We start from the raw sequence: 144,179 nt of genomic DNA on the forward strand, positions 1-144,179 counted from the left end.
ACCGCGTGAGACGACGCTTCATCCAGTCCCAAACATGCTCAATGGGGGACAGATCCGGAGATCTTGCTGGCCAGGGTAGTTGACTTACACCTTCTAGAGCACGTTGGGTGGCACGGGATACATGCGGACGTGCATTGTCCTGTTGGAACAGCAAGTTCCCTTGCCGGTCTAGGAATGGTAGAACGATGGGTTCGATGACGGTTTGGATGTACCGTGCACTATTCAGTGTCCCCTCGACGATCACCAGTGGTGTACGGCCAGTGTAGGAGATCGCTCCCCACACCATGATGCCGGGTGTTGGCCCTGTGTGCCTCGGTCGTATGCAGTCCTGATTGTGGCGCTCACCTGCACGGCGCCAAACACGCATACGACCATCATTGGCACCAAGGCAGAAGCGACTCTCATCGCTGAAGACGACACGTCTCCATTCGTCCCTCCATTCACGCCTGTCGCGACACCACTGGAGGCGGGCTGCACGATGTTGGGGCGTGAGCGGAAGACGGCCTAACGGTGTGCGGGACCGTAGCCCAGCTTCATGGAGACGGATGCGAATGGTCCTCGCCGATACCCCAGGAGCAACAGTGTCCCTAATTTGCTGGGAAGTGGCAGTGCGGTCCCCTACGGCACTGCGTAGGATCCTACGGTCTTGGCGTGCATCCGTGCGTCGCTGCGGTCCGGTCCCAGGTCGACGGGCACGTGCACCTTCCGCCGACCACTGGCGACAACATCGATGTACTGTGGAGACCTCACGCCCCACGTGTTGAGCAATTCGGCGGTACGTCCACCCGGCCTCCCGCATGCCCACTATACGCCCTCGCTCAAAGTCCGTCAACTGCACATACGGTTCACGTTCACGCTGTCGCGGCATGCTACCAGTGTTAAAGACTGCGATGGAGCTCCGTATGCCACGGCAAACTGGCTGACAGTGACGGCGGCGGTGCACAAATGCTGCGCAGCTAGCGCCATTCGACGGCCAACACCGCGGTTCCTGGTGTGTCCGCTGTGCCGTGCGTGTGATCATTGCTTGTACAGCCCTCTCGCAGTGTCCGGAGCAAGTATGGTGGGTCTGACACACCGGTGTCAATGTGTTCTTTTTTCCATTTCCAGGAGTGTAGTATTGATATTTTTCTCAAACCAATAGGTCAGTTAACAGAAACCGTGTTAGACAAAATAATAATCTTCACGAAGATTTAATGTCAGTTACTTTGGTCCACAAAGGTGTCCATTATTCAGGGGCACACATTCTCAATAACTTGCCAAGAGCCACAAAAAGTTGAATTATTAATTAAGTTCAGTTCAAGAGGAGCCAAAAGGATTTATTGATGGCCAACTATTCCACTGACAAGTATCACAGTAAACCCAACAGATGTGAGTATATCATTGTTAATATCGAATAATGAGTTACTAAGGTCTAAGATCTGTACACCCTCAGTTCAGTAAAGTGGCTGATTTAAGTATTGATTCTGATCTTCTCTATGATGATTTATATCTAGAACAGACTAAGAATTGTCCTGTGCATGCATTTACATGTTTTGTGACCAGTTTGCTGTGACTGATAAAATCAAATAATCTATTACTAAGATCTGAGTTCTGTACACCATGATGATTCATATCTACAAGAGGCTAAGAACTGAGATGTGTGCATCAGTACATTGCACATTTACATGTTTTGTGACTAGTTTGCTATTACTGATAATATCAAATAATGTATTACTAAGATTTGAGTTCTGTACGCCTCCAGCTCAGTAATGTGATCAGTGTAAGTACGTACTAGATTCTGATCTTCTCCACGACGATTTAGATCCACAATAGGCTAAGAATTGTCATGTGCACGTCACCGTGTGGAAACAGTGCAGTGAATAGCAGTCGATCGAGACACCAGAGACACGTAACAGGACGAAAAATGTAAGTACAGAAACGTAAATAACGTCTACCGACAAGACAGTTCTTAACAAATATGCGGTAATTTTCTACATGGCTAGTTTCCAGATGAAAAAAATCAAATGGCTCTGACCACTATGGGACTTAACATCTGAGGCCATCAGTCCCCTAGAACTTAGAACTACTTAAACCTAACTAACCTAAGGACATCACACAAATTCATGTCCGAGGCAGCATTCGAACCTGCGACCGTAGCGGTCGACGGTTCCAGACTGAAGCGCCTAGAACCGTGCGGCCACACCGGCCGGCGTTTGCAGATGACATGTTATCAAAAATACTGGTGCATAATTATGCAGTTCCTTTAACGATGTAATTTTGAGATGAGCTTCTAAACAAAACAAAACAAATTGCACATACTTTAGTTCTTAGGCCTGCAACAGATAAATTATTATAAATTTGATATTGTGCTGTACAAAAATAAAAATTTTACCCACAGACGATAACACATAGGTGTCAAAACAATATCTGGGTAAATATAAAAATAAAATAAAATAATTTGTTTGCACAAGGGTGATTTTCAAGACACCCTAATTTTTAGTATATTGTACATTTACCTGTTTTGTGACCAGTTTGCTGTTACCTCTTAAATGGAAGTACGTTGAAAGGTCTCTGTTGGATTCCTTTCATGTTAATTTCTTAAATCTGTTGTCATTTACGGCACAAATTCCTCTTCCAAATTTACTGTGGTTTTTCTGACTATCTGGCAGGAGACTGAGCAGTGGAAGGTGTTACTTTTACTCATAAACAAGAACGATCTGTCACACTACTACACTTTAAAACACAGTTTATATGTAATTCATGTCACACAGTCTCATACGGAACCTACATCTGTTTTTTTTATATACTGTATATGATAAGATACTGTCATCCCCCTTCCCTTCTGTGTGAGAGGATGAATGAGCAAATGTATTTCTAGTTGCTTGCTTGATGGTAGCAGACAAGCCTGTCTGCTAAAGAACAGTAGGACCAACTTCGCAACAGGTAACTACGGTTTCTAAAAGCAGAGACGTTTCTATTCTTAGTATGGTCCTGTCCGTCGCTTGTCATGTTGGTATAGGAAGCTGCCTCTCTGGTCACTTCCGTTTGTATCTGTTAAGCATGCTCGGTAGGAGCCCAGGTCAGTCTGTCCGCAGCGAACATCTGAAGTGGTCAGATTCGGCTAAGCGCGTGTCTGCTAAGTCCGTAGAACAATGGATTTCTTAACTTCAGCCTAACTGAAAATTTAATCACCTTTATTTCAGGTTTAGCTCTAAAATATCTAATGTTATCTTAAATTGCAACGTAGTGTAATTCGAGTGTGAAGTTCAGAATATCTTCCGGTAGTTACTTTGTCACTACTTTGTGAGTAAAGTGGAACCACGTGTTGATCACTAACTCTAACTAAGATCATCAATCTTAAATGTGAATGTGCGTGAGATTATAACGTCTCGTCTTGACAATATTTTTCAATATACCAACTTTTCTTTATGTTCAACCCATGTGGGGTGTACTTTGTGAGACCAGTACCACGTGAAGCATGTGGTGTAAGCATCAAAGTAGCCCTCGGCTATTCTTTTCGGGAAGATTTCACAGAGAGTTAGTATGAATTTAGTATACCAGTGTGTGGTAATTTCATGACGGACCGGATTGCGCTAAGAACGTAACTTCTTTGGGTGAAAATTGAATCGGTTGGTTGTGGTTAATTTCCTATTGGATATGTTTCAACGTTCTTCGTGTGTTATTTTATGAATGCAGTGTTGTATGTAGTCCACAATCTTGGCTCCCTATTTGATGTATTCGGTAAGATTACAAACTCACATTTTCACAATCCTAAATAAGGCAACAGTTTAGTTATGAATGAAGTTTGATATGCTGAAATTTTAACGGAACAATGATCAATGTTAAAATAAATGTCCAAATATAAACTGATTTATTTCTTTTTATTTAAATTGTCTTTATATATATATATATATATATATATATATATATATATATATATATATATATATATATCACCGGTTATCGTAAGATGAGTACTAAAAGATTATAATTAATGTTAGTCTGGTTGGGAATTTGGTAAGCTAGACTGGATACCTGGTGAAACAGTTGCGCAGTAATACAAGGTTAACTTCCTCAGATAACTCACAGCTTTTAACCCACTTTTATGGTGTTGAATATCAGCACCGCTTTCAGAACAAATTAATGCAACAACATTACAAAGTTTAGATGTATTTTACTTTCTCCGCATTCATGAGGACCAATTCACTTGGGATTTGTGGAAGGGACATTATCGTATGTCTTCCTTTTGTAAATATGACGTATGTGTTATTGTTTTATGACACGTCGAATAACTGCTACCTATGGGTTTATGGAATAAGAAGTACGTCTAATTTAATCATTGATGTTGCTGATCTCATTCAAAGGCAGGTCTGTTGAAAAGCAGTTTCTTAAAATGCCTCTGATTCCCACTTCTATCAAATCGGTCTTTCCACTCCCGCTTGCGCTCCTAGGTATTTCCATTTACTGGTCGTCTGTTCAGATCTGCCCTGACTCGACAGCTCATCCGAACCGATGAAATGTCCCTCGCACCAATCCCGCGATAGCTGCAGCGGTCCCTTGATCTACCCCTTCCTGGAACGAGGCCATTTGCCGTCCCACGCGGCTGTCGTGACGCTGTAAAACTTTATTCCGGCCTCTTTGCACGTCGTGCGCTAATGTCCCGGGTTATACTGCAAAGCTGCCCGCAGTATATTCCGCGGCGAGGGCATAAAGCGCGAGTTACACGACGAGCGAACGGCTGCACTACGAGAGTGCCGCCGGCGCCCACTGCAGGCTGGCCGCGGCTCGTCAGCGGTGATGGCGGCGTTAAGCCGGCCGCACTCCTTTGTGATTGTCTGGGAGACTGCCGGCTGTCCGAGTTTTCCTTCCCTCTCTCTCTCTCTCTGATCCTCACAGTCGCCCACAGCACGCGCTCTCCATTCTCTTTTCCTGCTGAACCACAGTTGTTCCACAGCTGCGACAGTTTCTACTCGTATACCGGATAAAATTACGTGTTTCCGTCGTTACACACCATCGTCAGATGTTGTGTTGAATGAAGTATTCGTTTCCGGGGACGGCTTTGATACAGCCCTCCATGCAAATTCATCCTGGGCTTGTCATCTCTACATAACCGCTCCACACAGGATGACAATTATTGAACTACTCTACTCGCCATTAAGATTGCTACAGCAAAAAGAAATGCAGATGATAAACGGGTATTCATTGGACAAATACATTACACCAGAACTGACATGTGATTACATTTTCACGCAGGAGCATAGATCCTGAGAAATCAGTACCCAGAACAACCACCTATAGCTGTATAAAGGCCTTGATACGCCTGGGCACTGAGCCAAACAGAGCTTGGATGGCGTGTACAGGTACAGCTGCCCATTCAGCTTCAACACGATACCACAGTTCATCAAGAGTAGTGACTGGCGTATTGTGATGAGCCAGTTGCTCGGCCACCATTCACCAGAAGTTTTCAATTGGTCAGAGATCTGGAGAATGTGCTGGCCAGGGCAGCAGACCAACATTTTTTGTATCCAGAAAGGCCCGTACAGGACTTGCAACATGCGGTCGTGCATCATCCTGCTGAAATGTAGGGTTTCGCAGGGATCGAATGAAGGGTAGAGCCACGGGTCGTAAAACATCTGAAATGTAACGTCCACTGTTCAAAGTGCCGTCAATGCGAACAAGAGATGACCGAGACGTGTAACCAGTGGCACCCCATACCATCACGCCGGGTGATACGCCAGTACGGCGATGACGAATACACGCTTCCAATGTGCGTTCTCCGCGATGTCGCCAAACACGGATGCGACCATCATGATGCTGTAAACAGAACCTGGATTCATCCGAAAAAAATGACGTTTTGCCATTAGTGCACCCAAGTTCGTCGTTGAGTACACCATCTCAGGAGCTCCTGACTGTGATGCAGCGTCAAGGGTAACCGCAGCCATGGTCTCCGTGCTGATAGTCCATGCTGCTGCAAACGTCGTCGAACTGTTCGTGCAGATGTTTGTTGTCTTGTAAACGTCCCCATCTGTTGACTCAGGGATCGAGACGTGGCTGCACGATCCGTTACAGCCATGCGGATAAGATGCCTGTCATTTCGACTGCTAGTGATACGAGGCCGTCGGGATCCAGCACGGCGTTCCGTATTGCCCTCCGGTACCCACAGATTCCATATTCTGCTAACAGTCATTGGATCTCGACCAACGCGAGCGGCAATGTCGCGATACGATAAACCGCAATCGCGATAGGCTACAATCCGATTTTTATCAAAGTCGAAAACGTGATTGTACGCATTTCTCCTCCTTACACGAGGCATCACAACAACGTTTGAGCAGGCAACGCCGGTCAACTGCTGTTTGTGTATGAGAAATCGGTTGGAAACGTCCCTCATGTCAGCACGTTGTAGGTGTCGCCACCGGCGCCAACCTTGTGTGAATGCTGCGAAAAGCTAATAATTTCAATATCACAGCATCTTCTTTCTGAGGGTTAAATTTCGCGTCTGTAGCACGTCATCTTCGTGGTGTAGCAATTTTAATGGCCAGTAGTGTAGTACTTCATTACAGATAACTGCATCAACTGCAAAAAGTCTGAGGTTACTGCGTGGAGGTAAACCATTGTGTCTGGACTTAGGATACTGGATTTCCAGAAAAGCCGGACGTCAGTGGTATTGAACGGTGGTTTCTGAATCGCTTCTGTTACCCTTCTTGTAGGCAGATATGAAACCGTGCTTTCTTCTAACCACAGCGCCCACTTTCTTATTCGGATGATCTATGGTATCTTGTGGTTCAAATGGGACGTAACTCATCTCAAAATGGAGTCTGTACCTTTTTTAATTTTAGCTATTTCCGCTGTTTCTTAATGTTACCAATATCTGTATCGCCCATCTTTGCAGTTGTGCCAAAATGAAGCTGGGCTAGTATTTCTGTATGTTCCTTTTTAAAGAACGATTTGAAAACGGAATTCAGTATTTCTGCTTTTGCTTTATTATTCTCAGTTTCTGTTAGCCTGTAATTCACCAATGTCTGGACACTAACGTGTCACTGAAGCCTTTAGTTATGAATAAAATATCCTCGCGTGGATTGACTGTTCCGTGGTTCTTGGTAGGATAGTTTATACATTTTGACCGAGTATTTTCTTTCGTACAACCTTCTCGGCTCTCAAGCGGCCTCAGTTCGAATAAAATACTCAAGCTTTCGATGAGTAGCCATCGACATGAAAACCAATAAGATTTTATTCAGACATGCCGCCGCGAAAATTTCCGAGGACACAGGCTTTAGATATGATCAGAATTTCTTTAGAACTTTCTACCCTGGCAGGTTTGAAAAGCGAATTACCTACTAAAGAAAATCCGAATATACCTTGATTAAGAAAGAATGCTCTCTCACATATAAGAATTCGACCCATGAATCAAATTAGTAATGCGATCTGTCTGCAAAGATATTGTAGACAGTTACCTAGACAGTGAACACGTACTTCTTTAGCTCAACGATTTACAGTGGGTATAGCAAAAGGAAAATTGAATTTAACTGAACAGGAACAATCGTACCAAATATGTCACCAAGGATAAAAGTGTGTAAGCAACGTCACTTATAGCCATTTCCACTGCAAATGGGCATGATTGAGAAGGGACTGAATCGGTGTGATCGCGTCTCTCCAATGTTATTTGAAAGGGTACAGTACCGCCCGACATTGAAAATAGGTACAACATACTTCATTATTTTTGTCACAACAACATTTTTTTTTTGTAAAATAACTCAATTTCAATTATTACAGCGAAGCCGGATACCAGTGTGGGAAAGAATGACAATTTATTTATTTAATTGATCACATGTGCACTCCCACAAAATAAATCCCTACATCCAGTTTGGTGAGATCTGTGAAATGAATGAATGTATGGTCGTCTGTAAACTGCAGATAGTGAATGTGAATATATGATCATCTTTGAGACGATCCTTTGGCCACCTTTGGTGGGACCAAAGAGATGAAATTTACCTGAGCTTTGAGCGCCTGAAATGTGGCTGACCAATGCGGTAGCAAGGTGCTCCCCCATTTCAGCAGAGGTGCGAGAGGACCTAAAGAACGGCCATGTTTCGGCACTCTGCCACTGGATCTTGTGTTGTTAAGACCTGTCTTAGTTGTGCTCCGTAAAGACAAAAGAGTGGGGACATGGTATGCATGTGGAATATTTAAGAGTAGTTTGAAATAATAATTTCTTTATTTCAGGAACTTTTGTGGGGAGAATTAAATGACAGACAGGTAATATTAATGGGATCGTAGTAATCTTCGGAAGTGACCAATCGTCACAATGAAACCATGTGTAGCAATAAGTTGAAATACTTCCGTATGCTTAAGTTAAGCTGAATTACTAGCGTGTGTACTATAAGTTGAAATATTTAAGAAATAGCGTGTGCAGGACTTGAAATTAGAAACTAGTACTTCCACGTGGTGAGTACTGTGTGAGTCTCAATCTGTGTATGAGACAAAGGATAAAGAGAAGTACTCGTCCATGGTATCAGTTGAGGACTCGCGTGTGTGACGAATATGTTCTTAATATTACTTTGCGTGATATGTTTCCGTGTGACGCTTGATTCAAACTATAATACTCTGAGAGAGAAGCAAGGTGAGTCAGCCGTCTATCCAGCAACGCCACTTGGCTTGCATTGCACAGGAAGACGTGTGTATGTCTCCAGAGTTCATAGTAGGAAAGTAGAATTCCGAAGTGGGGCAGTGTCGTGCGAAACTGGGATGAATATTAATTGAAGTGGGAAAGCTGAAAGTGATGTGATTATAATGTTGTGACTATTCCTTATGTTGTATTCCATGTTGCAGTGTGGTGTATGTCATGTAATTCAAGTATGTGTGGTTTGCATGGGAGAGTAGCAAGGTAGTTTCAGAGGTAGTGGGTTATGTGTGTTCCTTTTGTACCGCTCGGTCTGGAGGAAAGTTTCGTGATGATGGTTCTGAGAGTCGAAGTGTGAGATATAGCAAAAGATCCACCATCCTATCCAGAAAGTGCACTGTAGCGTTAAATAATTACGTGACCATAAGGTAGAGAATCACCAATGCAAAGCCATGCCCTCTGGGCGGAATTTCTCATGTGTTATTGTTGTAGGTTATAGAATTTGTGTGTTTAGGTTATAGAATTTGTCGGAATAAATAAGATAGTGAGAAGAAAAAGATTGGAGGTCTATACAAGGGCGATGTACTTGAGGACAATATTATGGAAATGGAAGAGGATGTAGATGAAGATGAAATGGGAGATATGATACTGCGTGAAGAGTCTGACAGAGCACTGAAAGACCTGAGTCGAAACAAGGCCCCCGGAGTAGACAATATTCCATTGGAACTACTGACGGCCGTGGGAGAGCCAGTCCTGACAAAACTCTACCATCTGGTGAGCAAGATGTATGAAACAGGCGAAATACCCTCAGACTTCAAGAAGAATATAATAATTCCAATCCCAAAGAAAGCAGGTGTTGATTGATGTGAAAATTACCGAACTATCAGCTTAATAAGTCACAGCTGCAAAATACTAACATGAATTCTTTACAGACGAATGGAAAATCTAGTAGAAGCCAACCTCGGGGAAGATCAGTTTGGATTCCGTAGAAACACTGGAACACGTGAGGCAATACTGACCTTACGACTTATCTTAGAAGAAAGATTAAGGAAAGGCAAACCTACGTTTCTAGCATTTGTAGACTTAGAGAAAGCTTTTGACAATGTTGACTGGAATACTCTCTTTCAAATTCTAAAGGTGGCAGGGGTAAAATACAGGGAGCGAAAGGCTATTTACAATTTGTACAGAAACCAGATGGCAGTTATAAGAGTCGAGGGACATGAAAGGGAAGCAGTGGTTGGGAAGGGAGTAAGACAGGGTTGTAGCCTCTCCCCGATGTTGTTCAATCTGTATATTGAGCAAGCAGTAAAGGAAACAAAAGAAAAATTAGGAGTAGGTATTAAAATTCATGGAGAAGAAATAAAAACTTTGAGGTTCGCCGATGACATTGTAATTCTGTCAGAGACAGCAAAGGACTTGGAAGAGCAGTTGAATGGAATGGACAGTGTCTTGAAAGGAGGATATAAGATGAACATCAACAAAAGCAAAACAAGGATAATGGAATGTAGTCTAATTAAGTCGGGTGATGCTGAGGGAATTAGATTAGGAAATGAGGCACTTAAAGTAGTAAAGGAGTGTTGCTATTTGGGGAGCAAAATAACTGATGATGGTCGAAGTAGAGAGGATATAAAATGTAGGCTGGCAATGGCAAGGAAAGCGTTTCTGAAGAAGAGAAATTTGTTAACATCCAGTATTGATTTAAGTGTCAGGAAGTCATTTCTGAAAGTATTCGTATGGAGTGTAGCCATGTATGGAAGTGAAACATGGACGATAAATAGTTTGGACAAGAAGAGAATAGAAGCTTTCGAAATGTGGTGCTACAGAAGAATGCTGAAGATTAGATGGGTAGATCACATAACTAATGAGGAAGTATTGAATAGGATTGGGGAGAAGAGAAGTTTGTGGCACAACTTGACCAGAAGAAGGGATCGGTTGGTAGGACATGTTCTGAGGCATCAAGGGATCACCAATTTAGTATTGGAGGGCAGCGTGGAGGGTAAAAATCGTAGAGGGAGACCAAGAGATGAATACACTAAGCAGATTCAGAAGGATGTAGGTGCAGTAGGTACTGGGAGATGAAAAAGCTTGCACAGGATAGAGTAGCATGGAGAGCTGCATCAAACCAGTCTCAGGACTGAAGACCACAACAACAACAATAAAAAAATTTGAAAAAAAATAATTCTGAAGAAGGAAGAGGGGGAATTGGAGCTTTCAAAAGTGGTACTACACTGGAATGAGTAGATGGGTACTTCGAGTAACTAATGAGGTTGCGTTTGCTGTGGTAATCTTGACTACAAAGACTGGACTGATAAAGCTTTCCACGTTACTCTATACTCCGTAAGCCTCCTCATCTCCGAATAACTATTGCAACCTAGTCAAGTTGTGCCACAAATTTATTGTCTCCCCAGTTCTGTTCACTGCCTCCTCATTTGTTACATGATCTACCCATCTGCATACAGCATTTTTCTGTAACGCCGCATTTCAAAAGCCTGCATTCAGTTCTTGTCTAAACTATTGGTCGTCCATGTTTGATTTTCGTACAAAGCAATACTAAGAGACAACAACCATCAGAAGAGACTTCCTAATACTTAAATTTATATTCTATGTTAACAAACTTCTTTGCGTCAGACGCTTTTCTTGTCGTTGCCAGTCTATATTTTATAATCTCTCTATTTCGAACTTTAATATTTGTGTTACTACCCAACTTGAAAAAAAATTGTGTTAGTTTTAGCGTCTCATTTCTTAATCTAAATCTCTTAGTATCACCTCATTTACTTAGACTACATTCCAATGCCCGGGTTTTGCTTTTGTAAACTCTTGCCTTATCTCCTCCTTTCAAAACACAGCCCATTCCGTTCAACTACCCTTCCAAACCCTTTGCTGTCTCTAACAGAATTACAATGTCAGCGGTAAATCTCAAAGTTTTTATTTCTTCTATCTCAACATTAATTCCTCCTCCAAACTTTTCTTGGTTTCCTTTACCGCTTGCCCGATGCACAGAACGAATGGCATCAGGGATAGGCTAGAACCCTCTCTAAAATGGTTCAAATGGCTCTGAGCGCTATGGGACTCAACTGCTGAGGTCATCAGTCCCCTAGAACTTAGAACTACTTAAACCTAACTAACCTAAGGACAATACACACATCCATGCCCGAGGCAGGATTCGAACCTGCGACCGTAGCGGTCGCGCGGTTCCAGACTGTAGCGCCAGAACCGCTCGGCCACCAGCGGCCGGCAGAACCCTCTCTCTACCCTCTTCAGTCACTGCTTCCCTTTCGTAACCCTCTCATCCTGTTACTGTCGTCTGGTTTCTCTATTTTATGTTCATATAAATTTTTTCTCTCTACATGATTTTTGAGAGTAAATAATTTAGAGTATTCAAGCTGCGATTCATCTAGTAGCATCACGATAGGAATAAATGGGTTTGATTTGCTAGACCGAAGTGAAGTAAAACCACAATATCATACTTTGTTTTATGGAAATACCTATGTGTAGGCTGTCAATGGCAGGGTCGTTTTAATGACCACTTCACCCACCTAGCAAGCAATTCCGCACAGATGGTCTTTCGTTACTCTTTACGGTTTTCTGTTAGGAATTGAGGAACCCAGAGGACACATGCGTTTGAGCAGCAGCCCAGCTGGTGCACAAGCGTGTCAGCGCTCCCCACAAAGACGTCGACTTGTACAGGGTGGTCTTCGATTGTGATCAGTCGAACGCCTCGAGTGAGACTGTCAGCACATTTCAACGTTGCAGGAGTCACAGCTGGATGCGGCCAGCCGCCACGCGGTTTGCGCGACCTTGTCGCAATGACAACAGACACCTCGCCCAACGGCTCATCGTACTTTTGTTCACTGCCAGGCCACCGTAGACATTATGGAAGAGCCTACGTATATCCACAGTGCTCTGGTCCATATGGCTCGGAGCGCTATGGGACTCAACTGCTGAGGTCATAAGTCCCCTAGAACTTAGAACTACTTAAACCGAACTAACCTAACGACATCACACATATCCATGCCCGATGCAGGATTCGAACCTGCGACCGTAGCGGTTCCAGACTGAAGCACCTAGAACCGCTCGGCCACACCGGCCGGCCACAATGCTCTGGTTTTCCACGAAAAAAGACTCTGCGACAGCTCTCTCTCTACTACACATCTCTGCTACATACGCAGTTTTGAAGCCTATGTACAGCGCCACCACCAGTCGGAACTTAATGAAACTATAGGGGCTGAAGTGGGAATATTCCACGATATTCCACAACAAATTCTGCATTGTTTCAACGGAAATTGGCCGAGAAAAAGAATTGTTCCGTTACTTGTTGAACTCCCTTGTGAATAAACTTTCGCTCCCTGTATTTTACATCTGCTACCTTCAGAATTTCATAAAGTGCAAAAGCTTTCTCTAAGTCTACAGAAGCTATAAAAGTAGGCCTGCCTTTCCATAACCTATCTTCTAAGAGAAGTCGTGTGGTCAGCATTGGCTCGCCTGTTCTTACATTTCTTTGGAATGCAATCTGATTTTTCCCACAGTCGGCTTCTGCTAGTTTTTCCATTCTTCTGTAAAGAAATTGTGTTAGTATTTTGCAGTCATGACTTATAAAACTAATAATTGGATAATACTCACTCATGTCATACCTTCTTTCTTTGGGATGGACTCTAACGTTCTTCTTTAAATCTGAGGGCAGTTTCTCTGTCTCACACACGCTGGATGGAAGAGTTTTTCATGGCTGACTCTCTCAAGAATGGCTGTAGCTCTGACAGAGTGTCGTCTACTGCAAGAGGTGATAATGAATCAAATTGGGGAGAAAAGAATTTATTGCACAGTTCCACTAAAAGAAGGAATCGGTTTATAATACATCCTGAGCCATTAAGGAAACGACAGTTTGGCAGTGGAATGAAGTGTGAAGGGGGGGGGGGGGGACATGGTTTGACTGTAGTAAGCAAGTTCATACTGAAATATGCCAAAGCAGTTAAGCATGTACAAGATATACTGTATTTAAGCATGTACAAGATAGACTAGTGTGGGGATATGCATCTAACCAGTCCTTAGACAGACACCACAACAACAAGCTTCGAACACACATTCAACTGGATCTCAGCTCTGTGCCCAGAATGAGATTCTCACTCTACAGCGGAGTGGATGGCTTAGCCACAGCCTGGGGGTCTTTCCAGAATCAGATTTTCACTCTGCAGCGGAGTGTGCGCTGGTATGATACTTTCCTGGCAGTTTAAAACTGTGTGCCGGACCGAGACTCAAACTCGGCACCTTTGCCTTTCGCGGGCAAGTGCAGTAGGTAGGAGACGAGGTACTGGCAGAAGTAAAGCTGTGAGGACGGGGGGTGAGTCGTGCTTGGGTAGCTCAGTTGGTAGAGCACTTGCCCGCGAAAAGCAAAGGTCCCGAGTTCGAATCTCGGTCCGACACACAGTTTTAATCTGCGAGGAAAGTCTCAGCTGTGTGGTTCGAACTAGCAGTTGGGTGCGAAATGTGTCCGCCCAAATCGGTAACTCTGTGCGGCGTGAGTAGCGGCAACGCTCTAGCACTTGTCTGGTGGTGGCCTCATTTCCCGTTCAGCACCTGCAGCTGGTTGGTGTTCGGATCCTCGAGAGCTAAACACCGCCAGCATTATTTACACAGCCATACACCGTACTAACGTCACATTCATACAATTTGATGAATGAGCGGCCTTTGATAGCGATCAGCAGCTGTGCAGCGGGCAAGGAAGCCGGTCGCGTCCTTTTGTGTCTCGCAGCGGCCGCAGACAGAGGGCAAGAGGATCGCTTTCACTGCTGCTCCCTCCCCCGCCCCTGCCATTCCACATCCGGAAGCGACCGCGGCCTTTGTGCGGCGGGGCAGTCCCTCTTCCACTTCCAGCCGCCTTTCCAGGCGAACAGGTGTGCACTGGCACCCCAGGCCGTTCTCCGCAGCTGCCTAACGACGTCTAATAACTGTGTTCCCTTTACACTCCAGTAGCAGCCGTCACTGTCATAAGCCTATTTTTTAAGTCAGCAACTGATGGAGGTGTTTTTACCCCCAGCCTGTCGAAATCAGGAACGTTTCTTTCCATTCCGACGAATCAGATCCCGTTTCCTGTCACAAATAACGCAGCTGAAGCCTCAAAATAAAATTTAATTCAATTAGAATTGTATTGTATGGAACCGGGGGACCTAGAGACGACGGAGAGCCTTCGTCCCCGCCGTAGCCCTCAGTGAATAGCCACAAGCCCACAACAGGCTACAGCAGTCCACTCACTACACCGCCCCCACACCGAACCCAGGGTTACTGTACGGTTCGGCCCCCAGTGGAAACCCCCCACGGGAAAGTCTCACACCAGACGAGCGTAACCCAAAATGTTCGCAAAAAAATGGTTCAAATGGCTCTAAGCACTATGCAACTTAACATCTGAGGTCATCAGTCCCCAGAACTACTTAAACTTAACTAACCTAAGGACATCACACACATCCATGCCCGAAACAGGATTCGAACGTGCGGCCGTAGCAGCAGCGCGCTTCGGGACTGAAGCGCCTAGAACCGCTCGGCCACAGCGGCCGGCCCAAAATGTTTGGCATGATAGAGTAATTATACTGTACGCTTATGTGGAGACAGTGTTTGCGCAGCAATAGCCGACATAGTGTAACTGAGGCCGAATAAGGGGAACCAGCCCGCATTCGCCGAGCCAATTGGTAAACCGCCTTAGAAAGCTTCCACAGACTGGCCGGCACGCCGGACTTCGACAGTATTCCGCTGGGCGGATTCGTGCCGAGGACCGGCGCGCCATCCCGCCCGGAAAGCAGTGCGTTAGGCCGCACGGCTAACCGGGAGGGACAATTAGAATTATCTTCATCAAAAAATGTAACTAGCAATATGAATACAATGTTAAGATTTTTCTGAAGCACCAGCGTGATAGTATCCAGCTTTATTAACACTGGATCTGTTCAAAAGACACCCGAATGCTCTCTGGAAGAATGTAAATTGAGGTACAAATCACTTTACAAAGTCTGGGCATCTCACAGAAGGGGCATACACTGGACAGCATCGACTTTTGATCCCGTTATGATAGAGAACTAATGATAAGAAGCAGCCACAAGCTGCCAAACAGACTCGCAAAGTTTGATTTACGGAGTGCAAAGGCAGCGCGGATGCTAAACGTGACATTTACTCTAAGACAGCTAAAGGAGCGCCACGCTGGAGCATGGCACCAAACAGTGACAGTCATCGTTCAATGACGAGACCCAAACCGCCGCTGTATGCTGGCCACAAAATCGACAACGGACTGTGTACTCTTGTAAGATTTGTCATAGTGACAACCGAATATGTTCCTTTCTCTTCCTATATGCAGGGAAAACTTGCAGAATTTTCTTTTCCAGCACTTGTTGTAAACTCTCAACAAAGAAAAAGTTGGTAATGTATTGGTCCTTGCTTTCTGACGGTAAATGCAGCTTTCTTACCATGTTGTTTACGGAAACACAGGGGTGGCTCTGTTCTCACCTTCCACTTTTACGACAACCTGTGGGCTTTTGTCGAAATCTCTCGTGAGCTCCCGTGGCTCGCACTGCCTTAAAAGACAATTCTGAAGTACTCGGGCTTAAGAGATACCTAAAGCAGTTTTGTCACGTGACCACTGACTGCGAGAGTTCCTGGTGGGAACCCTCCTCAATTTCCGCCATTGTCTGTCCACCGCCTATACCTTGCAGGTGGCTCGTCTCGCCACATTCCAACAACTCGGAGAAACACGAGCAAAAATGCCAGAATTTACATGCCTTGCTCCTCCATCCAGTAAATTGACCAGAATACAACACAAAATGATTATATCTATTTTCGTCTAGCGACATGTGACAAGCGAGTGTCGTCACATCAACACGGTACAAGTAGTGAAAACACAAGATAGTTGGGGCTAAACATGAATGCTTGTGTGCATTACATCTGAAACTCACGTCGGTGTGACCATGTCAGCAGCTCATGTGCCCAGCTGGAGCAGCTACAGCCACACAAGTTAACGAGACTACCGCACGCTACGTCTTCTTCGCCGGCTCCTAAATGGACAGGCATCCCAGTGCCGCATTCAGAGATTAAACATCTTTCGTGCAGTTATAATACAAACTGCACGGTAAATGATGACAGCCAAAACAGTTGCAGGATAAAGATTTATCAGTTGCATACCTTCATGAAGGTATATTTAGATATACCGAAAACGTGATCAAGAATATTAATAAATTTTTATCCTGCAACTGTTTTGCCTGTCATCATTTATCGTGAAGAATTTCAACAGTTGCTGTTTCAGCCATGTTTAAAATCTTGATATAATATAAACACAAATTTTCACTTATATAGTGTTTTAGCTGTGCTCACTTATAAAACAAAAACATTTGCAATTTCCTTTGTTTTCACTGTGTCCACCTCTGGGACAAGCTGCCGTGTACGCTTCACACAATTCAACATCCTGCTACTTTTAAGAAAAAGCTGAAAAAATTCTTCGTGTCATCCTCATAGCGCCTCCCCCAAATTAACGAATATGGCCTACCTCCCTTGTGTCAAAAAGCAAAGCCAACATTCCTATCTTCTTCGAGCTACGCTCCTTCCTCTTTCCCCTTCTCTACGAGTAACACCGCCTTCTCTTTCCTTATAATCTTTAAGTCTGTGTTATCACACTACTTTCTCTCTCCCTAGTCCATCCCTTTCTCCTTGCCCATTGCTGCTAGCAGCAGTAAACAAAAAACTGCCTTACTGTACCCTCTAATTATTGTTGTATAGGATGACATTTGAAAATGTGTTAGTTCACTGAACAATTTAGGTAGGGAGGTAAAACTTGACACACATCCTCGAAATGACGTGAGGTTTTATTGAAACCAAAAACGAGTCAAAAAACCGGCCAGCGGATGGCACTGGACAGCAACAAGTCAGTGACGCCGTATGAGAATCGTCAGCGTGACAGGTGCGAGGTACAGAATCTCATCACCCCTAGCCTGGCCGATAAACAGATGACAGATGCTGGAAGGTATGACTTAAATGCAGGATGGCGCGCAACCCTATATTGCCACAGGTGTGAAAGATCTCTTACGCACATCTCTTGGTGAGGCTAGCGTCCTGAGCCGCCACTTCTATCGTACACTACTGGCCATTAAAATTGCTACACGCGAGAAATTCAACCGACAGGAAGAAGATACTGTGATATGCAAATGATTAGCTTTTCAGAACATTAACACAAGGTTGGCGACGGTGGCGACACCTACAACGTGCTGACATGAGGAAAGCTTCCAACCGATTTGTCATACACAAACAGCAGTTGACCGGCGTTGCCTGGTGAAACGTTGTTGTGATGCCTCGTGTAAGGAGGAGAAATGCGTACCATCACGTTTCCGACTTTGACAAAGGTCGGATTGTAGCCTATCGCGATTGCGGTTTATCGTTTCGCGACATTGCTGCTCGCGTTGTCGAGATCCAATGACTGTTAGCAGAATATGGAATCGGTGGGTTCAGGAGGGTAACACGGAACGCCATGCTGGATCCCAACGGCCTCGTATCACTAGCAGTCGAGATGACAGGAATCTTATACGCATGGCTGTAACGGATCGTGCAGCCACGTCTCGATCCCTTAGTCAAGAGATGGGGACGTTTGCAAGACAAGAACCATCTGCACGAACAGTTCGACGACGTTTGCAGCAGCATGGACTATCAGCTCGGAGACCATGGCTGCGGTTCCCCTTGACGCTGCATCACAGACAGGAGCGCCTGCGATACTATACTTAACGACGAACCTGGGTGCACGAATGGCAAAAAGTCATTTTTTCGGATGAATCCAGGTTCTTTTTACAGGATCATGATGGTCGCGGTGAACGCACATTCGAAGCGTGTATTCGTCATCGCCATACTGGCGTATCACCCGGTTTCATGGTATGGGTTGCCATTGGTTACACGTCTCGGTCACCTCTTGTTCGCACTGACGGCGCTTAGAACAGTGGACGTTGCATTTCAGATGTGTTACGACCCGTGGCTCTACCCTTCATTCGATCCCTGTGAAACCCTACATTTCAGCAGGATGATGCACGACCGAATGTTGCAGGTCCTGTACGGGCCTTTCTGGATACAGAAGATATTCCACTGCTGCCCTGACCAGCACATACTCCAGATCTCTCACCAATTGAAAACGTCTGGCGAACGGCGGCCGAGCAACTGGCTCGTCACAATACGCCAGTCACTACTCTTGATGAACTGTGGTATCGTGTTGAAGCTGCATGGGCAGCTGTACCTGCACACGCCATCCAAGCTGTGTTTGACTCAATGCCCAGGCGTATCAAGGCCGTTATTACGGCCAGAGGTGGTTGTTCTGGGAACTGATTTCTCAGGATCTATGCACCCAAATTGCGTGAAAATGTAATGACATGTCAGTTCTAGTATAATATATTGTCCAATGAACACCCGTTTATCATATGCATTTCTTCTTGGTGTAGCAATTTCAATGGCCGGTAGTGTACGTAGCCTGCCAGGTTCCCACACACCAGTTCGTGTGATTATTGGTTATGGGGTTGTGAAACGTCCCCTTTGAAGAATTATACACGACTGTCCTTAACCTGACACACAATATTTTTAGCGCAACGCAATCTGACTTTCAAAATCCCTACAAAAGAATGGCCCTGACTAACATTAAACTATACCTTTCAGAAATCACTTACCTCACAAAAATCTTCATTACTCGAACTACTGCAATACAGCGAGCGCCACTACTGCCAGCTAAATAAAAGAAGGAAGGCACTAACTACTGATAGGGATAGTTAGCAAATGAAAGATTTTAATAGAGAACAAACAATGTATTTACCTTACTAGTCATAATATATACAGCGGTTCATGACAAATTACAAAACTCCGCCATCTCTCTCCCCACATCCACCACTGCTGGCGTCTCACCTCCAACTGAGCAACGCTACGCGCTGTTCACATCCAGCTGCCGCTGCCCAACACTACAATGGCAGACAACAATGCAAACTAGCCACAGACTGCACACAGGTGGCGTTACCAATAAAAAAACCTAAACAGCCAACTTACATAGCCCCCATGCTCCCCACAAAAAATTTTACAAATTTTTTTGGGCACTGGCCAATACATATTTGTTAAAATTTTTTTCACAATTACAATAACAAAGAAATCAAAGGCACACACTTATTGATACAATGTAGGTCAAAAGCTAAAATTTTCTCACAGTCCATAAAGACAGTCCTCATCATTCGTCACAGTAAAATTGCAGTGTTTTTCTCAAAGTCTGAGCAGTAAAAGACAATGCACACCGAAGTAGTGGATTTCCATGCAGTCTTGAAGAAGTACTGTTGTTCTTCCAACGGAAAGAGGGTGCTGACTCTCGACGTGCAGACAGGTAATGGGCCACAACAGAGGGAACCCACAGTAGAGTCATTCGACGTTTTGAAGAATACTGGTAGGTAGGTCATCACAGAGTAGACCCACTGTAGTCCTGGTAGAGATTACAGTATAGGGGTGCAGACCCACTGCAGTCCTTGTAGAAATAATGGTATTGGTGAGTCATCAAAGGTGTAGACCCACTGTAGTCCTTGTAGAGACGGCCAGCAGCCATCTGTTGCGACTGTGCAGGTGCACAATCACCATCGAAGAGTCTTGCAGAGAATATAGCAAGTCCATAAACCACCACTAGTGCACTCAGAAAGTTTTTTTTCTAATTGTCCTTAGAACCAACAATGCTGTTATCCAGTCCCTTGCTGAATCATTAACACACGTGCAAACACTATCAGTCCCTACTTCTCACATATTGTCCATATACTATGACCAACAGAAATGTGTGCAGTGAAATGTAACTTAATTTGATGAACTGGTGTCTATACAATTATAAATTTACAACATGAAAATACAATTACAAAGGTAAAAATACATCATTAAAGAACATAACAATATAGATAACATTTGCAGTAACACAGGCTTTACAAAAGAATGGAAATAAACATACATCAGTGTTACAGGAATTATGACATAAGTACATACATAAAAGATCAGAATAAGTTTTGAAACATCACCTTCACATGTGAGCAACAAAACAGAATAAATAATGTCTAAACATCTTTGCAAAGTAAATAACATAGTATTAGAAAAATTCTACAACATAGCTCTCATCAGCTAAACACTTAAAGACAAGAAAAACACAAATTCACATAGTGTAATAACACAAGGGGACAGGAGAGGGATTGTTTTACTGCAGTATTTTGCAAAAAAAAAAAACATTCTTTACTTCTTGGAGATCTCCCTTCGTTCTTCATTATTCCCAAAAAGTCCTACCTATACCGAGCGGGGTGGCGCAGTGGTTAGACACTGGACTCGCATTCGGGAGGACGACGGTTCAATCCCGCGTCCGGCCATCCTGATTTGGGTTTTCCGTGCTTTCCCTAAATCACTCCAGGCAAATGCCAGGATGGTTCCTCTGAAAGGGCACGGCTGACTTCCTTCCAAATCCTTCCCTAATCCGATGAGACCGATGACCACGCTGTCTGGTCTCCTTCCCCAAACCAACCAACCAATCCTACCTATACCTCCTTTCTGTATTCTATTTATATTTCTTTCAAAATAATTATTTCTCAGTGCACAATACTCATTTTTGCCAAATCTGTTTCATATAACTTTTCAATGCATTCTTCCAATTCATCATAGTTCGTTTCTTATACAGTCTACCCCCTCTTAAGCTAACTTAAATCTACTGAGCTCAGATATATATACCAAGGGACGAGGCAATGCAGCAGCACATAAAACAATTAATACAAACAGCAATGAAAAAAAATGGAAATTGTCAAAACAAGCTGCAGTAAATCTAAATTACCACACAATGCAACATTACAACTAATATGAGCCAATGTGCAGCAACAAGATAAATAATTCAGTAGTAAAGCTAGATTAACAGAGTAATACAAAGTCAAATTCAGTAACACTATGCCTGGCAAGCACCAGCAGCAAATGCTTTAACTAATACCTAAGCATGGCAAAGATCAAGCAGAAAAAATTACAGTAAAAATGGCCATGTCTAATACCTATGTCACATCTTAACACTAGAGTGATGCATCACCTTAACTTACACTACTAAAAATTTACCAGTCATTGACAAAAATTATGCATGCAATTCCTGTGAAGGGAAATCTCTTTTTGTGCTCCCTCGTTTTTTTTTAAGTAGATCATAAAATTATTTACTGGATCTGTAGGCATAAAATATTTGTATTAGTACATCCATAAAATTTTGTTTTAACCAATGCTGCAGTGCAGCTAGAAACTAGATATCAAATGAAATAAGCAATTTTGTACAAAGTGAAGCATAAAAATATCATTCAATAGTCATGTGGCATTTCATAAGTTAGTAGAAATTCTCTCAACTCTCATAGAAAGACGCTTGTCATAATCAGGTGTGCATATGTAAGTATCTTTCCAAGTAATGAGCGTGTCGTATTTGCGATGCTTTCTAGAAAGGAATGTCAATAGCGAGGATAATGGCCTCTTTTTTTTTTTTTTTTTTGCACCTAATGGCTTTCTTTTGTCAGACGACAACCTCTCAGCTGGGCGCCCAAAACGCATTACGTCAAGGTCACTTACCTTTCTTACTGAAATATTTATGACAACAGTTTCCGCTACAGTGGCAGTCTCATATAAAAAATTTCACAGGTCAAGAATTTGCGTTACAAATGTGTAGATACAAAATCTTATGAATATAACAGTGTCCAAAAACTTTTCGCCGGCATTGTGATACATTCACGCATTTACACACATTTCATAACTCTTAAAGTACAATTCTTGGTTTCCAACAACCTTTTCCACAAATCAGAGTCCCTAATCACTACTCATTATTCCTTACCTTATTCGTCGACACTTCTTCAGTATTTCATCATAAGAAATACGTAGCATAATCAAACTCCTCATATATGGTATCATCATCTTATTGATCATAAACATACCTCAACAGCATAATACACATCGTCGTCATAATAATATCATAACATCTCAGTCAACTCTCAAAATCGTCGTAGCTTCCTCCAATAATTTCAAAACCTAAAAAAATTCTCTGCTCATGTCAAAAGTGTCATCTGCCTCAAACGCACTTTAAAAATCATGATCCCATACCAAATACATCATTCAAAGCTCTCATAGTATCACCATGGTTCTGAAAAAATATGAACAGTTCACAAAGTACAAACAACATACAATTTTGTAAGTGTGAAGTTATCCAACGGTGTAATTACGTAAACGTCTGTCACTGATGTAGTAAAATAAATGTTTGTCTCTCTCAGGTAAATAATCAGATAGCTGTGTAATTCTGTGTTAGAGAAATTTGGTACCGATGTGTAAAGTTGTATAAGCAAATACCATATTAGCTACGGCTCCTTGTGCTTGCCAAACACATGGTACACAAAGTAAGTGTGTACCCCCCTGAGGATCAATGTAATTATACCCTCAGGTGCTACAGATTACAGCAAAGGAATGAAATGTATCACGGAAAATCTTCATATCATTGTACTTCAAATATCTTTAAAAATAAATGTTTTAAGTACAAAATTAATCACTCAAATGCGTGTCCTGTAGCGCTAAATTTGCGTCTTGCTGTAAGATAATTCTGTGGAAGTGTCATAATTATCGTCCTCCGAAAGCTAAGTTCTGCAGAAGTCAATGTACTTACCCCATCATAAACGGAAGTGAAATGCTTTGTGTATAGATATCGTAGATATTACGTACATTACTGTGATCAAAAAAGTACTATACTGTAAAGTATTGTTGTGCTACGAAAAAGGCTCTCACATTGTAGCTTACTACTAAAACATGTTTTGCATTCCAGAAGAATTCAGAAAAACTGTGCGGATATAAAACAGATACACCGCAAAAACAACATTGTAAATTATCATTCATTAGTAGCGTCGTGATATAATCGTGTAGCTGTCAAAGAAACCAAATGCTAAGTCATCATTAATTCCACAGAAAGTACTTTAAATCCAGAATGTATTTTCAAGTAAACCAAAATGTTGCATTAAAATCTCATTAGCTGTACTGGTAAATGTTCTAAGTATGTGAGCCTTATAGTCATTACGTAAACGTGCAACTAACAAGCAAGAATGTACACACACAATAACACTGTGTCGTCTGTTCACAATAACAATGCATTCGTAATTTCTGTTTAAATAAGTTCTCTTGGTTCTTGACTGGGTATTTAACTTCAAACATTGTTGCATATTAACAGATTCTAAGTCTGACAAAGCATACTAGTAATGTAAAGTGAAAAGTTATATGACAAAGACAAAGTTAAAAAGCAGATTATCTTTCAATAAACGGTTTTACATGTGAAATGTGGTGTAAACCTTCACTCTTCCTAGTACGCAGAGTTTCAACTTCAACACAATTATCATGTGGTATACGTCGGATTCTGTAAGGTCCATTGTAAACTAGAAAGAATTTGTGACTCAAGTGTTTCTTCTTATGTGACAATGAATGAGCTTTAATGAGAACTTTCTGACCAATATACAGTTTCTTTGCATTTGCTTTACCGTGTAGTTTTCTCCTTTTGTCTGCTGCAGATTTTATATTTTTAAGAGCCAAATCAATTATGTCTTTGTGTCGAAGTTTACGTGTATTCGGAAAAGGTACAAGCTCTCTGATTCTGTTCGGTGGTTCTTCATTCTTTAGTACAAGAGTAGGTGGTAAAGCAGTGGAATCATGAGGCATTTCATTCAGCACGTTTTGAAATAAGTGTAAATATCTGTCCCAATGCTGATGCTTTCTGTGACAAAGTCTGCAAAGCTTATTGATTTCTTTCATAATCCGTTCGGAGGGGTTACAATGTGGTGAGTACAATGAAATAAAAACAGGTTTGATTTTATGGTTGCGAAGCATGCGTGACCAAACAGCAGATCTTAATTGCGGTCCGTTATTTGAAATGACTTTACTAATGTGTCCAACTTCACGTAAGAAATTTTTAACAAAGGCGTTGGATACAGACCGTCCAGTGGCTTTACGTAACGGTGTGAAAGAAACAAATTTTGAAGTTCAACAGCGACTAGAACGTACGAAAATCCATTAGATGTTCTGACAAGCGGTCCCAAGAGGTCAACAGCAGCAAATTCTTTTAATTTGGAAGGAATAATAGGAAACAACGGAGCACGATGTGAGACAGTAGATGGTTTCGCCTTTTGACAAAGTTTACAAATAGACAAGACTCTTCGAATTCTCTTTTCCATATTGTTAAAATAACAAGTCGTTCGAAGAATATGATAACATTTTCGTGGACCAAAATGTGCGTAGCTGAAATGAATGTACCAAATGAGCTTATTAACAAAATCGTCTGGAATGCAAAGTACCCATAGCTTGTCATCAACAGTGCAGCGTTTGAAGAGTATGTTGTTTCTAACCAGGTAATAATGCCGAATCTGTGTGTGTGTCTTTTCATACCTTTTGCTCTTGATGTCTTTCCAAATCGGATCTTTATCTTGTTCATGAGCAATGTCCTTTAAGGATGTGGTGATGAAGTTTTCAAAGGCGACTTTCTGAATGTAAAGAATACTGAAATTTTTCTCGAAGTTGCCTTCTGCGTTACTTTTCTCAAGCCCAGCCGGTGCGCGTGACAGTGCGTCCGCAACAATGTTCTCCTTGACGGGAATGTAGACTATCGTGAAGCGGAATTCTTGCAGAAACAATGCCCAACGTTTTAACCTGTCATGATTTAATTTTGAAGACATAAGAAATTGTAATGCACGATGATCACTGTATACTTTTACATGCTTACCAGAAAGAAAGAAACGGAATTTCTTAAATGCCCAAGTTATAGCTAAAGCTTCTAATTCAGTAACGGAATAATTTTTTCCAGATTTTGTTAGCACTCGGCTAGCAAAAGCAATGGTTTTCTGAACAATAGTGTCATTTTCTGTGGCTTCTTGAAATAAATGGGCACCAAGACCGACTTTAGAAGAATCCGTGCTAAGGCATAAATCTTGTGACAGATCTGGATGAGCTAGTATTGGCGCGTTAAGTAGCGATTCTTTCAAAGAATTGAATTCCAACTGTGCTTGTTCGTCCCAGTTCCAAATAGTATTTTTTCCAGTGAGAGAACAAAGTTTTGGTGTAACAAGAATTTGCATATTCAGAAAACGACGGTAAAAATTTACGAGACCTAGAAAACTGCGGACTTGTCTTTTTGTGGATGGAACTGGAATGGCTCTGATTGCTTCTAACTTTTCACGATCCGGCTGAATGCCTTCAGAAGAAATAATATGTCCCAAAAACCTCACCTTTGACCTACCGAATTCAGACTTTTCCAAGTTAACTGTAATTCCAGATTCTGCAAAAATACGTAACAAACTGTTGAGGATGCGATTATGTTGTTCCCATGAAGCTTCTGCTATTAGAATGTCGTCCACATATAAGGTGATGTGACGTTTTAAGAACTCAGGTAATATGGAATTTAGCCCGCGAATGAATGCTACTGAAGAAATGTTCAAACCAAAAGGAAGTTTCCGAAACTGATAACAAACGCCGAAACAAAGGAAAGCTGTGTATTTTCTACATTCTGGATGAAGTTCGATCTGATAAAAGCTGGATCTGAGATCAATGGAAGACAACACTTTTACACCATTAAAATTTTGAAGAAGTTCTTCCAACGTTTGCGGCCTGTCTGTTTCAGGAATAATGATAGTATTGATTAGTCTCGAATCTAAGACAAGCCTGATCGATCCATTTTTTTTCTCAACAACATGTAATGGATTGTTGTATGAGCTTACTGCAGGCTCAATAATGCCCTCGTCAAGCATAGATTGTATTTCTGTTCTAACACGGTCCCTATAATGTGCTGGAATTACATATGGTCTAACACAAAATTTAGTATGCTCACGAACACGAAATTTGTATTGAAATCCCTTGATTGTTCCTGTTTTATGAATAAAAACTGTGGAATGTGCTTGTAAAATCTCAAAAAGGTCCTGCCTATCAGTGTCATTACAATTCTCAATTGTTTGAATTTTATTCTGAATTAACTCATTAATTTCAAATATGCTGTCGATATCATCCCTGTCAGTACTTGCAGAGTGATTGTTAGTGTCTAGTTCTGTAGAAAATTCCGAACTGTTGTCCAACAGAAGGTAAAGCCGATTAATTTCTTCGTCATGGTTTGATAGCCAATCTTCAAATTTCAAAGCTATTGACTTACCTTCCTTCTCTAAACTTATTTCAGCATCGTGAAAGTTTAAGATTGCTTTGTATTCATTCAAAAAGTCTACTCCCAATATAATTTCCGTCGACAATAATGGAACAATAAGAAAGCTCATAGAGAAGCTGTGGCTTTGACAAAAGAATTCTAAGTTGGTTTGTTGGCGTACATCTACACTTTTTCCAAAGATTGCACCTTGTAATTTAATCTTACGTAACGGAAGTGTGGGACAATCGTTCGATTTGTTGCATTTGCTTAAGGCTGTTTCACTAATACTGAAATGGGACTGCCAGAGTCAAGTACTGCCGTAAATTTTACGTCATTTACTGTAATGTAAATCACAGGATATGCAATGTTGTTATGTTTTATGTCGTGTTCCTGGAGTAAGATGTCCCTAATGTCTTCCATTTTTACGTAATTACTAGCTACGGCAGCTGCGTCGTCAGTTTCATAAGTACGTTTTGTGGCTGCCAGCGGTATGAGTCATTGCCTATTGTGTCTTTGTTGGCGCGCGTCGCTATTGGGGTTTGGAGACCTAACTTCTACAAATTCACTTTGTCGAGAGGGCTCTGCTCTGTTTGAATCCCGCCAGTTCTGATGCAATTCAGGTCCGTCGTTACGATCATATCGTCTGTCGTCATGTCGGTAGATTCCATAGTTCCTTTCTTGTCGGTCACGTGGTGGAGAATTTCTCCCTGAATCGTAACTGCGCGCTGGACCGTTGCATCTGAAGTTATTCTGTCTCCCTTGATAATAATTATTTTGGTTCCCATATTGCCTGTTTCTCTGATTGTCTCTGTGATAGTCATTGCCATGGAGAGGTGATCTTTCCCTGTAATTATTACTACTCTGCCAACGGTTGTCATACGGGTGGTGTCTGTTTTGGTCACGATTTGCGTTGTAAGAATAGACTTGTTGTGTCCAGTTATTATTTCTTTCATCGCGGAATTGCGACGGATGTGGCCTGTAATTGTTGTGTTCCTGTTTTCGGATTCCGCGGGTGTCAGTGTCAATTTCTAATTCTTGTAAGAGTCCCTGAAAAGCTTCAATGTTGTCTTTGCAACGTCCTGCTAAAATAATATGTCGCAAATGTTCAGGCAGTTTGATTAAGCAAATGCGGATGAGTTCTGAGGGGCTGTATGGGTTTGACAGGTACTGATTCTTGTGCAACATGTCTTCAAAATATTTCACAAGACTGGAAAATTCAGATTGTTCGAAATGTTTCATCATTATGATGCTATGTTTTACTCGGTCTTGTGTAGCTTGAGACCAATATGCTGAGAGGAAGGCATGATAAAAATCTCCTTCACTGTGACAATCGTGAATGACCGATCGCATTCTTTCAGCTGGTTCATTCTCTAAGTAGCCACACATAAATTCTAATCTGTGCTCTAACGACCAGTTGGGAGGAAAACAATGAGAGAATTGGTGGAGCCAAGCTTGTAGATGAATGTCATTGCCAGAATTCTTAAATGTTTTGAATTTACGTGTAGTAATGAACAGCTTTTAGTCAAAATCATCGTGTCGGCGAGTCGCATATCGGTCATTGTTACGTTGTTTCGCTGGTTCCATCTCAAAATTCGGTGTGCCTTGCCAATTTCTTTCATAATTTCCGAAGTACCCCGTGTTATTATTTTGTGGCTATTCCGTATTTCTATGTCCCTCTTCCCGTATTGGAACGCGAGTGTCCTCTGGAATATGTAATTTTTGTATTACTTGTGCCAACTCATCTCTTACTTCCCGGATTTCTCTTTTGTGTTGCGTATCAATTTGATTCTGATTTTGTTTGAATTTCTTAATTTGTTCATACTCTTCTGTGTCAGTGATGGCTACAGGTCTTGTGTCATTCAGATCATCATCTACCTTTGTAGATAAGTTAGTGACCTGATCCGAAAGTTCGGCTACTTTCTCCGATAGTGAACACATTTCCTCAGTGTGTTTTTCTGAACCAAGTTTCAGAGTGTCCATTTGTGTTGAAATCGCATCTACTGTGTCCTTCAAGTTTTCCTGAGTTTTTGCAAGTTGCGTAACCAAATCGGTAGATGCAACTGAGTCAAATTTAGCTTGCAAGGTCTCATGATTTTCATGAACAATAGTTTGCAGTTCTTTTATGGCTGCTTCATGATTCTGTAATGCATTTTCATGCCGCGAAAAAATAGGGTGAAAATGCTCACAAATTTGTGTTTTTACGTCATTACAGACTTTTTGACATTTCGATTCGATTTTATGTAACTCAGTAGTTAAATCTTCACGTGTTTGTTCAAGTGTGGTGTCTAACTTTTGAAGATTTTGTTCCATTGTGTCTAACTTTTGAAGCTTTTGCTGTGTTTGTCTCTGATTTTGTTCCATTGTGTCTAACTTTTGAAGCTTTTGCTGTGTTTGTCTCTGATTTTGTTCCATTGTGTCTAACTTTTGAAGCTTCTGCTGTGTTTGTCTCTGATTTTGTTCCATTGTGTCTAACTTTTGAAGCTTTTGCTGTGTTTGTCTCTGATTTTGTTCCATTGTGTCTAACTGTTGCTGTGTTTGTCTCTGGTGTTGTTCCATTGTGTATAACTTTTCAAGCTTTTGGCCCATTTGTTGCATTAATTGTAATAACAATGTACTGGTGTCTGAAACATGTTCCTCAGTGCTTTTCGGCAGTGAATTTGCACCGGCAACATTCACATTTTGACAAGCGGAAAATGTGTCCTGACTCATTTGAGAAAACGGTGAGGACGCAAAACCTGAATCTACAGTATTTGCAAAATTGTGTCCTGTCATTTCGGATTCCTGAGGCGAGCTGTTGCCGAGCGATCGATCGATAATGCTTCCCTGTTCACTACCTCTTTCACTGTCTACGCCATTGTTTGCAGCCCGCTCCATTTCCCTATGCACAGTTACCAAATTACTACTTTGAACATTAGTTAATTCATTACTCGGTGGCGCTAACACACTGCTTTCGTCTTCACTGTCATTTCTCAGTTTACTTTGGAGCCTAGTATTACGTTTTTCACACGCCATTATTGTCACAATATTTCACACGATAACACAGAAAAACACAATTTGAAGAGCAACAATAAGAAAACACATTAACATAGCACTGAAAATAATATCTCGTTAATTGCAAGCGCAGCAGCGAAATACTTGATGCACTTTAACATGCATGCCACAACAACAATGAAAGACTGCAACTACAAAGGAGATCCTCTCTACAATTACGCGCTAGCAATAAACAAAAGCTACACTAATTACACAAACTACAAGAAAAAATCAGAAGATTCTAGTGAGGTATCCTCGGCTGAGGGTCGACATATGAAACGTCCCCTTTGAAGAATTATACACGACTGTCCGTAACCTGACACACAATATTTTTAGCGCAACGCAATCTGACTTTCAAAGTCCCTACAAAAGAATGGCCCTGACTAACATTAAACTATACCTTTCAGAAATCACTTACCTCACAAAAATCTTCATTACTCGAACTACTGCAATACAGCGAGCACCACTACTGCCAGCTAAATAAAAGATTCAAACTACGGAAGGCACTAACTACTGATAGGGATAGTTAGCAAATGAAAGATATTAACAGAGAACAAACAATGTATTTACCTTACTAGTCATAATATATATAGCGGTTCATGACAAATTACAAAACTCCGCCATCTCTCTCCCCACAGCCACCACTGCTGGCGGCTCACCTCCAACTGCGCAACGCTACGCGCTGTTCACATCCAGCTGCCGCTGCCCAACACTACAATGGCAGACAACAATGCAAACTAGCCACAGACTGCACACAGGTGGCGTTACCAATAAAAAAACCTATACAGCCTACTTACAGGGTTAGCTGTCAAGTCCATCCGAATTCGTTTAGGGATGCTAAAAGCCAACGTCCGACGGCAATTTCTCACCGTACCTGCTAATGTGCTGTGCAGTACAGTTCACAGCATTGTCCCTTGACTACACTTACTGTTGATGAGTAATGGCCGACATGTTGAGCATTTGTTATAAAGTTCATTGTTTTTGGTAAAAATCAATTGTTGGGCTAATTATTGTTTTTGTATCATATGAAGCGCCGTCTGTTGGTTACATTGTGCACTTTCTTTGGTTACAATAAAACCACACCTCATTTCTAACATGTGTGTCATGCCCTCTACCTACAATATTCTATGAAATATTTGATTTTCTAATGTTAAAAGCTTTTGTATTACCCAGTATTTACTATGTACGAATATAAACTGTGGCTATGTTTTTCCTAACCTGTACCCTTGTAACTCTTACACTGAGGCGTCAAAAGTCATGGGACAGCTCCTAATATCGTGTTAGATCTCCTGTTGCCCTGCATACAGCAGCAATTCGACGTGCTAAGGACTCAACAAGTCGTCGCAAGTCCCTTGCAGGAATATTGAGTCACGCTACGGCACGTCACATTCGGGACTCACCTGAGCAGGCCACGGTTTGCCAGTCGCCTGGGGTCCAACCGTTTTGGTCACGAGCGCAAGCGACGCGTACAGGTGGTATCGTGCTCTTAGCAAACGCACACGAGTCTGTCGTCTGCTGCCATAGCCCATTAAAGCTAAATTTCGCCACACTGTTCTAACATGCGTTCGTCGTAGGTCCCGAATTCATTTCTTCCTGTGTTTCACACAGTGCCGCTGTGTTGTCCGTCGTGAGAGGCGATGCCTGGGATTTGGTATTCTTGGCTCACTCCTGACACTGTAGATCTCGGAATATTGAATTCCCTCATGATTTCCGAAATGGAATGTCCCATGCGTCTAGCTCCAACTGTCATTCCGCGTTCAAAGTCCATTAACTCTCGTCGTGCGGCCATAATCACGTCGGAAACATTTTCATACGAATCACGTGCGCACAAATGACAACGTCTCCAATGTACTGCCCTTTTATACATTGTGTAAGCGATATCACGGTCATCTGCATATTTTCCTATTGCTATCCCATGACTTTGCCACCTCAGCGTATTTTTCTAAATTTGGTACAACTCTAACATTCTGCGTGGTGTCTGTTTGTTCTGTGTCTCCCTACCACTTTCGCGCAACGACGCTCTGAGCTTGTTTTTTAGGGAATTGATTAGTTTGAACCTGGGACCTGTTGCTGGTAAGGAGACGCCAGACCACACATGACGTGTAGAGTTCAGAAGAGTTCAGTGAGACTAGCGATGATATAATCAAATACTTAATGATTTCGGCGTCGGCTCCACTGCACTCCCTGTAAAAGAATCTTAATACTAACTAAATTTAGTGGAAGGGGTTCAAGGCTTTCCTATTTTTAGTTAGCTGGTAAAATAACGTCGAAGAAGCAGTTAAGTTTACCATTGGAATTTTTATTCTACTCACAAAACATTGTTTATAAAGTGTACTATTGATAAAAGGAAATATTTTAATACAGGATGATAAAAACCAACTGCGTCCAACAAAAATGTGAAAGAATATTCCCTGAATGGGTTTCCAAGTTCTACAATGGATTGAAGGATGACCTACGCCATATCACATCTATAATCTAGGTTTAAATTAAGTTTCATAAAAGAGAAAACTATCAATAATGGTCTACAGTGACCCTCAATTATCTTTAATTACTTATGTAACTTGTCATAAATTACAGTGGTTGATGTGGCTTCTCAATAATTATATAACAGAAAAATCATTGTGTTTCAGATTTTAACTTCAAGTAGCAAATGTGAGTACCACGAAGAATTGACGATCGACACTAGTATTACGTAAAAAGGGGATGTAACAGATGAGACTTCTGCAGTTCTGAGTGAAGCCTTATGCGCTCTTATGTGGCATCGCATGTGTTCATTACCTTGTCGGTGGTTAGGCAGGTCAGGGGCAGCTGGCGGCGCAGCTCCACACACCCCGCCGTCTCGGTAGCAACTCTCTCGAACTTATCCTTACTTCTGTTTACCGAAGTTGGTTTAAGAAAAAGGTATCTGGCTGTGATTTCAACTGACCAATCAGCGTCTCAATGTTAACCTTAAGCTCCACCTACAAAAATTTTGTCTATCCATTGAGAAACGTTATACTTTTCGTGGTGGGGCAATGTTTTTAATGTTTGCTACGTAACAGAGACGCGTATAGTCTCACGCTAAAACTTGTAGCTGGTGTGGCCCTTTTAGTGTTATCATAAGATCTACACTGTTCTTCTGGAGGGCTCTATCTTTTAACATGGGGCTGGGGGATGGACCTCTTGGCAGTCGGCCGAGAATGCGGGTGTCCCATTGTCCCGCTCTTATCGTAGGGCCTTCTAGCCTACACAGCTCTGTTCTCGGCTTCTGTTCTCGTTTCTTCCCTGCTTCACGGTGGGAAGGTATGACATGCATTTAGACGTTCTTGTGTTAGTCTGTAGTATTCTGTTTGCTCACTCGTTGATCGTGTTACTTTCGTTAATTTAATGTCAGGATTTATTCGGAGCTATGTGACATATTGCAGGATTTGCTATCATGTCAGGGTTTTCATGGAAGGTGTTGGATTTGCCTGACACACAACATTGTTACTGTAATATATGCAAAGTAATAGGTAGAACGGCTGTTTAGGTATAAGAGGAGGCCTGATGGCCCTAATCTTGTGACGTTAAATAAATAAATAAATAAAAGACATTGAGGCCAATGTGAGGCGCGAGTTGAACAACTTCCGAAGAATGAGTTCCCTGACAGTTTAACACGGTTTCATGAACACTCTGTGCACTGTACACAAGTGGGAGGAGACTATGTGGACATCGTGAAGCATTAAAACTATCATCTCAACTTTCCTCTACTTTTTATTGATCCAGTCTCGAAATTTTTGGGAGTGACGGAGTTTGTATTAACTTGTGCGTATTACTTGACAAATGTGTGGTATAAAACACATATGTACATTTTTGTGATTACCTCAGTGTTTTTTTTGTTCATATTATTATGAACTCTGTGTAACGTTTCCTGCAGATTCTCCGTCTCTCTTAATTGAACTAAAGAAAGCAGCCTACGTCAGTTTATGAGACTGGCTAACGGATGAGAGTCATCGGCTCGGAAAGGGAGAGGTTACAAGGTTATTACAGGGCCGCATGCTAATACTAGCGTAAATTTACAAGGTGTACAAGTTTGCTTCCGCCGTTTGCCGATAGGTGGCGACAAAGGTAAGTAGCGGTCGAAAGAAACAGATAGCAGACGTCAGGCAGTTAGCTTGGACCTCGGTCGAGATAACCTCACTCAAACATTAGTCGATTTGTGTCTGCATCATAAAGTTGATTGAAAATGTCAGTTTACAAGCCTAAATCTCGTCATTTGCGGGAGGTGTTACTGTTTTGTTTCAATATGAAGAAAAAAGCGACTGAGTTTCGTCGAATGCTCTCAAGTACGTATAGTAAGGACGCTGTTAGTGAAAGAACGTGCCGTGAGTGGTCTCAACGCGTAGACCGGCATAGTGGTGGAAGAGAGAACGTTTTCGAAGATGCAGAATTGGAGATTGCTGAGTGAAGACTCGCGTCAAACTCAAGAAGAATAGGCACGATTAGTGGGGATGACACAGGAAGCCATTTCAAAACGTCTATGGCTATGAGCATGACTCAGAAAGAAGGAACTTGGGTCCCGTGTGAGCTGAAACCAAGAGACGATGAACGGCGTTTGTGTGTTTGTGAGCAGTTGCTTCAGAGGCACAAACGGAAGGGATTTCTGCATCACATTGTGACCAGGGACAAAAATGGGCTCACTACGATAACCCTAAAAGCAAAAAGTCATGGGGATATCCCGGCCATGCTTCCACGTCGACGGCCAAACCGAATATTCACGGCCCTAAGATCATGCTGTGCATTTGGTGGGACCAGCTCGGTGTCGTGTACTGTGAGGTGTTAAAACCAAGTGAAACAATCACAGGTGTTCGTTATCGAACGCAGTTAATGCGTTTGAGCAGAGCATTAAAAGACAAACGGCCGCAATACAGCGATAGGTACGATAAAGTGATTTTGCAACACGACAACGCTCGAGCCCACGTTGCAAAAGAGGTAAAAACGTACTCGGAAACTTTAAAATGGGAAGTCCTACCGTCATCCGCCACATTCTCCCTCTGACTATCACCTGTTTAGATCAGTGGGCATGGCCTCGCTGACCAACACTTACGATCTCGTGAAGAAGTCACAAATTGGATCGATTCGTGGCTCGCTTCAAAAGATGAACAATTTTTTCGACGCGGGTTTCGTACACTGCCCGAAAGATGAGAGAAAGTAAAGGCCAGAGATGGAAAATACTTTGAATGATACATGTGTAACCACTTTGTTTCATTAAAGCCTCAAATGTTGGGGAAAACACGGCGGAAGCAGAGTTGTACACCTTGTAGTTCCCATGGAAGTCAAAGTCACTGTTGGGTTTGAACAAACACAAATGTGAGTCACATTTTCGTCTCTTAAAAGAAACAATGGTTAGTTTCGAGGCTGGCTAAAAACTGAAATAATAATCGTAAAATGTCGCTATGAAGTTGTACTTAGGGTGTCCCAGAAAGTAGTGAAATTCGGGGACGTGACAGGAATGACCATTCACAGCAAAGAAGCCTAACATCACTGGCTCTAGAACGCATAACTTACGAGCCGAAGCACTCCATCTTCGCTGCTGTGAAATGCACCTCGTCTCCTGTAAGCTCTTTGATTTGTTTGTTTTGAGAAGTGAGAGTAAGGACCAAAACAAGAAAGGAAAGCCCAGTAAACATGGGCTCCGAAGTGCCTAAGTTACCTTAAGATCATTGAGCACTTGTTCATCTTTGCGTATGTGAAACACATCTATTCCACTAAACGAGTGCGCATACCTCTTAAGGTATGCTTATTAGATCCCATGTTTACTAAACATTTTTTTCTTGTTTGGTGCATACTATCTCCTCTCGAAGCATGGGAAGCAAACAGTTGCCTGTAGAAGAGGATCGTTTCACAGTAGTGAAGATGAAAAACAGCTCATAACTTGTAAGTCATGCATTTTAGAGCCTGTGTTTACCGGACATTTTTGCTTCGAATGATCATTCCTGTTGTGTCCTTTAATATTGGTCACTGCTCCTGGGACACCTGGTGTATACACAGGGTGTTACAAACGATACCAAAAAACTTCACGTGGTTGTAGAGGGTGTCTTGAGGATCAAATTGAGGATAAGAACGAGCATCCTGAAACGTCATCCAACGACGCTACAGAGCGTCGACGTTATAGGCGCCAGTGCCTGCAGATAGGCCACCCGCTTGGCAGCAAACATGACTGAACGCTGACGGACTGTAGGCGGAGGGCCTCGCAATGTCAGTAATAGCTACTGCGTAGACAGGCCTTGCCTCCTGTGAATGCAGTGCTCTATTGCCAAAGTGGATGAGGGTTTCAGACGATCGTGGCAATCCACTGAATAACAAACAACATAGCAAGAGGTTCTATCTACAGTCCTAGAGCGTAATAAGTGGCACATTTGTTGCGAAAGAGATGTCCTAGCGGCAGGCACCTGCACCTTCGCTTCGACGCTCTGTATCGACGTTGGATGACGATTCCGGACGCAGGTTCCTATCCTCAATTTGTTCCTGAAGACCCCTTCTAAAGCTCCCAGGCGTTTATCAGTATCGTAACATCCTATGTATCCAGTTCTACAATCCAAGATACAGCACAGTCCGAAATTATTGACACAGTAGACGCGAAAACTGCTGTTACATCAACCCATCTAATATTCACTCAGTTCTCATTTGTATCCACTTCTAATAAAAATATACCTTGCCGCTGATCGCTGTAATTACAGCCATTGTTGAGGATGTGCCATTGGCGAGAGCGACGTGTTGAACGCTGTATATCGAACGGCTCCACCGCGCTGTCCGCCAGGACTGCTCGTAAACAAACATCAGTGTTACAGCGCATCGATTTCGACAGTCGATAACTGCACGTAGTTGTGACCTATGTGAATAAACTAGTAGTTGATACTTCACGACTGATAAAAAATGTTTTCGTAAAAGCTCGACCATCAGAAAAATCATTTATCAGATGCCTCCCTGTCACCCAGTTGTTTCGGATAATCGATTCTCTGCTGTTTTAGTATTGTGTGCGATACTTGTCAACTCTGCGGATCCAGTGGCTATGCATGGATGAGGCCGTTGCAAAACAGAATGCTTGTTTCATGAGCACATCGGAATATTGGGCAGCAGGTACTCTTGCAATTTGACTGCTGATATTTTGAAAAATATCAGGAATCCGATATATCGATTTTTAAAATGTATCGTAACGGCGCTCGATATATTTGTAACGCCGGAAATGCATATCCTTCTATTTCCATCTATTGTACTATAGATTTTTTCTTATTTTGTTACCTGAAGATATGGCATTTCTATGTCTTTATATATTGTAATTGTTTTACTATTTGTATATATATATATATATATATATATATATATATATATGTATATATATATGTGTGCATTTATGTCGATGTATAATTGGTTTCTTTTGTAAATACTATTTGTATTTCTACGCTGGGTCTTGCCTAGGGAAGACTATGCTATCGAACGAATACATCGATAGGTCTTGTGGAGAACCAAAGTGTTTAGGATCTTTGGTAGTGTTAACTCTGCCGCGTGGAGCGCAGGGAGAGCAGACAGAGTCCGGCTGGAGTAGGACAGTGGAGCAGGTGTGTTGTGTGACGCTCCCGCGAGTTGCCGCGCTTTCGGGGTTTGGCAGCATGTAACTGCGCTCGATTTGCCATGATAGTTTCTGACATGGTGTCGCGGACGGGAAGCATTAGCTGGCGCATATCAACAGCCCGCTTCGTGTGGTGACCGTGTCGAGAAGAAGGCGCGCCAACATCCAGCTTCTGCAACAGCGGCGGCCAACAATGAGTGACTGTCGCCGCCTCCTCGATCGACGACTGCAAACTTTCAATCAACCAACAAGGAAGACTAAAAACACGTAAAGTTTTAGAACTGTATGGCAGACCTCAGCTTTTCAAACTGTTTCAAAATTACAGCAACGTAGCATGAACCTTTGTTGCTCATTGTCCCAATTGCATTACCAAGCAGGGTCCCTTCCTTTTCCGGAATGAACCCGAGTGTCGTTGAAATTCAAACGCCAGCATTAAAGTAATATCATTCGATTTCACTGCTTTAATTTCAAAGTTCAGTTAAAGCATTCATGGCTGGCTACAATATTTAGATTACACAAGCAGAAATTAAGAGTGCGAGTTTTGTTACCATATTTTAGCTTACCTGTGACTGCAGCTCAGCTTAGTATGTACTAAATTTTACTATTGTTAATTGTTCAGAATCATTTAATTCAAGTTCAAAGTTAAGTCTCTTATAGCTAAATTGCGTAGATTCAAGTAGCTTTTGAAATGATTGTTGAGGTAGCCCAAGACTAACCTTATTTTATGGAATTTCGTAGTGCTTCAGAAACAAAGTTCACTATTCATTTCAGTCACTAAATTAATCTTCAATTTTCCGGTTTTATTAATTCTTTTGCTAAATTAAGTCAGAGGGTAGCGAAATTTAGTACTTCTGAGAAACATTCGGTTATCGCACAACACGTGTCAACCTTCAGTTGCCACGCTTTTAGTGCTAATTATATGTGCATTAATCTTTCATTTTCAGTTATTATAGTTGTTGTGACTTGGCAAGACAGCCAAGCCACTAGGAGGAAGCCGAAAGGCACGCGTTTAAGCTCACGCAGGCTGGCGTGAGGTCTGGAACAGCTAAAGTAATTGAGACTAACAAATAAAGTACGTAGCTGCGGGAATACTTAACTTTAATCCATAATTGGTGAACATCGGTCTGACGGTACATGCATCACAAGATAAATAGCAAATGATAATGGCGCCTTGCTGGGTCGTAGCAATTGACGTAGCTGAAGGCTATGCTAACTATCGTCTCGGCAAATGAGAGCGTAATTTGTCAGTGAACCATCGCTAGCAAAGTCGGCTGTACAACTGGGGCGAGTGCTAGGACGTCTGTCTAGACCTGCCGTGTGGCGGCGCTCGGTCTGCAATCACTGACGGTGGCGACACGCGGGTCCGACGTATACTAACGGACCGCGGCCGATTTAAAGGCTACCACCTAGCAAGTGTGGTGTCTGGCGGTGACACCACAATAATAGTTGTCCATAGGACCGTAATTTTCCCCAAACCTCAAATATGTAATTAACGCCAATTAATTGTTAACGTAATGACCGCACATTTACTTTCTTTATTAATTTTACCCTTTTCTCAAAATTCATTTGCATTTTTCCTTTCATTTAGATGTAACCCTTTCCTCCCTCTTTACCGACAAATTAACTTGAGTGACGATTGCTTTTCCCAAATTTCCATTAGGTGCACGCGGTTTAAGTTTTCACTGTCATTAAGGTCGATAAGTGAGGGGGAGGTTACATATTGAGAAAACGTATCGACGTATCGATGGAAAAAATATTGACGTACCGGACTACAAAAATATCGGCTAGACATTTAAATATACTGCCGGTTCTAGAGCTATATATTTAAGTAGTGATTTATTATTAGGTATTGGGTATATCAAAAAGCTAGCAGCCTGCTTATTCCCGTTATAGTAGGAACTGAAAGGAAAATGATGCACGTTCAAGCTTGGCGATAACTACTTGGCTAATGAAGTGAGTGAGACAATAAAAGGATCCGTCGTTGGGTTACGTCACATATAAGACATGTTCGGAAAACTTCGTCTCGACTTCAGCGTGTTTCATTCCTGTAATCGCCAGCGACCTAACAGTTGCAGTGTCAAAATTGCGTGGTGAAGTTAAACGTTGCATTATCTGTTGGTACCGTAAAGCGCCGATGACGTCAGCATTTTCACTCGCACGTCTCCGTCCACCGCAAAGACCAATCTTATTACTTAGATTTTTGTCCATCATTTTGCAGCAGTTGTTTTTGACACAACTGGTCTGCTATTTCTTCACATCGGAAATCTTGTTATTCTATTGACACACCCTCCCCAACCCCCAGCGCAATCTGAGTACTTCTTTGTGCCACCTGTTCTTCCTCCACACAGTCAAAGACAAAGGTGGAAGGCGGAGAAAGCTCAAAAACTGTTAAGACTCTTTACACAGCGAAAGAAAAATTATATTCTACTACAGTTTGGAAAGAACAATTTCATTTATTATAGAAAACTGCGAAAAAAGGTAATATTGAAGAAAAATACTGGCACTCGATACTACCATTTCGATATTGGTTTATCGATATAGCGGTGAGAGGAATGTTACCGATATAGATCGATACTTTTTGGAGGAAATGTCGGTATACAGAAATATCGATATCAACAGCCCTACATTGCAACACTGTAGTCCTGTCGCCTCAGTGGGAGTAGTACGCCGTTGTGCAGTAAGTCCACACTGAGAGAGAAGACGTATGTCGAAAGGACTTAAGGGATTGTGAGAGGAGATCAATTCGACTCGCTTTGCCTTGAGAGGAATCGAGCACGACGCAAAGGACTCGGCCGCTTCCGCCCGCTTGTCGTGCAGCCACGTGCTGCCGCGGGCGCAGCGCCCGCTCTGACACTTCCCACCGCGGCTTTTGTCGGCCAGATGACGCACGTGCGATACGCAGTCGCCGGCCTTTACGTCCGTGTAGCGGAAGTCACTGAAAGGACACGGAAGCGTATTCAAGTTGGGTCCCGCCGGGCAAACCACAATTTCTGTGTCTGGGGCGTGCGGACGCACGCAAATTAGGCAGAAAATTGCTCTGCGGGCGTAGGCACCGCCTTATTAAACGGGCGGCAGCAGGTGGCCGGCCGCCGACGTCACCAGATCCACCTTGCAGAGCTCCGCCCGCTGCGCTACTTCCGCCTCCACGCCTTCCTGTCCGGGCAGGACAATTAAAGAACACACTCACTGCGTGACTCCCTGCGATATTCTTCACCTGGATCCTCGTCGGCCGTCGGCCGTATCTTGTTCGTTTGGCTAGGTATTTATTTTTCTGTTACGGATGACATCTGTTTCACTTACGTGAACGCAGTGCTGCGGTGAACAGTCAGCTTCGCTCAAACCCAGTTAAATCTCATCAGCTGGGTGCTTCGTAGCTTAGACACAGACAGGCAGATCATAAACTCAGCGTCTCATGGCAAGGAGTACGATTGGATGTTACACCACGTCCAAAATACGTAGCTGTTGTACTTGATCGCACCTTGACTTACACACAACAGCGCCATAAAGAGAGCTGAAAGTGAAATCCAGAAATAACAAACACAATTTAAAGAAATAGACGCTCACGAAGGAATTATCCAAATGGGACGGAAGTCGGTAGATGTACATGTGCAAACAAATGATTATAGTTTCAGAAAAAAATCGATGACTTATGCAAGAGAAAGAGCTTCGCAAATTGAGCAAGTCAGTAACGCGTTCGTCCACCTCTGGCCCTTATGCAAGCACTTATTCGGCTTGAAATTGATTGAGAGAGTTGTTGGCTGTCCTGCTGGGGGATATTGTGCCACATTCTGTCCAACTGGCTAGTTAGATGGTCAAAATCCCGAACTGGCTGGAGGGCTCTGCTCGTGACGCTCCAAAAGCCCACAATTGGGGAGAGATCCGGTAAGCTTGCTGGCCAGGGCAGGATTTGGCAAGAAGAAATACAAGAGGTAGAAGCCCTCCCCATGTGCGGGCGGGTACTATGGTATCTCGCTGGAATGTAAGTCTAGGAGGGACTGAAGGGCAACAAAACGGGACGTACCACCGCACTGCAAGTGTGCTGCGGATGATAACCAAAGCCCACCCGCTTTCCACCCCACTATATCACACAGCTGCCTTTCCTACATCACCTCCCGTGGCAGCAACTCCTCTTTGGAACGACCATCCTCACAATACTGACTTTAACTGCAGACGACTTGTAAGGCGAATTCCGTAACTCGAAGACCTCTCCTAAATATTCCTAATTTGTATTCCCTCTGCAGCATTCGCAGACTGCTGGAACATTTGGCTTAAAAGAACCAAGTTCTGCAGTTGCCCGCCCTGCTCTCACGAGTTGGGAATGAAGGATGTGATACAGAAAAAAATACTCGTAAACTTCCTAGCCACCAGAAGCGTGAATGATCTATGATAAAATCCGGTACAAAAGGGGTTCTCACACATTTTCCCATCATATTTCAACACTGAAAGTTATTGTCCTTAATTTTCATGATATATTTGCTTTTTTAATGGTTAACATGCAAGTTCCATTTGATTCTTAACTGGTCGGTGTGCACCTTAGTGCACAAACAAACACCACAATATCAACATTCATTAGGATAGATGCGGTCAATTATTAGTATCGGTACTTATATTCCTAAGGTGGTTCTAAGTTCCGCCAGCAATCCCTTTTTCTCGTCTTTTGGGAGAATCCCATACACAGATCCAAAGTACCAAGAAGAGTAACACTTGGGTGGCCATGTAATGACATTTACTTACTTCTTTTACTTTAAGGACTGCTGTTACCAGATCATCAAATGTTTGTATGGTAGGAAGTCAACAAGAAATTGGATTTTCGAAGCAATATATATATATATATATATATATATATATATATATATATATATATATATATAAGCTGAGGAAACAACTGAAAGAGTAACTAGGTGACAGTTTCTATCGTGCTACTATCATCTTCAGGTTATTAAAGCTCTGAGAAAAGACTGATGTAAAGGTCCAGAGGACAAGACTTAGGTATAAACAAATTTAAGTGATGCAACTAATTTAAGATACTCTTTCATATCTACCCATGACAGCTGCAGAGGCAGTGCGAAGCGACGATAAACACTGGTGGCTAACTGACACATGGAGGCTTGGAGTTAAGTAGGGGAGGCTCTTCCCACTGACTCGCGCATAACGTCATTTATAGCCAATGATTACAGAGTATGACATACTTTCATTATAATATTGCAATGAAGTGTAATAATTATAGGTGTAATAGCAAAAAAAAAAAAAACAACGTATATATATGATGATATTTATTTTAAAACAAGGGGAGTTTCTGTGAAGTTTGGAAGGTAGGAAACGAGGTAATGGCAGAAGTAAATCTGTGAGGACGAGGCCTGAGTCGTGTTTGGGTAGCTCAGATGGCAGAGCACTTACCTGCGAAAAGAAAAAGTCCCGTGTTCGAATCCCGGTCCGGCACACTGTTTAAATCTGCCAGGAAGTTTCATACCTGCACACACTCCACTGCAGGGTAGAAATCACATTCTGGATATTTATTTTATTTACGATAGAGAATCGAAAAGAAGAAATAATCCGCAACATGCAATATTTCAACGAGGTCTGCCCTCTGTAGGATTTTCCAAAACATGGCCTACAGGACGGAAGTGGTTACCCAGGAGACGACACCTGAACTGACACATACTGTTACCGATCGGCGCTGTTATGGAATATGTAATAGCCTGACGCAAGCTAAAATAAACAGTAAACATTATCTATTGAAGTTTCTTTTTTTAATTTTGATAGCTGTTTCCCAGTAATAATCTGCGAAAAGAGATTAATACTTTTCCTTGTCAGGCTCATGGAAATTAATCAGGACAAAAATTATGAAATTGAACACAAAAACAAACTCCAGTAGGTTATGTTTACTGAAGAAACTTATTCCGAAATAAATTAAAAATAAATTTTAACCTCGATTCGAATGTTGGTGACTTTGTGAAATGATAGACGGAATACGGTGGGTTAAAGTCGAAATTAGGAATTCTCACAAAGAAAATGCGAATCTCAGTAATTAAATGTATGATTTACAGCTGTTACAAGGGAAACAACATTCTCCCCTGATGCTTGACAATTTATTGTTCTTGACAAAAGAAAGAATTAACTCTATAAGGAGACTATTACCGACAAACATCAGAAAAAGATAGACGCATAAATGAAACTTCCTGGCAGATTAAAACTGTGCGCCCGACCGAGACTCGAACTCGGGACCTTTGCCTTTCGCGGGCAAGTGCTCTACCATCTGAGTTTTAATCTGCCAGGAAGTTTCATATCAGCGCACACTCCGCTGCAGAGTGAAAATCTCATTCTGGAAACATCCTCCAGGCTGTGACTAAGCCATGTCCCCGCAGTATCCTTTCCTTCAGGAGTGCTAGTTCTGCAAGGTTCGCAGGAGAGCTTCTGTAAAGTTTGGAAGGTAGGAGACGAGATATTGGCAGAAGTAAAGCTGTGAGGACCGGGCGTGAGTCGTGCTTCGGTAGCTCAGATGGTAGAGCACTTGCCCGCGAAAGGCAAAGGTCCCGAGTTCGAGTCTCGGTCGGGCACACAGTTTTAATCTGCCAGGAAGTTTCATATCAGCGCACACTCCGCTGCAGAGTGAAAATCTCATTCTGGAGACGCATAAATGCTAAGCAGCATGAACTAAAATCAGATTCCATTGACGATATACATCCATTCTATGCTAGAGTATCCTACCTGACTAGCAACAAGCAAACATTGTTAGGGAAAGGCCTTAAATACAGTTTGGTTCCTCCAGTTGACCATTCAAATATTAAACGTTTAAAAGCAGACATCAGAGCTGCAACTAAGTTTTCCAGATGCAATAAGCCTGAGACCTATCAAATAGTTCTCAAAACTGAGGGCGTGACTTTAAGAGAGAAAAATAGGAACAACCATAAAATGTATTATGATGCAAAAACGGCCAAAAGATTACTGATAAATTAAAAAATAGAGGCGATATAGTCATAAAATCAGGTAAGGGAAACACTCCTATTGTATGAGAAGAACAGGGCTATGTTCCCAAAACTTTAAAATTATTCAGGGAAAACTTCATCACAGAAGTCAAGAAAGTCCCAACTCCCAAATTTATGCAGCCACTTATTCATGGCAATTCTCTTTTGGTACCTAAAGAAAAAGTTGCTCTTAAAATGATGAACCGTCGGTTACGAAAGTTAGGATCCCAAATTAAGCTTAATAAGCCTAATTTATCTATTTGTCCAATTGTAAATAATAGAAACAGTCTATCTTACAGTTTAAACAAAAGATTGAATACTATTCTGAACTTCAGTATTAGAAATGCATTCCAGTTGGCCAAGCAAACTTTTGAAGATTCCTATTAATGCAAGATTTGCGTCATTAGATATCACCATATCCCTATTATGGAATCTGTTATTATTATATAGGATAATTTTATTAAACCTAAAATCATGAGCGCTGGCGAAATTTCAGGATTCCTCCTTAAGTGTGTTTTATCCTTTAATTACTTTTTCTTCAAAGAATGATGTCCTTGTAATGTACAATTCTTTAAAGACACAACTGTAGATTTTTTCTGAATCTTTTAGAAGTATAACTTTTTAAAAATAATCCTGATACAGCTAGAAAAGTCGTCTACTATAAGAGATACGTAGATGATCCACTCATGTTGTATGAAGGTTCTCAAGAGGAAATCATTCCCTTACTACTAGGCTGAACAACACGCATCCCAAGTTGAAGTTCGTGGTTGAACTTCAGTCCAATAAAAACGTAAAATTCCTCGATAGCACTATAATGAATTACGACAGTAAACAACAATTCCTCAATTACAGAATACCAATAACTTCAGATATTTACTTAATGCCTCTTCTTGTCACCAGTATCGATGCAACAAAGCATTCTTCCACATTATGATCTCTAGAATTTTGAAACAGTCCTTATGAACTGGTGCAATCCAAAAAGAAATAAACATTATCAAAAAAATTGCTGTAGATAATAATTATGAGTCCAACTATTTTGACGTATTTTGAGCACAGATTACAAATACTAATAAAAATAACTACAAGTTTACAAAAATGATATATTTGGACCATAATTACGATATAATTAACAATCTGTTTAAAAACACACAGATTACAACTGTATTCTCTATGAATAATCTTTTGCAAAATAAATTAATTGTAGGCATCCACAATCAGGATAGCGAATTCTCAAACTCTCATGTTTATAAAAGACACCTGTGATAATCGTTGTGTTTCCGAACTGGCACAAAAATCAGATTTCATGAGCATATCTCTGGGACAACAAGCAATAAATATGTTTTTGGGCAACAGATTAGCTGAAATAAGCATTCTTAAGGATAAGTTCCTGACAATCTCAAAATTCTTCACACACATCCCAAAGGTATGTTGCCTAGCACATTAGAAGAACTCGAAATCTATATATGTTAGAAAAAGGAACCAGCACTTCTCCTCAGCGAACAACTAGACTTCAGAGAAAGGGTTTTCTTTGACCTTTTCTGAAAATATTCATTAACGACATTGCAGTTGTTCCGTTTCATTTGCTTTTATTATGACATAATCAAATCACTATTTTTATAGAATTTCATCAACTTCAGCAACTTTAATTTCATTCAATTTATGTGCTTTTAGCGTTATACGCTACTTCATATTTTATTTGAATGAAAGAATATAACTTCAAAATAAACAACATTTCCACTAAATTTCTTGTAAGTTTATGTTATTAGCGTCAAATTTAATGTACATTATTCCGTTTGTAGAGTTTTTCTGTAGTTGTTGTTTAGTTCGCTGATCCAAGCTGAAACAGTTCTATCATGCATTAATGCACTGACATGCGTCGGCGTTTTGTGATGTGAGGCGTTGTATGTTGGCACAAATACCTGTGATGACTTGTGAATGTTAATGACTTTTTTTATGGTGCTTCACCTTTCAGGCGGAGCAATGAAAATGAAACAGTTCCACTATGCCTTGTTGCCTACATAACCTGTTGATGTTTGTGCGATACCATGCTCTATACACTCTTACAAATGCTTCTCTATGTTACACTGTATATGCTCTGTCAGTCGACAAGAAGCAATACATCGCTTTAGTTCTTCCTTTTTTATACAACCGTTGACGTCTTTTTTATTTCTCTTATTGCCACCTCTTATTATTTCAAAAAGTCAAATACGCATGTACACATCATACACATTTTGTTAAAGTGCTAGAGGAATATGTAACCTGCACTTCTGCTTATAGCGTTACAGATTACATTTTCACTTACGTAATTTCACCTTCGTTTTTTTGATATATCACGTATTTTGACGTATATTTTTAGCTTATCGTATGTTATTAGTAATGGCATACAATCATATATTATGCCTGTGTGCGTTACACCTGCAACATTCGCCGATATGATCATGTTAGTGCTTCATACTCCGAGCTAGGGTGGCTGCGGCCGGACAAATTGCGCGACTACCACACTCTATGTCTACTCCACCGACTCCTCATCGCGCAAGCACCCCAGTACCTTGCTTCAGAGATTAAAAACCTGTCATGTCATCATAATCGAAACACGAGGTCACTCTTATTTGGTATCCTAACTGTGCCCACTCACGAAACAAAAACTTTTGCAAACTCCTTCTCAGCTGCCGCTGTCCGCCTCTGGAACAAACTGCCCCTTACCTTGTGCAAAATTCGATCTCCTGCTGCTTTTAAGAAGAAGTTGAAGCATTTCCTACTGTCATCCTCACAAAGTTCTCCACAAAATTAATGTACAAGGACAATCCCCTCATCTGTCAAATAGCAAAGCTAGCGTCTCCTATCTTGCTCCTGAGATGCCTTCCTCTTCATCTTTCTCTATTAGCCACGCAATCTTCTTTTCCTTTATTTCCTTAATTATGTTTCATCATGTCTCTATTCCTCTCCTCCCCTCCCTCATACTCCCTGCTGCCGGCACTCCTATCTAAAATCTGTCTCTTCAATAATGTCTAATTATAACAGTACTTGTGACCTAAGAATATAAACTCTATATGTATGTATTTTTCCAGGTGTACCTTTCAAATTGTTTATTTCACTTTTTGTACTAGATGTAGTTTAACATGCCTACTAAAACATATGAATGTAAAATAAGTAGAATGCCTGGTTAGATGTAAGAGAGGGCCTGATGGCCCTAATCTTGCCAGGTTAAATAAATCAATAAATTAAAAAAATAAAAAGAAAATATATTATGGCAACTTGTGTCAGGCTATTACTGATTCCATAATATCGCCGCACAATAGCAGTACGTATCGATTCATTTTTCATATCCTAGGTAATTACTTGGCGTTCTGTCAGCCATTTTCGAACTGTGTGTAGCTATCGTAACTACCTACACATGGAAGGTCACGTAGAGACCCGATGTTCAGGGAGAGAGCGGCCCTTGTAAAAACGAACGTGATTGGGTGATCAGCTGCGACGCCATTTTCTTGCTACAGGTCTCTCTCGATCCGCACGATCGCAGTGCTTTCTAGAGTTCGGTTATTGTTCTGAATATATTTGGAAAACTGTTTCAGAGTATAGCATACCACGTCTACAGATTTCTTGTCTTTGGAAGAGCAAAATTGATTTCGGAAGTTTCTGGGCACCATTATCAACAAACCATTTGTGCGGCTGCCTGTCGTAATATCTCGTGTAGCTCAGTAACTAACATTCAGTGCTGTCGGCAGCTCGGTTTGCACTGTTACCAAATACTTTTTTCTTACTTTTATTTGAAGTGCAATTGTCGAGCCGGCCGAAGTGGCCGTGCGGTTCTAGGCACTGCAGTCTGGAACCGCGAGACCGCTGTGGTCGCAGGTTCGAATCCTGCCTCGGGCATGGATGTGTGTGATGTCCTTAGGTTAGTTAGGTTTAAGTAGTTCTAAGTTCTAGGGGACTGATGACCTCAGAAGTTGAGTCCCAAAGTGCTCAGAGCCATTTGAACCATTTTTTTAACCATTTATCAAATTGCATTTTCCATTAATAAATCCTGGATCATAATCATTTTATGTGTAGTTACTGATCTCGTGATGCGAGTATCCATAATGATGGAAGATCCGTCACCGAAAGTCAGCTACTGTGGAATTGTTTGCCATGCTTTCAGTGTTTAGCGTTCCTAAACGGCGTTACAGAAGTATGCCTTCTGGGTTTTTCCGCGATAGGATATAGTTTCTACACGCACAATGATCTCATCTAAAATATGTTAACTGAGACAGAAAAAACTATATAACGTTTAGTGGTTATTGAGTTCAACAATGAATATCCAAGCAGAAGAGTTTGAAATCGCTTCAGAGTGTCTCTAGTAATACAACTGAAACTCTTTTTTTTTCTTGGTCGATTCCCATTTTTTCTTTGGAGTGTGTGATAAATGGCTAATGCACTGGGTGGTCCTGGTGTATTTTAATTTATTCCACATTAAATGTAAAGTATTTGTGTATTAAACCGGGGAGCTAGAAACGACGATGAGGCTTTGTCCCACCGAAACCCTCAGTGGTTCACAACCCCACAACAGGCCACAGCAGTCCACCCACCCCACTGCCGGCCCACACCGAACCCAGAGCCCCCAGTGAACACCACCTCCCCCCCCTTCCCCCTCTCAGGAACATCTCACACCAGACGAGTGTAACCCCAGATGTTTGCTTGGTAAAATGGTGTACACGTACATGGAAACGGTGTTTGCGCAGCAATCTCCGACACAGTGTAACTGAGGCGTAATAAGGGGAACCAGCTCGCATTTGCCGAGGTGGATGGAAATCCCCCTTAAAAATCATCCTCAGACAAGCGCAGCTAGCCGGGAGGATTAAATGTATAGTAGTCGTGTACTAAATAACAAGACATAATCCCTGCTGTAATGTGAGGGTCAAATCCATGTCTTGTGATAGTCAACAGGCGAAAGTATTTCCCGCGCGAATTCTGGCAAAAAATGGGGGCCGCTTGTGGACATTATCTACGGTCTAAGGAGCACTGACCACTCTCTCTCTGCACATAGGCTCTCTAAAATATCGTACGTTGCGGAACATTTCTTCCTTTCTATTCTCTCTCCTAAGTAAAATAAATATCACCTCTTATTTATGTATTTTTGCTGTTACATCTATAATAATTACGCTTCGTTGAAATCTTATTGCGAACTTATGGCATACTCTATAACCATTGGCTGCGAATGACGTCGTGTGGTAGACAGTGGACGGGCCCTCTGCCAGAGTCCCCAAGGACACCGTGTCTGACGCGCAGTGACCTGTTTGCATCCAAAGCGCTGAACGATTTCGTTCCTTTGTTCGGGAGGGGAGGCCAACAAGCGCTTTCCACCTTTCGAACGGTCGGCGATGACAAAATCGAAGCGCACGCCCTGCAATTTTCCTCAAATGATTTTACAGAAACTATTCGGTAAAAAAAACCATTTTTGCGTTACTTATAGCTTTGTATGTTAGGTTCATTATGAAGTGCCTATCATTTTGTGAATGGTCATAGTTATTGTGATTTTTACGTGGCAGTAAGACACCGCTCGAAATTCGAGTTTGGAATGGAAAATAGGGTTTTTTGCGTTTGGTGCATGTCACTTAATAAGTTGCTACATATGAAATTTAGCTAGCTTACTGAATTTTTCTTTAACTTGAATGGAGGTCTCTATCTGTCACCAGTCTCGAGAAAACTGATCTGACATAGTGCACTCATTTGCAATCGTCCGCTCCAGCGATAAAGCCAGAGTGACATATCCACGACATTCCTCATACTTCATAAATGGTTTGAGATATCGAAATGAGATTTTCGCAAATGATAGCGTACGGTTATTACACAAAACTTCATTGTCTACAGTCTTGTTCCACTAACAACAGAATGCTATATTTAAGGGCTACAGATAGCAGGTGAAATGAGAAATGGTTTGGGTTTTGGAGCAACATAATCGGGAAATCCAGGTTCGATTCCGGGTCGGGCACAAATTTTCATTCTCTTCATTCCATTCTACAGCTGACGGCAGTCGTTACCCGCAATTGCAAATTCATTTCAAATGCTCTGAAAGGTGCCCAGGAGTGAAAGACATTGGTCTGAAGTGGTAAGAAAGCAGGAACAAAAAACAGTGAACAGATGGAGGTGTACTGGAAGGAAAGATCCAAACAACGAATAAGAAATTGAAATTGGCATGTGATCCATACATAGTTGACCCATCCGAGAATAAAAAAAAGTTTAAAACAAAAATTCTCAGAGGGGAACTTTTTAGTCTCTTAAAAAGTTCCTCGCATATGAGCGTAAAGTGTGCCCAGTAATTGTAATTGTGTTAGACATGGAAGAGAAGCAAAAATTGTGGAACATTCATTGTGCATTTCGAACTTGAAATTTTTTTTTTAGCGTAGTGGACTGGATTCTCAGAAGTTACCTTACCGCTCACCGAGATCCACATCCCACACCTCAGCCAGCTATCCCCTCCAGTTATCAGTTACTGCACCACCACCTCTAACAGGTTTACTATGTGATGCGAAAGAAAATAAAAATAAACAGGACATTATAAAATAGCAGTGCGAATATGAAAAGGTGACTGCAGTAAAAATATACAGAACAACACATACGGAGACGCCAAATTTTAGGACTACGCTACTTCCACAGCACATGGATAATACAAATAATATTGTCAACTGCAGTGAGCTGCACATGGAAAAATGTAACAGGTGCAGCGTTTCTGTTATTTAAATGAGATATACATCTGACACAACGCCAAATGACATTCACTGGGGACTTGCCCGAGACCAGCGCGCTGTCAATTTCTTCTATGATTGGAACCATCGATTAACTGGACGTCAGACGCCACAAATACGCCGTTTTGATAATAATAAACACCCCCACGGGCAGCGACAATAGGGACAGCAGAACGGTAGCAATCTGGACGGGCACTCAAAAACGCAGAAGAAGAGTATGAAAAACTATTCCTCACAAGGTGCTGTCGTGATATGGCCTTATCCTTGCTGAGAAACAATTAAAACCTTAATGATAACAACTCTCATGTTTGGAGCATTTTGAGAGTTGAAGAAAGGGTGGTACGTATGTGAGGGATGAAGCTTTCAAAGTAATGCGAAGACAGACCGACTAGCAGAATAAGCGGAGAGTGTGAAGGGCAAGAGCATGACAAAGAAATTCAGACATCGAATCCATGTCAGACGTAACACAAAAACTCAAAGAAATGTTCTGATAAATATGGCAAAGACACGACCTAGATAGCGGACACCACTCAAGATACGTACAATCAGAGGCCCCACGACAGCACTGGAGTCGATAACTGTATGTTACAGAACATTTTATAAGTATTTAGAGGCTGTAATTTAATTACAGGTATTACAAGAAATTTTTATTCCGAGTAGATGTGATGGGTTCCTCCCATAGCAGAGAGTAGAGATATAAATGACGTCTTGCGTTTGTGAAAAAAATGTCAGCGAACATCAGTAGGTTAATAAACACCTTGTGACCCTGAATTGTGAATCAGCAGCTTGCCTGATTTCCAGGGTCATGATATGTTACAGAGTAATATGTATTCATTGGACTTAACGCATGATGGAGCAGATTCTACGTTATGTGTATTAAAGTTAATGGAATTACGTGATGATACAGAAACCACTTTTCATTGTGATGTAATAAACAATTTAATATAATCAAGCGTGAATGTGTGTGCGTTTGAAGCTTTTCGAAGTACTAATAGTAACAGACACAAACAAATTGCATGGCTGTAAGCACTTGTTTTCAAATGCCAAATAAAAAGAAGTACCAAGCAAACATTACATCGAATGTAGATTGTTCATTAAACATGATTACTTCAGAGCCTACAGGCTCTGTTACATCACGCCAGGTTTTAAAATATTCGAAAGTTTTATAATGGGCGTCCATTTCTGATCGGTTGCAAAATGGAAACCATTGTGAAAATCAGATGAAACTTTGCACAGATGAATTGGGCGGTGTCTGAGTCTCTAGTATGCCCGTCGATTGTGTCATATTACACATTCTGAGGGCATATTGCACATGTAAAGAAGCCTAGAGAATAGTGTCTCCTGGCAGGTGTGGGTGCCTGCCGAGAGATTTCGCCTGATTTCATGTAACCTCTTATAAGGCGCCCGCATTTTTCGGACCTTACATAAGCCTCATACAAACGATACAGAAAGTGAACGCAGTGTTCAGGCAGACCAGAACACGTGGCTAATGGAATTGGGAAACCCCAATTAACATTAACAAAAAAAGGCCTAGCTGCAGTGCAGAAAAAAATAAGGCGAGTACAATATAATACCTTTTAGAATAAACACAGCCGAGACCGTGAGTAAATGGCGTTACTAGCAGCGACCCGGGCAAGAAAAATAAGAATTCACCTACAACGAGGAAGCAGTTGGTCGAAGCCATACTGTGTGACTAGCTAGAATCGCGGTGGGGAGAGTAACGTCATATAAAAGCATTTTGAGAATTGAATTAACACGCAGAGAGCTCTCGTCTCGCGGCGGGCCACACACATGCGTGTGGTAAAATTAGCGAAGGCGTTGAGACTCAAACTTTATGTTTGTGAATCCTGTATCGTGGTGACAACCGTAAAGCGGTAGTTCATATTCCTGCGGGAATTTTTGCGGACTGAGATTTGTGCACGTCGCTCCATCCCATAGCAAGTGTGCAGTTGCCAGCAATTTCGACTAGGGAAAATTTAACGTTCGACGGAACGCAGGAAAGTTCAGACAGATTGGATTCAGTCTAGGCCAGAGTAGGGAATTAGCGTTTCAGATCCAGCATGGAGACAACGCTGCCACAGTTCCTGATTGGTAATGTACCAACGCGCTTTAGGCAAGGTTAAATGTTGAGTCGAGAGTTTGTTCACTCCAACCTGCGTACGCTTTAAATAGAGAAATTCAGGAGATAATTACTAATATACCCTCCATTGAGTACATGAGAGTTTTGATTAGTTCAAAAGATAAAGTTAATTCCCCGCCAACTTAGCCCATAGCTCAGCTACGACAACATAGATGTAAACATCATTTATAAAGGTTTAACTGTTTCATTTGTCAAAATTGTTTCATATGTAGAGATAAAGTTTTAATAATAACATATTCAATGTCTAAATGTTAATTAATTTGTTGGGAGTTGAAAGTAATTAAACCTTCTTGTTGTTTAGGACTTGAACCTTGAAGACTTTGATAAAATTAAAAAGTAGAATGAGAAAGGGAGAGGTTGTGTTATCATTTTAGGATAAATCCCAAACTTTTCGTATTAATTTGTGTATTCTTGTAATGTCACAGTGGCATTTCAGATAGGGCCAAAAATTATAGCTATGTGGAATGCCTGTTTACCACCCTGGGCTTGAGACGACAGGTAAGATACACTATCCACTGGCGCGTAAGATACGTTATCCACTTGCATAGAGACCGTAAGAAACGACAGCCCGCTTACAACCTCACACAACATAGCTGCCATGCATTTCCTTTTACGTGACAATTCTAGTCCGCGCAGTGCACGGGCAATAAAGACGCTCCTGCAGCGTTTTCGATGCGAAGTGTTTGATCGTCCGCCATACAGCCCGGACGCGGCTCCCTCCGATTTTCATCTCTGCTCACGTGGACCGCTGGCCATGAAGATAGCATTTTGGCACAGGAAACGGGCTCTGTAGCGTAGAGAGTTGGCGGAAATCGCAACCGGCTGCCGTCTGTGACAGATGTTAGTTCGAGCTGCGACTATGTGGAGAACTAGCTGGAAGGTATAACTAACTCTTGCGACTACAAATAAAACATTTCTGATCTTCACTGTGGTTTCCATTTCGCGCGCCGCGCGGAGTGGCCGCGAGGTTTGATGCGCCATGTCACGGATTGTGCGGCCCTCCCGCCGGAGGTTCGAGTCCTCGGGCATGGGTATGTATGTGTTGTTCTTAGCACAAGTTACTTTAAGTAGTGCCTAAGTCTAGGGACCGATGATCTCAGCAGTTTGGTCCCTTAGGTGTTCACACACATTTAAACATTTTCCATTTCGGGCCTTGCTGGAACTTACTTTCTGGACAACCCTCGTACTTTACAATTTAATTAAGCAATGATAGCACTATAAATACGTAATAGGGAATAATAATGGCGAAAACGTATTTTGGACAGGTTTTATACAAAACTACCACTGATACAAGCAGGGGAATCATTGATGATCTTTCCACAGAGGCTGAGAAGAAATAATATAGCGAAACGCCAAAGAAATTAGTAAAGGCATGCGTATTCAAATACAGAGATATGTAGACAGACACAATACGGCGCTGCGGTCGGCAACGCCTATATAAGACAAAAAGTGTCTGGCGTAGCTGTTAGATCGGTTACTGCTGCTACAAAAGCAAGTAATCAAGATTTGAGTGAGATTGAATGTGGTCTTATAATCGGCGCACGAGCGAGCGGACACAGCATCTCCGAGGTAGCGATGAAGTGGGGTTTTTCCGGTGCGACCATTTCACAAGTGTACCGTGAATACCAGGAATCGGGTAAAACATCAAATCTGCGACCTGGCTGTGGTCGGAAGAAGATCGTCCAAGCACGGGACCAACGGCGACTGAAGAGAATAGTTCAGTGTGACAGAATTGCAACCCTTTCGCACACTGCTGCGAATCTCATTTCTGGGCCATCAAAAAGTGTCAGCGTGCGAATCATTCAACGAAACATCATCGATATGGTCTTTCTGAGCCGAAGGCCCACTCGTGTACCCTTGATGTTTGCACGACACAAAGCCTTACGCCTCTAGTGGGCCAGTCAACACAGACATTGGTCTGTTGATGACTGAAAACACTTTGCCTGGTCAGACGAGTCTCGTTTCAAATTGTATCGATCGGATGGACGTGTACGGGTGTGGAAACAACCTCATGAATCCATGGACCTTGCAAGTCGCAGGGGACTGTTCAAGCTGGTGGAGGTTCTGTAATGGTGCGGGGCGTGTGCAGCTGGAGTGATATGGGACCCCTGATACGTGTAGATACGACTCTGACAGGTCACACGCACTGCATCCACTCATGTCCATTGTGCATTCCGACGGACTTGGGCAGTTCCAGCAGGACAGTGCGACACCCCACACGTTAGAATTGGTACATAGTGGCTCCAGGATCACTTCTCTGAGTTTAAACACTTCCACTGACCACCAAACTCCCTCGACATGAACATTATTGAGCGTATCTAGGATGATTTGCAACGAGCTGTTGAGAAGAGATCTACATCTACATCTACATCATACTCCGCAAGCCACCTAATGGTGTGTGGCGGAGGGTACTTTCTGTACCACTCTCTGATCCCTCCAACCCCGTTCCACTCGCGAATAGTGCGCCGGAAGAGTGTTTGTCGGTAAGCCTCTGTATTGGCTCTAATTTCTCGAATTTTCTCCTCGTGGTCACTATGAGAGACGTATGGGGGGAGGGAGGAGGATGTAATATGTTGTTATATGTTGCGTGACTCCTCTTGAAAAGTACTGTTCCGAAATTTCGTTAGTAAGTCTCTCCGTGATGCGCAACGCCTCTCTTGCAACGTCTGCCAGTGTAGTTTGTTTGGCATCTCCGTAACGCTCTCTCGCCAGCTACACGATACCGTGACGAAACGCGCCGCTCTTCGTTGGATCGTCTCTACCTGTATCTGTCCTACCTGATAGGGATCGCAGATAGATGAACAAGACTCAAGAATGGGACGAACAAGCGCCTTATAAGCCTCTTCTTTCGTGGATGAGTTACATGTCCTTAGGATTCTTCTGATGAATCTGAGTTTTGTGTCTGCATTTCCCTCTATCTGTTTTATATGATCATTCCACTTAAGGTTGCTGTGGATAGTTAAGCCTAGATATTTCACTGTAGACGCTGTCTCCAGCTGTTTGTCATCAGTAGTGTAGCTGTACAGTAGTGGATCTCTTTTCCTATGTATGCGCAATATGTTACATTTATTTACATTCAGAGCCTGCACCAGTCATCAGTTCTCTGCAGGTCGTCCTGTAAATTCTTATTATCTTCCGCCTTGCTACTTTAGTATAGACAACTGCATCATGTGCAAATAGCCTTAAAGAGCATCCGACCCATTCTACTATATCATTTATGTGTATTGTGAACAGCAACGGCCCTATCACACTTCCCTGTGGTACTCCGGATATTACCATTACATCTGTCGATTTAGTTCCGTTAAGAGCGACGTGTTGAGTTCTGTCTGCAAGAAAGTCTTGAATCCAGTCGCATGTCTGCTCCGATTTTCATTAAACGGTAATTCGGGACGGTGTCGAATGCCTTTTACTGAAATCAAGGAACACGGGGCACCAGCCTGAGCGCCGTTGTCCGCTTTGCTGTGGGTCTCATGGAGGAACAGAGAAAGAGCTGAGTTTCGCAGGATCTCTGTTTGCGGAATCCGTGTTGATTTTTATAGGGGAGATGTTCTTTTTCCAAGAACGTCATAATTCTTGACCATAAGACATGTTCCATAATTCTACAACAGATTGACGTCAACGATTTAAGTCTATAATTGTGTGGATCTGTCTTACGGCCTTTCTTAAAAAGGGAATGACCTGTGCTTTTTTCCAATCGTTAGGTAACTTTCGATGATCAAGCGATTTATGATAAATTACTCCTAGAAGGGGAGCAAGTTCTTTCGCATAATCTTCATAAAATCTTATAGGTTTCTGAAGCCTTTCCACTAATAAGCGACTGTAGCTTTTCAATTCCGCGATTGATTTTCTTAATATCCACCATTTCGACGTTCGCACGACGATTGAAAGGAGGCTCTCCACCCCCTCGAAATCTTACGGATTTACGAACAGCCCTGCGGCATCCACGGTGTCAGTTCCCTCCAGCAGAGCTTCAGACTTTAGCCGAGTCCATGGCACCACGTGTTGCTGCAGTTCTGCGTGCTCGCGGGGACCTACATAATACTGTATTAGGCAGGTGTAGCAGTTGTTTTGACTCTTTATTGTAGAAGAACATCAGAACCGTGGAGAAGTTAATTTAATGGTCAGGAAAGTTAGTCAACACGTTACGGTATTAATGAGATATACGAAAGATAAACGTAGTTAAACTATCTCACATTTAAGCTTCAAGATATGGGGAAGGTTTCGTGGTGAAGAAGCTTGATCTGTGGTAACAGTAAAAATGGTGCGTTAGAAATAAAATAAGAAACATCAAGTCGTCTTGTAGCTAACAATTAGAGCCAGGTTTGGGTGAATGAACATTCCAAAGGCATAGTTAGCAAATGAAATATTTTGATGGAGTACAAACAATGTATTTACCTTAATAGTGTTCGAAAGTCATTATAACAGTTCATGACATCCAGTCTTATAAATTTCCTTTTTCTGGCGGATACACGTCCAGACCGTCCGCTCTCAAAACTCCGCCATCTCTCTCCCCACATCCACCACTGCTGGCGACTCACCTTCAACTGCGCAACGCTACGCGCTGTTCACATCCAACTGCCCAACACTACAATAGCAAATACTCCAACACTGCAAACCAGCCACAGACTGCACACAGCCCAGTCAGTGATTCTCATACAGAGCGCTAGGTGGCGTTACCAACATAAAAACCTAAACAGTCTACTTACACTGTGGTTGATGAACTGTGGCATAGATGTTAAACAGTATGGAGTGACGTACCCGCTTCTGTCATTCAAGCTCAGTTCGACTCGACGCCAAGCTGAGTTAGAGACGTTGCTACTGCCAGAGGAAGCTGACTTTTGCACTCTCTACAGCGACAAATCATCCACGTGTTAGGACCAACCCTTCCTTCCGGGGCCGAGGGAGGTGGCGCACTGGTCAGCACACTGGACTCGCATTCGGGAGGACGACGGTTCAAACCCGCGTCCGGCCATCCTGATTTAGGCCTTCAGTGATTTCCCTAAATCACTTCAGGCAAATTCCGGGATGGTTCCTTTGGAAGGGCACGGCCGACATTCTTCCCCAATTCAATGTGGCCGATGACCTCCCTTTTTGGTCGCCTTCCTCGAATCAACCTACCTACCAACCACCCTTCCTTCCGTTTCCTTGGGCATAATTCATTTACACACACCTGGACTTCAGTGGAGGGCTTCCGCCTTCAGTGGGGACGCTCACTGCGTGTCAGTGGCACGTTAGATCGAGTAGTACCGTAACCGCAGTGGCGTGCTGCACCACACCACATACCTTGAGTCAGGAAATGGCCTTGTCTGGTTACAATATCTCCGGATGTAATTAACATTTTACAATGCAACAAACGGCACTGATTACGTATTTGTTTATATGTTCAGATGTGCTAACAAAACTAACGTGGTTCCATTTTAAAAAACGTAGGTTTGTGTTAAAAAACATACTTCCGTGCATTTTTGTATGGTTTGTATTAAACAATTACACTAGCCCCTCTCCTCACGTTCGGTCTGTGGAATCGGTTCGTCAGTATTTGATGTGGTTTACGAAATATATCCAGCGGTAACGTTAGGTGACTCACCCTGTATATATATATATTCCGCGTAGTCAGCGCGTAGACAACTTTCCCACTAGAGCGCGCCCCACTAAGCACAACAGCGCAGGCGCAGCGCTCGTCCGTCTCCGCACTACGAGATGGCGCTGTCTTAGAGACGGACCACATTCTACTTCCGCCGATCCACGTATTAATATGTAAAGCAGCTAATGAGATTGCTGCTAACGTAGAACCTTTTCTCCTCGCGGATCACACTCGCGCAGTGATACCTGAACGTGCGAGGTATTATAACGAGTGTACAGACCTCCGATCAGTCAGTCTGCATTTGTCTGCGCCTGTCTGTACCAGTCTGCAGTAGTCTGCATTTGTCTGCACCAGTCTGTACCAGTATGCATTAGTCTGTACCAGTCTATACTCAAGTTTCAGTCTGCACCTAATAAGATTACCATATTCCTGTACATAGCCATGAAGATAAACGAATAGACACTTTGTCAAGTATCAGACCTGTGTGAGAATAAGTTTAACGTACCAAGACCAAAGGAACTTCAGATTGTCAATTGTAAACAGCATCCAGAATCAAGTTACGTAATGTCTATGCTTTTTATTATTATAATAAATGTGTGTGAAAATTAATCAAGTTCTGTTTAAAGTAGGTCACCGTTAATCTGCTACCTTAACCGTGCAAGTGGTATTTCTACCGTCTGACCTAACGGCAGAAGATAAACACGCCGCGATAAGACCACGAGACATATTGCTGACACTCGCCTTCTTCGTTAGAGCTACAAGTCAAATAATCTGATGGCGTGTGTACCCAAGGTCTTACAGTACGCATATATATATGTGGTAAGCACCTATGGGACCAAACTGCTGAGGTCATCAGTGCCTAGATTTGCACGCAACTTAAACTAACTTAGGCTAAGGACAACACACACATCCCTGCCCGAGGGAGGACTCGAACCTAGGACGCAGGGAGCCGCGCGAACCGTGGCACGGCGCCCTGGACATGATGGCTACCAGCGCGGTAGAAAAGAAAAAAGGAAAATAAGATTCGAGGAAGTACCGGGATTGAACTCAGGTCCATTCACAATGAATGCAGCGACGCTAACCAGTCTTTTTTTAATGTCATTTTGTTCTATATTGTTCGTTGAATTAGGTTCAGGGCGAACGTCCGATAACACTCGTTTAGGTTCTTTGTTGATTCATTCACTCACTCTTCTGTTACAGAGGGCAGCTAACCCTCTGACCGAACACGCTCAGCTACCGTGCCGGCATCAGTTCGCTGCACCGTGTTTACTAACAACTAAGTCCTTGAGTGCGAAGCAGCAAACTCAATCTTTAGTAAGACTCATTTGCAAGTATTGTGTTAAGAACTATGACATTAAAAATATCAACTGCTAATGACTCACTATATGCATAAGGAGGGCCACAGAAAATGAATGTCCGGGATGTGCAGAGATCAACCTTCTAAGGGATTTATGCATTACACATCGCAAAATGGACATCGTCGAAATTCAAGAAATGTTCAAAGCAAACTGTTACCTTGCGCCATGATCACCGGATGAAAAACGGTGCGCAACAGTGATTACGAAGGTTCCTTCCATCAAGAGGAGGAGAGGAGGAGATTAGTGTTTAACGTCCCATCGACAACGAGGTCATTAGAGACGGAGCGCAAGCTCGGGTGAGGGAAGGATGGGGAAGGAAATCGGCCGTGCCCTTTCAAAGGAGCCATCCCGGCATTTGCCTGAAGCGATCTAGGGAAATCACGGAAAACCTAAATCAGGATGGCCGGAGACGGGATTGAACCGTCGTCCTCCCGAATGCGAGTCCAGTGTGCTAACCACTGCGCCACCTCGCTCGGTCCTTCCATCAAGATCAAAGGCGAACTCCTTAGGAGTTAGAAACCGTGGAGAACGTTCACATAGGTATCGACTTTTAAAGAATTCACGTAGGATCATGTTAGTGTAATAGGGTGATGAGAACTGATGGAATGTGATGGCATGCAGCCTAATGCGAAACAGACTGCCTCGGAACTTATCGAGAAGCGTAATCCTTTAAAGCGTAGCTGCAGATGTGCGATAACATGTTTTATAGGCACAGAAGAAACAGCCACCCAGAGGCTGAATTTCTCCAGTGCCTCCAGGTGGTACGAAATGCAATGTCACACACTTTTCAAGGCGGATTGTTCTACTAGAGTATGACTTTTATCCACAGACCACGAATCAAGGAAAAGCAAGTTATTTCGACCAGTTGTTGGCCACAACAAGTGCTCATACCACAGTTGTAGTTCTCTTACGCTTATTTTTCCACTCTTGGTTGCTGTGACATAAATATCTCATACTGCTCTTGCAAGATCACTCACGCGAGAAAGAATCGGAGGAGGCAGAGCACATCCAGCTTCACGCAACGCAAGAAATAACTTTCCAGCCAATGTACCATCCAGACTAACAGTCGGCATAATTGTACACGAGTGCCCTAAGGCACTGATGTTTGTAGATCTTGATAGAACTCTCTTGGTATCTCTAATATTCGGAGTTCCTTTCATATTTATTTCCTCTCGTAATCCCGACTGACTGCAGTTGAAAGTAAATTCCTTACTGAACGATGCGATAAGTTTGTTTATCTCACCTGCAAAGTTTCGGGCTGATTCCGCAGTTTGTTGTGCATCGCCAAATTGACGCTTTCTTTGAAATTTCGTTATCTTACGCCTTCAATTTCTGTAGCCCTGTTTCAAGCTATGCAGCCATCCGCCGCTTCCTTTGAATTTAATGCCATCTCTGTCGCGCACAGCTTAACGTGCATAACATAGTATGTCACTATGACGCACATCCTGTAAGTCGATCACCCCTGAAACGCGGAGACACCAGTTTTTGTAACATGCGCGCCTTGCCCTTCCTTGAATATTCATAGTTTTTCTGTGTATTTATTCGAAATCTGTTCACAATTGTTTTTACTACGCTGCGGATGATCTTCAACGTACGTAATTACGTTTAATACCTACTCCTTGGACAACGATTGTTCTTTATTATGTTCCACTGGCTACGGGATTTGTGGCTCCCTGTCCCACAAGGGTGATGAACTACATGGCTCGACACCTGTTTCAGTATCTCTTTCACTTGTTACGCCCTTATCGACATCGTTGTACTCCTCATGTACATCGTCCGCACTGTCGGCCGTAATCGACACCACAGAGCCGGCCGCGGTAGCCGAGCCGTTCTGGGCGCTTCAGTCCGAAACCACGCGACTGCTGCGGACGCAGGTCCGAATCCTGCCTCGGGCGTGGATGTGTGTGATGCCCTTAGGTTAGTTAGGTTTAGCTAGTTCTAAATCTAGAGGACTAATGACCTCAGATGTTAAGTCCCATAGTGCTCAGAGCCATTTTTTTTTTTTTTTTGACACCACAGATTCCACTGACTTATCTTGCAGAAACGATAATATTTCATCTGCAGCTTCTGTGGGATTTCTTAGGTTCCTTTCTGACGAAATGTCAATTTAGGCAACTGTTATTGTAGATAAAATGTAATGCTTGCTTTTTTATCGCTGTCATTGCCCTGCTTTGTATCAACACCTGTAGCACTGTAGCACAGTTGTGAGTTACTCGAGCATGGTGGCACACTGGACTCGCATTCGGGAGGACGACGGTTCAAAAATGGCTCTGAGCACTATAGGACTTAACATCTGAGGTCATCAGTCTCCTAGACGTACAACTACGTAAACCTAACTAACCTAAGGACATCACACACATGCATGCTCGAGGCAAGATTCGAACCTGCGACTGTAGCGGTCGCGCGGTTCCAGACTGACGCGCCTCGAACCAAATGGTTCAAATGGCTCTGAGCACTATGGGACTCAACTGCTGAGGTCATTAGTCCCCTAGAACTTAGAACTAGTTAAACCGAACTAACCTAAGGACATCACAAACATCCATGCCCGAGGCAGGATTCGAACCTTCGACCGTAGCGGTCTTGCGGTTCCAGTCTGCAGCGCCTTTAACCGCACGGCCACTTCGGCCGGCGCGCCTCGAACCGCTTGGTCACATCGCTCAAGGACGACGGTTCAAACCCGCGTCCAGCCATCCTGATTTAGGTTTTCCGTGATTTCCCTCCATCACTTCAGCCAAATACCGGAAGAGTTCCTTGTTCAGGGCACGGCCGATTTCCTTCCCCATCGTTCGCTAATCCGATGGAACCGATGACCTCGCTATTTGGTCCCCTCCCCCAAATCAACCAAACAACCAAGTTATTCGTCGTCTTAGCATTACAAATGCGGCCCATAGCCTCATGCTGTGCTCACTGTTGGATACCTGCTGTCGGCCCCCTGTTCCTATTAGGAGCCAATGTTGTGGTTGCATGGAAGACAGTATATAGGGCGTCGAATGCCGTAAACATCGTTGGCCTTTTGCGACGTCACACTGAAGCTGTTCCCTGTAAGCGTCGCAGCCCCAAATAAACAAAAAGAGGAACAAGTAATGCCAACGTTTTTCGCCGCTGCTCATGTGTAGTGATAGGACTGTTTGACCCAAGGGAGAGCTTCACAGAGATGCTGAAGGACTCTGGCATACGTCTGAAGATAGATACCAGCTATTATTCCCCGAAAGTCTAGTTAAATAATTCCCAGAAGCAGCATTGTTCGAGGAAACTGTGTGCCGGACCGAGACTCGAACTCGGGACCTTTGCCTTTCGCGGGCAAGTGCTCTACCATCTGAGCTACCCAAGCACGATTCACGCCCCGTCCTCACAGCTTTACTTCTGCCAGTACCTCGTCTCCAACTTCACAGAAGCTCTCCCGCGAACCTTGCAGAACTAGCACTCCTGGAGGAAAGGATTTTGCGGAGACATGGCTTAGCCACAGCCTTGGGGATGATTCCAGAATGAGATATCAGCGCACACCCCGCTGCAGAGTGAAAATCTCATTCTGGAAACATTTCGCAGGCTATGCCTAAGCCATGTATCCGCAATATCCTTTCTTCCAGGAGTGGTAGGTTTACAAGGTTCGCGGGAGAGCTTCTGTGAAGTTTGGAAAGTAGGAGACGAGGTACTGGCGGAAGTAAAGCTGTGAGGAGGGGGCGTGAGTCGTGCGTGGGTAGCTCAGTTGGTAGAGCACTTGCCCGCAAAAGACAAAGGTCCCGAGTTCGAGTCTCGGTCCGGCACACAGTTTTAATCTGCCAGGAAGTTTCATATCAGTGGACACTCCGCTGCAGACTGAAAATCTCATTCCGGATTGTTGGAGGAATTAGAGACTACACCACAAAGACTAATGACGTAGCGCACAGAAGAGATTAAGAAGTCACTATTCCCACGGTGCACGTGCGGAAAGAACCGCTAGTAATTAGTACAGTGGGAACTATCCCCTTGCCTGTACGTCACAGCCATGTTGGTATAGGTGCCAATTTTCCTCGGTAACGGTAGTGTCGGCTGCAGTATCGGGCTTGATGGAGTGGTTTATGCCGCGCCCCCATAGTCCGGCGCGCCCGCGAGCTACGCGCCCGACACTGCCTACACGGTTTTGCTCTTTGTTTCGTTCCCACGGCGATTTCTCGTCGCGTTTTGTCCCGAACGTTAAGCGACGGGCGTCAGGGTGAGTTGATAGCCGCGGGTCACGTCGTAGCTGCAGCCAGGCGGCCCTGCCCTCTCGTAAACGAAAACGGAGAAAAGGAACGGCGGAGGCTTACACTGCGCTGCACGGAAGCCGCATTCCTGCCGCTATCCGGCCGCCATCTGCCCGGCGCCGCCGCCGCTTAAGTGGCTGCACCGTTACCGCCGCCTCCGCCTCCCCGGCTGCCGGCGGCTTTCTACGAGTAATTACCCCTATTATTCCACGTTGTTACCGGCGACCTGCGCGCACAGTGGTTTGCCTGCGAGGGTAGCACCTGCTCCTGCGGCTGCGGCTGCCAGCCCAGCTGGAGAACAGGTGGCGGCCCTAAGCGCCGTAGCGCGGTGTGAGAGCCCTCGTGGAGCTGACTGGTGCCGCACGGGCGCTCCGGGCCACGTCCGGGGCCTGGTAACGACCTTCGTGACGCGGAGCTACGTCACGACGTCGGCTGGGCAAAAACCACACTGTTCTATTCCAGATAACCGTGGCTGAGGTCTGCAGCTGTGGATAAAATTATTGTACTAGAAAAATATATAACAGGGAGCCTTTTTTGTTTATTGATTTTTCAGGTAGCGTCAGTTAGGGATAGGGCATCAAAAGATAAATGTCGATATTCCCTATATTCGAATAGTCACCACTGATCGAAAGAAAAATAATGACGGTTCAGTACATCGGTACCGAATACATAGATTTAGAACTCAAAAATTCGACTTATGATTGAAAGTGTTATTTAAAACAGTGAACAGTGGGTTTTATGAAAATAGAAAAATAAGGAAAACCATATTTAATTATATAGTATTTCATATGTAAATGGAGAAATCTTACGAAAAAGTAGAAGTCGTCATACTACAGCAAATGAAAGAAAGACAGAAGAAGTCACTCAAAATACGAGTACAGATAGTATAGATGAAACATTATCAGTTCCAAAACTTATTTTCTAACGTACTTTTAAAAAATTAATTTCTTGGCATATTCGGCTTTTAATCTACTTGTCTGAGCAGAAATCACTTCACTAGATTTTGAAAACAACAGATAAATAATTCCTCACTGACAGTATTTCCGCTAACCTTACTTCCGAGTGAGAAGAGGTTACGAAAATACACAACTGACAACAGTCAAATTTTCTCTACGAACTTAAAAGTAAAAACCGGTAGGTAACTTACTTATTGTGTAAATGTTTAAATATTAAAACGAAAACAAGAGCCGCATTAACTTCCTTACTGTGTAAATGTTTCAATATTTAAACTAAAAGTGCAGTCGTTTTCTGTTATCAGTTAGATACTAATAATGATAAAATTTTCCGACTTTATCGCCACAAAATATCGACGTTACCGATGCACCTGCTGAACAAATATCGATTAAAGATAACGCGTTATTGATTCCACTATATCGGTATTTCTATATACAGCTGTCCGATACACCAACACAGGTGGGAGTATCCAGGAAACCAAGTCCCACAGCTGTAGACGATTTGCCTCAGGAGGACGGTTCTGTGATATCGTTCCCAAACAAGTCAAAGCATGTAGCCACACCAGAAACGATGCAACGTCCTATTCATAACTTGGCTCAACTGCCAAGTTCTTCAAAAATTTGACTCGATTTTGTAATCACTAAAATTGCATCACATGCACTATGCGATAAAAAGTATCCGGACACCCCCAAAAACATAGTTTTTCATGTTAGATGCATTTTGCTGCCACCTACTGCCAGGTACTCCATATCAGTAGTCACTAGACATCGTGAGAGAGCAGAATGGGGCGCTCCGAAGAACTCACGGACTTCGACCGTGGTCAGGTGATTGGGTATCACTTGTGTCATACGTCTGTACGCGGGATTTCCACACTCCCAAACATCCCTAGGTCCACTGTGATAGTTAACTGGAAACGTGAAGGGACACGTACAGCACGAAAGCACCTCGTCTGTTCAGTGACAGAGACTGCCGACAGTTGAAGAGGGTTGACGCCAGAGATCACCATCTATCCTACTTTACAGGGCAGACAAGCTCCGAGACGCAAGGTCTGCGAGAAGTGGTGGACGCCCAACTATTTTTGCGCCTAGTGATAGTTTCACTGCCCTTTGACCTCTTTCCATAGATGCTCACCACAGTAGCACGTGAACATTCGATCAGTTTCGCCGTATTCGAGATACTCGTTCACAGGATCTGCATAATAATAATCTGCACAGTTCAAAGACACTTATCTTAGTGGATTTCCCTATCTGCAGCCCATATCTTCGCTAGTGTGATCCCCGGTCCATGTCTGCTCCACTTACATACCGCGTCACGTGCCCGCAACGACACCAGGCAGCATCCAACGTCACGGTGAACAGGGGTCATAATGTTTTGGCTCAACAGTGAATACGACATAATGTTTTTAAGCCGCACACATCTATTGGCAAATAACGACTACGAATTGATCTCGCATACTCTCTGGGAGACTTCAAATGTTACACATAGCAGCCGCACTCTTTTTTCCGTGCGTCTAGGTATTCAGTTCCATATCGATATCAGATATGCCATAAGAAGTGAAACAAAAAAAGGGGAAGTCATCGTCTTACATTAGCAGAGGGGAAAACTGAAAATCTGAGCTGGAGCGAGACTCGTACCCGGATTTTTCCGTTTCTCGTGAACAGTCACCCGGCCATCTGGACATTGACCTGCTCAAATTCCAACTTATCCACGAACTGCTGACGTAGTGCCCGTGGCCATTATTCTCAATAGTCTCAGCGATTCGCTGATTCCCGTAAGAGTTCGAGCACGTGTAACCTTCCCCTCACTTATCGACCTTAATGACAGTAAAAAATTAAACCGCGTGCACATGAAAATTTGGGAAAAGCAATCGTCACCGAAGTTAATTTGTCGGTAAAGAGGGAGGAAAGGGTTACATCTAAATGAAAGGAAAATTGCAAATGAAATTGGTGGAAATTAATTTTGAGAAAAGGGTAAAATCAATAAAGAAAATAAATGTGCGGTCCTTACGTTAACAATTAATTGGTGTTAATTAGATATTTGAGATTTGGGGAAAATTACGGTCGCCAGTCCTATGGACAACTACTATAATAACTGAAAATGAAAGATTAATGCACATACAATTAGCACTAAAAGCGTGGCAACTGAAGGTTGACACGTGTTGTGTGAAAAATGAATGTTTGTCAGAAATAATAAATTTCGCTACATTCTGACTTAATTTAGCAAAAGAATTAATAAAACCAGAAAATTGAAAGTTAATTTAGTGACTGAAATTAATAGTGAACTTTGTTTCTGAAGCACTACGAAATTCAGTAAAAAAGGTTAGTCTTGGGCTACTTCAACAATCATTTCAAAAGCTACTTGTATCTACGCAATTTAGAAATAAGAGATTTAACTTTGAACTTGAATTAAATGATTCTGAACAATTAACAATAGTAAAATTTAGTACGTACCAAGCTGAGCTACAGTCACAGGTAAGCTAAAATACGATAACAAAACTCGCACTCTTAATTTCTGCTTGTGTAATCTAAATATTGTAGCCAGCTATGAATACCTTAACTGAACTTTGAAATTAAAGCAGTGAAATCGAATGATATTACTTTAATGCTGGCGTTTGAATTTCAACGACACTCGGGTTCATTCCGTAAAAGGAAGGGACCCTGCTTGGTAATGCAATTGGGACAATGAGCAACAAAGGTTCATGCTACGTTGCTGTAATTTAGTGAGAAAAATTTAACAGTTTGAAAAGCTGAGGTCTGCCATACAGTTCTAAAACTTTACGTGCTTCCAGTCTTCCTTGTTGCTTGATTGAAGGTTTGAAGTCGTCGATCGAGGAGGTGGCGACAGTCACTCATTGTCGGCCGTCGCTGTTGCAGAAGCTGGATGTTGGCGCGCCTTCTTCTCGACACGGTCACCAGGCGAAACTGGCTCTTGATGTGCGCCAGCTAATGCTTCCCGTCCGCGACACCGTGTCAGAAACTATCGTAGCAAGTCGAGCGCAATTACATGCTGCCAAACCCCGAAAGCGCGGCAATTCGCGGGAGCGTCACACAACACACCTGCTCCACTGCCCTCCTCCAGCCAGACCCCCTCTGCTCGCGCTCCACGCGACAGAGTTAACACTACCAAAGATCCTAAACACTTTGGTTCTCCACACGACCTATCGATGTATTCGTTCGATAGCACAGTTTTCCCTAGGCAAGACCTAGCGTAAAAATACAAATAATATTTACAAAACAAACCAATTATAGATCGACATAAATGCATAAATATATATATATATATATATATATATATATATATATATATATATATATATATATATACAAATAGTGAAACAATTACAATATACAAAGACACAGAAACGTCATATCTTCAGGTAACAAAATAAGGAAAAAAATTTATAGTACAATAGATGGAAATGGGAGGATATGCATTTCCGGCGTTACACACGTTGTCCACCTGCAGAGAAAAAAGCATGGGCCGAGCCGCTCTGGTGCCTATATGTGGTGTGTGTTTTGCTGGACATGCTAGAATTCTTACTGGGATCAGCGAATTGCTGTGAGTGTTGGTCGTAGTGGACATTCCTTTAATCTCCAACGAGTGGCTTAAGCTAGGATGTGGCGTATCTGGAGGAAATTGTTGATTTTCTTTCTCGCCGAATTGACTCTATTATCAAGCCTAGGTGCCGACAGGTGTGAAAATTATTGAACTACGAGTTCGAGAAGCATGGTTGTAAAATACCAACATGAATTCTTTACAAACGAATGGAAAAACTGTTAGAAGTCGACCTCGGGGAAGACCAGTTTGGATTCCGTGAAAATGTAGGAACACGCTAAGCAATACTGTCTCTACGACTTGTTTTAGAAGAGAGGTTAAGGAAAGGCATATCTACGTTTATAGCATTTGTAGTCTTAGAGAAAGCTTCTGACAATGTTGTATGGAATATTCCCTTTCAAATTCTGAAGGTGCCAGAGATCAAATACAGGGAGCGAAAGGCTATTTACAATTTGTACAGAAAAAAAACAGACGGCAGATACAAGAGTCGAGGGCCACGAAATGCAAGCAGTAGTTGAGAAGGGAGTGAGACAGTGTAGTAGCCTATCTCCAATGTTATTCAGTCTGTATATTGAGCAAGCAGTAAAGGAAACAAAAGAAAAATTTGGAGTAGGAATTAAAATGCATGGAGAAGAAATGAAAACCTTGAGGTTTGCTGAAGACGTTCTAATTCTGTCAGAGACAGCACAGGACTTGGAAGAACAGTAGAATGGAATGGACAGTGTCTTGAAAGGAGGATATAAGATGAACATCAACAAAAGCAAAACGAGGATAATGGAATGTAGTATAATTAAGTCAGAAGATACTTAGGGAATTAGATTACGAAATGAGACGCTTAAAATAGCAGATGCGTTTTGCTATTTGGGCGTCAAAGTTCTAACATGAGTGAGACTGGTTCTGTTCTATCTTCCTACCACAGTTGCGCAAGGATGCTCGGTGAGTGTTTTAGGAATTTGGTGTTGAACCTACGGCTTGCGAGGTAGAAGATACGATCTCATGCATGCAGAGTTCAGAAGAGTGCAGCAGCACGGACAGTGATGTAATCAGACAATGATCTCAATGTCAGTTTCTCTACACTCCCTGTAAAAGTAATGTTACGGCTAACAGAAATTAGTGCACGGGTTCAGGCGTAACTACATGTTAGCAAAAATGAAAATCTCAGATTATCGTTATAAAGGTTTATTTTCACTGTAAATAAGACTTAATGACATAGAAATGTTAGCAAAATTTCGTACAAAATTGCAAAATTTTGATATTGGGTATTCGCAACTATGAAGCGAAATGGACAATGAAAATACCCAAAACTGAATGGGAGTCAGTGAAGAGCAATCAAAAAGAAGTACACAGTTAAAACAAATCCATAATCACCCTACAGTGGCTGATCAGTCCCTTTTATTAGAGCGGATTTCTCGTGTTCTGCTTCAGTTAAGCCTGACAATCATGAATATGTTTAACTACAGGTCAGGGTTGTATGTACGAAAAAATATGAGACAGAGACAACCGCAGTTCTGAGTGTCAACTGAATATCACTTGCCGGTGTAGCACGAGCGTGCGTGTTTACCGTGCATAGGCGGTGGCAGTGCCGGCTCTCGGCATGATCTGTGAACCTGAGAATCTATTCTAAATCTCTCTCAACTGTTAAACGCCAGTCGGACACATTTCCTACGTCTTTGGTGAAGCCAAGACTTCTAGTTATTTCCTAGCTAAGTTAATTGGCGTGGTACATGTTATTTGGCTGGAATAGTGCACAAATTCACTGCCCTCAAATCGCTCGCATGCATTAACTGCCAGTGGTCGGTGCGATTCTTCATACTAGGAGATTCGGCAGTTCAACTCCTTATGAGTTAGTACAAGCCTGTGAATAAGCGTTCACGTAAACACTCTGGCAATCGTCTCACCGCTGCGCGAGTCGCCTTACTCAAACACTCGATTTGTTACAAGAGAAGAAGCGAATTACTCTGTCTGCTATTTATTTCAAAGCTGGTGGCCACACATTTTCTTTCTGGGCAAGCAGAGTGTTGTGGCTCCACCCACCAGAGTTTTTGTAGCCTATCACAGGTGTCTTTTCTTTCGCAGGGCAGAGTTCGTCTGCCATGTAATACTGAGATAAAGAGCTTTTTCTTTCATGCAACTGTTACCACAGGTGGCTACAGTGAGTAACCAATGTTTTGAGCTGAGTTTCTTCGGACGTTTATCTGGCATCTCCCGCCATGTTCCTGTAGGAAGCCTCTCCGAAAGGTCATCGCTGAAACCAGGGACAACGGCTGCTTGGCTGCTTTTGTCGGCCGCCTACACAGTGTGTCCGGCGTCTCATCGTGTCCAGTAGCTGTTTCGCTGTGAATGCGGGATGGGCATTCCATCATAAAAATTCTCCTCCCCTCAGAATTCGTCTCATAGCTTGGGTCTGGGAAACTACTTGCCTGCAATTACTGGTGTGTTTATTAGTGGTTTATATTCATGAAATGTTGGTTTGTTTTGCCGTCCGAAGTGGCCGACCGGTTCTAGGCGCTACAGTCTGGAACCGCGCGACCGCGACGGTCGCAGGTTCGAATCCTGCCTCGGGCATGGATGTGTGTGTTGTCCTTAGGTTAGTCAAGTTTAAGTAGTTCTAAGTTTTAGGGGACTGATGCCCTCCGATGTTAAGTCCCATAGTGCTCAGAGCCATTTTGTTGGTTTGTTTATTCGCTTTGCCTATCAATAAAAGTCGTGCATTTTCACGTAACTATGTCATGTGACACATAGAGGTAACTGGAATTGTTTCAGGAATTCAACGTAAGGTGTGTTATTTGTTTGACACCTTACATATTACCAGCCTTCCGCGATAATTTTTGTACTGATGTTGGCACTGTCTGAGTCACCAAAAATTATACTTTTTCTCAAGCATTAAATATTGGTCATCCACTTAGTCTAGCTCTTTTTCTGTTTAATTATATTGCTTTGTATACATTAATTTTTAACGTGGCTAACTTTGTTAATAATTTAATTGTATCTCTTAAGTAGAGACCATATTTTTTTATTAATATTGATATCAACTTGTATGAATATCAAGAGCTCAGATGGCAACCCAGTTCTAAGCAAAGAAGGGAAGGCAGAAAGGTGAAAGGAGTATATAGAGGGTTTATACAAGGGCGAAGCACTTGAGGACAATATTATGGAAATGGAAGAGGATGTAAATGAAGACGAAATGGGAGATAAGATACTGCGTGAAGAGTTTGACAGAGCACTGAAAGACCTGAGTCGAAACAAGTCCCCGGGAGTAGACAACATTCCATTAGAACTACTGATGGCCTTGGGAGAGCCAGTCATGACAAAACTCTACCATCTGGTGAGCGAGATGTATGAGACAGGCGAAATACCCTCAGACTTCAAGAAGAATATAATAATTCCAATCCCAAAGAAAGCAGGTGTTGACAGATGTCAAAATTACCGAACTATCAGTTTAATAAGTCACAGCTGCAAAATACTAACGCGAATTCTTTACAGACGAATTGAAAAACTGGTAGAAGCGGACCTCGGGGAAGATCAGTTTGGATTCCGTAGAAATGTTGGAACACGTGAGGCAATACTAACCTTACGACTTATCTTAGAAGAAAGATTAAGAAAAGGCAAACCTACGTTTCTAGCATTTGTAGACTTAGAGAAAGCTTTTGACAATGTTAACTGGAATACTCTCTTTCAAATTCTGAAGATGGCAGGGGTAAAATACAGGGAGCGAAAGGCTATTTACAATTTGTACAGAAACCAGATGGCAGTTGTAAGAGTCGAGGGTCATGAGGTTGCCGCGTGTTATCACCCCCTGTAGCAGTTACTCTGCCACTCCTGGGTGGATAACCGCTGCCATTTCTTCTTCCATATCCGTACCCATTTCTCTGTTGGATCCGACTGTCATTTGTCGACGAGAAGCTATCACGCGTTTCGTAATAGCTGACATTCCTCCGTGCGGACTTCGGGGCATTTCGCGGTCTTTCATTCACGTTTTCATGCTGGTTTCGCTTTTTTCTTGCCTCATCTTACGAGAATGTAAAATCTAGTTCACTAAAAGTTCCTTTGAAGGCTTCCACGTCATTGCCTCCACGCCCTACCAGTGACTTGGTATTTTAGTGGCACCTTCATGGTACACAATTTAATCAATTCTCCATCGCTGTATAATACATCCAAACATTGATTGTTCTTTACTAGTGCTTCGAAAAATTTTATAGGGCGCTTCTCTCCGGAATTCTTGAAGTATGTATTTTGTAGTAGTTCATACTTCACTCTATTTCACTCTTCACTTGACCAGTAGCGTGAGAGAAACTTATCTCTGAAATCTTCATATGATCGACACGTAGCTGCTACGTTTTGCATCGTTTCTCGTACTGTTCCAGACATTTGGGCACGTATTAAGTCTAATTTTTGTGTTAATCTCCAATGTTCTGGTAGTCCTACTCTGAATCGATCAACGAAGTTTCGTGGATGCAGTGAGTTTCCTTCACGGAAATGGTGAAACTTCCTTACAGTGAGGAAATGATGGTTGTCGTAGCTCATCATGGTACCATACGAAATTCGAGAAACCTCACCCCTTCTGTTTCCGGTCATTTCACGTGTCAGTCTTTCAGGTTGTGGTAAGTCCATTGGATATTTCCCACTGTAACTTTCGCCTACTCTTGCATGATATCGTTGTAACGGAACGCAGTGACTTTATCCATCGGCTCAGCGCGAGTGGTGGTACGCATTACGCTACAGTGTTCTCGCGGCCTTACATTTCCCTGTCACGTATTGTCTCGGTGTCTCTTGCCACTTCGTCACGTGGTCCGAATTGTTCCGGAAAGTATGCCTGGGCTGCCCGATGTCTTCGTGGTGCCGTCTGCTCTTCGTAATTTCCGAAACGTGCCTGAGGCATCGCAGGCGGTCGGCTATCGCGTAATTTCTTCTCCGCCTGTGACTGGTGATGTATTTGCGTGAGATCTTCTTTTAGTTCCTTGTGAATCTTCTTGCCTTTCTGGTAGCATTATTGACTCCGAAGTTGTTACGGATTCAGAGCTTGTATGATCTTGATCACTGTGCGCTTGTATAGTTGGCAACAGTCCTTCTCTGAGTTTTTCGAACTTATTCTTCATTTTCGCTTCTATTCTCACGATGCGAGTATCTTATCCCTTGAGAACCGCTTCCGTGATGCCTTTTTGTAACACACTATCTTCAACTATTTGTCATGCTGTGCCCGCTGCTTGGCGTGTAATTGCATGAACCTGTTGGGTTATCTTTGCAATTTCACCGTGGGTATCGTCACGTAATGCTTTGTTATCATCACGCAGTATTTTGACGTCGTCACATAATGTTTTAATTTCGTCCTGAGTATTGTCACGCAACGTTTTTACTTCGGTCTGGGCGTCATCCCGCAATGTATGCATGTCCACTTGGACCATGTCAATATCTCTTCTTAACTACCTGTGACCTATTATTAAATTTTCGATATCTAGGGATTCTTTTATCTCTTCTTCAATGTTACTTAACTGCTGCTTGATCTCATGCAGTTGTTTCGCTGTTCCCGCATTTTGCTCACATAGGTGTTGCTGCAGTTGTTTCGCTGTTCCCGCAATCTGTTCACATATATGTTGTTTTATCACTCTGTTCTGTATCGTTATGGAGCGCGTTAATTGCTGGACAATTTCCGACAAATTAACGGCTCCTACAACTTCTTCTTCCAAAGCGCTTCGTTCTGCGTTTACATTCTCGTGTCTGTCCGCAACTGACTTGTATTGCCTGTAATTGGTTGTGAGGGAGATCTTATTACATGTACTATGGGTTTCTACGTATTCAAGAGGTCCCCCATCTTCTTGCACCTCTGCAATAAATTGGTCGCCGCTTACGGCGCCTTATTGCTTAGTATTTACTTCCTGTTGCACCCCCTGATCTGTTTCTCGCGGCGTTGTGTCGTCCGTTGTTCTGTACTGAAGTTCCCGTAAGTTATCTTGGTGGGTGTCAATCTCAATTCGGTCAGGGTCTCGATCTGCCATTGCTAATCTCTCTGATTCCAATCTTTGGAATTTTAACTGACGCGTCCTACTTCGTGTAATCATGCGATCATACGGCCTTACTCACTTCATAAAATTATTACCTTCACCCTTTCTCGACTATTCCTAATTCCATCACTTACTGGTGGGACACAACCAACTTCTCAATGCTGTGCAGGCACTGTGCGCTTACAAGAAGAACTTGAAGCTAACGATGGCATTACAACTATACTATGGTGGTACTGCGTATATCTTTCAGTGAATTGCACGTCTCTGTCTCCCTACTTGTGAGTAGCCACTAATATTTACCATTGGTTGATACAACGTAAAAACTTATTATAAAAATTTTTAAGAGGATATTCTTTTTATCCTAGTAAGTACATATGGTTGACCACCTAACTATGGTATTTTACCATCCTGGCAGCGTCACCATTATCTATGTGAGACTGCTTCTGATCTATCTTCCTGCCAAAGTGGCGCGAGGATGCCTGGTGAGTGTTTTAGGAATTTGGTGTTGAACCTACGACCTCCAAGGTAGAAATATACCATCTCATGCATGCAGAGTTCAGAAGAGTACAGCAGTATCGGCAGTGATGTAAGCAGACAATGATCTCAATGTCGGTTCCACCACACTCCCTGTAAAGGAAATGCTATCGCTAACAGAAATTAGTGCACGGGTTCAGGCGTAACTATATGTTAGCAAAAATGAAAACCTTAGATTTTCGTTTTAAAGGCTAATTTTTCTCTAAGTATGACTTCATGACATAGCAATGTTAGCAAAATTATATACATCATGGTAAAATATTGATATGGGTGTTCACAAGCGAAATTCCTAACTATTATCAGGTACTTTAAAGGTAAGATGGTTGATGACCATGTATGGGGGGTCGATAAAAAGATAAACAAATTAAATGCAATTGGGGCCAGAGATATCAATCACACTAAACTACACAATTAAAATGCCCAAAACTGAATAGGGGTCAGTAAAGAGCAACCAAAAAGAAGTACACAGTTAAAACAATTCATAACTCTACAGTTGCTGATCACGCCTTTTCATTAGATCAGATATCTCGCATTTCTGCTTCAATTAAGCCCAACAATCGTCAATATGTTTAACTGCAGGTGATGGTTGTATGTACCAAAACTAGGAGAGATGGAGATAAACGCGGTTCTGAGTGTCAATTGAATATCATTGCTGGCGTAGCGCGAGCATGGTGTTTACCTTGCGACAGTGGTGGCTGTCTACACGAGCTGTGAACCTGAGAATTTATTCTAAATCTCTCTCGACTCTTAAACACCAGTTCTTCAGTGAAGCCGAGACTCCTAGTTATTCCCTAGCTAAGTTAAATGGCGTGGTTAACTCCACTTAGCTGGAGTAGCTGCTACACTGTTGCCCTCAAATCGCTCCCAGTCATTAACTGCCAGTTCTCGGTGCAATTCTATGCACTACAAGACTTTGCACTTTAATTCCTTACAAGTTCAGACGAGCCTGTGAACAAGTGTTCACATAATGACTCTCACAATCGTCTCAGCCTGGCGCGAGTCGCCTCGCTCAAACACTCGACGATTTGCTGCAAGAGAAGAAGTGAATTACTCTGACTGCAATTTGCCTATATCAAAGCTGGTGGCCACGCATTTTATTTCTGACCAATCAGAGCACTGTAACTCCACCCACTAGAGTTTTGTAGCCTATCACAGGCGTCATTTCTTTCGTAGGGTAGAGTTTAATTTCTGCTACATAACACTTAGATAAACAGCTTTTTCTTACATGCAACTTTTAACACAGGTGACTACACCGAGTCACCAGTTTTTTGAGCTGGGTTTCTCCGGATGTTTATCTGGAACCTCCCACCGTGTCCCTGTAGAAAGGCTTTCCGGAAGGTCATCCTTAAAGCTGCTTTTGGCAGCGGCCTACACAGTGGCTCCGGCAACTCATTATGTCCGCTAGGTGTCCCACTGTGAAAGTTTCAGCCAAATGCGGGACAGGCATTCCGTCGTAAAAATTCTCCTTCCCTCAGAACTGCATTTCATATCTTCTGTCTGGGAAATAACTTGCCTGCAATTACTAGTGTGTGTGTTAGTGGTTTATATTCACAAAATATCAGTTTGTTTATTCACTTTGCCTATCAATAAAATTCGTATATGTTCACATCACTGTGTCATATGACATACCGAATTAAACAGAATTCTTTCAGGAATTCAGTGTAAGGTGTGTTATTTGTCTGACACCTCACAAAATGACTGATGATGGTTGAAGTAGAGAGGATATATAATGTAGATTGCCGACGGTAAGGAAAGCGCTTCTGAAGAGGACAAATTTGTTAATATGTAGTAGAAATTTAAGTGCCAGGAAGTCTCTTCTGAAAGTATTTGTATGGAGTGTAGCCATGTATGGAAGATAAACAGTGTAGACAAGAAGAGAATAGAAGCTTTCGAATTGTGGTGCTACAGAAGAATGCTGAACATTAGATGTGTAGATCACGTAACTAATGGTGGGGTACTGAATAGAATTGGGGAGAAGAGGAATTTGTTACACAACTTGATAGAAGAAGGGATCGATTGGTAGGAAACATTCTGAGGCCTCAGTGGATCGCCAGTTTAGGATTGGAGGGAAGGTTGGGGCTAAAAATCGTAGAGGGAGATCAAGAGATCAAGAGATGAATACAGTAAGCAGAAGGACGTAGGTTTCAGTAGTTACTTGGAGATGAAGAGGCTTGTAGCATGGTGAGCTGCATCAAATAAGTCTTTGGACTGAAGAGCACTACAACATCAAGCCTAGTTGGGGTGTTGCACGGTATAAACGTGACGTCTGCTCCGTGTGGTCTGCACTTGTGTGAAGCTTTTTAACGCGCTCTACCGTACACACTGGTTGCAGTGACCCAGCATACGTGAGTCAACGTCGTCCATCCCTGCAGGCTAACAGTTCGCAGCACCGGCCACCGGCCCGGAGCTTCTCTCCTGTTCCGAGAACGCGCCGTCATCTCGGAACCGTCAGCCGTCTGAAAGCGCTCGACCGCCGCACTCCACACACGCTTTTCACATTCTCGCGCATGCCTCTCACTTTCCCGCATCGCTGCCGAGTAAAGTTCCGCGTTCTTCACAACTGTCGGCGCGTTTGCTTACTGTTTCTCATGTTCGCTTTCCAACTCCTACTTCTACGAAAACCGCACACAAGACGCCGGTGCTGTTTATTCTAGAGTACTGATTCAGTGTTCGTAGTCTCTGGCGATTAGGCACGACAGCAGCCAGTGAAGGAGTTCGGCGATGCGTTAGTAACGTGGAACGTAAATGCCCAGGAACGTGAATGTAAACGTCTCGAGATAACCTAATAGGTACATCAGGAAGGCTGCCCATAGACCTTGTGTAGAACATGAGAGAGCATGGGACCGTACCAAGGAATGTAATCACATATTTGGCCTCGCGGAGGTCCTATGTATTGGGCCTGGCAGGAGTTACATGTGAGTTGGTATATTTCAGCATTGCTGAATTTTTGTGAGACTCTTTTGTCTGGTGTTAGCCTTTGTTGAACTGTGTTTTTTGTTCCGAATGTTATTGGGATTCCTTGCTTTTTCAATATGTTGCCAATTGTATGTGCCTCTTTATTATTGTATGTTGATGTGTACCATCTGTTTCTTTTTCTTGATGTGATGTTGTCTGCTGTGTTGTCTGGGTGTCCTGCCTCTGGGTTTTCAGATTCTTTGTTTGCACTCTCGAATGGGTGGTCCTGTTGTTATGTTCCATTTTTAACTTGTAGTTGAATTTGTGTATGGTGTCTCTTTTGCAATGTTTTCTAACAGAAATCTGATTATGTTTAAGTCCTATGAGTAGTTTCCTAGTTTAAGAGGTGTTCTGTTTCCTGTGGTGCATCTGTGTGAAACTGGCATATTTATGCCCTGTCAGGTGGTTGTATGAGCTATGGATAACAGTGCTTGTGGATGTGGGTTTTGTGTAGATGGAAAATTCATGTTTTTTGTTGTTTCTTGTAACTGTAAGAACCAGGAAATTTAGTTTCTTGTCTATTTCTATTTCCGTAGTGAAGTGGATTTGTGGGTGTACAGTGTTGATGTTACTGTGCAGCTCTTCTATCCTGTTTTGTATTTCATCTGTATGACAGACTGTGTCATCCACATATGGGTACCTGTAAATTATTTTGTACACTTCTTGTTTTACAATATTGTCGAATATTGTGTTCTTTGTAGTATCCAAGGAAATGTTGGCTAAATTTCCACTTTATGGGGAACCACTTGGGAGTCCCTTTGTTGCAAACAGAAGTAGTTGTTGAAATTGAAGTAACTTTGTTCTGTGATTAGCCTCAGAATCGATGAGATTTCATTTATTTGTACGTCTGGGAATTTCTTCCTTTTTAGCTGTAGTTCAACAATGTTTGTAGCTTCTTCTGTGGGTAAGTTGCCTACATGGATGTAATGTCAAAATATATCAGTTTTGATTTCGGGTGATGCCGATGTTCTTAATTTTCTGTGCTTTTAAGACTTCTGATCCTTGTGTATGTGTATGTTTTTTGTAGAAATGTGTGCATGTGTCTCTCCAGTAAGTAAGTCTACCACTGGCCTGATGTTTGTGGACCTGTGGAAGGCTTGTTAAAACTGGAGATGTAAGATTCCTTTGTTTCGTTCTTTTTGTCTGGTTTTGTGTGAGGATGTGTGTGATGCTTTTTAAGAGAATCTTTAGGTTTTTTGCCACCTTTGTGTTGGGTCACTAGTAGCTTGGTTATTTTAGTCTCTTTCAGGATTTTTTCTGTTTCTCAACGTATTCTGCCTCCGTTATTACGTCTTGAAAGTTCCCTCTGTCGGTCTTGGTGAAGAGTGCATACCTTGTTTTAGTTTTTGTGTGTACTGTTTATGGTTTTCTCATCAGAAGCTCTTGTATTTTCATTTATAGGTGGTTGTTCTTTCTAATTATGTGCTTCATTTCCTCTGTGACTAGTTCTCCTGTTAGGCCCGGGCTGAACTCTGATGTGTTAGATTTTTCATGTTGCCCTATAATGTAATGAGATTGTCTCTGATCTTACGTGTTATGTCGGTGCTGAAATTGTATTTTGGGACTTTCTCAAGTGGCTCGTCTTCTTATTTTGTGAATATTATGTCACTAAAATTAATCAAGCGTTAATGGAATGTGTGCTGTGTGTGTGCGCCTTAGTTTCAGAGCTGGCTTTGTTCACGAGTTTATTTCATTTCCGTTCCTGTTCCTGCCGTTTCTTTCGCATTATCGACTGTGTGTGGTTAATTATTCTTTCCATTATGTCATACGGTATTGAGGAGCTGGTGATCTTGCTTGCTAGTTCGAAGTATAATCTGATAAGGCGACATCCAATTCTTGTGTGTGTGTGTGTTTTTTTTTTAAAGTGACATGTTGTCATATTGTTATTTCTGCATGTTTTAGAATCAAAGAACCCACTGAAGATTGCGATATTTGTCACTGAAACTAGTTTGGGAATAAATAAATAAGTAATCTGCGTGTTTAGCATCAAGGCGGACCCGTAACTACACAGTGTTGTTTCTGTATGCAAACAGGTACCAATGGGAGAGTTTCGAGATAAAATTACAGAAGCTACGCAGATGCCACCTGGCTGTGGCTTGGACTGTATCGTTGTTGCTGTTGTAATAGATGGACTCTGTTTCTTACTGCATTATTTGTAGTGTCGTCGTTCGCTTGGAGAAACGGAAGTTGAGTAAATCTTCTGTTTGCTGCGTTATTTGCTCACTAATCATTACAGCTCCTGTCCAGCACCACTCCGTAGTCCAGCTCTCCTTGCACAACATTAATAGTAGCCTATATAACGGTATAGTTGATTCTGCACGAAACAGGAGATGCACCGTACCTGTCGCGCCGCGGCCGTGACTGGATAAAGGGCACCGTGTGGGGAAGGAAGGAGGTTTATACCTCCTGTCGTTGTGAGGGCTGCGTGACCGCCGCGTGCGCAGGGCCGGTATAAGCGGGTAATCCGGGCCAGACAGCGCGGTGGCCGGCGCCGGGTCGCGTGCCGCCCACCATTAGAGAGCGACGTGTCTGCACGTGGGCGGCGGGGGCGGCGGCGGCGGCGGAGGCGGAGGAGCCGCGGCCGCCCTCTCTCCCTCCCTTTTATTGCCACTCCCTTTTCTCCGCCTCACTTGGCCGAGGCCCCTTAAGCCTCTCCACCGCCCCTAATTCTTCTCTCTTCAGCTTTATTGCGCCCTTATCTGCGCTGCTCTTCCGGGGCCATAACCAATACTTCAGCCGCTCTCTGTCTCTCTCGGGGCCGCACTGTGCTGCTGAATTTCATATCTTGCGCGCCGCTGCCGCTGCCGGTGGGTCCTCCTCGGCTGCCCCTACCCCAACCCCTCCTCCGCCGCCGCGTTCTTTCTCCCCGGCAATCGCGCGCTCCGACTGCGCCCCCGCGCGCTCTGCTGGCTGCGAATTGTTCCGGAGATAGGCGCCTGGCCGCCCCCACGCCACTGCCGACACCGAGGCGGCGACCCACCCCCGCCCCCGCCCCTGCTGCTCCTGGTGTGACGTTTCCGCTGCCGCGTCATTACCGTTCCTCGCAGCCTCGAGACGCTGCGCACTCAGCCCACTGCCACAGAGTCACAAACACCTCGCAATTTCCAAATTCTCTGCCCGTGCTTCCAGTAAACGTGTTTATCAGGCTACTCCTTCCAACAAAACACATTTTGTGTGTTGCTGTTTGCCTGAAAATAACGATTTTTTCCCAAACAGCAAATGGAGGTCAACGGGTAGATTCCGTATCTGAGTGGTGAGCGCATCCGTCTCTTGTCCAGAGTGTCTCTCGGTTCAATTCCTGCTACTGCCAGGGATTGTTCCCCAGTGGGACTACTGGAGTGGAAGGAGCTGCCAGCATCGTATATCTCGCGTATGAACAATGAGGATACAAAAAAAAAAAAAAAAAAAAAAGAGATGCATGGAGAGTGAAATTACGCAGATCAAGCAGTATATTATGACCACCTATCGAATAACCGGTATGTCCACATTTGACACGGATGACAGCGGCGACGCGTCGTAGCACGCAAGCAGTGAGGTCTCGGTAGGTCAGTAGGCGCATTTAGCACCACACCCAAGTTCCCGTAAATTCCGACCAGAGGATGACGAGCTCTGGCGTCACATTCAATCACATGTCAGATGTGTTCGATTGGGTTCAGATCTGCCGAGTTGGAAGGCCAGCACATCAACTGGAGCTCGCCACTGTGTTCCTCGAACCACTCCATCATACTCCTGATCTTTTGATATGGCGCATTATCTTGCTGAAAAATGCCACTGCAGTCGGGAAACATGATCGTCGTGAAGGGGTGTACGTGGTCTGCAACCAGTGTACGACACTCTGTGACCGTCGTAGTGTCTTGCACGAGATCCACTGCACCCACGGATGCCCACACGAATGTTCCCCAGAGCGTAATGGAGCCGCCGCCACATTGTCTCCGTCCCACAGTGCAGGTGTGAAGGAGGTGTTGCCCTAGATGACGACGGAGTCACGCCCTCCCATCGGCTTCATGATGAAGGTATCTGTATTCATCATACCGTGCAAAACTGTGCCACTGCACCAATGTCCAGCGCTGATGGTCAAGAGCCCATTTCAGTCATAGTTGCCGATCTCGTGATGTCAACATTCAAACATGCATGGGTCGTCGACTGCAGAGGTCCTCTTAGGAGTGTTCGGTGCACTGTGTGTTCAACACAATTGTACTCTGCCTTTCATTAAAGTCTGATATTAGTTCTGTCACAGTTCGCCGCCTGCTCTGTTTTACCAATCTGCTAAGCCTACGACGTCTGACACCTGTAATGAGAGGTGGCCATCCAATCCCACGACGTATGGATGTGGTTTCACCTTAGTTACGCCGTTTGTTGAAGACTCTCACCACAGCACTCCTCGAACGCCCGTCAAGTCGTGCAGTTTCCGAATTGCTCGTCCCGAGCCTCCGGGCCATCACAGTCTGTCTGCCCTTGGTCCAACTCAGATAGATCGCGCGTCCTCCCCATTTAACGTCTGAACAGCACCCTCGCTGATACTACGTGCTCCGGACGTGTGTCTATCAGTCATTCCCCTCCAGGTGACGCTGCTATCGCCTGGACGGGTTTTATATCGGTGGTCATAATGTTCGGGCTGATGAGAGTGTAACAGGAGAAGAAGAGGGTGGCTTTAACGCAAGCCGGTCCGTGCAGAAGTTATATTTCCTATATAACAGAGAGTTCATGATTTTCATAGGTTTACAAAAAGCACATAACATCGCACCAGTAAAGAATCCAAATCATATCTTGACGAGAGCACAATAAATAACATACACGGAGCGAAATAAAATTGCAACATCAAAAAGTAAGTAATGGAGAGTAATGAAATTTCGGGAACACATTTGTCTAGGTAACATATTCAAGTGATTAAAATTGCAAGGACACAGTTTAACATAAACGCGAGGTGAGCGGTTTTAAATGTGAAATTCTGGTACATTAATAACCAGTATAATCGCGACAATGATGAATGAAAGCATCCAAACGTGCACGAATTGTGTTGTACGAGTTCCGGACGTCAGTTTCTGGGGTGGAGTTCCATTCGTGTTGCGCTTGGTTGGTCCGTACAGGGAGTGTTAATGCTGTTTGTGGAAGGTACTGGAATGGTCGTCCGATGATGTGCCACGCGTGCTCGAGAGGAGACAGGTCTGGTGGTCGAGCAGGCCAAGGCGACACGTCGACACCCTGTACAACATGCCAGGCTACAACAGCGTTATGTGGGCGACCGTTACCCTGTTGGAAAACACGCCTCGAATGCTGATCACGGATGGCAGCACAACAGGTCGAACGACCAGACTGACTCACAAATTTGCAGTCAGGGTGCTTGCGATAACCGTGAGAGTACTCTCGCTGTTGCACGAAATCGCAGCCCCAGACCGTAACTCCAGCAGCAGGTCCAGAGTGCCCAGCACGCAGACAGCTCGGTTGGACGCCCTCAACTGGTGTCCTCGTAACAAACACACGGCCATCACTGGCACCGAGGCAGAACCAGCTTTCATCAGAAAACACAACAGACCTCCTCCCTGGCCGCCAAGAAGCTCTCGCTCGACACCACTGAAGTCGCAAATGTTGGTGGCTTGAGCTCAGTGGAATGCACGCTGCAGATCGTCTGGCTCCGAGCTGTCCTCGAAGTAACCGATTTGTAGCAGTTCGTTGTGTCACTGTGGTGCCGACTGCTCCTCAGATTGTTGCTGCAGACGCAGTACGATGGTCCAGAGCCACACGCCGAAAACGAGATCTTCCCTCTCGGTAGTGCCACGTGGCAGAAGGGAGCGCGATCCGATTGCGACCGTGCATTCTAGTGACCACCAATGGCAGTAGTCATGTACACTGGCTACATTCCTGCCGAGTCTTTCTACAGTATCGCAGAAAGAACATCCAGCTTCTCGTAGCCCTTTTACACGACCTTGTTCAATCTCAGCGAGGTGCTGATAATAGCGTCTTTGTCTGCTTAAAGTAATTCGTGGTTACCATCAACTCACCATGTCCCATCTGGAAGGAACGCTCACGACCGTGAAAGCATGCATTTAAAGCAAACCTGATTTACATCCTCATAGTGACGCTATTAGCGCAACTCTTATGCTATTGGCGCGAAACTTGGATAGACATCATCTTTCAGATGTAGAAACATGCCTACCAACTTTCGTTTGTGTCGCAGAGCTCCTTCTTGGTTTTCTGGTTTTCTTTCCGTCAGTATACATATTACTGCCGATACAAAAACTAATGAGGGATTACACACAAAAACTGAAATAGGAAAAGAAACCTTCCAATTAATGCAGCCACCAAAGGGCTTAGAAAAGGGTGTTGATTGCACCTAATCTATTCAAATATTATCTGAACGGCATTCTTAAAGAATGGTTGAAAAATTCTGTAGAAATGGTCCTAGTCGTAAATGTAGATTCCCTGTCGAGTTTACTATTCGCCAATGGTCTGTAGGTAAGTATGCTAGATAGTAGATGAAGAAGAAAATCCTAGAAACTTACAGTAAGGCCAGAATAACAAATATTTTTCTTGGTCACAATATCTCTCCGTAGGAGGCAAACAACATGTCATTATCAGAGATGGAAAAACTATTGAAGCATGTAAGCATGTAAGTATCTGGCAACTATAATCTCAGATCAGGATTCCAGTAAACAAGAAATAAGGCAGAGGATAAGCTAAACAACCAATCAATAAGCTCAGTTCCGTTCTTTGGTCAGATTAAATTAAGAAGCATACAAAAAATCTTATATGAATTACTAATGCAAAACGTTTGTGTACATAGGTGGGTTCCTGGAAATGAAAGAAAAGGTAAAAGAAGACTTGAAGCCGTGCAGATGGATTTTTTGCGAAGAAGTTGTAGGGTTTCAAGGTGAGAGAAGATCCCAAATAAAGGAACTAGGAAGCAAACCTAAACTCCCACGTACATCACCGAAGAGGTGTTTAAAATAGGCAGCGGCATGTAATGCTATTAGGGGATGAACGATGGCCGAGAAAAGTACCTTGTTGGCAACTATCACGCAAGAGGAAAAGAGGTACGTCCTGATAAGAATGGGAAAATCATGTGGAGGGGGATATGTAACGAAAAAATTTGAAAGATGATTTATTCAAGGATCGGGAAGCTTCGATACGAGGTTGCGAGAAATGGGCTAAAGAGCTGTCAACAATTTGCAAAAAAAAGGCATATACATTGTAATTTTCCCTCGCTCAGTAGACGAACGAATCTGGACAGAAAATTGCTAATATTGGCTTGTAGAATGCAGATGTGGATTTTATAAGCTCTGTGATTGTGCTTGCAGAAGATTTATCAGGATGTACCTTCCGACGAAACAGTTTTATCTCTTTGTGTTTGCCCAATCATGTCTGGTAAAAATTTAAGCATTTTCAGTGAGCGTTTACTGTAAAAAACTTTCTTATCCGGAACGTGCCTTACACGGTTGTCTGATTACCTCAGTCTTTTCTGCTGTCAGTTAGGGTGGACGCGACCAGATAGACGATCTGTGATCTTCATCGGTTTTTAGTTACTTCTGTCCTCAATACCTATCCTCCCACATAAAATACGTCATCATTCCGTAACTGCAACACCAGATCCGATACGTCCATCGTTTCGCCTGTGCCTGTGAAAGACACTAAACTTATCTCCATCTATTTCCCAGGTCAGTAATTGACTATGGAACAAGCTACCAGTAACGTACGTAGTTTCCAAAACCAAATCTGCGTTTAAAAGGAGATTAAATTTTGTTCTATCATCATCGGCGTATCTTCCTTCTCGGCATATTTCCCCCGTCAATCCTTCTGTCCAATACCAAACTTCTATACCTTTCACATTATCAACAACGTCAATGTTTCATCATGACCGCTTTATGCCTGAGTTCTGTCTTTCATTTCATTCGATGCCTTTAACACATTATTTTTCCCTCTTCTCTAGAATAGTGTATTTCTTTTCCAGTTATGATTCCTTCTTGCTGTGGCCACATGCATTTCCATTTGTAAGTAACTATGCGCATTCGATAGGAATATAATAAAGAAACTGTTTTATGCCTTATTAGTACAATTGATATTACAAATGTACCGTAATTTAATAACTATATCTATTATTATTATTGAAACGTTTTGCTTCCTGTAGCTTCCTGAGTCAAGGATGGAGTATGTCCTTCATGTGCGTTATGATTAAATCTTGCTACAAAAACGTTGCTCTCTGCTATAGGTGAACCGTACAAGGTCGTTAACCAGAAGTATCAGGAAAAGCCCAAAACAAAGATTCAGATCAACATGATATCGAAAATGTCTCCCATTCCTTAATTTATTATGAAAATCGTAAGACTACTACGAGATTTCTAAATTTAAGTCAAGGCTGAGTCTAACAAAATTTTAGTTGCTCTACTGAATTAAATGTTGACAGAGAGAAAACTTCTCTAAAAAGTCAGTTGACACTGAAGAAATTGACGGTAAAACAGTGGGGTACGGAAGGCTGCATGGAGAAAAAGCGAAAAGATTTCCTAGTCTGAGCAGCTAGCGTATTCAAAGTTGTTGCTGTTGTGGACTTCAGTCCAGAGACTGGTTTGATGCAGCTCTCCATGCTACTCTATCCTGTGCAAGCTTCTTCATCTCCCAGTACCTACTGCAACCTACATCCTTCTGAATCTGCTTAGTGTATCCATCTCTTGGTCTCCCTCTACGATTTTTACCCTCCACGCTGCCCTCCAATACTAAATTGGTGATCCCTTGGTGCCTCAGAATATGCCCTACCAACCGATCCCTTCTTCTAGTCAAGTTGTGCCACAAATTTCTCTTTTCTCGAATTCTGTTCAATACCTCCTCATTAGTTATGTGATCTACCCATCTAATCTTCAGCATTCTTCTGTAGCACCACATTTCGAAAGCTTCTATTCTTTCTTGTCTAAACTGTTTATCGTCGACGTTTCACTTCCATACTTGGCTACACTCCATACAAATACTTTCAGAAACGACTTCCTGAGAGTTAAATCTATACTCGATGTTAACAAATTTCTCTTCTTCAGAAACGCTTTCCTTGCCATTGCCAGCCTACATTTTATATCCTCTCTACTTCGACCATCATGAGTTATTTTGCACCCCAAATAGCAAAACTCATTTACTACTTTAAACGTCTCATTTCCTAATCTAATTCCCTGAGCATCACCCGATTTAATGCGACTACATTCCATTACCCTCGTTTTGCTTTTGTTGATGTTCATCTTATATCCTTCTTTCAAGACACTGTCCATTCCATTCAACAGCTCTTCCAAGTCCTTTGCTGTCTCTGACAGAATTACAATGTCATCGGCGAACCTCATATTTCTTCTCCATCGATTTTAATTCCTACTCCGAATTTTTCTTTTGCTTCCTTTACTGTTTGCTCAATATACAGATTGAATAACGTCGGGGATAGGCTACAACCCTGTCTCACTCCCTTCCCTACCACTGCTCCCCTTTCGTGCTCCTCGACTGTTATAACTGTCATCTGGTTTCTGTACAAATTGTAAATAGTTAATAGTTAACGAGACAAAAAGAAAACAAAAATTTTAATTACAGGACATAAGCTGTGTGGCAGAGCGGGTAAGTTGCGAGCAGCACAAAATATGAGTCACGCTACCACAATTCTGACGTTTACATTTCCCCGAAATCAACTGCCGTGTGTCTATTGGGACCTGTCGGCCGCCGGAAGACGAGTGCCCCGAAATTTTACTTCACAGAACTCAACCGCACAACTTCAAAAAATTCCACGTGCAGCGGATGTTCGGAGTGGCCGTGCGGTTCTAGGCGCTAAAGTCTGGAGCCGAGCGACCGCTACGGTCGCAGGTTCGAATCCTCCCTCGGGCATGGATGTGTATGATGTCCTTAGGTTAGTTAGATTTAATTAGTTCTAAGTTCTAGGCGACTGATGACCTCAGAAGTTGTCGCATAGTGCTCAGAGCCATTTCTTTTTTTTTTTTTTTTTTTTTGCACCGGATGTCTCAATGCTGCTCCAACGTGACGAACGAGAATGTCACCTAGTTCATGTAGAATCATCTATCTACATCTACAGACATATTTGGCGAGCCCTCTTACGATGAGTGGTGGAGGGTACTCTGTGCCACTTCTAGTCTTCTTCTTTCCTGTTCCACTCGCAGAGCGAGGGAAAAACGAATGTCTGTATGCCTCCGTATGAGCCCTAATTTCTCGTATCTTATCTTCGTGGTCCCTATGCGGAATGTCTGTTGGCGGCAATTGAATCGTTCGGTGATCAGCTTCAAATGCCGGTTATCTAATTTTTCTCAATAACGTTCCTCGAAAAGAACGCCGCCATCCCTCCAAGATTCCCATTTGAGTTCACGTAGCATCTCCGTAATACTTGCGTGTCATTCGAACCTACCGGTAACAAATCTAGCAGCCCACGTCTGGACTGCTTCGGTGTCTCCCTTTGATCTGACCTGGTACGGATCCGAAACACTCGAACGGTATTCAACAATAGGCCGGCATTAGTGCGCTAATGCGTTCAGCTTTGCAGATGAACAACACTTTCCCACAATTCTCCCAATGAACCGAAGTCGACCATTCGCCTTCCCTACTACAGTCTCTACACGCTCGTTCCATGTCATATTGCTCGCACTGCTTCGCAACGCTACATTTTATCGACGTGACCATCTCAAGCGGAACACTACTAATGCTATTCTCGAACGTTATGAGTTTGGTTTTCCTACTGACAAACGCCCACAGGGACTTATCTTGCAAATGAGATACTCTTCTAATCGGGATGGAACTTCGGCTATGCTTATTATGTAGGATACGAAATGATATTATTCGTGAGCAGCTGTAGTCAAATTCACCCCCCCCCCCCCTCCCACACACACACACAACACACACAGACACACAGACACACACGCACACACACACACACACACACACACACACACACACACACACAAAGAGAGAGAGAGAGGCAGGGAAGGAGAGAGAGAGAGAGAGAGAGAGAGAGAGGGAGGGAGAGGGAGAGAGAAACGAGAGAACGAACTTTCGTGGAAATAGGAAAAGAGATTAAAAAGTTCATCTACATTTGTAACAAGAGTTGTCGAATAGAACCAAGTTCAATTTGTGCTGCGGGGGAGTTTTTGTGGCGCCCGTGTCGCGCCCCTTACAGATCTGCGAGGTGTTTTTGCGGTGTTTCCGTCTCTCCGGAGACGCACGGGCGTGCTGCGCTTTTTGGACTCGGCTCGTATTTTGCGGCCCGCGGCCTGCTGGGAGCATCCGCAGGGGTGGAAGACGGCAGAGGGTGGTGGCCGGGGTAGGGGCAGGGGGAGGGGGGAGGTAATTCGTGTCGAGTGCTGACAGCGGCCGGCCGCCGGCAGATTGGCGCCAAATCCCCGGCGTATCGCCGCCGTCCCTTCTGCCCCCGACCCGGTCCTTCTTCCCCCTTTTTCTCCGCGGAGCCTGCGGCCTCCCGCCAGCCCGGGAAATTATTTACCGGGCCACCCCTGCCGCTGCTGCACCCCTGGGGCGACCGCGGGGAACCGCACCACCACCAGAGCTGTGGACTGGGGCCGTTCCCTGCCCGCGGCGACACCTGAGCTAATTCTTGCCAGCACTTCCGGGCTGCCCTCGACACGGGAGGAAGTGTGACTGCTCCTAGTACTGCGAGCTGGGATACACGTAAGAGTTTTCTCGTTTTCCCCTCATACAGCCGGTACTCTCTGCTAGTACTTGCAGAATTGTTTGCGGTAGGGGCGAATTTTCATCAGTGGTTATTTTCTGATAGTTACTTGCAAAGTACTTTCTGTAAGTCGGAGAGAGCCGGAGCAGATGTTGGAAGCGCTTACACAGAACAGGGTGAGAGAATTTGTGAGAGCTGAAACATCACTCTCAAAGAGAGTTCTCAGTCTAGGGGCCCCGATCTTCTGCAATAGACACAATATGTTGGTGTATACTTGGAGCCACATATGCCCCAAGTGCCACAAACACTCCCCATTCCGCCATCCGTGGCATGTCACATGCCAGTGGCCTTGGGCTCCTATGTTCCCCACGGCTTGATGTTCAAAGTGTGGTACTAGGCCCTCACCCCACCGCGGTGCAGCGGCGGTTTAGGCCTGTATCATGTGCCTGACAGAGAGATAGCCCTTTTCGTCAGCTCTCAAACGGTGCCGTGGCGCCGCTGCCCCACGTGCCTTACTATGCCGTTGCTGGAGGCCCTTCCACCACACTCTCTCTCTCTCTCAGCCCCCATACATCCTTCAGACGTCCCGCCGCCCGTCTTTTACTTCCTTCATTTTTTCCTCGAACGGTGCTATGTCCGCCCTGTGATACTAACAACGCGCTTGATGTCCACGAAGGCGATCTCTGGCTTTCTTCAGCAGAATTTCCGGAAGGCTTTTGACATTGTACCACACAAGCGGCTCGTAGTGAAATGTGCGTGCTTATGGAATATCGTCTCAGTTATTTGACTGGATTTGTGATTTCCTGTCAGACAGGTCACAGCTCGTAGTAATTGACGGAAAGTCATCGAGGAAAACAGAAGTGATTTCTGGCGTTCGCCAAGGTAGTGTTATAGGTCCTTTGCATTTCCTTATCTATATAAACGATTTGGAAGACAATCTGAGCAGCCGTCTTCGGATGTTTGCAGATGACGCTATCGTTTATCGACTAATAAAGTCATCTGAAGATCAAAACAAAACTGCAAAACTATTTAGAAAAGATATCTGAATGGTGCGAAAAGTGGCACCTGACGCTAAATAACGAAAAGTGTGAGGTCATCCACATGAGTGCTAAAAGGAACTCGTTAAAACTTCGGTTACAAGACAAATAAGTTTAATCTAAAAGCTGTAAATTCAACTAAATGCCTAGGTATTACTATTACGAACAACTTAAATTGGAAGGAACACCGAAAATGTTGCGGGAAAGGCTGTGTTTCATTGGCAGGGCCCTTAGAAAATGTAACAGACCTACTAAGGAGACTGCCTACACTACGGTTGTCCGTCCCCTTTTAGAATAGTGCTGTGCTGTGTGGGGTGCTTACCAGATAGGACTGACGGAGTACAGCGAAAAAGTTCACAGAAAGACAGCACGTTTTGTATTATCGCGAAATATGGGAGAAAGTGTCACAGAAATGATACAGGATTTGGACTGGAAATCATTAAAAGAAAGGCGTTTTTCGTTGCGACGGAATCTTCTCATGAAACTTCAATGACCAACTTTCTCCTCCGAATGCGAAAATATTTTGTTGACACCGACTTACATAGGGAGGAACGATCACTACGATAAAATAAGGGAAATCAGAGCTCGTGCGGAAAGATATAGGTGTTCATCCTTTCAGCGCGCTATACGAGATTGGAATGATAGAGAATTGTGAAAGTAGTTCAACGAATCCTCTGCCAGCCACTTAAATGTGAGTTGGAGAATATCCATGTAGATGTAGATGCAGATGTAGAACAGGTCACCGAACGTGCTTCAGGTGAAGCACCCCCATAACGACTGGCGATCGGTGTGCACTCCTTGTCTTGCCACAACTTCCACTCTGCAAGATACCTTACAGCCAATGGGAAGGAAGTATGCCGCTCACGCCTTCACGGGATTCACTTTGGAGACACCCCATCGTGTGTCGCCTGTGATGTTCTGGATACAGACTTGTACCGCTTGGTGTGTGGATCGCTGATAGGCTCTTGGTGCGAGACATGCTGGCCTTTATGTCCTGTACGTCACCTCATCAGATACCTCCTCACATGCTCTTCTTTCCGGACTCGGTAGGCTTCCCACAAACGAAGACGAATTCCGTAAAGTGTATTTGTAGACACGCAATTCACTACTTGTTTGTAGACGCCGAGAAAAATATACTTGATTTTTGGGGCTTCCTTATTGAGCGACATTGTGCAGTTGTCCGGAATCCAATTTCCTTTGTAATGTCCTGTTAACCCACCCCGGTGTTGGGGTGCTACTGCAATCGGGAGTGAACTACTCCTTTTCCACCCTTGCTACCGGTTATTCTTTGGTCATTGGAATGTTCTTCTGCGAAAAACTATGCTTCGATAGTTCCATCGAGTGGCGCAAGTTGCCTCTCCCTCCTCCTGGCGACGTCTGTTTCCAGCTACACTCGATGATATATAAAAATAAATAAATAATACAAAAACGCTTGTCTCATTGACGAGTTTCGTACCTCTACTTCACGTTCGCTGCACTTTCTTTGGTTCCTGGGCGGACGGAACGGGACATGGTGGCCAGTCCTCGGGTTGCGACCCCTGCCCACTTTGCCCCCACCCTTCCCTTTGGGCAGCAGGAAGGTTCCTTTGAAAAAAAAAAGTAGCGCCTTTAACTAATGATCAAAACGTCCTCGGCCGCGGGTTCGAACCTCATCAGTGTCTAAATTTTGAATAAAACTCATCAATAGTGGCGGCCAGCGACCCTGTCAAAGAGGGCGGAGGAACGCACACAGATTTAGGGCACTCTTTAGCCTTTGGGGTGGGAAACTGTGCCTAAAAGGCTGAGGAATCAGCAATGATCATCAGCATCAGGGTGCGAAAGGCAAAAAGGAAACCACTGCAGTTGTGTATCCACAGAACATGCGGTCTGTTGAAAGGATCCTGTAGCCACCATTCATTAGTTCGGTAGCCCATTTTCACTAGTTTTCTCTTTCCTTCCTTGTTTCTCTATTCTCTTTACTCTCATAGTGGTGTGATTGAATGAAAGTGGTTGTGTGTCACGTTGCTAGACGGTGGCGTAGTCTGCTGCAGAAAGTCTGCGATAGTCGTACAGATTCAGCAGCAGTTGTACAGAATAGCCAGCTCTCGTAGTGGTCAAGTAGGCAAAGAGGTTTTCGCTACTTGTGAGAAATCCACCTGCGTTAGGTTGGTGGCGGAAATGGCATCTTTGGGTTTTCCGGGCCACGCGGAGCGTGGAAGAGGCTGGAGAAGAAGCGGGAGGCAGTCTGCCGCCGGTACGGGAAGCGTCCACAGCTGTGCTCCAGTCGAAGAAGGGTGACATTAAATGAAACAACAAGTTCACTGTTACCAGTCACCGTTTTATTTATTTCCACGACGCGTTTCGAAGGTTTAAACCTCCATCATCGGGTGGATTTACATTAGTAAGTGTGTGTGTGTTGTGTTACGATTTTTGGAGGAACTTGTGGCACTGCCTTCAGTGGTCACAGGTTCCTTCTGCTGTCGTAACACATCACACTTATACTGCCACATTTGTAAACAAATACCATGTAACAACTGAGCATTACATCAATATTATAACTATTACGTTAAAAAAGCACTTCAGAGAGGACAACCACGGAAGGGGCAGTGCGACAGTCAGATCTGAATAAGATGGAAAGATAACTGGCGCTTCTGGGAAAATTAGCGCCCGACTGCTACTAGATAGAAACTCAGCTTGTGAGGGATGCCGTAGCTAACCAGAAGGCCGCAGCGTGTCAGAGGCTACGGTGAGGAGGGAAGCGCGTTCACCTACACAGCCGAGGCGGACTGGCTGCGCCCGGTGGACCGGCCGGTAACAAGTGGGACCCCGCATCAGCGCCTGCAAACGCCACGAACAGATCGGGAGGCCGACAGAAAACAAGTAAACATACAAATCGTGCATAATAATCGCGGAACATACGAAAATGCTCAGACCGGGACAAAAGCTCAATCTGAGCGTGGCCCCAAGCACCGACCAAACCTGACGTGTAACAAACAGAATTTTACAAAGAATTATTAATGATTAACCGGTTAATCTTACAATAAAATATAAGAATTTAATGTACTAATTACACACAGCCCTCAGTAGTTTTAACTTAAGGGCTTAGAAGGTAACGGCCAAATCCTGAGGGCAACTACAATCGTAATCATCTTTGAAACAATGTAACTAACCACGTTACTACGGGTTATTCCTTATTATTGGGAATGGAAATACTTATTGCTTATGAAATCAATGTGAGAAGAATAGGGTCGCCACCGACTCAAACCATACAACTAATCAAAGATTTGGTCGAGTCGGAAAATAAATTAATTTGATCACAGACCAAAAACTCACAAAAATGCATATGTTGTGAGGTCGCTCACAGCGGATACGATGTAATTAATAGTATTGCCCGTGCGCTGTTCACGACAATCAAACATTTAAAATAAAATAGAAAATGCATGAACACTGCATAAGATCAGCTCCCAGCAACACACCTGAAAATATGACTTAATCTAAAGCATTTGTTATAAAATACAAGAGGAGACTAATCACTGGACCTGTGCATAAGGAAACGCATTGGATGTGCTAATGGAAAAACTACGAGGTGAGTGGCTTAGGCGCAAAAACGTAATCTCGGAACACAAGAGAAAATTGTACATAAAATCATTTATTCCTAAACTAAGGATGTGAGGCATGTACACGATTCCTGATAACATGTGGTTTGTGGAGACACAATTTCTAGGTATAGTGCCAAATCCCAACAATATCACATCAAACAATCATGTTAACATTTTCTAAAACAAACATGCGATCGGACAGTTAGTGATGCCGCTAGCCCAACAACTATAATGTTCTACCACGTGGTTGGCTCCCCACGGACGAAAGACACGGAAAGCAAGGAAAATTTACGAGAAGGCAAGGCTCTAAATATTTAGAAAGGTGAAAGCTTATACAGGCACAGCTGAAGGCAAACAGACATTCATACAGAAGCGAGTGCTCACTTCTTATCGACACCTTTGTGTGGCGCTCTTCCGGCGGATCCAAGTCTGCTACAGAAATTTGCTAAAAGAAAAATCTGCCAAAGTTTTGCATTCCTTGCTGCGACAAGGCAAAGCAATCTTCCAGATTTGAAAAGCGAGACCAAAGGCTAACAGCTCTCCCCTCGCCAAGTAACAACGCGCCACGCTGTCAGTCTAACTCACCCTTCTTCGACTGGAGCACAGCTGTGGACGCTTCCCGTACCGGCGGCAGACTGCCTCCCGCTTCTTCTCCAGCCTCTTCCACGCTCCGCGTGGACCGGAAAACCCCATGAGGCCATTTCCGCCACCAACCTAACGCAGGTGGATTTCTCACAAGTAGCGAAAACCTCTTTGCCTGCTTGACCACTACGAGAGTTGGCTATTCTGTGCAACTGCTGCTGAATCTGTACGACTGCCGGCCGAAGTGGCCGTGCGGTTAAGGGCGCTGCAGTCTGGAACCGCAAGACCGCTACGGTCGCAGATTCGAATCCTGCCTCGGGCATGGATGTTTGTGATGTCCTTAGGTTAGTTAGGTTTAACTAGTTCTAAGTTCTAGGGGACTAATGACCTCAGCAGTTGAGTCCCATAGTGCTCAGAGCCATTTGAACCATTTTTGAATCTGTACGACTATCGCAGACTTTCTGCAGCAGACTACGCCACCGTCTAACAACGTGACACACGACCACATTCATTCAATCACACCACTATGACAGTAAAGAGAAAAGAGAAACAAGGAAGGAAAGAGAAATACTAGTGAAAATGGGCTACCAGACTAATGAAAGGTGGCTACAGGACCCTTTCATCACCCCAAACGTCCCGGAGAAGACTGCCGCGAATTTTCTCGCCATGCTAGGAGATTCGCCAACAGTCTTCGAAACAAACATACCCTAACGAGTAACAATTGCAACAGCAGCACAAAAGAATTGATTAATCTCTTGTATCCAAGTGAGCTTTATCTGACCTTAGTCAATAATTGTGACCTCATGCGGTCCGCAAAGCAAACAGAACAAATTAAATTAAGCGTGATACTGTACGCTAACATCATGTCATCTGACCTACTACGACCACAACCATGAGATACACTCCTGGAAATTGAATTAAGAACACCGTGAATTCATTGTCCCAGGAAGGGGAAACTTTATTGACACATTCCTGGGGTCAGATACATCACATGATCACACTGACAGAACCACAGGCACATAGACACAGGCAATAGAGCATGCACAATGTCGGCACTAGTACAGTGTATATCCACCTTTCGCAGCCATGCAGGCTGCTATTCTCCCTTGGAGACGATCGTAGAAATGCTGGATGTAGTCCTGTGGAACGGCTTGCCATGCCTTTTCCACCTGGCGCCTCAGTTGGACCAGCGTTCGTGCTGGACGTGCAGACCGCGTGAGACGACGCTTCATCCAGTCCCAAACATGCTCAATGGGGGACAGATCCGGAGATCTTGCTGGCCAGGGTAGTTGACTTACACCTTCTAGAGCACGTTGGGTGGCACGGGATACATGCGGACGTGCATTGTCCTGTTGGAACAGCAACTTCCCTTGCCGGTCTAGGAATGGTAGAACGATGGGTTCGATGACGGTTTGGATGTACCGTGCACTATTCAGTGTCCCCTCGACGATCACCAGTGGTGTACGGCCAGTGTACGAGATCGCTCCCCACACCATGATGCCGGGTGTTGGCCCTGTGTGCCTCGGTCGTATGCAGTCCTGATTGTGGCGCTCACCTGCACGGCGCCAAACACGCATACGACCATCATTGGCACCAAGGCAGAAGCGACTCTCATCGCTGAAGACGACACGTCTCCATTCGTCCCTCCATTCACGCCTGTCGCGACACCACTGGAGGCGGGCTGCACGATGTTGGGGCGTGAGCGGAAGACGGCCTAACGGTGTGCGGGACCGTAGCCCAGCTTCATGGAGACGGTTGCGAATGGTCCTCGCCGATACCCCAGGAGCAACAGTGTCCCTAATTTTCTGGGAAGTGGCGGTGCGGTCCCCTACGGCACTGCGTAGGATCCTACGGTCTTGGCGTGCATCCGTGCGTCGCTGCGGTCCGGTCCCAGGTCGACGGGCACGTGCACCTTCCGCCAACCACTGGCGACAACATCGATGTACTGTGGAGATCTCACGCCCCACGTGTTGAGCAATTCGGCGGTACGTCCACCCGGCCTCCCGCATGCCCACTATACGCCCTCGCTCAAAGTCCGTCAACTGCACATACGGTTCACGTCCACGATGTCGCGGCATGCTACCAGTGTTAAAGACTACGATGGAGCTCCGTATGCCACGGCAAACTGGCTGACACTGACGGCGGCGGTGCACAAATGCTGCGCAGCTAGCGCCATTCGACGGCCAACACCGCGGTTCCTGGTGTGTCCGCTGTGCCGTGCGTGTGATCATTGCTTTGTACAGCCCTCTCGCAGTGTCCGGAGCAAGTATGGTGGGTCTGACACACCGGTGTCAATGTGTTCTTTTTTCCATTTCCAGGAGTGTATTATCTTAAAATTGCTTTAACCAACTATTAAAAGTGAACATAGAGGCATAGATGAACAGGTACACAAAATATATACATATATAAACAAATTCAATGTTGCAAAATCATTATAACGAACCAAAGCAGTATCAGCTGGTGCTGACATAAATAAAAACATGTAAGTGAAAGTGCAAAGTACAATTTTCACAACAAATACAGTGATACAAAATCATTAATGAACCCAATGGAATGACAGCTGGTAGATAACCACCTATGGAAAATAAGACATGAGTACAAAAACACACCCAGAAACCAGCTCGTTGACACGCTGTCATTTTGCAGTTTCGTCACATGGTATTTTCACTGGGTATTCTCTTTAGGTGCTGGGGTGGGCGTCTCTTCTAAAGGTGACTTGGAGGATAAGCTACTAGGGGACCACAACACTGAACTGGGGAGTTCGCAGCGGCGTTGATTGTAACGCCCGTTGTAACCCAGGTTGTTCATCTTAGACAGCACCCCTCGACGTTGCCTCGTGCCCGTTTCCACCCTCTGCGTCCATACTGTGGGATGGTTCGGCGTTGCAGATTTGCAGGACATCGCCATTTGTGGGCCCTGCCTCATCATCGAGAAGGCGGCTTGGCGGTCGTCGTCCGTGTGTTGTGGAGGAATGTGTTTTACCGACACACGCCCCCGTCTCCTGTCGTGTCAATGGGGAGACACGCGCTCTTCTGCGTCGCATCGAGGTCGACGTAAACTCGTGCGGGTGTCGGGCTTGAGACCCGCTTATCACCTCTTTGCACCGTCTCAGCTGATGCGTCAGTGGTGGGACCCGTGTCCCTCCGGGCAGTGGGCTTTACCTCACTGCAGCGGCCGTCTGGACTAGCGGCGCTCAGGGATCGGCGGCCTCGCCTGGTGTGCGTCATACTTTCCCTTTCGCTTGTCAGATGGCTAGCGCATGGGGTGGAACGCCGGCCATCAGCTGGCGCTGCCGTGGTGACACGCCTGCGGGCTCCGGTGTGAGCCTGCGCCTGGGGGAAGACCAGCATCCCCTCCCCTCTGACGGGGAAACAGCTGTGACCGCTCGCCGCACCACTGCTTCGCTGTTGATACCATGGTTCTGCAACGCCTGCCGGTGGACCAAGCCCTGTGCTTTCTGATGCGGAGGCTCCCTAGGCGGCCTTGCACCCACTTAGGAACTGCGCTCACAGGGATCGTTACAAAATATCATGTGTACAGATTACCACAAAATCTTCGGAGTTTCTCACTCCTGATCAATACATGGAATAGTGCCCAAAATTAACTTGACAAAAAGGGCCTTCTTAACATTACTAATAAAAAAAACAATGAAGAAAATTAAATAACCAATATTCAAACAAACAAAAAATCCTTTTTATAAAATATAGTTCCAGCATTACATCTGCTGTCAATCATTCAGGGTAGATCTTGTACAAGGTTTGGTCAGGATTTGGATAGGATTTGGCCCCGCTGCTAGCTACAGACACAAAACTCTACCTGCTCCTAACTACGCTCTCACACACAATCTACACAGCTCGTACTAGTCACCATCACCATATAGCCCGACTACAATTCCCACATATAAACCAAATATTCCTTTCAACACCAATACCCATATCGTTGTTCATTGACTGCTCCTCCAAGGTTTGCAGAACATGTTTGCTAATCTGTGAAAAATTTCCGAGACTTCTTTTCTATGGACATTGCATAATAAAAGTTATGATTAATGAGGCACGGAAGGTTCATTCAAGTCACATCTGGAATGGTAAATGTTTCAACATCTATTCATCAGACTAATGCAAAAGGTCAGTGGGCATAAAAATGGAAATAAAAATCATCCTATTCTATTAGCAAACACATAAACACTTCGTCCTATAAGTACATAAAAAAATACTGCCAAAAGAAATCCATTGTCCAGGGCCATGAGTACCCAACTTACTGCACTCACCACATGTCCCCAGGGGTCCTCACCTACCGTCATGTTATTTTAGCTTGGAGGTAGTCGCATTGATTCTCTATTAAATATCAAGCTGCTTGAGTTTATAAGCTGTTTCCATATACATCTTCTGGGGTTTCACATCCTGGTGTCCTCAACTGTACCTAGTAGTATGTGACGGCAAGTTACACTTTCCAAATATCTTATAAGATGGCAACTCTGAAAATCAAACACTATTAATCTCCCTTCATACACAAGTCCTTCACCTACAAGTCACCAAGTTGCTTCATTAACATCGCAGTACATTTGAAAAATCTCACTGAATCATGCTCACCTAAGGGGAATAAGAACACTAAAACTGTAATTTATCATCAAGAATTACCTTACGACCATTGACTCGCCACACCAACACACCCGATACCTTTTTAGTCATCAAAGAACGAAAGCCATCTTACTGTAATAGGAAACGCTTCATATGAGCCTCATAATCATTCACATTCAGATGTTTTGAAGCTGCACAACACTATTCCTTTCTGCTGACAAGAAGAAATAACTACACACATATTGGGGGACCCTTTACAATTCATAGAAAATATACATGTTAATTTTAATCACACCAGAGTGAATCAAAACATTGGAAAATACGCACTGTAGTTTTACGAAACAGAAGCGATTGGGTTTACCGCAGACACACCAATACTGTGGCCCTCCCTCAACAAATCTTCCATAATAACGTCTTCCTTTATCAAATGCACATCAATATCGTCAATAGCACAGGTCCTCATTAAGTTGCGCCAACCGAGTCATCCAACAGTCATTGATCCCTTTGATTGGAGGCATTTGTCGGATTGTGCCGCGGGTTTGCGGGACGAATTTCAACACCCACTGGCGGACCACCCGTACTGTTTACGGCAACCTTGTTGTTGCTTGTTCGATAGTTATTCTGTGGTCGGTCACGACTAGCGTTCCTATGTCCGCTGTAATTGCGCCTAAATCTCTGCTCGTTAACATATCTTCTAAACTCCCGAGGGTGTCTTTGATTTCCTCTAAGCGAATGATGACCATTGGCGTAGTTCGTTCTGCCCGCGTTCCGTGAGGAGTCGCGACGCTGCCACCGCTCGCGCGCTCTGTAACTCTGAGGCGACCCGTTACGTCTGGAGTGCCACCTGTCTCTACGGCTGCGGCTTCGCTCGCGCGGCCGCTGCTCGTAGGCGCTCTGACCGTAATTCTGCGTGGTGCCATTCGCGTCGCACTCAAGCTCTAAAAGGAAATTGCGAAACCCCTCTACGTCATCCTTACATCGCCCTGCAAGGATAACGTGCCGCAACTGCTTTGGAAACTTTCCCAGGCAAATACGAATAATTTCCGCAGGTCCATAAGGATCGTCAAGATGTTCATTCGCCTGCAGTATGTGCTCGAACATCTGCACAGCGCTGGAGAATTTTGACCTGTTTAACTCTGGTAGCATAATGAGTCCGTGTTTTACACGACTTATTGCGCTGCCACTGACCAATAGATCGACAGGAAGTGTTGTCGAAACTCCCCAACAGTGTAGCAATTGCGTGCAATTGACCTCATCCGCGCCGCTGGCTCACCTTCGAGGTAGCCGCACATATACTCCATCTTGTGCGCACTGGGCCACGTAGGAGGAAGGGAGAACTCGAACTGCTGTAACCAGGCCCGCGGGTGAATCCCCGTAGCCGAGTTACGGAAGATTTCAAACTTCCTCACCGTCAGAAAATGTTTAAAGTCAAATTCGTGAGTTTCCCTTGGCGAACGATCCTGAGGGGATCGGCGCCGTTCACACCTGGTACGAGATCCGTGGTCATGACGATGATCAAATTCGCCATCGTTCCCGGAATCATCGTCGGAATAATGGCCCTTTTGTTCATTTCTTTCAACTTCATGGGCCTTTAACCCTTTTAGGTGAAGTTCTAAACGGGCAATGCGCTCACATATTCCCTCGGTAACCCCTCTTTGTTGTATTTTTATTTCACACTGTCCACGCGGACATTTCGTTATCGACCGTATTTCGTCTGCATCCGCTGATGACGAGGTAATCGTTTCCCTATTATTGTCAGACTTACGCGCCACTGCGTCTGATATCCTGGCTATTTCTTCTCGCATCTCTCGGTGGGCCGTGTCTTGTTTTGTTTGCGTAAGCCCTTGCTCTCGCTCGAGAGCTATTATCGCCTGGCTGTGGGTTTCTACCTGCGCGCTAAGGTGGACCGGGCACTTAGCCGCAGTGTCCTCTATTCGGGACACAAGAGCCGCGTGGTCACTCTGGCATTGTTCTGCTAACGCGCGGAGATCCCTGGCGGAATTTTGTCCTACTCGGGACTCAAGAGCCGCTTGTTCACTCTGGCATTGTTCTGCTAGTATACGTATATTCCCAGCGAACCTTTCTTCTTGCTCCATCACCTGCTTGCTAATGACTTGGTGCCACTCTTCTAAGGCGGAGATGCGTTGGTCAATGATCGCCAGTTTCTCCCCAACACCCTGTACTATTTCACTAGTCAATCTTTTATTCGCTTCCTCGATATGCCTCCTATTTTCTTCTGCTTGTTTTTTATTCACTTCCTCGATATGTCTCCTATTACTGTCTAGTAATTGTCGTAGCATAGCCTGTAATGAATTTGCATCTATCGAATGATTCGAAATCACTACAGCGGGCTCAGGATGGACAACACTTGTACTTGCGTTTTCCGCGTTTCGTTCCTGGTCGGACTCGACGTTTCGACCTCGTCCTTGTTCAGGGTTATTGTCTGGCAGGTTTTTCCGATCGCGGCTCCCTGAACAGCTACGCGTCTCCATCATAAGGATAGTTACTCCGTGCTCCAAAATACAACAAGAATAATGCCAAAGTCTCCTAATGGACTCACAGTCCCCACAAAGAACCCAAGATTTACTATATGACACCCGTACACGCCACAGGACAAGAATCAACCCAAACTTGTAACACAATTGCATACTAAATCACAATGTCTATACAGTAATAGATATACAAGATAAAACATGTAAGAAAATGCACGCCTATATCATAAATTCACGTAAATTCTGTATTACATAAAGACAATATACCAATTAGCACATCCAACCGAAAATAACTAATCCCCACTGCGCATCAGAAGATCTCTGGTTTACCAAAATCCTGGCAGGGTCGCCATGTGTAACTAACCGGTTACTACGCTTTATTCTTTATTATTGGGAATGGAAATACTTATTGCTTATGAAATCAACGTGAGAAGAATAGGGTCGCCACCGACTCAAACCATACAACTAATCAAAGATTTGGTCGAGTCGGAAAATAAATTAATTTGATCACAGACCAAAAACTCACAAAAATGCATATGTTGTGAGGTCGCTCACAGCGGATACGATGTAATTAATAGTATTGCCCGTGCACTGTTCACGACAATCAAACATTTAAAATAAAATAGAAAATGCATGAACACTGCATAAGATCAGCTCCCAGCAACACACCTGAAAATATGACTTAATCTAAAGCATTTGTTATAAAATACAAGAGGAGACTAATCACTGGACCTGTGCATAAGGACGCATTGGATGTGCTAATGGGAAAGCTACGAGGTGAGTGGCTTAGGCGCAAAAACGTAATCTCGGAACACAAGAGAAAATTGTACATAAAATCATTTATTCCTAAACTAAGGATGTGAGGCATGTACACGATTCCTGATAACATGTGGTTTGTGGAGGCACAATTTCTAGGTATAGTGCCAAATCCCAACAATATCACATCAAACAATCATGTTAACATTTTCTAAAACAAACATGCGATCGGACAGTTAGTGATGCCGGTAGCCCAACAACTATAATGTTCTACCACGTGGTGGGCTCCCCACGGACGAAAGACACGGAAAGTAAGGAAAATTTACGAGAAGGCAAGGCTCTAAATATTTAGAAAGGTGAAAGCTTATACAGGCACAGCTGAAGGCAAACAGACATTCATACAGAAGCGAGTGCTCACTTCTTATCGACACCTTTGTGTGGCGCTCTTCCGGCGGATCCAAGTCTGCTACAGAAATTTGCTAAAAGAAAAATCCGCCAAAGTTTTGCATTCCTTGCTGCGACAAGGCAAAGCAATCTTCCAGATTTGAAAAGCGAGACCAAAGGCTAACAGCTCTCCCCTCGCCAAGTAACAACGCGCCACGCGGTCAGTCTAACTCACCCTTCTTCGACTGGAGCACAGCTGTGGACGCTTCCCGTACCGGCGGCAGACTGCCTCCCGCTTCTCCAGCCTCTTCCACGCTCCGCGTGGACCGGAAAACCCCAAGAGGCCATTTCCGCCACCAACCTAACGCAGGTGGATTTCTCACAAGTAGCGAAAACCTCTTTGCCTGCTTGACCACTACGAGAGTTGGCTATTCTGTGCAACTGCTGCTGAATCTGTACGACTATCGCAGACTTTCTGCAGAAGACTACGCCACCGTCTAGCAACGTGACACACAACCACATTCATTCAATCACACCACTATGAGAGTAAAGAGAATAGAGAAACAAGGAAAAGAAAGAGAAATGGTAATGAAAATGGGCTACCGGACTAATGAAACAGTAATATTCCTGAAAGGGTAAATCTCAGTAGAGTAATGGAACCGAATTACGCCAACGAGCCAAGATTGACTGGCCCGCTAGCGTTTGCTTACCGCACCTGCAGCCAGTTTTATAGTCGCTAAGCCGCGTGGACTGGCCGCGAGGTTTGAGACGCCATGTCGCGGATTGCGCGGCCCTTCCTGCCGGAGGGTCGAGCCCTCCCTCAGGCATGTGTGTGTGTGTGTGTGTGTGTGTGTGTGTGTGTGTGTTTTGTTCTTAGCATAAGTTAGTTTAAGTTGTGTGTAAATATACATAAATGGCCTGGGTGACAATCTGAGCAGTTCTCTTAGGTTGTTCGCAGATGATGCTGTAATTTACCGTCTAGTAAGGTCATCCGAAGACCAGTATCAGTTGCAAAGCGATTTAGAAAAGATTGCTGTATGGTGTGGCAGTTGACGATAAATAACGAGAAGTGTGAGTTGAGCCTCATGAGTTCCAAAAGAAATCCGTTGGAATTCGATTACTCGATAAATAGTACAATTCTCAAGGCTGTCAATTCAACTAAGTACCTGGGTGTAAAAATTACGAACAACTTCAGTTGGAAAGACCACATAGATAATAATGTGGGGAAGGCGAGCAAAAGGTTGCGTTTCATTGGCAGGACACTTAGAAGATGCAACAAGTCCACTAAAGAGACAGCTTACACTACACTCGTTCGTCCTCTGTTAGAATATTGCTGCGCGGTGTGGGATCCTTACCAGGTGGGATTGACGGAGGACATCGAAAGGGTGCAAAAAAGGGCAGCTCGTTTTGTATTATCACGGAATAGGTGAGAGAGTGTGGCAGATATGATACGCGAGTTGGGATGTAAGTCATTAAAGCAAAGACATTTTTCGTCGCGGCGAGATCTATTTACGAAATTTCAGACACCAACTTTCTCTTCCGAATGCGAAAATTTTTGTTGAGCCCAACCTACATAGGTAGGAATGATCATTAAAACAAAATAAGAGAAATCAGAGCTCCAACAGAAAGGTTTAGGTGTTCGTTTTTCCCGCGCGCTGTTCGGGAGTGGAATGGTAGAGAGATAGTATGATTGTGGTTCGATGAACCCTCTGCCAAACACTTAAATGTGAATTGCAGAGTAGTCATGTAGATGTAGATGTATGTCTAGGTACCAATGGCCTCAGCAGTTCGGTCCCTAGGAATTCACACACATTTGAACTTTTATAGTCGCTGCACCAGTCAGGAAACCAACAACTTCCAATACAAATCAGTGGTCACTAGCGCACGTGGCGACCTAGAACATATGACAATCTCAGACGCAGCTGACAAATAAGCAGACTTAAACAAATCTTAATTAAAGGAAATTTTGAAACACACAAAAGTGGCACTCAAATGATGTGAAACAGAGGCACCAAAAGGTAAAGTCAGTTGTTGAAACAGAGTGGCGCAGAAACACAGGCAACCCAGCGTAGCGGCAGCAACTTCAACACGGGAGCCCACGGCTCACTCACAGGACAGCACTGTTACAATCGTTTACTCACACAGAATAATTTTCTCCTACATTATCCCTCATTTCGTTTTCTTAATGAGTATTCGTAAACGTAAACTCTGGCCGCAGGTTCCGGCGGGGTTTGGGGTCCGGCCACAGCCATACATTGCCATACATTAATAGATTGGCAATACCACACACAGTATCAAAGGCGTCACTGAAGCCACAACTTTAGTACAGCAATATGGCGGCAAGCGCAAAGGACGCGTGAAAATCTGTTTGTTTACTGACAAAACAGTCGTAAGAAATTGGGATAAACTGATAGCCGGCCGCGGTGGTCTAGCGGTTCTAGGCGCTCAGTGCGGAACCGCGCGACTGCTACGGTCGCAGGTTCGAATCCTGCCTCGAGCATGGATGTGTGATGTCCTTAGGTTAGTTAGGTTTAAGTACTGCAACTTACGGGGGGTTTATTGTAAAATTATCGATATACTGAAAAATATCTGTTGGTAGTCTTAGTCGACCATGAGTTGCTATCTGACTTAAGTTGACTCTGTTTAAACGCGCGGTCATGCCCTCAGTATCATTTCCATCGAAATTATCATTACACTCTAATTATTAAACAGAAATATGGTGATTGCTAGCAACGAAATCAATAATGCAATGATTCTGCCTGAACGGACACAGACTCAGAGAGCGCCAGTCAAAGAGCTAGCGGAATATGAACTCATTTAGAATTACAGTGCCCTACTTTGGCTGATGATTGCTAATACCACCGTAATTCTTCTTGATGATTACGGCGGTCAGTCCAGCCAACGTCGTGATGTCGTCTTTCCCGTGAGCGAGCTTGGCTTTAATCTCCAACGTGGACGTGGTTAGCGTCCGTAAACTCATGTACGCATGTGTTCAATTGCAGAGTCCGTCACGAGTCAATACTCAAGCTACTTGCACTAATGCCAAGGGTAGTTGGTCGACTCAAGTGCGCGGCAGCAAAGGTACACTTCAGATTCCATATGAACACCACAAGTTAGCATAAATCTGTGTGTGCAGTCGTATGCTCTACACTATTCAGACTTGAGAGTAACCACTGGACTCCGTGCCGGTAACTTCTCCGACCTACTTCTCTCCATGTTCTCCAAGCAGGGCAGCCAGACAACGCGATTGCTCTAGTACACTGCCGACCCCAGAGTCCCCCTTCAGAGTTTTTGCAAACCTGGCCGTTCTTCGCCGCATAGATCCGTGCGCGTTGGTAGCCAATCACGACACAGACTTCCATGTATCCGTCCGCGTTTGTACCCAACCACGACACAGAATTCTCCCGCGGTTACTGTTGCCGCCTAACTTTAAATATGTATCCTACGCGCTCTGCGCCAATCGCGTCAGTCTTCTGCAAATTTTACACTTCTTGTTGTGGTGGCCCAGCCTCTCCCAACGTCTTTGGTGGTCTGAAGTGCCAGCCGACAAAGGGGTCCGGCCACGGCCATGACATAAACACCTTCCTTAGGGGTTCCGGCCGTGTTCCAGCCCCTGCGGCCATCTCGTTAGTTTGACATGACACACACAACTTCCTTTGCTGTGACCATTCTCTTCTACCTCTCCTACCGGTGGGCCAATTATCAATTATTATTCGGTGTATTAGTACTGATTTAGCATGATGTAAGGTGCAAAATCTGCTACCTTACAGTAGTTCTTAGTTCTAGACGACTGATGACCTCAGATGTTAAGTGCCGTAGTGCTCAGAGCTATCTGTCATACAGTAGATGTCATGAACCAAGTCTTCGAACAAGGCACCTGGAATACGTTTTCGAATTCATGACATCCACGGTATGACAATGTCGTTTGTTTCTGGGAGACGCATATGGAACCTGAAGATGGCGTAGTGGAATGCCGAATCTGGTAGTCAAAATAAAGTAACATCTCAATTACACGGCTGTTGGCGATTTCATTGACAATAACCTCCAGCTCTGCTCAGCCTCCCACTTTTCTCCAGCACGCTGCTTAAGAGCCTTTCTCTCGCCACGGAGCGTGCTCCCTCCAGTAACCCACCAGCGAAAGCGCTGGAGTCTATTGCCCTCTCGGGAAAATCGATCGGGACGCATCAGAACGGGGAATCGAAGCCGCGTCCTCCGCACGGCAATCAGTCGCGGCCACCACTCAACTACGGAGGTGGACAAGTAGCATTCGTAATCAGATTGATTACCGCCTCCGTATGCGAGGTCGCTAACGCGCGTTTGTAGTGTGGTGCTCGACTAGCAGGTACGCCGGTTCGAATCCTGGCGGTGAAAATTTTCACCTCCAGTATGTGGCCAGCATAGAGACGAGAGTTGCTGGTGAAAAGCTCCTGGTCACCAGTCTATGTACCAATATCCTTGATCGAATTCCAAACCTTTCCAGAGCGTCTCATGAAGTGACCTGTCCGTCGGATGGGGACGTTATGCTCGCATGTCCTCTTGGTGCTATTCAAGAGGAATGGGCCGAGTGTAGGCACTGGGTTTCAACCTCTCCCTTTCCTTCATCCATTACAGTGGTGTGTGAGTGCAAAGTATGTTACCTCTCGTGTTTATTAATTAACCATCAGTTGCTACCTATGTGTCTTGAATTTTGCCGATTATGTTGCTTATACAGGGTGGTCCTTTGATAGTGACCGCGCCAAATATCTCACCAAAATAGCATCAAAAGAAAAAATAAGACGAACAAATCTGTTCGAGCGTGACGGGGGAAAAAGAGATGGTGCTATGTATGGCCCACTGGACGGCGCTGCCGTAGGTTAAATTGACAAAAACTGCATTTTTTAAATAGGTCCCCCTATTTTCATTACGTATTCGCACAGTACATAAATAAACTGGAATGTTTGATTTGGAACATTTGTTTCACTTTGTAGTGGCTGGCGCTGTAATACTCTCATAAATGTAGCAATGTACGCGGCAGCACTGTGTGCCATTCATTACTTAAGTTACGTATGATAATGCGCTTGTCCAGTCATAATAATTACGCGGAATATTAATCTTGTTGAAATGGAATGTTTAACAGTAGCAGAAAAGGTAGATATGGTGTTTATTTATGGCTACTGTGATCAAAATGCCCAACGAGCATGTACTATGTATGTTGATCATTATCGTGACAGACAGGACCTTCCGTCGGATAGTTAATGTATTTAAAGAAACCGGAAGTGGTCGGCCACAGAAGAAGACGCAACCAAGAACTGCAACAAATGAAGATGCCAAAATAGGTGTTTTAGCTGCAGTTGAGGCTAATCCACACGTCAGTAGCAGATAAATTGAGCGGGAAACGGGAATTTCAAAAACTTCGCTTTTGGTGATTCTACGTCGTCATACATTTCACCCTTACCACATTCATATGCACCAGGAATTGCATGGCGATGATTTTGAACGTCGTGTAAGTTTTTGCCACTGGGCACAAACTAAATTACGAGCCGATAATAGTGTTTTTTCCAAAAGTGCTATTTACTGACGAAGCATCGTTCACGAACAGAGGTAACGAAAGCTGGCATAATATGCACTGTTGGGAAACGGAAAATGCAGTGGAACATCAGCGACCCTGGCGGCCTAATGTATGATGTGGAATTATGGGAGAAATGTAATTGGCACTTATTTTATCGATGGCAATCTAAATGATGCAATGTATGCCGATTTCTTAATGTTTTACCGATTCTACTACAAGATGTTTAACTTCATGACAGAATGGTGAGTACTTGCAACATGATGGATGTCCGGCACATAGTCCGTGTGCAGTTGAAGTGGTATTAAACAGAATATTTAATGACAGGTGGATTGGTCGTAGAAGCACCGTACCATGGCCTGCACGTTCACCGGACCTTACATCTCCGGGCTTCCTTCTTTGGGAAAAATTTAAAGATATTTGCTATCGTGAGTCACCGACAACGCCTGAAAACGTGCGTCAGCCCATTGTCAATGCATATGCGACAATTACTGAAGGCGATCTACTAGCTGTTGAGAGGAATTTCATTACGCGTATTGCCAACTGCGTTGAAATTGAAGGGCATCGTTTTGAGCATTTATTACGGTTTCTCACGCAGTAGCAGCATGCTTTCCCATAGTTTATGATAGGGTCACAAAAGTAAATGTATCACACTGCAACAACAGAAATAAAGTCCAAAAGTAACTACTTTTGGTGTTTTAATTTAAAAAACGACGTTGTTACCATCTGTTCATCTAAATGGGTGACGCATATTGTAAGTGTTGGAATATTACAGCGCCATCCATCACAAAGCGAAACAAATTCCCATTTGTCTACGTACTATACGAATATATAATAAAAATGGGGGTACCTATTTTTTAAAAAACGCAGTTTCTATCAGTTTGAGCTATGGCAGCGCCACCTAGTGGGCCATCCATAGTGCCATCTGTTTTCCCCCATCACGCTCGAACAGATTTCTTCTTCTTGTTTTTTCCTTTGATGCTAATCTCGTGAGGTATTTGGCCCGGTCACTATCAATGGACCACCCTGTATACTAAGTGTTCAGTTACAAGTGTTCCAGCTCAACAGCGGTGTAGTGACCGCGGGATGTACGTAGTAGTTATAGTGTTTAGGAATACTGCCAACGGCCTTGCCGCAGAGGTAACACCTGTTCCCGTCAGATCACCGACGTTAAGCGCTGTCGGGGTTGGCTAACACTTGGATAGGTAACCGTCCGGGCCGGACGCGGTGGCCGTGCGGTTCTAGGCGGTTCAGTCAGGAACCGCGTGACTGCTACGGTCGCAGGTTCGAATCCTGCCTCAGCCATGGATATGTGTGATGTCCTTAGGTTAGTTAGGTTGAAGTACTTCTAAGTTCTAGGGGACTGATGACCTCAGATGTTAAGTCCCATAGTACTCAGAGCCATTAGAACAATTTTTTTTTTCAACGCATTGGCACACTACAAGATGGCCAGCCTTCATGTGTTTCACAACGACGGTACTTTTCTATAGACGGCAAAACCAAGTACTTGTTTGAACACATTACCCCACCAGCGGAAAAATGTGCTTGTCAGAGCGCAAAAAAGGCGAATTTGTTTCTCTTCAACAGCCTCTGATAGAAGAGTGGAGAACTACTCCAATCCTCGGTCCACGTTACTCAGCTTTGGTACGCTAACATATTCCCGCTCTTTTAACACGGAACGTACCAAATCCTTTCACCCAGTCTCTCTGGTTAACACGTCATACTCAGCATCTGCCCCTCACTGCCACTATGTATATACACTGAGGTGTCAAAAGTCGTGGGATACCTCCTAGCCGGCCAATGTGGCCGAGCGGTTCTAGGCGCTTCAGTACGGAACTGCGCTGCTGCTACGGTCGCAGGTCCGAATCCTTCAGCCATGGATATGTGTGATGTCCTTAGGTTAGTTAGGTTTAAGTAGTTGTAAGTTCTAGGGGACTGATGACCTCCGATGTTAAGTACCATAGTGCTCAGAGCCATTTGAACCATTTTTGATACCTCCTTATATCGTCTCGGACCTCCTTTTGCCCGTCATTAGTGCAGCAACTCGATGAGGCTAGGACTCAACAAGTCGTTGGAAGTCCCCTGCAGAAATATTGAGCCACGCTGCCTCCATAGCCGTCCACAACTGCGAAAGTGTTGCCGGTGCAGAAGTTGGTGCTCGAACTGACCCCTCGATTATGTCCCATAGGTGTTGGGTGGGATTCATGTCGGGCCACCGCGTGGGCAGATCATTCGCTCGAATTGTCCAGAATATTATTCAAACCAATCGTGAATAGATGTAGCCCGGTGACATGTTTAGGAACGTGAACTCCACGAATGGCTGCAAATGGTCTCCAGGCAGCGAAACAAAAACACTTCCTCTCAGTGATTAGCTCACTCGGACCAGAGGACGTAGTCCATTTCATGCAGACATGGAGCCAGCATCAGTTTGTACAGCGCCTTGTTCACAACTCGGCTCCATGACTTCGTGAGGTCTGCTTCGCACTCGAACCCTACCGTCAGCTCTTACCAACTGAAATTGGGCCTCATCTGACCAACCCACGGTTGTCCAGTCGCGTAGGGCCCAACCAATATGGTCACGAGTTCAGGGGAGGTGTTAGCGAAGGCGTTCGCGTTGGTCGTCTACTACCGCAGCCCATTAACGCCCAATTTCGCCACTAACGGATGTGTTCGTCATACGTCCCACAATGATTTAAGCGGTTATTTCACGCAGTGTTGCTTGTCTCTTAGCACTGACAACTGTATGCAAACGCCGCTGCCCTCGGTCGTCAAGCCACTGCGTTGTCCGTGTTGAGAAGTGATGCCTGAAATCTGGTATTCTCGGCGCACTCTTGACACTGTGGGTTTCGGAATACTGAATTCCCCAACGATTTCCGAAATGAAATGCCCCACGCATCTAGCACCAGCTACCATTCCGCGTTCAAAGTCTATTAACTGCCGTTGTGCGGCCACAAGCACGTCGGAAACCTCTCCGCTGCCCCCTCACACCTCGTGTGCGCCCGCGGCACTACAGCCACCTGTACACTATCCCACGGCTTTTGTCACCTCAGTGTGTGCCTCTCTTCCACTGCCTCATTTCTCTACCATTGATTTTCAGTATATCCCACTGCCAATGTCTCCTCTCTCACTTACTCTGTCCGCTTTTGTATTTCTTTCCCACTGCCATTGTCTCCACCATACCTCGGCAGCTCAAAAATTCTGGTCGATCCAACTTATTTTTTCCCTTACACTCACGTGTTTAAAAATTCGGTCAATAATGCACCCTCCCCTATACCTACGTGATAAAGTTCACCGGTCTGGGAAGGTCTCCTATCATCTGGATTTTTTATTTCTATCTCTCTCCTTTGCTCCCACTGATTCCATCCATCTCACTTCCTCTTTTACTGCCACTGTCTCTCACCGACCACCACTATCTCCTCTCTCTTTGGCTCCCACTGTCATTGTCTTCATCCGTCTCTTGCTCTCTTCCACTGCCATTTTCTGTTTCCCACCATCACTGTCTTCTCTCTCTCTCTCTCTCTCTCTCTCTCTCTCTCTCTCTGTCTTACTCGGGCTATCTCATCTCTCATCCACCGTACTCTGCATCCGCAGTTTGTCAGTCTTTTAAAGGGGAACATATTCGCCTCTTTTATGCACCGACAAGATCCTTTTTTCGCTGGTTCCCTTCTTTTCTCTGCTAGAGCACGGTATGCTGTTTATATAAATCGAATTCCGTAGGCTAGATAAATTCTGATAATGTATTTGTGTACTTGGATACATTTATATACTTTGACAGATATAAACAACAAATAGGTAGCATAATTATTTATCTATTGGAATAACCCTTTTGGAGGGTACGATAAACCAACTTTGGTTTTGCTTCTTTGTATTTAGTTTCTGTTGCTCCCAGACTTCTCTCATCCTTCGAGAGCGCCGTTCCTTTTTTCCTTGACCACCTTCTTCCTTTTGCAGGCCTCTTCCTCTCCTGTAATTTTGCTTTTTTTGTTTTTTCTCTAAAAACTATTCTGGTATCTATTATGCTCTCTCTAATTCCTACATTTTTCACATCTTTGTCAATTTTGGTGATCCATGTGGGTTCGGATTTGTAGCTGTTTACTAAGTCGAAGATCTACTAATCAAAGTCTGTTATTAAACATTTCGTATATGTGCGTTTGAGGCGCCACGTCACGGACTGCGCGGCCCCTCCCGCCTGAGGTTCGAGTCCTCCCTTGAGCATGGGTGTGTGTGTTGTTCTTAGCATAAGTTAATTTAATAAGTCTAGAGACCGATGACCTAAGCAGTTTGGCCCTTAGGAATTCACACACATTTGAACATTTTGAAACCTGTAGTCATCTTCTCATTAAATCATTTAGCTTTTCCAGATGGAGCTTTTTGCCTAATCTTAATTTGCATTGAACATAACTATTACTTTTAGGTCCCAGTATTTTCCTTGGAACTCTACTTTCAACTTTTTCCTGTTTTTCAACCTCTGCAAATGTTATTAGTTTAAGTGTTTCCGTTGCACACAGAGCTTCAGGCCTTACTACAGTTCGATAGTGCCTTAGTTTTGTGTTCCAGGACAAAGATTTTTATTATGTATGTTTTTGGTCATTTGGGATGTCCTTTCCACTTTATGTGCCGTGCTTTCAATGGCTGTATTTTCTTTTCTGTTGCTTGTTGTCCATTCTCCTAGGCATTCGATACAGTTTATTTTAGATACTGTGTTGTTATGAATTTTAATATTTGAAGGGCCATCATTGACTTTTGTCATGAAATGTATTTTTTCAAGTGATATTTTTAGCCTGGTTTTCCCTACTTGTTTCGATAGTTCTGCACTTTGTTCTTAGGCACTATCCAGTCAGCCGTTAATGAATGCCATCTCATCTGCAAAAGCTAGACAATCCGTGACGATTTAATTGGGTTTCTTCCTAGTTGATCATTCTTAGTGTTGATGGATTTTCTCCGTTCTCTCATTACCTTCTCTAAAGCGCATTTAAAAAGCATGGGTTTTCAGAGTTTCCCCATTAATTTTACTTTTGATGTTGTGTTTGTGAAAGTTCCATTAATTATTTCTGTTGTTTAATTGTCATGACCAAATTCCTTTAAAATTTTGATTGGTGCTTTTCTATCAAGAGAGTCACATGCCTTTTTAAAACCTGTTGTGACTTGGCAAGACAGCCAAGTCACTGTGAGGTAGCCGAAAGGCACGCGTTTAAGCTCAAGCAGGCTGGCGTGAGGTCTGGAACAGGTAAAGTAATTGAGACTAGCAGGCCGGCCGGAGTGGCCGAGCGGTTAAAGGCGCTACAGTCTGGAACCGCACGACCGCTACGGTCGCAGGTTCGAATCCTGCCTCTGGCATGGATGTGTGTGATGTCCTTAGGTTAGTTAGGTTTAAGTAGTTCTAAGTTCTAGGGCCTTGTAACAATAACCAAAACGGCCATGCTGTGCTGGTACTGCGAACGGCTGAAAGCAAGGGGAAACTACAGCCGTAATTTTTCCCGAGGGCATGCAGCTTTACTGTATGATTACATGATGATGGCGTCCTCTTGGGTAAAATATTCCGGAGGTAAAATAGTCCCCCATCCGGATCTCCGGGCGGGGACTACTCAAGAGGATGTCGTTATCAGGAGAAAGAAAACTGGTGTTCTACGGATCGGAGCGTGGAATGTCAGATCCCTTAATCGGGCAGGTAGGTTAGAAAATTTAAAAAGGGAAATGGATAGGTTGAAGTTAGATATAGTGGGAATTAGTGAAGTTCGGTGGCAGGAGGAACAAGACTTCTGGTCAGGTGATTACAGGGTTATAAATACAAAATCAAATAGGGGTAATGCAGGAGTAGGTTTAATAATGAATAGGAAAATAGGAATGCGGGTAAGCTACTACAAACAGCATAGTGAACGCATTATTGTGGCCAAGATAGATACGAAGCCCACACCTACTACAGTAGTACAAGTTTATATGCCAACTAGCTCTGCAGATGACGAAGAAATTGAAGAAATGTATGATGAAATAAAAGAAATTATTCAGATTGTGAAGGGAGACGAAAATTTAATAGTCATGGGTGACTGGAATTCGAGTGTAGGAAAAGGGAGAGAAGGAAACATAGTAGGTGAATATGGATTGGGGGACAGAAATGAAAGAGGAAGCCGCCTGGTAGAATTTTGCACAGAGCACAACATAATCATAGCTAACACTTGGTTTAAGAATCATGAAAGAAGGTTGTATACATGGAAGAACCCTGGAGATACTAAAAGGTATCAGATAGATTATATAATGGTAAGACAGAGATTTAGGAACCAGGTTTTAAATTGTAAGACATTTCCAGGGGCAGATGTGGACTCTGACCACAATCTATTGGTTATGACCTGTAGATTAAAATTGAAGAAACTGCAAAAAGGTGGGAATTTAAGGAGATGGGACCTGGATAAACTAAAAGAACCAGAGGTTGTACAGAGATTCAGGGAGAGCATAAGGGAGCAATTGACAGGAATGGGGGAATTAAATACAGTAGAAGAAGAATGGGTAACTTTGAGGGATGAAGTAGTGAAGGCAGCAGAGGATCAAGTAGGTAAAAAAACGAGGGCTAGTAGAAATCCTTGGGTAACAGAAGAAATATTGAATTTAATTGATGAAATGAGAAAATATAAAAATGCAGTAAGTGAAACAGGCAAAAAGGAATACAAACGTCTAAAAAATGAGATCGACAGGAAGTGCAAAATGGCTAAGCAGGGATGGCTAGAGGACAAATGTAAGGATGTAGAGGCCTATATCACTAGGGGTAAGATAGATACCGCCTACAGGAAAATTAAAGAGACCTTTGGAGATAAGAGAACGACTTGTATGAATATCAAGAGCTCAGATGGAAACCCAGTTCTGAGCAAAGAAGGGAAAGCAGAAAGGTGGAAGGAGTATATAGAGGGTCTATACAAGGGCGATGTACTTGAGGACAATATTATGGAAATGGAAGAGGATGTAGATGAAGATGAAATGGGAGATATGATACTGCGTGAAGAGTTTGACAGAGCAATGAAAGACCTGAGTCGAAACAAGGCCCCCGGAGTAGACAATATTCCATTGGAACTACTGACGGCCGTGGGAGAGCCAGTCCTGACAAAACTCTACCATCTGGTGAGCAAGATGTATCAAACAGGCGAAATGCCCTCAGACTTCAAGAAGAATATAATAATTCCAATCCCAAAGAAAGCAGGTGTTGACAGATGTGAAAATTACCGAACTATCAGTTTAATAAGTCACAGCTGCAAAATACTAATACGAATTCTTTACAGACGAATGGAAAAACTAGTAGAAGCCAACCTCGGGGAAGATCAGTTTGGATTCCGTAGAAACACTGGAACACGTGAGGCAATACTGACCTTACGACTTCTCTTAGAAGAAAGATTAAGGAAAGGCAAACCTACGTTTCTAGCATTTGTAGACTTAGAGAAAGCTTTTGACAATGTTGACTGGAATACTCTCTTTCAAATTCTAGAGGTGGCAGGGGTAAAATACAGGGAGCGAAAGGCTATTTACAATTTGTACAGAAACCAGATGGCAGTTATAAGAGTCGAGGGGCATGAAAGGGAAGCAGTGGTTGGGAAGGGAGTGAGACAGGGTTGTAGCCTCTCCCCGATGTTGTTCAATCTGTATATTGAGCAAGCAGTAAAGGAAACAAAAGAAAAATTCGGAGTAGGTATTAAAATTCATGGAGAAGAAATAAAAACTTTGAGGTTCGCTGATGATATTGTAATTCTGTCAGAGACAGCAAAGGACTTGGAAGAGCAGTTGAATGGAATGGACAGTGTCTTGAAAGGAGGATATAAGATGAACATCAACAAAAGCAAAACAAGGATAATGGAATGTAGTCTAATTAAGTCGGGTGATGCTGAGGGAATTAGATTAGGAAGTGAGGCACTTAAAGTAGTAAAGGAGTTTTGCTATTTGGGGAGCAAAATAACTGATGATGGTCGAAGTAGAGAGGATATAAAATGTAGGCTGGCAATGGCAAGGAAAGCGTTTCTGAAGAAGAGAAATTTGTTAACATCCAGTATTGATTTAAGTGTCAGGAAGTCATTTCTGAAAGTATTAGTATGGAGTGTAGCCATGTATGGAAGTGAAACATGGACGATAAATAGTTTGGATAAGAAGAGAATAGAAGCTTTCGAAATGTGGTGCTACAGAAGAATGCTAAAGATTAGATGGGTAGATCACATAACTAATGAGGAAGTATTGAATAGGATTGGGGAGAAGAGAAGTTTGTGGCACAACTTGACCAGAAGAAGGGATCGGTTGGTAGGACATGTTCTGAGGCATCAAGGGATCACCAATTTAGTATTGGAGGGCAGCGTGGAGGGTAAAAATCGTAGAGGGAGACCAAGAGATGAATACACTAAGCAGATTCAGAAGGATGTAGGTTGCAGTAGGTACTGGGAGATGAAAAAGCTTGCACAGGATAGAGTAGCATGGAGAGCTGCATCAAACCAGTCTCAGGACTGAAGACCACAACAACAAGTTCTAGGGGACTTAGACCACCGCAGTTGAGTCCCATAGTGCTCAGAGTCATTGTTTTTTTAGACTAGCAAATAAAGTACGAAGCTGCTGGAATACTTAACTTTAATCCATAAGTGGTGAACATAGCTCTTGACCGTACATGCATCACATGATAAATAGCAATTGATAATGGCGCCTTGCTAGGTCGTAGCTAATGACGTAGCTGAAGGCTATACTAACTATCGTCTCGGCAAATGAGAGCGTACTTTGTCAGTGAACCATCGCTAGCAAAGTCGGCTGTACAACTGGGGCGAATGCTAGGAAGGCTCTCTAGACCTGCCGTGTGGCGGCGCTCGGTCTGCAATCACTGACAGTGGCGACACGCGGGTCCGACGTATACTAACGAACCATGGCCGATTTAAAGGCTACCACCTAGCATGTGTGGTGTCTGGCGGTGACACCACAAAACCCTTCAGCTCTCTTGTGGCATGGACGATATTCGATATGTCACTGGAAAGAGGGAGATCCTTCCATAATTGTGTTTCTTTTCCTTTTTTATGTAGTGGATGTATTAACACCGATGCCCATTCCGATGATAAGCCGTTTGTTGTCCAGATTTCAGCAGTTTCCACAATTCAGCAACAAGTTTGTCATTTGCTTGTACTTTGTTAGTTTTAAGTTGTTTTATGATTTATCTTATTTCCTCTGAGTCCGGTTGTATTTGGATTACATTACCAAAATAAAATTCTTCTTTAGGTGGATCACCGTTGTGCAGTTCTTTGAAGTAGTCCGCAAGTATTCCGAAATTCTCCGAGTTATTATACGCAGTCGTTTATGTTTTTGGATCTGTAAACTTTAATCGTGATGGTGTACACTTCTTCGAATTATTTTTGAATATTTTATAAAAGTTCCTTGTGTTGTTCTGCTTAAAATGTGTTGACGTTAGTTGATCTTTTATATGTTGTCCTCTGATCTTTTTGAGACCTTTTGATACGTGTTTACTTGCTTCTATAAAATTGTTCCTGTCCTTATTTTTATTTGCGTTCCATATATTCCAAGCTCGTTGTCTGTTTGTAATTAACTCATCACGGTCACTATTCCACCAAGAATTTTACCATCTCTTTTTAAGAGAGATAGTTTCTTCTGCAGTCTCAATAACGTCTTCTTGAAGTTGTTCGCAACATTTAGGGATTCTTTTTTGTAACTGTATTTTGTAACCATTTCCTCTGGATATCTTCTATAGGTCATACTTTCTGGGTTGCTATTGATTCTTTTTTCTAAATACTCGTCTAGCTTTGAATTTAATGACAGATAGGTAGTGACCTCAATCTCAACTGGCGCTCTTGGCAAATTTTACATTGAGTACCTCCATTGCAGAGTGTCTACTTACAGCAATATGATGGAGCTATTATTCACCACAAATCGGATTTGGCAGTACCCATGTAGCTCTTTTTCTAGAAAGTTTTTGGAAGAATGTAGATTTTAGTAGTACCTTATGCTGCCTGCATAGCATTAAGACTCTTTTCCCGTTTGTGTTGGTTCTTTTACGTGCATGGAATTTTTCTGCTACTGATCTTTGCTGACGTTCTTTGCCAATCTGTGCATTAAAGTCCCCAATTAGTAATTTGTGTTTTTCTATGGAATGTGACCCAGGGTATTTGACACATTTTGCCAAAAATTTTTTGTTTCTCTTTCTGTGCTTTGTGTTTCCCATTTGTTGGTGCCTGTATATTTAAAATAGTGTAAACTTTGTTTGACGATTTAAATGTTTGATCATTTCAATGTTAGTGTAGAAAGTCTTTCATTAATTGATTTAAATTCTGTTATTGACTTTAATAGGTTTTTATTTACAGTGAAACCTTTTCCAAATTGGAATACGTTTTTCATAACTCTTTTTCTTGGTTTTCCTTTAAATATTCTGAATCCTTCTCAATCGAAAGGAAATCTTGTTTCTTGCAGTGCTGTTATCATCATTTTTTTCTTTAGAAAGTTTATTAAAGTTCTCCTGTTTCTAAGAGTGAATTTATACTAAAAAGGGCTAGATAATTTATGTTACTGTATTTGATTTTATAGGTTTGTTGTTTGTGGTTTCAAAATGCTCCGATCATTCTTTGCACGATATCGTAGGTTCCCAGAATCCTAATGTCTGCTTTTCATTTCCTTGGAAATAGGAGATTCGTTGGGTTCTCAGCCCTGAGGAATATATTCCAGCCGCATCTCCGGTGAACTTTGCCACTTGTTGCAAATCAGACGCACTGTGGGTTTTTTTCCTGTGTTGCTTCTTCCGCTAGTTCCACTGTTCCAAGATCCTTCCTTATAATATAAGGTTAACACAAAATCGGTTGCTTTACATTTTTTCTGGATACTTTGGTCATCGATCGCAATTCATCGAAAACGCCCGGCTTATGATTTGTATCTTAAAAGAGTAAAAATATTATTAGAACTGTTTTACTGAATTTGCAGTATTTCTAGTTTTACATGATTTTCGCAATCATTTTAAGTTATTTTCGGGCGTGTTAAGCTCCTTTATAGCCCATTTTTGGTCACTGCAGTACCAGTTTGGGCATATTAGTATACGGTGTGAAATGCCCATTATACAGTCAGGGCGTCATAAAGTTCTGTTGGTGAGAAAATGCTGAATATAAGCATAGTTTGTGGTGACCTAAGAACCCTTGCGATGACTCTAGAACCCTTGTCATGTGTTCACAGCGTCAGTTAAAACTACATTTACGCGTAAGACCGGATATGACGTGGATATTTTACGTGCATATGTACAGTAACTTTGAACCTCTGACTCCCGGTAACGGACAATGATAACGAAAAAAGTCAAAGTTCTCGAGGAGCATAATCTTAAAAACACAGGGCAAAATTTTCGACGATCTGCTTTGAAGCTATAAAAGTGGCCATTCCTACGACTGATAATTTTCACACCCGAAAATCACAGTTTTTCGGGATTTTCTCACGAAGTGCCCACGAACAAATGGTGTTTTAGACGGTCCAATCACATTAACGCGACCACTGCCTATGTTCTACATCAATGTGCGACAACCACTCAAGACGACAGCTAACAGGTAGCAGTGGAGGGTACATAAGTGTGTCAGGGGGCGGCACGGAAACCAGTGCGATTTGTCTGACGTCAAAAGGGTAAAGGCCGGTTCCCACTAGGGCTGCCACGCGTCGAAACCGCGCGGTAGCGGCGTGGTTGCCATGGAAACGGCGTCAGCGGCACGGCGCGGCCGGCTCTGCGTCGCGGTTTGCCCATGTCGAGCCGCTTCCGCTGCCGCGTGCCGCGCTCCAGATGCGCGCCGCCAATCACAGAAAGCGCTGCACGTGACGTCAAGGTACGGAACCCCGCGCCACACGAACTTTCGCCGGACCGCTGGCGCGGACGCGGCGGCAGCTATGAAATACTTATCATCCGATTCCAGGGAAACTATTCGATAGAAAAATTTGATTCTTGGGCATGTTACAGCCTGATATCTTCTCTCGATAAAGGACCGAATTTATTTTCGTTATTCGTCGTGGTTACTTGCTGTATCGCATGTACGTAAACCTTTACACGAAATTTGAATGAGTGTGCAGAGGTAAAAACGCATTGCGTGGACTTCGCGTACAGTTCATTTTAGGTAATACATTACTGTGTATGAAATTTAGGCAACATATCGAAATTGTTTTTAAAGCTGAGAGCAGATCTATAGCTATCACCGTTCTCGAGATATTGAATGATATGTCGGCGGACGGGCTGTGCCGTGACCGCGCGCAGGTTGCTCGAGACGCGACCGGTGCTTCGTCCTGCTCGTCGTAAACCATGTGGTTGTTTCAACCGCAAATTTCGTAAATGGTTCAAGAAATCGAAACGTGTTTTTTTGCAAACGATAACTTGTGAAAAGTCATGTATTTCATCGCACGATAAATATCCTAAATCTGTTTATCTACCGAGATATGAAAGCAACTACAGTTTTTCAGAAGGGATAGATGAATTTTTTTAAACAGCATTTAATAGCATGTGGAATGAGAAGTTAAACCGAAACTAATTTGCTGGTATGTCATAAGATGTAATTTACTAAATATCTACAGCTGTTGATTATTTCCTTTGGTAAGTAACAAACATTTTTTTCTTTATCCAGTGTACTTTACTGATTCAAGACGCGTTCCACCTTTTACTTTAAGGCATCTTCGGTGGAATCTAGAATGATTCAGTTTTGTTTTGATATGTGATACTTGCAAATTATAAAACAGTTCACATCTTTTTTTACGTGAATGACTGATTACTTACAGCGAATCGAGTTTTTTTGGCAGACATATACGTTTCCCCTCACCTGGCCACATGCTGGAGGTTGAACTAAAACTTAGATTATGGAACATAAGCACATTTTCATGTTCGCTCTTTTTTCTTCTGTCACTAGCATTAGACGTTTTACCGAAAACTCTGACTTGAAGTCGTAACTACAGTGTGTTCACCTCATGTCTTTTCCTGTCTGGTTTGTTTATGCACATGTTGCCAACCTGCAGAATTATATGCTGAAAACTAATGTTTGTTTATTTTTGTTCTCCTTATATCTGTATGTGTGTGTGGCTAGCCAGTTATAGTTATAGAAAGTTGAAAGTGAATCCAGTAGTTGTCAGACAGTGGTTGAAAGATTTGGTGTTCAGCTGATTTCAGTTTTGGTTTAAATGTTTTGCGGAGGAGTGCATGGAAGAGTAAATTCACTGCCTACATTAATAGATAAAATAGTAGAATAGTATTTCAACAGATGATTATTCTCAGAATACTATCACCCAACCCCATTGTCCTCACTCTTTGACGCCCCATAATACGTCCTGTCAAGTAACCACTATTGTTGTCAAAGTTGTGACGTAATTTCCTCTTCCTCCTATATTTAATTCCGTGCCTCTTCTTTAGTCACACGATCCTCGTATCTAATCTTCAGCATTCTTATTGATCACCACGCTTTGAAAGCGTCCATTGTCTTCTTGACAGAACTGTTCATCGTCCACGTTTCACTTACATACAAGGCTGCACTCCACACAAATACCATTGTAAAATAGTATCCAACCATTAGAATTTATATTCGATGTGAACAAATTTTCTTTTTCAGAACGCTTTTCTTGATATTGACAGTCTTCAGTCAGGTTTGCGTCTGCACCAGGAAATGCCTTAGAATTTAAAATCTGGTTTCGAAAACTCTGTTCCAAATATATATTATTCTTTCGTGATTCTTAAGAAAGGTGCTGGCGATGATTACATTATGCTCTGTGGGAAATTCTATCAGGTGGCTTCCACTTTCATCCCTTCCACCTAGCCTTTGTGTTCTTACTGTTTTCGTGTACCTGCTACCGTATCGCATTTTAAATTTTTGTCTCGCTTAACTATCTGAATAATCACTTTTATCGTACATTGTTTCAATGTGTTAGGAGATAGTGAACAATCATGACCGGTAGTCAGGAAATCTGTTTATGTTGAAATGAGAAAACATGAATCATGAAATATGTGAAAGAGTACATTGTACAGAAAATGAAAAATTGGTATGTCTTCACCCAACTTCGTCTTTCCTTCATGTAGGTGTAAGATATAGTTAATCAAACGCACCGCGCGTTTCAGTGGGTCCAACCCCGTACCTCAGTGACTGTCCGTCCGTCATTGGCTACCGCTAGCGTCTGCCGCTTCCAGGTGGGAACGCCAACCCCGCGAGCCGCCGCGTCAAAGCGGAAAACGCTTGCCGCTGCCGCTGCCGCACGACGCGCTGCCGCGCTCTAGTGGGAACCGGCCTTAAGAGCATTGGCTTTGGGGCCTGCGGTGGAATGTCCTATCCAAAACTGAGGTCGAGGCAACTGTAGTGCGCCGCGGGCTATAGAGTGCAGAAGGAAACGACGGCTGCAGAGATGTGTAGGGGCGAACAGACAGGCAACAGTTGAGCAACTGTTCGCCCAGTTGAGCTCAGGGGCTACCACTAGTGTCTACCCAACGACCATGCCTCGAACATCAGCCCGTACGGGCCTCCGAGAAAGGCTCCTGTTTCATCCACCCTTCCTGACTGTTCTTCATCGGCGACTAAAGCTGAAAGTTGCATTCTAGTACCAAATGGTTCAAATGGCCCTGGGTACTATGGGACTTAACATCTGAAGTCATCAGCCCCCTAGAACTCAGAACTACTCTAACCTAAGTAACCTAAGGACATGACACACATCGATGCCCGAGGCAGGATTCGAACCTGCGACCGTAGCGGTCACGCGGTTCGAGACTGAAGCGCCTAGGACCGCTCGGCCACAGCGGCCGGAATGGCAGTACCGCAAGTGGACGTGCACCGAGTGGCTTCTTCAGATGAATGACGTTTCGTGGTCTGTCGGACAGATTTACATTGGCGTGTAAGGAGTGAAACATCTGAAACCAGACACCCTGTGTGGGTTATGGGCTGGGGAGTGTTTTCGTGGCATTCCCAGTCTGACCTCGCGATTCTGGATCAACATAAGTATGCATCTATCATCGACGATATCGACCCCTACGTGCAGTTTGTTTGTCCTCGGCACTGTGTCATGTACCAGCAGTACAATGCAACGTATCACACAGTTCAAAGTGTACGTGCGTGGTTCAGAGAGAACCAGGATAAGTTTACCGTACTCCCCTGGCCAGCAAACTCTCCGGATTTAAACACATTCGGGAGTCTATATGAAAATAGTAACTGTTCTCGTAAGAACAGATACCATTGATGATCGTGCAGCATTTCTAGCTGAGGGTTTCAATTAATTATCATTTCTTCTAGAGAAGCTGCACGGTCATCAATGGTATCTGTTCTTACGAGATATAGTTAAATGGCTACCCGGCCATTGACCTTCGTCTGTGCAAATGCGCACAGGTTGCCCGAACTCTTACTGGAATCATCAACATGAGTGGGCGCGAGTAAATGAGTGGATGGGCAAAGTATCTATTAGGCAGTCGCACTATTCATCTGTGTCCTCGGTGGCTCAGATGGACAGAGCGTCTGCCATGTAAGCAGGAGATCCCGGGTTTCAGCTGCCCCCATCAAGGTATGTCAACAACACCTGTCGGCAGCTGAGGGTTTCAATTAATTATCATTTATTGGGGAGTCTGTTGGACCACCTCGATTGGGCTTACGAGCCATGGATCCTCAACAGGGAAACCTAGCACAGCTTGCCATGGCATTGGAGTCGACATGTCGCAGCGGTTTGGGTTGCAAAAGGGAATCATTCAGGCCTTTGACAGGTTGAAAGGGTCCTGTAGCCACCTTTCATTAGTCTGGTAGCCCATTTTCACTAGTATTTCTCTTTCCTTCCTTGTTTCTCTTTTCTCATAATTATCATAGTGGTGTGATTGAATGAATGTGGTTGTGTGTCACGTTGCTAGACGGTGGCGTAGTCTGCTGCAGAAAGTCTGCGATAGTCGTACAGATTCAGCAGCAGTTGCACAGAATAGCCAACTCTCGTAGTGGTCAAGTCGGCAAAGAGGTTTCCGCTACTTGTGAGAAATCCACCTGCGTTAGGTTGGTGGCGGAAATGGCATCTTTGAGTTTTCCGGGCCACGCGGAGCGTGGAAGAAGCTGCAGAAGAAGCGGGAGGCAGTCTGCCGCCGGTACGGGAAGCGTCCACAGCTGTGCTCCAGTCGAAGAAGGGTGAGTTAGACTGACCGCGTGGCGCCTTGTTACTTGGCGAGGGGAGAGCTGTTATCTTTTGGTCTCACTTTTAAACTCTGAAAGATTGCTTTGCCTTGTCGCAGCAAGGAATGCAAAACTTTGGCAGATGTTTCACTTAGTAAATTTCTATAGCAGACTTGGATCCACCGGAAGAGCGCCACACAAAGGTGTCGATAAGAAGTGAGCACTCGCTTGTGTGTGAATGTCTGTTTGCCTTCAGCTGTGCCTGTTAAAGCTTTCATTTTTCTAAATATTAATAGCTTTGCCTTCTCGTAAATTTTCCTTGCTTAATTTATCTTTCGTCCGTGGGGAGCCGACCACGTGGTTGAACATTAAAGTTTTGTTGGGCTACCGTCATCACTAACTGTCCGGTCTCATGCTTGTTTTAAAGAACTTTAACCGCTCATGATTGTGTGATGTGATATTGTTGCAACTTGGACACGATAACTACGAAGTGCGTCTCCACAAAGCACGTGGGCACGCGGGTGGACTGCTAAACGTGTACCGCTTTACGAGTTATTGCGATCAGTTATCAGGCAACAGCAGTGGTATGAATGATTCACACCAATGATTTTAGGAGTAGATTATAACGGTGTATGTATCGATGCTTTTCCTTAATGTCTTAGGAATAAATGATTTTATTCACAATTTTCTCTTGTGTTCCGAGGTTACGTTTTTGCACCTAAGCCACTCACCTCATAGCGTTCCCGTTAGCACATCCAATGCGTTTCCTTATGCACAGGTCCAGTGATTAGTTTCCTTTTTTATTTTAAAACAAGTGCTTTAGATTAAGTCTTATTTTCAGGTGTGTTCTGGGAGCTGATCTTATGCAGTGTTCATGCATTTTCTATTTTATTTTAAATGTTTGATTGTCGTGAACAGTGCGCGGGCAATACTATTAATTACATTGTATCCGCTATGAGCGACATCACAACGTATGCATTTTTGTGACTTTTTGGTCTGTGATCAAATTAATTTATTTTCCGACTCGACCAAACCTTCGATTAGTTGTATGGTTAGAGCCGGGGGCGACCCTAATCTTCTCACGTTAACTTCCCAAGCAGTAAGTATTTACATTCCCAATAATAACGTAATAACCCGTAGAAACAGGTTAGTTACAAGGTGGCCGCATAAATGTGACTGAATAGTGGGTAAAATGCCTCAAGTCCACAGTAGACAGTAGCTAATGGAAGAGAACGAACCGATCCGCTCGATATCCCTGGCAATGCTTACTGTAGACCCTGTGCTGCAGGATACCAACAGTCCGATAGGCATATAAATGGCGATTAGGCCAAGGGCAATCCAAAAAAAGCTTGGCCCTTCATCTCTGTGATCAATAGAACCCGAGACGTTCCCCTGAAAAATCACATTTTCGCGTGGCTTTTTGGGACATACTGGTAGTGCGCACTGTCGTAACAGTGTTGATTACTTCACGCAAAACGGATGTACGCTGTGGCCACCAGAAAAGATTGCCGTTCTGCAAAACCTAGCGCGGCGCGGACCTGCTGACGACTTTTTTTTTTTTTTTTTTTTATCTGTCGGCGCAGCCCACTGGGACGCGGGCTGAGGCGGCGAGACGTGGAAGTGGTCGGCGGACGGCCGTCCAGCTCCGCCGCAGCCGCCAGCTCAGCCGCGACGAGGCGGCGCGAGGCGGGCGCTCCACTGCGCCCAGCCTGCCACTGTTTGCTCGCGGAGGGTAAACAGCGGCTGTCTGGCGTGAGTCGCTCGCTGTTTGCCGTGTCCCCCGCGGCGGCGGCAGATAAAATTTGCCGCGCCTCGCTCCGCCGCGTTGACTTGCCAGATTGCACAGTCCGCGTCAATAGTGCCAACCGCGTCTCCGATAACGACCCGCCGCCCCGGCCTGCGCTGCGCCTGTCGCTGCCCGGACGGATCCGCTGTGTTGGCAGCACTGTCACCCGCCGCTTGCTGCAACTCCGGCTCGGTTCAGATGCGAAATCTGTGTTTCAATCGTATTCGAGCTTTACTGGACCTCGACAGGACCCATACCTCAACAGAAATGCGCCCTGTACGAATTAGGAACCTCTCCGATTTTAGGGAAGCACTCCGGAAAATAAATTAGTTGCTCCTAGAACACAGCCCCATCTCTAGACTTGGTGAAAACCTTAAAATGGCGACGATTAGCGCCCACGAGGTCCTTTAGTTACGCCAGTCACATCCTACTGTATCCACTCGTTGATGGTTAAACCGCGTACCTACTTCGAAATATTTTAATATAAGTCACTTATAAATAGGAAATGTAGATGAGCTAAAGCGAAATGAAATGACATGACCGTATGGCATCGTTGGCCGGGAGGCCGCAAATCGGGGAAGTTCGGTCGCCAAGTGCAAGTGTTATTACATTCGACGCCACATTGGGTGACTTGTGTGCCGGTGATGAGGACGAAATGATGATGGGGACAACACAACACCCACTCCCCGAGCGGAGAAAATCTCCCATCCAGCCCGGAATCGAACCCGGCCCCGCTTGCACGGGAGACGAGCACGTTACCGCCCAGCTAAGCAGGCGAACAGGTTGCAGAGCAAATGCGAAGGAACCGTAAAAGAAATGGCCGACGGAAGAACAGATTCAGCATACACGAGGACGTGCTGAAAAACAATTCTTCCAAAAATTTTATATGGAAACTCTCAAAGCTTTTTAAATAAGAGAAATGTTATTAACATTCTACATCTTTTTTCTCCATATCTATATATTTGCAGCCGTCTGCCACTAAGGGGCTCCGAATTGCAGCGTGTAACGTGAAGGCGTGTAACGTAACTATGTCGGTGCGAGAGAAACGCTCAGAAACTGGAAGCACAAACTGGAAGAGTACGTGCACAATGGCGCACCCTGTCCTTCAGCATGACAACGCCGGACCACACGCGACCGCTGCGACATCTGCAACATCCGACGCCCTGGGTTCACTGCCATCGATCGACCTCCGCACAGTCCCGACTTGGCCACGTCCAATTTTCATTTCATTTGTTTCCAAAACTTGAAGAGCTAATCGAGAACTTCACTTGGATAGTGATGATGCGGTGCAAACAGCAAACAGAGATGAGGTCGTGCTTCCGTCACCAAATTCAAACATTCTACAGTGACACTATCAACAAACTGGCCCCCCTTCGGGGGAAGTAGGTTCGTTAGCAGGGTGACTGTGTTGAGAAATAAATATGTAGACATGAGAAATAAACATACAGAATGTCAATAATCTGTATTTAAATTAAAAAGCCTGAAGTGTTTTCACATTAAAAATTCGGAGCCACTGCTTTTCCTCGTAGAAAAGTGAAAACAACATTCGGTGAAATAAAAAGTAAAGGCGTCAACATTAATTGCACGTGAAAAATTACATTTTTAAAACCAGAGGAAAGAGCGGAGAGCTGCAAAGAATACATTGAACGCTTCTACAGGTGCAAAAAGTACAGATAACATTAATTCCGAACTCGTGAGGTCAATGGATAAATTGTAACAAAACAACTATTTACGCTGGGTTACAGAATTTATGACACTCTATATGTGGGCCCTACTATAAGAGTTTCGGAAAAATAGCATACACAGAATCCCGAAGGTAGATACGGCAGGTAAGTGCGAAAACCACTGCACAATCAGCTCAGCAGCTCATACATCACAATTCCTGACAAGAATAATATACACAAGAATCGATAAGAAACTGACAGATCTGTTACATGTTTGGCTTTAGCGCGGGTAATGGCACCAGAGCGGCAATTCTGATGTTACGCTTGATAGCGGAAGCAAGACACGGTCATAGGATTTATGGACCCAGATAAAGCGTGCGCCGGTGTACGATGGTACAAAGTGTTCGAAAGTCTCAGAAAAATAGTTGTAAGCTATACACAAAGGCGGGTATCGTATGCACAAAAGCCAACACGAAACAATAAGAAAGGGAGATCAAGAACTAAGTGTTCAAATTTACCCCTTCTGTTCTATTTGTGCATCAAAGAAGCAATTATGGAAATGAAAGAAAGGAGCAGGAGTAGGAGTAAAATTCAGCGTGAAAGGATACCAATCATAAGATCCACTGATGACATTGCTTTCCTCTCTGAAAGTAAAGAAAGATGACATGACCTGTTGAATGCTCCATCGAGTACAGAACATGGATTGAGGGCAGACAGAAGAATTACAAAAGTAATAAGTAGCAGAAATTAAAGAAACGAAAAGGTTAACATCAAAACTGGTGACCAGGAAATAGATGAAGTGGAGTAAGCGAAATAAGACATGATGGACTAAGCAAAGAAAACATAAGCAGACTATCACAGACGAAGAAGGCATTCCTAGCCAAAATAGGTCTACTAATTTCTATAATAGGTCTTAATTTTAGGTAGCCATGACTGAGGAGAGTGAAGCATTAGACATGTCGAAAAATAGATGGAGAAGATAAGAAATGAGGTTCTCCGCAGAATCAGCGAGGAAAGGAACTTATGGAATATACAAAGAAGGGACAGGATGATAGGACATGCCTTAAGTCATCAGGGAATAACTTCCATGGTATTACAGGAAGCTGTAGAAGATAGGAAAAGACAAAGAGTGGGATATATCCACAAAATGAAGGGTACAAGGCTACTGTAGGATGAAGAGGTTGGCATAGGATAGGAAGTAGTGGTGGACCACGTCAAACCAATCAGAAGACTGATAATTGCTACATTCCACCCACCGCGATTCCGTGTGCCAGTCGAGATCTGATATGACGCCAGAGTGATAATGAAAACATAAACTTATTATGGCGTTTATACCACTCTGCGAGTGATGATTTGACGTCAGCACACAAACGTATTAGCTGCTGTAGCTGTGCAAGCTGCTCGAGTGACGGTTATCCACTCCATTAATGACAGATGGTGAAGACCCCTGGATCCGGAGAGTGGGAAGCTCCGACAGCTGGAGATATTGCCCTGCAGAGACGGCATAGCGAACAAACTCCAAAACTCGTCGACAAATGAGTGTACCTTGTTCAGAGGTTTGGAGGTCAGTACTCCCACGCAATATTATACCTCCCGACACCATAATACCTGGACCACCAAAACGATCACATTCGACAGTCCTGGAACGCATAAATGCAACCAGGAGAATTGTTGAACATTATCGTTTTCGTGGTCCAGATGTTATGGTGCAGGGAGCCATAATGTTGCATGGGCCCGCTGACCCTCACATCTATGACTACGGTGCCCTCATCGGTCAACGCTATTGCGACACTGTATTCGTTCCCATGAGCTTTCAGGGCTGAATCCGGCCTTGACTTCATTCTTATGGATGACAGTGCTCGACAGCATCGAACTGCGCAGATCGATGGGCTCTTGCGACGAAAGGACGTTCAGTGAATGGACTGCCGTGCCCGTTACCCACACTCAAATCCCATCGGACACGTGTGGGATGCGTTGGGAGGACGTATTGCAGGAAGTCCACTTGCACCATGACCATACTGCAGCTCTGACATCCACGTTGCTGGAAAAATGGAAGGCCCCACCATAACAAATTTAACTTCTTATCAACCGGCATGCATAACATCCACTGTCGTCTGTGGTGATCACACACCCTATTAAGAACCATGTCCCTCCTTTTCTAATGTCCAGGGCACCATAACAAATCGCGTGACTTCAGTGTAATTATTATCTTTGAATAAAAGCGATATTTCTGTTGGTCTCGTTTCGTATTTCTTTCAGCTACCTTCTTACTGCTTCTACGTAAGACCCTAGTTTCGTCGTGCTATGTTGCTACCAGGGATGCATCATGCGAAAGTTATTTATGTCCTTAAGTTTTGCACATCATTGCATTACTACATACACTACTGGCCATTAAAATTGCTACACCATGAAGATGACGTGCTACAGACGCGAAATTTAACCTACAGGAAGAAGATGCTGTGATATGCAAATGATTAGCTTTTCAGAGCATTCACACAAGGTTAGCGTCGGTGGCCACACCTACAACGTGCTGAAAAGAGGAAAGTTTCCAACCGATTTCTCATACACAAACAGCAGTTGACCGGCGTTGCCTGGTGAAACGTTGTTGTGAGGCTTCGTGTAAGGAGGAGAAATCCGTACAATCACTTTTCCGACATTGATAAAGGTCAGATTGTAGCCTATCGCGATTGCGTTACCGTATCGCGACATTGCTGCTCGCGTTGGTCGAGATCCAATGACTGTTAGCAGAATATGGAATCGGTGGGTTCAGGAGGGTAATACGGAACGCCGTGCTGGATCCCAACTGCCTCGTATCACTAGCAATCGAGATGACAGGCATCTTATTCGCATGCCTGTAACGGATCGTGCAGCCACGTCTCGATCCCTGAGTCAACAGATGGGGACGTTTGCAAGACGACAAACATCTGCACTATAGTTCGACGACGTTTGCAGCAGCATGTACTATCAGCTCGGAGACCGTGGCTGCGGTTACCCTTGACGCTGCATCACAGACAGGAGCGCCTGCGAAGACTCGACGACGAACCTGGGTGCACGAATGGCAAAACGTCATTTTTTCGGATGAATCCATGTTCTGTTTACAGCATCGTGATGGTCGCATCCGTGTTTGGCGACATCGCGGTGAACGCACATTGGAAGCGTGTATTCGTCATCGCCATACTGGCGTATGACCCGGCGTGATGGTATGGGGTGCTATTGGTCGCACGTCTCGGTCACCTCTTGTTCGCATTGATGGCACTTTGAACAGTGGACGTTACATTTCAGATGTGTTACGACCCGTGGCTCTACCCTTCATTCGATCCCTGCGTAACCCTACATTTCAGCAGGATAACGCGCGACCGCATGTTGCAGGTCCTGTACGGGCCTTTCTGGATACAGAAAATGTTTGACTGCTCCCCTGCCCTGGCCAGCACATTCTCCAGATCTCTCTCCAATTGAAAACGTCTGGTCAATGTTGGCCGAGCAACTACCTCATTACAATACGGCAGTCACTACTCTTGATGAGCTGTGGTATCGTGTTGAAGCTGCATGGGAAGCTGTTCCTGTACACACCATCCAAGTTCTGTTTGACTCAATGGCCAGGCGTATCAAGGCCGTTATTACGGCCAGAGGTGGTTGTTCTGGGTACTGATGTATCAGGATCTATGCACCCAAACTGCGTGAAAATGTTATCACATGTCAGTTCTAGTATAATATATTTGTCCAATGAATACCCGTTTATCATCTGCATTTCTTCTTGGAGTAGCAATTTTAATGGCCAGCAGTGTATTTTATGAGTAATTGTGTGACAGGGGATACCGGTTGTGACTTCCTGTACTATAGTCACAGAATACTAATTTTTTTCGTTTTGTGAAGTGGAAAATTTTGCATTTCTGAACATTTAACGAAAGTTTCCAATCTTTGGAACTCTTCGGAATCTTATTATAACGTATCTACACACTTGCACAGCTTTTCTCATCGAATACAAATCGTCTGCAAAAATCATACAGTTTCCATAGACAGCCAGAAAATGACGCTGTTGTCCAAATAGGCCTGTCGCAAACCACTAAAGCACTAAATACTTAAAACGTAGCAGCGCTTTTGATTTCTCTACTTATAATGTCTCTGCAAGACATATAAAGCGCTGCGAGCCCTTAAAAATAAAAATTGCTGACGCTTACGTCAATCCACATCCTGGGGAACATCGTGTGTTACATAAGCCTGAAAGTGAAGATGGTTTAAATAACAGAAAGTATAACATTCAACAAATTGTGTGTACTACACAAAATCATCTCGAGCTACGTAGACATCAAGATCAAAGCGACTTCAGAAATGATGAGCACAACCTTGGATTATTCGTAGGAAGCTAGAAAAAGGCCCTGTGGCAGAAATAGCCCTATAGGAAACGAATATAGTACTAAATACTTCAAACGTAGCAACGATTTTGATTTCTCTATCTACAACGCATCTGCAGAATGTCTGAAATTACTGTTAGTATTGTTTGCCAGGGCATTGATGTACGATATGAGCAACAAGGGTTTTAATGAACTTCCCAGTGACACGTCCGAAGTTATTTCTATACTTGTCGACCAGCCTACGCTCAACATAACACGCTCCGTTCTCCGGACCAAGAAATGCTAAATCCAGTCACACATTTCGTTTGCTGCCCCACCTGATCATACTCTCCTTAACTGCATGGCACCGGTGCGGTAGTGATGTGAATGATTTTCGTAAGTCAAGTTCTTCGTGGATCTTTGGTGTGACGTCACGTGTGCTGGACTGCTGTTGAAATTGATCGTCAATATTTTATAAAGTTTTAGTCTTCAGTTACTTATTTTAAAGCTTATTTGTATTAATATTTGCTGTAAAAGTAGCTTATTAGTGGATTCTCATTAATCTCAGTCTTTGTTACTGTGTTATTGACTCGAGTAGTCCGTTATTTGTGAGTGTGCTTACGTCGTTCGTCCAAGCCTCACGCCTCAGTAGTGTGTTTACACTTTAGGGCGTGCAGTTGCAGCTGTAGCAGTTATAAATCTAAGTACTGACGAAGTTATTTGTGCAGTAAATTTCGTGCTTAACTTCTCAGCTGATATTTCTTATTTTTTCTAGCGAATATTTGAGTAAAATTTTCATTCAGTGATTTAACCTCGTTGAGTGTTCCAGTGGCCGCTTGAATTTTTGGTTTTAGCTAATAATTTTGTGAAGTTTTGTTGGTATTGGTATTAGCTATGGTGTAGTAGTATTAATACAGGTAGTTGCTTTCTTATTAGACAGAGAATTTCGAGACCGCTATAAATAGTTCTACTGGTGTAACTGAACTTAAGTAACGTAGATGTATAGTTTTTTTTCAGTAATTGTAAAATTTTGTTATGAGTCAGAAGTGTGGGCTCTGTCGTAGGTTTGTGAGTGGTTGGGTTGCGGTGTGTCATTTGTTCAAAGTATTTTCATTGGAGGGAATGCAGTGGGGAAACAAGTGGGCATTCTAGTGAGATCCCCTCCTGGGAATGCAGAATCTGTAGTAGAACTAAGTTGATAGAGGAGCAGAAGCGTAAGATATGTGCCCTTCAGTTGCAGTTACAACGCGCAAAGGAGAACAGTTGGCAAGAAGGCAGCTAGGATGAGAAGGTATTCAGACAGCTATACTTTCCGTATATGCAATAGATTTGATCAACTTTCAGAGTTGAGTGGAGAGGAGCCTCTCGTAGTTGGAGATGTAGGGAACATGCAGCAGTCCTCAGTAGTTAGGAGGCCTAGGTCAGTTGCAAAGTCTGACAGAAAGAAGGTGCTGCAGCTAGGTAGTTGGCACGGTAGAGGTGTGGGCCAGCAGTTGCAGGAGGTGTTGGGGAGTGAGTACCAGGTCAGCAGCTTTGTGAAGCCTAGTGCAGGGTTGGCTCAGGTGACTGACAGCTTAGGGGAGTTATGTAGGAATTTTGCGGAGCAGGATTAGGTAGTGATAGTGCGTGGAGCAGGGAACAATCTTGATAGGGACGGGGAATATGATGTAGGTGATGACCTGGTAAAGATAGCTACTCAAAATGATGGCACTTATGTGCATTTCAGCGTTATGGTCGGACTCAACTTCATGCGGCTGTTAGGCGCGTTAATGTGGGGCTGAAGAGGGTGCTGGTGGCAGAGGGCGTGGGTCACATTTCAGTGGCACCAGTTGGGTCTGTCAGTAGATCGGGTTTCACTAGGCATGGCCTGCACAGCAGTAGGTATGGGAAGGGGAGGCTGGCTAAGCTTATAGGTAACAGTGTAGTGGGTGGTGGTGGGATCACTCATGGAAAAATTCCTGTACTAGTTGGTGTTAGAGCTGCACCCTTTGTAGACCGAAGTCAGCTGATAGATATTCCTGCTTAAAGGAAGTCCCTCTAACTAAGGGCTCACTTTCAGAGAATGTCATGTTTGCAAGTAGAGAAGGAATTAGCATATTTCGTAAAAATATAAGAGGTATTAGAGATAAAGCTATTGAACTGCTTATAGATGTTGACTCTGAAATTATTGGTATGTCAGAGCACCACTTAAATAATTTGACAATTCAGAGGCTTCCTTTACCAGCATACAGATTAGCTGGCTCTTTTTCAAGGAGTTTCTTGCGGTGTGGGGGAGTGGCTATGCATATAAAAAACAGTATTCCATTTGAGTCCATAGACGTATCACGGCACTGCACTGAGCAGATATTTGAATGTTGTGCAGGGGCAGTTGAATGTAATTAAACTAACCTTCTAATTGTTGTTGTTTATAGGTCCCCTAACTCTTTCTTCAGAGCATTTCTGCTCAGGATAGAGAGGGTTCTTGAGTCGCTTTGTAGGAAGCACCAGAAATTAGTTATATGTGGTGACTTCAATATAAATTTTGTATATGATGGTGCAAGAAAAAGGATGTTGGTAGATCTTCTAAATTCATATGATCTGATGCAGACTGGTTTTTTTTCCAGCTAGGGTGCAGGGGAACAGTAGCACAGCTTTAGACAATATTTTTATTCGTTTGCGAGGTACCGGGGCTAGCAGTGTATTTAGCACTAAATTCTTCTAGAATCTTCATATGGAAATGCTGTTCCAAGCCCAACCCCCCTTTTCTAACTCCGACTTTTGCTGTTGCACATGGATTAAGCAGAAACGCGAACTGGATGTAATCGACCCTGCAAGTGGATTAGAAAAGAATTTGGCACCTAAAGTAATTTAATTTGACAGAAATTAATTTTATAAAGGAAAGTTTCATTAACGTAGTGGGAAATGAAAGGATTGCTCTACCGATCTACAGAATGAAAGTTCTGTCCAAAATAACATTTCGATTTATTATGACTAAACTCAAAATTATAAACAAAACACATGGAACATTTACAATACGTCCAGTTGGATACTCAAATAAATGCTGTAACGGTGAATTTGTCCATAAACTAGCTTGTGACATTTATGACCAAGTGATATGGGGAGCCAATTCCTTGCAATTCAGATTTTAAGAGAAACACCCAGCCAGACCAACATTAATTGCTGCTACAGTAGTGAGAACTCAGACAATGAACACCCAAGACAGAACCACATAAGAAAAGACGGGAAGAGGCGCGCTCTGCTGAGCTCTGATTATCACAGAGCAAGATCTGCCGGGGCTGCGGACATACGTTACCAGGCTGTCTTCTTAACTACAAGGACACGATCTGGCGTACTGGAGACGATGGCTGGTTGCTTCAACGTCTCGTCGTGGTGATGATAATGTCGCGAGTACAGCTCGAAACAAATTATCCTGATCTGGTTGTTCCAGACCAGAGACTTCCTAGCATTACACATGCGCCGCTGAGGGAGACAAGCCACACAATCACTGACGGTACAGTGATTGATTTTAACCAGCGAAGTCACGCAGTAACTCCGATACAGTCAACTTTAGCCAAAACTGCTCAAGACGGACAACATAGGCTGCTTGTATGCAGAACGCTCAATTGCCAACTGTACTCGGAAAGTTACGTTGAAGTCGAAACTTAAGCAACTGCGTCAAACAGTTACAATTAAATGAAAGTATATTAGACAGCCAATGGAAGGCAGGCTGTCCAGAGCAGCGAGAGCTCAGTCTTGTAACCTACTCCGACCGAAAGGCGAGAGCCGACTCCACCAAGAGCACCCGTACAAGCCGAACACCGAACATTCCCGCCCCCACGACAGTGGTCGTGGTTAAACGTTCCAATCAGCAACTCGAAAACCGGCGAAAAATTCCCCTCTATTGTTGACGCAGTACTATTCCACCAATGGTTATACTTGGCGCCAATTTCTGCGCCGATTTTGCTACGTCACGGAGCTATCCCCTGAGCAAGCCAATCACAGTTATGATTTTGCAGAAAACGCGGGAATTCGCCCGCCAAGACTGCCTGGGAACACAAGTCATTCCCACGCCTCGCTGGTAGCCTGTCAGAAAGTGTTTTCACTAAGCTCCTGCGAAGTAACGGAGTCTCTAACCCCAGCAGCTCCTTCAGGCCCCTGTGGGCGCGTCGCCGCCGCTCTTATGACACTGTCGGCGTCTGGACAGCATCCACTCGACTCCCTTACATCCGTCAGCATAACCCTTTCAAGATCAGCAGAACCCGTCTGTCACCGGAACACCTGGGTGAAGAGAGACGCTGCGTGGGAAGTCCGCGTTTGAAGGAATAGCAACTTTTTACTGCATGCAATTAGAGAGGAAAATACTCATATCTTCCGAGTTCTCAATACTAGATTTGTAATGACCATACTTGACTATACTTCCCCAAATCTAATTACTCAGAGTAAGATATAAATATGAGAGGGGGCAAGTCACTGTAGGCATTGTGAAGGCATGCCACCTCTCACATTATTCATTACCAGGTGGGCATTCTGTTAGTAAAAGGGTGAATAGCCTTTCAGACCATGATGCACAAATTTTAACAGTAGAAGGCCTTTGTACTCAAACAAATGTCACATGTAATTACAAATTATGTAGGAAAGTTAATCCAACAGCAACAGAAAGTTTTTTAAACCTTGTCAACGAACAAGAGTGGTAGGATTTTACAGGGCTGATAACATAGATGACAAATATAATGCTTTCCTAAACACAGTTCTCATGCTCTTTGAGAGTTGCTCTCCAATAGAACGGTCTAAACGGGGTGCTAGCAGTAATAGGCAGCCCAGGTGGCTGACTAGTGGGATAAGGATATCATGTAGAACAAAGCGGGAAATATATCAAAATATTAGAAGTAGTCACAATCAAGCTTCAGTAGCCCATTACAAAGAGTATTGTAAGGTGCTTAAAAATGTTATTAGGAAGGCAGAGTATGTGGTATACAAATAGAATAGGTAATTCATAGGGTAAAATTAAAGCCATATGGTCAGTTGTGAAGGAAGTGTCTGTCAGCAGCACAAGGTGGACGGTATAAAGTCAGTTCATAGGAAAAATATTTCTGTTACTGATAAATCAGATAGTATACAGTATTTAACAATCATTTTCTGAGCATTGCTGGTGAATTAAATAAAACTTGAGTTTCTACAGGGAATCGTAACTTTCTTGGCAAATGCCTTTCCTTGACTGATGTCTGAAATACTCTTCTGTGATACTGACAAGGGGGAGATTGAGTCAATAATTAAATCACTGAAGACTAGGGACTCTCATGTATATGATGGAGTGCCTAGCAGAATACTAAAGTACTGTGCTGCACATGTTAGCCTTTTATTAAGTCACATTTGTTACTTTTCGGTAAGGAATGGTTAGTTTCCTGAATGATTAAAGCACTCAGTAGTAAAGCCGCTGTATAAAAAGAGAGAAAGGGATAATGTAGACAATTTTAGACCTATTTCTATGGCATCAGTGTTTGCTAGAGTTATTGAGAAGGCTCTGTATGTAAGGTTAATTTATCATTTTATATCACACGATTTGCTTTTGAATGTACGGTTCGGCTTTAGAAGTCTTCTAACAACTGATAATGCTATATTCTCTTTTCTATGTGAGGTACTGGATGGTTTAAACAAAAGGTTTAGAATGCTAGGCATATTTTTTGTTTTAACTAAGGCGTCTGATTGTGTTGATCACAAAATATTGCTCCAGAAGTTGGACCATTACGGAATACAGGGAGTAGCTCACAACTGGTTCACCTCATACTTTAGCAACAGATGGCATAAGGTCATTATTCACAATGCTGAGACTGGCTGTGATGTGGGGTCTGAGTGGGGTACAGTCAAGTGGGGGGGGGGGGCGGGGGGGGTGCCCCAGGGATCAGTGTTGGGGCCACTCCTGTTCGTGATTTATATAAATGATATACCCTCTAGTATTACGGGTAACTCTAAAATATTTCTGTTTGCTGATGACACTACCTTGGAAGTAAAGGATGTTGTGTGCAACTTGGGCTTGGTTTCAAATAGTGCAGTACATGACCTAAGTTCATGGCCTGTAGAAAATAAACTAACGCTAAATCACAGTAAGACTCAGTTTATACAGTTTCTAACATACAATTCAACAAAACCTGACGTTTTAATTTCTCAGAATGGGTGTATGATCAGTGAAACTGAACAGTTCAAATTTCTAGGTGTCCAGATAGAGAGTAAACTGTCGTGTAAAGCCCACATTCAGGATCTTGTTCAAAGACTTAATACTGCCATTTTTACTATTCGAAATTTATCTGAAGTAAGTGATCGTTCGACACGAAAATTAGTCTGCTTATTTTCATTCGCTACTGTCGTATGGTGTTATATTTTAGGGTAATTGTTTCCATTCCAAAAGTATATTTTTGGCTCAATGGTGTAAGCTCACGAACCTCTTGTCGACCCCTGTTCACGAGTCTGGGTATTTTGACATTGGCCGCTCAATATATATATTCCTTACTGTCATTTCTTATTAACAGTATTAGCTTATTCCCAAGAAGTTAATACTCGGCAGAAATCAAACCTGCATTTGGATCGGACTTTCTTAACTCTTGTGCAGAAAAGTGTGCAGTATACTGCTGCATTCATTTTCAACAAGCTGCCACAGGAATTCAAAAATCTTAGCGCTTTGAAATCTAAACTGAAGAGTTTCCTCATGGGTCACTCCTCCTATTCTATCGAGGAGTTCCTTGAAAAATTAAGCTGATTCGTGTTGTATTGTTGATTGCCTTTTCTTAAACTTATGGACTGACGTTTTTCGTATTCATAAATATTTTATTTTTGTCTATTATTACTTTTATGTTGCAATTTCATGCACTGACACGTCCCATGACCTTGGAGATTTGTTCCTCAGTTTGGTCCTACGGAACTTGACGTGTAAATGAAATAGAATAAAAATGCACTGAATCCACCAATTTTCCTTGATCCATGCTTAAGGTCAGGCGACAGGAGCGCGAGGTGAGTTTCGAATGACAGTGAGAACGCAGTTTCCCGCGACGACATTCCTGTACAAAGCATTCTCGCTTTTCCTGCTTCCGACGATCACCACCATTACCTTCGTCCGTAACAACTAGCTGTCGCGGATGCTGAGATAGTGGTCCTTTTTAACACACTTTATTGGTCGGCAAACCTCATCATTACGTCATGCTACTTCAGATCGTGTGAAAGTCTGCTCTGGAATGTGATAACTTAATCTGTTCGGCGGGTTTTTTGACACTGAGAATATGTCGAGACCAAGGGGTCTGTGCGAAGCTTTCGTACTTAAATAGTTTAGTCGTTGGGAGAAGGATAGATGTGGGAACGAAGAGAAAACATCTTTAAAAATGAACCGAACGACTTGAAATAATAAGCATGAATTTATGATGTGACCTTGTATAAACATTTGCATGTGTCCAAAAATGTGTACTGTATTCGAAATGTTTCTCAGCTTATACGACAGGCAGAGAAGAGGGGCTGTCAGCAGGGCCACATAACTTATAGCTTTAACTCGACAATATTTTCAGTTACAGTAAGCATGTTAGGCTGCAGAAGCAATGGGTAAATTACAATTCAAGGCAACAACGACAAATACGTTTGTCTTTTCGGAAGGTACGTTGGTTTACAAAAGTCAACTTGTACGACAGGCACAGATAATGAACTACGTCAATGCTGTGTACAAATTATCCAGTTAATAAGTACTTTAAAACAAATAAAATGGTATTTATAATAAAATATGAAAAGGGAGTGTCTCATTCGTTTTTAATAAGATAACTTAGTAAAATATAGGTATGAAGCTGGACATCCATGATTCCCTTTTGCCTATGGCAACTGAAAGTCTTTTTTATGTTAAAATTTTCCACGAATATTAAGTTTTAGCGCAAATTCGGTATGCAATGTCAGAAGCCGGTTAAAAAACGTGTCTGACACCTCATTCATCCCTATACAATTAGTGCGAGCTGAGAAAAAGGGATGCTGACTTGAAAAATTATATGCAATGATATAGCCACGTGGTCTGGGGCACCTTGTCACGGTTCGCGCGACTCCCCCCGTCGGAAGTTGGCCATGGGTGTGTGTGTTGTCCTTAGAGGAAGTTAGTTTAAATTAGATTAAGTAGTGTGTAAGCCTATGGACCGATGACCTCAGCAGTTTGGTCCCATAGGAACTTCCCACAAATTTCCTGTAATGATATACACGGGATTGTTTATGATCCTGCGGCGGGGATGGCGCCACCAGCGCCGATCTTGAAACAATGACGCGATGATGTGCACTGGCCAATTGCGAGCAGTGTGTGGGATAAAAAAGCCACCACTGCAGCAACAGAAGCAACAGTCAGTCGATTCCGGCACAGACGACGGACATAATCGTCTAAAATTTGAGGTTCCAACCAGAATTTGACGCGATGCAAAAACTTAACAATGTTCGAATGACAATGTTTTTGAAAGCCTTGCGGGTTGGTATGCCAGAAAAATTCTGCTCTGTGTCGTGTAGGCACCAGGAGAATAAACTAAGAGAAATTTAGGGATCAGTGACTTTTCATTCGTTTCGAACGCGAATGAGATACCATAGTAAAGCCGCCGTTACAAGGACCGTGCATTCGAACGTCGACGTTGAGTGTGCCTAGTTTCCGATGTCATAACGTGAAAAAAGCACGCTGGGGAATCTTTCTGAACGTGCAGAGCAATATCAAGTATGATAGACGTTCTGAACGGGCGTTTGAACGTAGATCAATGGAAGAACACCACCTAAGTCACACGCATGCCATATCTTTTCAGTACAGATGAAGGAGACGCCATATCGGCTTGCGGTTGAATCTCATAACTGGTGGGTTTTGTATCATAACCTGCGCCCTACGAATACCTGCCGTTTCAGAGCACCAGCAAATCGAGGATCTTACAATAACCTGGACGACTGGACCGATTTTGTACGATTTATTGCAATAAAATGACGGGAAACGTTGTATTGGTGGTTAAAGAATTTTCTAACTGTAACTTACGTGTTATGAAAGTATGCCGTTTCAAGACAAAGGCACATTGATCTTTCATCAAAAACACATTGGTCTTGGTATGATTTGTTCTAATTAAATAGCATTTGATAACAGATCTGCGACTGAAACATTCAGAATATAATAACATACAAAATAATGTAGTGTATTATAGAAGCTCAGCGTAGCGCAGTGTACGAGTTACGGAGTGGTATGTGATGTGTAGGTAGTTTGCGTCCCATTATATCCAAGTTTTTCAGTCATACTGACGTTCTGTAATATATTCTGAGACTCTCTTAGTAATTTAATAGAAGTATATTCTATGTTATGTAAATATAAATGTGAGCTTTCTGACCAGAGTGTTTGCTCGATTGGTTTTATCTACATGAGAGTTGGCACTACTTGCAATAAAAAAATTTGTGCGTTGTTGTTTCTGGCCTTGTACTTCACATGTTCGAAAAAGTCTCATACTAAACAGAAGCAACGATCAAGTAAGGATCGCGTTACTAAAAGATGAAACAATGTTTGTCTTATGGAGAAGGCTATTGTAAATTTGTGGCACTGAGAACTTAAAGTACACAGTCCTCAGTTTTGAGATTTTAGCGTGTATATATGCTCCTGACATTTTTTGATCTTATAGTGAACCAGCTTTAACTATACCTCTACTCCCACATTGTCTTCGGAACTTTTATGGAAAGCTGTCTCACCGATTTCTCGGATATTCATTTCCATATGGGCCCTACGTCCAAAGCATAATTTTGTTACTTGCCGCTGGTTCTTTGTACTCTAGGGTTGCCAACATAGTGTGTACGTGTTGTACATCGTAGTAGTATTTTTTAATCAGAAGCCAATCGGCAGTTTTATCTGAATCTCAAGTCAGAGAATGGGCTTCATAACAATGATGATAACGAGGATCGTGAAGTGTTGGATTAGGTCATAATTGTGTGTGTGGTGCATTTGGCTTCTATTCTGTATGTTCTGATTCTAGTTTGACTTTAATCACAAACTTTACGACTGTCAAAAGACACTATTGTCACTAGGCTATTTATGGAAATTTTGTGGATTAAGTTTAATAATAAATATAATCTTAAATATTGATTAATATTTCATAACATAAAGTGGGTACATTAATTTTTCATAGGAAGTATACGATATCCAGACCTGGTTAAAACACAGTTTAGACTTATGACACTGATGATTTGTCTATAAATTTGATTTTGACAAACATATACTCTTCTCATCAATTTGTATCTGTGCTTTGGGCCCTTATGGTTTTGAGTGCTTCATTTGTATCACAAGATCTGTAATCTGATGTCCTTACTGACTTGACACTGAAGTCTCCTTTTTGCCTCATAACATGTTCACGGCTGCTGAAGTCTTTATTTATGTACAGTATGTTACAGACTGAACAACATGCCTAGCGTATGGACAAGTATGGATATGTCTTGGGGAACTTTGTCAAATGTCGTCAAATATTTGATGAAATCTAGGACCTCGATGTAGATTTGATCAAAGAAGTCGCTTGTCTTCTGTTCACTGCAATGCGACATGTTACCACGTGAAGCGCTAGCACAGAGCAGCGTTCTGTCATTTGTAGTGTTTTTATAAACATTGCCGGTAAATACTATTGGTGTGTACCGACAACTACAAAATTAATATAAATGTTTGAAGCTGATGAGGCGCTTTACAACCTGAGGCACCCTCAATATTAAAAATAGATTAAAGAGATTGGAGACCTGACTTCACCTAACCTCTCTCCTGTAGCAGGAAATCGGAGTGTTACAGTGAGCCTGTCTTCTGTAGATGTAGCAGTTCTTGAGTGAGTATTGTGATTCGTGATATGAGGACACACTTCACTGAGCACATACAGAAATGTATGCTCATCCATTCTTAAGTAATTGATGTACGTCTTTTCGTCCTCCACTGTAAGCTCACGTAACAAGTTTTGTTGAATGAATTTATCGTGTCGTCGTAAAACCCAGATACGTTTCCTTCCCCCCCCTCCCCCCACCCCCGCTTCTCTTCCACGTGTGCACACAGTGCAGCTGTGGTACATGCAACTGCTGCTGTTAAATAACAAGTTGTTGTTGTCAGCCATCTTGAACTTTGACGAAAAATATGATGACAGTGTAATACTCCCTTTTAGCGTCACGTCAAAGATCTTTGTCAAATATATTTGACGAATATTTGATCCCATCTTTGATCAAATCTTTGACGAAGAAATTTGATAGTGTAATAACGGCCTTGCTACAGTTAACGTAGTAATTTCAAGCCTGTCCATTTCAGAAACAGACATTGCGATTTCCGAACCAGATACAGCTAGCAACTGCCGCTAAGGGTATACAACGTTGGGCACAAGTCCTGCCTGAGCTTTCAGTAGC

At 43.5% G+C, this 144,179-nt stretch overlaps 1 protein-coding gene across 1 annotated transcript; it reads right to left on the bottom strand.

The window, feature by feature from the left end:
* Positions 1 to 40,434: 40,434 nt before the first annotated feature.
* Positions 40,435 to 98,428, bottom strand: LOC124623159. The gene is made up of 4 exons (XM_047148950.1): positions 98,184 to 98,428; positions 81,193 to 81,433; positions 80,764 to 80,958; positions 40,435 to 40,527 (listed from the first exon to the last, which is right to left on the bottom strand). Exons 1-4 carry the CDS (start codon positions 98,426 to 98,428, stop codon positions 40,435 to 40,437), a joined length of 774 nt encoding a protein of 257 aa, XP_047004906.1.
* Between the last annotated feature and the right edge of the window lie 45,751 nt (positions 98,429 to 144,179).

This window comes from Schistocerca americana, chromosome 7 (genome assembly GCF_021461395.2).
Source record: "Schistocerca americana isolate TAMUIC-IGC-003095 chromosome 7, iqSchAmer2.1, whole genome shotgun sequence".
Taxonomy (NCBI): Eukaryota; Metazoa; Arthropoda; class Insecta; order Orthoptera; family Acrididae; genus Schistocerca; species Schistocerca americana.

What these genes read in the sequence shown, in the direction of transcription:
- LOC124623159 (XM_047148950.1), bottom strand. Translation starts at nt 98,428, where the DNA reads ATGACGCACACCAGGCGAGGCCGCCGATCCCTGAGCGCCGCTAGTCCA. An exon ending in GGAGACGGGGGCGTGTGTCG is followed by an intron (nt 81,434 to 98,183) that starts GTAAAACACATT and finishes ACTCTGTGGCAG; the next exon opens with TGGGCTGAGTGCGCAGCGTC. An exon ending in AGCCCTCACAACGACAGGAG is followed by an intron (nt 40,528 to 80,763) that starts GTATAAACCTCC and finishes CTGCCCGGACAG; the next exon opens with GAAGGCGTGGAGGCGGAAGT.